This window comes from Typha latifolia, chromosome 4, assembly GCF_019914945.1.
Source record: "Typha latifolia isolate L0001 chromosome 4, TyphaL0001v2, whole genome shotgun sequence".
NCBI classification, from domain to species: domain Eukaryota; kingdom Viridiplantae; phylum Streptophyta; class Magnoliopsida; order Poales; family Typhaceae; genus Typha; species Typha latifolia.
In genome coordinates, this window is record NC_133089.1 from 6,989,981 (window position 1) to 7,134,159 (window position 144,179).

The 144,179-nt window shown below is 36.3% G+C and overlaps 5 protein-coding genes and 1 pseudogene across 10 annotated transcripts; 2 read left to right on the forward strand and 4 right to left on the reverse strand.

The window, feature by feature from the left end:
* Positions 1-1,288: 1,288 nt before the first annotated feature.
* LOC140786609 (uncharacterized) lies at positions 1,289-37,012 on the reverse strand. 3 transcript variants are annotated; one of them, XM_073135175.1, is made up of 16 exons: positions 36,831-37,012; positions 34,743-34,957; positions 33,477-33,613; positions 33,288-33,398; positions 33,092-33,193; positions 32,833-32,941; positions 32,563-32,763; positions 31,743-31,890; positions 31,561-31,639; positions 31,351-31,444; positions 30,942-31,038; positions 28,976-29,069; positions 25,089-25,161; positions 4,567-4,740; positions 3,066-3,188; positions 1,289-1,688 (listed from the first exon to the last, which is right to left on the reverse strand). In XM_073135175.1, the coding sequence occupies exons 1-16, from the start codon at positions 36,841-36,843 to the stop codon at positions 1,527-1,529; spliced, it is 1,932 nt and encodes a 643-aa protein (XP_072991276.1). In that variant the 5' UTR covers positions 36,844-37,012; the 3' UTR covers positions 1,289-1,526. The 3 variants fall into 3 exon arrangements, with proteins under 3 accessions (XP_072991276.1, XP_072991275.1, XP_072991277.1); XM_073135174.1 differs by having other exon boundaries at positions 31,743-31,911; XM_073135176.1 differs by lacking the exons at positions 34,743-34,957; positions 36,831-37,012 and adding an exon at positions 34,161-34,318 and having other exon boundaries at positions 31,743-31,911.
* Positions 37,013-38,788: 1,776 nt separating this feature from the next.
* On the reverse strand, positions 38,789-60,506 carry LOC140787420 (splicing factor U2af large subunit B-like). Of its 3 annotated transcripts, XM_073136327.1 has the most exons (13): positions 60,229-60,506; positions 59,416-59,690; positions 53,901-54,002; positions 52,299-52,366; positions 51,610-51,680; positions 51,435-51,479; positions 51,286-51,345; positions 47,584-47,644; positions 47,386-47,498; positions 46,836-47,282; positions 39,716-39,851; positions 39,386-39,453; positions 38,789-39,097 (listed from the first exon to the last, which is right to left on the reverse strand). In XM_073136327.1, exons 1-13 carry the CDS (start codon positions 60,346-60,348, stop codon positions 38,960-38,962), a joined length of 1,704 nt encoding a protein of 567 aa, XP_072992428.1. In that variant the 5' UTR covers positions 60,349-60,506; the 3' UTR covers positions 38,789-38,959. The 3 variants fall into 3 exon arrangements, with proteins under 3 accessions (XP_072992428.1, XP_072992429.1, XP_072992430.1); XM_073136328.1 differs by lacking the exons at positions 52,299-52,366; positions 53,901-54,002; positions 59,416-59,690; positions 60,229-60,506 and adding an exon at positions 51,757-51,951; XM_073136329.1 differs by lacking the exons at positions 52,299-52,366; positions 53,901-54,002; positions 59,416-59,690; positions 60,229-60,506 and adding an exon at positions 51,864-51,950.
* Positions 60,507-66,056: 5,550 nt separating this feature from the next.
* On the forward strand, positions 66,057-84,914 carry LOC140786509 (COP9 signalosome complex subunit 4). Its single transcript, XM_073134991.1, has 14 exons — positions 66,057-66,430; positions 66,522-66,673; positions 66,889-66,992; positions 67,093-67,153; positions 67,234-67,326; positions 67,434-67,534; positions 68,068-68,176; positions 71,958-72,002; positions 72,092-72,160; positions 72,249-72,340; positions 72,435-72,477; positions 74,771-74,830; positions 83,279-83,338; positions 84,591-84,914. The coding sequence occupies exons 1-14, from the start codon at positions 66,295-66,297 to the stop codon at positions 84,663-84,665; spliced, it is 1,200 nt and encodes a 399-aa protein (XP_072991092.1). The 5' UTR covers positions 66,057-66,294; the 3' UTR covers positions 84,666-84,914.
* A 26,018-nt stretch (positions 84,915-110,932) lies between these two features.
* On the reverse strand, positions 110,933-112,809 carry LOC140787056 (outer envelope pore protein 24, chloroplastic-like). Its single transcript, XM_073135806.1, has 3 exons — positions 112,481-112,809; positions 111,843-112,220; positions 110,933-111,130 (listed from the first exon to the last, which is right to left on the reverse strand). Exons 1-3 carry the CDS (start codon positions 112,673-112,675, stop codon positions 111,035-111,037), a joined length of 669 nt encoding a protein of 222 aa, XP_072991907.1. The 5' UTR covers positions 112,676-112,809; the 3' UTR covers positions 110,933-111,034.
* LOC140787828 (U2 spliceosomal RNA) lies at positions 111,577-111,743 on the reverse strand (annotated as a pseudogene).
* A 14,315-nt stretch (positions 112,810-127,124) lies between the features above and the next one.
* On the forward strand, positions 127,125-134,807 carry LOC140785558 (uncharacterized). Of its 2 annotated transcripts, XM_073133450.1 has the most exons (8): positions 127,218-127,286; positions 127,403-127,470; positions 129,944-130,750; positions 130,922-132,447; positions 132,521-132,590; positions 132,712-133,034; positions 133,926-134,024; positions 134,125-134,807. In XM_073133450.1, the coding sequence occupies exons 3-8, from the start codon at positions 130,027-130,029 to the stop codon at positions 134,281-134,283; spliced, it is 2,901 nt and encodes a 966-aa protein (XP_072989551.1). In that variant the 5' UTR covers positions 127,218-127,286; positions 127,403-127,470; positions 129,944-130,026; the 3' UTR covers positions 134,284-134,807. The 2 variants fall into 2 exon arrangements, with proteins under 2 accessions (XP_072989550.1, XP_072989551.1); XM_073133449.1 differs by having other exon boundaries at positions 127,125-127,470.
* Positions 134,808-144,179: the final 9,372 nt, after the last annotated feature.

Genomic DNA, 144,179 nt, shown 5'->3' on the forward strand with positions numbered 1-144,179 from the left:
CTTTGGTTAATATCTGAGTGGCAAATCAATCCTCTAAAGCACAAGTGACTGTGTTTAATGTCTACAAATATTTACCTATGAGAACTGAAAAAAAATATTGAGAGAGAAGAGGGTGTACATGCAACCCCCTCCCCTCTCCCTCTTCGACATGCGACGAGGCAGCCGCAGGTATTTCGTCGAATCGAAATCTTATTTAGATTTGATTTTTTCTCTATAAATTAAACCCTAAATTCTCTCTCTTCTTTACCCTAACCTCCTTTCCTTTTTTCTTCTTCTTCTCCTTCGTCTTCGTCTTCTTCTTTCTTGTCGTCGGAGTCACAACATGGGTATAAACCTATTGAGACAAATGATATCATTATTTTTGAGAAAGATGTTAATATGTTGAAACTGAGTAAGGTTACAAGTTATGACTCTCTATTATTATTATTGTAGTTATTTTAAGAGAATGCTTATTGAAAATTATCATTTATATTGTTGAACTTGGGTTCTATTTAATATCATAAAATTTTAGAATTATTTAGTTTTTAAGTAGATTCCGCTCAATGAGTTATAGTTGTTGGCTCATGGATTTCTTTTTCTCTCTTCTATTATTTGAGTAATGGCCAGCATGGCAACTGAGCGAGATGCACTAGAACTCTACCTCCACTTAAGACATACATGTTTACCTTTCTATTCTTTTAGTCTTATGTTTTAAATTAATTATTAATTTTAATTTTGTTTAGAGACACAGTAATTATGACATTGCTTTATTTTCATTGTAATTAATTTAAATCAAATAAAATTCTTTTATTTATTCTTATCATTGTACACTTAGAAAATATTAATAAGACTTCGTGTATTTTAGGCATATTGAGATGTATAACCGATCATTATTCTAATTTTGAATCGTGACATTAGCTCCTCGTCCTTGAACTCATAAATAATTTACTTTAATTCCTCTAAGTTTGATGACTTCCTTTAAGACTGAATCATTTATATAAAAGTATAGAACATCTTTACTTCTATACCAGGAGAGTCTGCCAAAAAAATCCAAATTTGAACAGTTGCCTAAACAACACTTATTTCGTCTGAACACCACTTAAATTTCTAGTGATCGCACTTCTGATTTCTTCTTATCTTTCATAAGTTATATGTTTTGACCATACACGTGAATCTACTTTCTACAACTTAAATGGATATAAGTTTGTCCAGAAATTAGCAATTATAAAAATATTACTCTTACAACACCAAAGCTATTTCTCAAAAAAAAGAAAAAGATTTACAACAGATTTAATAGCGGTGGACTTGATTTTACCAAAGATGATGAAAACGTTTTTTTTTTTCTTCAGATAAAACCATTTGCTGTACACAACAGTCTCATTAAAAGAAAGTAGGAATCATACACCTATTACAGGAAGTTACAAAATTATGAACATTCCTGCTCTAATGCTGGAGATGCCACATAAAATAACTTTAAATGAAGCAGAAAAAAAAGGGGAAGAGAAGATCATGACTCAAACAAAACAGCCAAATACAAAAAATATCCCCTACCCTCTGCAGGTGTGATAGATTTCAGCGCGCATCAAGTCGATTGGCCCATGATCAACAGTGTAACGCTCAGGACCAAGATAGACACCCGTCCTCTCAAGAAGAGCCAACCCTTCTTCCCTACCGTATCTTGAAGAGTAAAGTTTCAAGTACTCAATGTCCTGCACCATCAAAATAACCTAAGTAGCAGAAGGAAACTTACGATACAACTTATGCAGGTATCACCCTGTCAGACAATAAATTGTGCAATCTCACACAGTTTAAATAAATTCAATGTGAAGACGACACAGAGAGAATGAACGGGTTAAATTTTTAAGTTGATTTACATAAAAGACTGATTCATGCTTCAACTCATCAGCATAGCGATTGAAATTGATTTGAATCCAAGCCCGAAAACAGGTTTAGAGAAACTAAAAAGAACATCTATAGGCAAAAGGTACACAAGATCTCGCCTATGATGGTGAATGAAAGTTGCCTTACTCTAATTACTATTAAAGCTATTTCTATGATAAAAAGCTGTTTCTATAATCAGATCATATGCCATCAGGGCGTAAGGACTAATTGTTGCACGGAGTGAGGCCTTCGTGACGTCTCATTAGGAATCAATGCACAGAATGACAATTATTACTTTCAGGAAATTTCAACCAAATGTTTACCGCAGAAAGAATTTCTCTGGAACTCCATACTATAAGGGCATGGAAACTTGCCATGTTGACTTGAAAAGTAGGGGCCTGATAGTTCAGCGAGAGGTTTTAAAGGTAATCAGGATAGACATTCTAAGATATAATAGTGAAAAAGAAAACTGACTGATTAGACATGGTATGAAATCCAAGGAGATTGGCAGGTTTGTGAAGAACCAAAACTGAATAAGCAGAGCGAAAAGCAATAAGATCTTTATCCAATCAATTAAGAATATGGTTGGCTAAACCAGGTCGTCATTTAAGGCATATCTGGTCCAAAAGGTGTGCAGAGCCAAAAGCAATAAGATCTTTATTCAATCAATTAAGAATATGGTTGGCTGAACCAGGTTGTCATTTATGGCATATCTGGTACAAAAGGTTAACAGATAGACTAGACACAAATATCCCTCATACTTTCCTTGTTCATGAACCAAAAAGGTCCTCAAGGATCCACACAAGAAGAAAATGCAACAAATTTAGTACAAAAAGCCCTCCAAAAATGGCTATAAAAGAATTGCGCAGATTCCTTTTTCCACAGGCAAAGGCAGCAGACTCTACTTGTAAAGAATTCAATAGACTGGATAAGTCTATTTTAACTACCATGCCCTCTATACATGATATGACTCGAGACCTAACATAAAACAGTCTCTCAGAAAAGGCATAGTGCTCATTTCTAATAGTTACAGTCTGCTACAAGTGAAGATAATTCATCGTTGATTGATTTAACATTCCTTTGTCATTAAGACATGCTTATACTCCACAGTAATATAAAAAAATGTAGACCTAACAATCAATCAAGCAATCAATCAAATAACTACAAAAAGATATACGTAAACGCTTCTATCTTGGTCATATTACCTGCATGCCACTGAGAATGCGTTCTAGCCGGGCTGAAGCAACTGGGTCATGTGAGGAAGAAAAAACTTCACCAGGATAGAAGAGAACTCCATCACCCGGGGGAAGACCACGTCGGAATCTTATCTGCATTATAAGTTTTATAACAATCATGTCAGAATATCTAAATGTCCGTTTGTTCTGCTAATGGCTAATACTACAGGGTGGAAAATATGGAAGGGTTCTCCAGTGGAGTTCATATCACAAAACTTGAGGAAGAAATGGTTGGAAGACTAATTAAAGAATACCATGTAATTGTCTGTCACCGTGGATAGCACCAGGTGACAGATCACACTGCCTGTACATACTTGTCATAACAACTGATTGCTATTTTGTTTCAATGCATCTCATTGTAAGGAGATATTTGGATATTATGTTGTGGCTCTCATGGTAAAGAATAAATATTAAATTTAGGTTCTTCAATTAAGGCCAAAGATATCTTTGATGCTGACATTCTCTCATATCTGAGGCTCCTTGCTTTTGAAGATGATGTTGATTGTTAAACATGTAAATTAGGGTAAGAAGAAGTCAAGAACTATACATCATGAGAATTCTGAATCGATAATACTAGAATAGAGGTACGTGTAGCTTTATAAAAATAAAATTACTATGCATCAAAAAGCTTTTTCCAAGAATAACATCTTTGAAGAAAAATTACAAATTTCACAAAGTCTAAAGGGAGAAAAAATAATATCTACTATAAACGTATAATGACAAAAATAAATATAGAAGCCATTGAGTTTTCTGACCTCATCCTGTCCGAGAATAGCCAAGTACTTATCATTTTATCTGAAATTAACACATACCTTTTCAGATGAACAATAGTCATAAACTTTTAAGATTCAGATAAAATAGTCAACTAAAGAGTCAACCTCTGATATGCAGTAGAGGTTAAATTCCTCAACTCCTTGTGAGAAAGAGAGATTGTCAATACTAATTAAGGAACCACATCTTAAAATTGCCTCTAACTTCCGAGATACATATAGAAATTTTGTAAAGTTTCCTTTTTCACATGCATTAAATGATCCAAATATAAGATGGCAACTAATAAAGTATAAGATTTTAGTGATCTATAGTATATGAAATGTTCCAAATAAGGTGACTAAGTCACATTTATAAAGATCAACCATGTAACATGGCTCGTATGCATTTGGATATCATCTATTTATCTTAATTTGTATTTCTTTACCAAATTACTGTCAATTTAGATGGCTGTCTTAAAGATTAAGAATCATAAAGCTTCTGCTAGTCCTTCCATTTTCAAGACTCCTATATTCTCAATCAGTTTATCCAGTAAGGAGAGTGACGAGACAGTGAGGAACAAAGGAGAAATGAGTTGGCAACCTATGGGAAACAAATAATAAATTAATTGAAATGGGAGGGGCAAACCCTAAAAATTGGAGATATACTAACAATACATTTGGCAAGGAAAATATATGAAGAAAGAAGATTTGGTGCCAGATACCTCAGCACTAGGAACCATAGACTTCTCGTAACAGTTGGCCCCCCAGTAAAGAAAGCCTGTGCCACCTTCCTTCCAGACTCTCCACATTACCGCACGGTGTTGTGTACCACGCATTCCAAGGTGCCAATTTGGGTGGGGATCAGAAGGCCCCATGCAAACATAAGTCCACCATTCCTATATTGGAGAAAATGGTTTTAACAAAACAAAGATCAAAACAAGCATTTAATTCTTAGATACACAAGTAAAAATACTGTGGGAAAATCTATTGCTAAAAAAACAGCTTTCACCAATAAAAGAGATTGAAGGAAACTAGAACATAACAGGTAGGAATAAACTTTACAATATTACTTACATTACGAAGAGAGCATGCACTAGATCAATGTTATTTCAAAATCACAATGCATAATTCAAGAATACTTCCCAATATTTATGTTCTAAGAAATGGCAATCCAATATATAAATTAATTTACAAGGGATGATTCTCAAGGCAACTAGAACATTTATTTTCAAATTTCAGCCATTAATCATGGAACAAAAGAAGATAAGTGCATAACTTTCTCTATATCATAAATTTGATCGAGCATTTGGCGTGTTATTCTTGTAAATAAGTGCAGACACCTATGTTAGTGAATAAAATGTGTGTATCAGAAGAATTTAAACCAGCACAGTAAAACCAGGAGGAGAATCATGGATGTTCATGCCTCTCCTATGTCCGAGGGGAAAAATGTGCATCGGAGAATCTTAACTAGTAAAACTAGCAGGTGGATCATGGACGTTCATGGCTCATCCATGTTCAAGGGAAAAAATGTGTATCTTAGTTTGGTTTTTAACTTTGTATAAAATATTACATGTCAAAGTAGATTTTTACTGACCAGAGAACATTATTAAAAAATTAAAGCAACAAATCATGTAATAACTAGCGCTTGCACCACTATTTATCTTCTCCCCTTACTCCGCCATGATACGATTCGGACTTCATCAATGTTGTCTCGAGCATGGATTCACTTTAGGAGTGTATTTGTTTCTTGTTTTAATGTTTAATTTCTAAGAAAATAAGTTTTTTCTAAGTCGCGTTCGAACACGGGTGGAGTGAGTTCGAACGTGGTTGTGAACGGGTTGTAAGAGTGTGCATTGTGTGTTCGAACGCCCCGTTCGAACGCACTGTGAACACTTGCATCGCGTTCGTAAATCCAAAGAAGTGAGAAACAGGCGCATTCGATCGCACGTTCGAACGCCTGCATCGCATTCGCAAATCCAAAGAAGAGCGAACCCGGTGCGTTCGAACGCGGTCAACGAAATTGTATTGTTTATGGTTAATTTTGAGTTGTTTGGTTAGCCTCTAAAAGGGATGTGGATGGCAACTAAAAGATTATTATTGAAGAATTGAGTTTTGCCTTGCCTCCTTTGTCTTCTTCGCTCTCGTTCTCTCAATCCCCGGCGACGCCGCTTCTAACCTCCCTCGACCGGCCAATCACCCTAGACCCTTAGGGCGGCCCTCTCCTCCCCCTTCTTCCAATCTATTCAACACTTGCCCTAACCCTTCCATCAACTATAACCCTTCCACCACCATCTTTCACCGGTACCACCCCATTAACGCCAGTCCTCCACCAACCAACCATCATCTAGGATCTCGTGCCTCCATCCACGGATCATGATCAAACTCCCTGACGTTCGTCCACTAATCGAACGATATCTTGAGATTTCCACATCCGATTCGCCTGAAACTTGATTTGTTGGAAAGCTCTTTTCTGGGGCTACAACATATCCAAATTTCACATCGATCCGACGGCAGCATCTTTCAGGATCTTATTTCAAAGTTTCGTACCAGATCCAGTCCAAATTAGAGAATTGGAAGAGATCGAACCTTAGTATAAGGGGAGATCGTATCAAACTTGGTATCAGAGCTACCGTTTCTCGAACAAGCGCTTCCTATGACGACCACCAGAGCCATGGCTACACGGCGAGAAGATGAAGAAGAGATTCTCCCATTAGAGGAGGGGGAAACGGTTGTGGGGACTTCCACCAGCGGAACCACCCGAGCTAATCGGAATACGGAAGAACCTAGTGTTCAAGCCGTGTTGGGGTCTCTATCCGAACAAATGGCCATCAACAACCAGATAATGATGGAGATGATGCGGGAATTACGGGAGACAAGGGAAGCCATGGCGAACAGGAACACACCATCGACCCCACGACACGAGTCCACACCCATGAACCCACCACCACCGGTTCAGCCTTTGCATCCACAAGAGCCGCTGCTGCCACCACCCTATGGGCAGAGACAAGCAAGGATGGGTACACCAGATCCAGTTGCAGGTGAACCCATCCGACGAGCGAACCACTATGGAGACCACCTTGGAGATCAAGATCCGTGGGCGGGTCAATACGAAGGAACCACGGCGAGTTAATCAAAACCGAAGGAGGGATCATCAACCCTTCATGGTGCATCCTCCTATGGTTAGACAAGGACTTGGACATGATCCGGAACGAGACAATGGCATCCGTGGACAAATCGCGCGTCTCGAATTTTCCAAGTTCAAAGGTGGCGATCCAATCAATTGGTTGTATAGGGCGGAGCAATTCTTCGCATACCAAGGTACGGCGGAAGAATACAAGGTGACGCTTGCGAGCTTCCATCTTGAGGATGCGGCGCTTCATTGGTTTCGAGCAGCCAATGCCAATGAGGCTATCGATACTTGGGCTGAATTTTGTGTTGATATCACACGACGATTTGGAGCGTCGGGGTATAAAGACTTTGATGCTCTCCTCTCAAAGACGGTGCAAAAGATTACGGTTGGGGCATACCAAAAAGAATTCGAGATGATAGGTAGCCGATGTCATCCACTAGGGGCGGATCAGCAACTTCGCAGCACCTTCATCTCCGGGCTGCGGGGAGACATACAAGCCGATGTGAAGGCTTTAAGGCCTAGACTTTAAAGGAAGCCTTCGAAGATGCGGTGCTTATGGAAGACAAACACAGGGCCATGAAGTTACATATGAAACAGAGTTGAACGAGCCAAGGAAGCCGCAATCAAGCTCAACCAACCATAGCGGCAGGAAATATCACCAGAGTACCAAGAATTGTTGCTGCAGTGGTACCTCCTCGAGTACCCTTGAAGCCATCCCAAGATGTGAAGTACGCACCTAGAGGTCCGGGACGAGCACTCACACCTGCTCAAGTGGAGGAACGAAGAGCCAAAGGCCTATGCTTCCGTTGTAATGAGAAGTTTGTACCCGGGCATCGCTGCGCTAAACCGATGGGATCGGTGATGCTAATCGACGAATTGGAGGAGGCTACGGATGAGTTTGCAGCCAAAAATGAAGGTGTGGCTAGACATCAAGGAGAAGAAGCTGAGGAGCAACCCGTGGAGGACATGATAGCCAAAATCTCCCTCCACGCCTATTCGAGGACAGCTGCGCCAAAGACCTTGCGGGTGAACGGTATAGTCAAGAAAACCACGGTGAGAATCTTGATTGACACCGGGTCCACCCACAACTTCATTGACAAGAGGCTCCTTAGGAAGATTGGGCTCGAGTCGGAACCCACAGAAGGATTTGACGTGACGATTGGAGATGGCACCACATTGATTTTATTTGTGGAGGTGTGGAATTGAAGGTGCAAGGCCAAACTTTCACATTGGACCTTTATCCGTTGGCCTTGCGAGGTGCCGACATTGTTTTGGGGACTCAATGGCTTCAAAGCTTGGGGCCAGTAACATTTGATTTCTCAAACCTCACACTGACATTTCAGAGAAATGGACGAAGGGTGCTGCTGGATGAAAATCAACCGCGGCAAGGGCCGACATTGCCACCACTTGTGGGCTTTCCTTGTGCAGGGGACCGAGCTCTACTACTGCAAATGGCTGTTGCTGAACCAGAACATCCACCATCAAGGAAAATAGCCGCTGACATACAAGAGCTGCTGCAGGAGTTCTAGGATCTCTTTGAGGAACCCCGAGGACTGCCGCCAACCCGTCGGCACGACCATCGTATCCAGATCATTCCAGGGGCAGAACCGGCAAATGTCCGGCCCTATCGGTACCCGCATGTCCAGAAGGAAGAGATTAGTAGATTGGTGGTGGAAATGCTCGAGCAAGGGATTATTCAACCGAGTAGAAGTGCCTACTCGTCGCCGGTGCTGCTGGTTCGGAAGAAAGACGGGAGTTGGCAGTTTTGCGTCGACTACCGAGCCTTTAATGCCATTACCGTCAAGGATCGGTATCCAATACTAGTGATCGAGGAGTTGCTGGATGAACTCACAGGGTCGACTTACTTCAGCAAACTTGACATAAGAGTGGGGTACCATCAAATCCGCATCGACCCGGAAGATGTGCACAAAACGGCGTTCCGAACTCACGATGGCCACTATGAGTTCCGAGTCATGCCGTTTGGGCTCACCAATGCACCGGCCACCTTCCAAGGGCTGATGAATAATCTTTTCCGCCCACTCTTGCGTTGGTCGTGCTCGTCTTCTTTGACGATATTCTAGTGTATAGCAGGAATTAGAGCAAGCACTTGCGGCATGTGCGAGAGATATTAAATATCTTGCAACAAAACCAGTTAAAAGACAAGATGAGCAAGTATCTTTGGGGAGAGCCACGAGTGGAGTACTTGGGGCACATAATCTCAGCAAGAGTGGAAGCCGATTCAAGCAAGATCAAGAATATGGTGTACTGGCCGATTCCTACTAATCAGCAGGAATTGAGGGGATTCCTTGGGTTGATGGGGTACTACCGGCGATTCGTTGCCAACTACGGCAAAATTGCTGCCCGCTGACCTCCTTACTCAGAAAAGGAGGGTTTCAATGGACGGGCAAGGTGACGAAGGCCTTCGAAGCCTTGAAGACAGCTATGTCTATCGCTCCAGTTCTAGCACTACTGAATTTCAGCAAGCCCTTTGTGGTGGAATACGACGCTTCAGGTGAGGGCATTGGAGCAATTTTGATGCAAGAGGGTAGACACGTGGCATATATGAGCAAGGCATTGTCAAACCAATCGCGACAACTATCCACCTACAAGCGCGAAATGCTAGCGATTATCCACGCCGTCACCAAATGGCGACCATGCTTGATTGGCCAACGGTTTACTATCCGCACTGACCAGCGTAGCTTACCCTACTTCATGGAGCAATGTGTGCACACCCCAGCCCAACAATGGTGGGTCACGAAACTCCTTGGGTATGATTACAAATTAGTCTACAAAAAGGGGATCGAGAATCGAGCGACCGATGCCCTTTCGCGCCAACTGGACACAAGTGAGCTTGCCTCTTTTTCAGCACCAACATTTTCTCTATTTTCAGATATGTGGGGAACCAATGCAAAAGATCATACCATGGAGGAGTTGGAGTCAGAGATCAAAGATCGCTTCCCAAATTTCAAACCTTGAGGACAAGGTTGCGGAAGCGTGGTGGATTGATACGATTCGGATCTCACCGATGTTGTCTCGAGTATGGATTCACTTTAGGAGTGTCTTTGTTTCTTATTTTAATGTTTAATTTCCAAGAAAATAAGTTTTCTGTAAATCGCGTTCGAATGCGAGTGGAATGAGTTCGAACGCGGTTGTGAACGTAGTTGTGAACGCGGTTGTGAACGGGTTGTGAGAGTGTGCATTGTGCGTTCGAACGCCCCGTTCGAACGCACTGTGAACGCCTGCATTGTGTTCGCAAATCCAGAGAAGTGGGAAACAGGCGTGTTCGATCGCGCGTTCGAACGCCTGCATCGCGTTCGCAAATCCAGAGAAGAGTGAACCCGGTGCATTTGAACGCGGTCGGCGAAATTATATTGTTTATGGTCAATTTTGAGTTGTTTGATTAGCCTCTAAAAGGGATGTGGATGGCAACCAAAAGATTATTATTGAAGAATTGAGTTTTGCCTTGCCTCCTTCGTCTTCTTCGCTCTCGTTCTCTCAATCCCCGGCGACGCCGCTTCTAACCTCCCTCAACCGGCCAATCACCCTAGACCCTTAGGAGCGGCCCTCTCCTCCCCCTTCTTCCAATCTATCCAACACTTATCCTAACCCTTCCATCAACCATAACCCTTCCACCACCATCTTTCACCGGTACCACCCCATTAACGCCGGTCGTCCACCAACCAACCATCATCTAGTATCTCATGCCTCCATCCACGGATCCTGATCAAACCCCCTGAAGTTCGTCCACTAATCGGACGATATCTTGAGATCCCCACATCCGATTCGTCTGAAACTTGATTTGTTGGAAAGCTCTTTTCTGGGGCTACAACATATTCAAATTTCAAATCGATCCGACGGCGGCATCTTTCGGGATCTTATTTCAAAGTTCCGTACCAGATCCAGTCCAGATCAGAGAATTGGAAGAGATCGAACCTTAGCCTAAGGGGAGATCGTATCACACCAACCCCCATTGAAGCCGTTACAGAAATCACACCATGTGTGCTTCCACTGTAGAGGTGAAAACGGGTCGATTTAACTCCAACGAAACCTATTACCCAATTCAACCCAGATCAGATTTAGGTAAAAAAAATCTACTCGACTCAGATACAAGTAAGTCTTTTGCAAATAACCCCGTAATATACCCTTACACTTAACAATTAATCCTCTTCATCCTTCTTTACTGCCGGCGCTCTCGATTTTAGCTCAAATTGCAAGATTGTCGTTAGTTGCAAGGGGAGATTTAACAAGTATGGTAGCTGAGCCTAGGATGAGAATAGTGGAAATCAAGTAGATTTCTTCTATGAGCAGCCTGGTTGTTCCTATGGCGATGTTGACAAGCTCCAATGGTTGGACGGTTGCAATTGTTTGATGGTGGCCACTTTATTCCCAAGAACTGACAACTGAATTTGAATTTGAATTTGTTTCCAAGATGGGTGACACCTTCTCTGATTGTGTAGTCTTGAATTTGAAAAAAGTCAAGTACCTATCCCAACCGATGAATCATTTCTCTAGCACACTACCCTTGCTTCCCTCTTTCCTCTCGATTTAATCTCACAGCAAGAACACCCTTGGATCATTATTGAAGTAAACATTAACCATCTAATATGGGGCAGCAGTTCTACTTTTAGGACTCCTAATGTTACTGCATAGTATGAAAATATTAGACTAATAGATACAGATCTTTAGAAAAAAAATGGGTTGTACACATACTGCTATCAAGACAGTTCTCAAAAAAATTAAAAATATAAAGAAGCATATTAGTAGAGCAATCTCTAAATTTTTCTACAACCATATTTCTTTCAATGTAGCTAATAATTCTTATTATCACATTACGGTGGATGTTATACAATCAGTAGGATCTAGTATTCCTCCCAGTTCAAATGATAATGCTCTACTAAATATCTTAAGTCAGAGGTAGATGAGCTTCACACTTGCATTGAGACATTTAAATGGTATTATAATAAATTTGGTTGTACACTGCTATGTAATGAGTAACTACATAAAATAAAAGAAATATAATTGATTTCTTAATATCCTCGGGCATAGGAATAATATTTCTAAAGTCTGTGGATGTTATTGCTCATTTTGAAAGCGCTGATTATATTTGTCAGTTGATGAATATGATGGTAGACGAAATAAGTAAAAAAAAGAGTAGTTACTAACAATTGAGCAAATTATAAGATTACTAGAGAATTACTTACGCTAAAGAGACACTTATATTAGACATCATATGATGTGCATTGAATTAACCTCATGTTAGAAGATATTGCCAAAGAACCTAAAATTGACATAGTCATACATGAAGGTCAAATTGACAAATTTTGTATATAATCATGGTTGAATTCTTAATTTACTTAAATAGATAATTAGTATTAGGGAGATCATCTGACCAGGCCTCGTTATATTTGTCACTTAGTTTTTAGCATTAAAGAGTATCATGCGTTACAAGAATAATATGATGTGAATGTTTATATCACAGGAATGATCTACAAAAATTAAGAATATGAAATCTAAATAACAAAGTTTGGATAAAACTTTGAAAAACATGATTCTTAGAAATGCATTTTAGGATAGTATTACGATTATCACTATAGTATTTGAGCATCTTATTAAGGTATTACGACTTTTACATGATAATTTCTTAATCCAAGATTTCGATTCTGTACGAATATCAATAATTATACTGAAGACTTGTTAGGAGTTAGGAAGGTAATCAGCAAACTAGAGCGCAACATTCATAAATAAATTCTTTGCAATGAAAAAGTGAGTTATAGTTCAATTAAATAATTTTAATATTTTTTGTTTCAAATTTTAACTTTCAACATAATCAGTTTCTTATAAAATGTATCCAATAATATATTTTCAAATGGAGATATATAAATTAAAAACTAAGTAATCTAATACTGCTAAAATTGTTGCAGCTATTTCTCATAATAGTCCAGCTAAATAGTGGTCTATTTATGGATGGAATGAGGCACCAAATTTGACACCAATAGTAAAGATATTAAATCAAACTGTATCTTCATCATAGTGTGAAATAAATTAGACTACCCTCACTTTAATCATAACCAAAACATGCAACTGATTGACAACAAAAAGATTGGAGAAACTAGTTTTCTATCATTATAATATGAGATTGATAGAGAAAAATTTAAGAATGAAGGCAAAAATAATCAGCTAATTGATTTAAATTAAGTTTTTTTATGAAGAGAACCTCTTAACTCCATGGATCAAAGAAGTGGATCACAAATTATTAGATAATAGATATTACCTATTGTTAGATAAGGTATTAGGGGAGACCACAATAAGGGCAGAATCTTACTGATCCTGATGATACACCTAGTGGTGAGATGTCCCTTTTACATTTACTGAGGGAAGTTGTAACAATTACCTTCCTAACTGCACGATCTCTACGAGTCCAAAATCCAAAAACAAAACTGAATTCCAACTCACATAGAGAAAGTTAAGATTACCGCGGATCTTCAAAGTTAAGAGTGAACTAGAGATCCAATAGTTGGATGGTACAATACGTTTGGGATTGAGATAGATTCAAGATGGAAAAAGAATCTATTGGACTGTATCGTGGAAAGAGGAGGTCGAAGAGGCGTGGTGGTGAACGACCTAGGGTTATGGCACGGTGGTGGAGATGGCAATAGTGGAAATCGATGAAATCGGTTGCGAAGAGATAGAGAAGAAGTAGGGTCATTCCTTTAAGTCAAGGGATATGGCTAGACGAAGAGGAAGGCAGCAATGAAGATCCTAGATGGTGGCTAGAGTTCCAAAGCTTGGAGGTAGTTGAACATGGAGGAAGGAGACGAGCTTGCAAATTAATTTTAATAATCCAAGATGATTATCCAAGTGCACACCACATCTATTTATAGTTGGTTCCTTGACTTGACTAGACTTGGCAATAAGATCGAACATGCTCAAATCTTATTGCCTAACATAAGAAAAAACACTTAATTAAAACTCCTAAACTAGGGTTCCTCGCAATTGAGTATTCGAGGTCGTTCGAATGCCTAATTTATTTTCTGGCTGTCTAGTAAATGCGTTCGAGCAGCCTTGAGAGCGTACGAATGCCTAATTAATCTTCTAATCTCGTTTGAATGGCCTTGAGGGCGTTCGAACGCCCCATCCTAAGATTTGCTCCTTTGACTGACTAGAACTTTTATTTTTTCTGCAAACTATTAGCCAACTGTTACAGAAGTCAATGAGGTATAGGAATTGAATACAGAGAACCTGAGGATGTATATACGTATCAGCAATGTAGTCATTAGAATGTTACTCCCTATAATTATGGTACATCGAGTATTTATTATTTGGAATCATCACGAGATCCATTTGTTGGCTATTATCTTCAGTATCCTCAGACATAAAATCCATATGGTGAATATTATCTTTTTTAGGTACAACAAGATCCATATGATATAACTAATATAATACAATCACTTTTTGCAGCACTGAACCCTAGACATCAAAATTTATAAAATTATGGTGATTATGTTGATAAAGACCAAAGGAATTTACGAGAACCAACATCGGTATTCATCAAAGTTTTAACTTTTGAGTAAGTTAATATATTTTTTAAAGTTTTTAGGCTTTTTATGAAGAGTATTCTATTTCCTTATTTTCTTGTCATTTTTTCTAAATTTCTAGAAATTGTTTTGTATTTTTAAATAATATTTAAAATTTTATGTAATTAAAAAATAGTTTGATCTGATATAAGCGGCCGATATGTATCATTTTTCTAGAACCAATTCAGATTCAGATTCCGAGTTTTAGAACCTTGAAATTACGATTCTCTCTGTCTAATGGTATTCTCTATGTAATTACATTCTTCGTGCAATGTTATACTCCATGAAATGTTATTCTTTGTGAATCTAGCAGAACATTTGTAATGCGTAGGTAGGACTTTTGAAATAGTTCCAGGCTAGATCGAAAATATCTATAGTAACTCGAGTCTACCTTAAAGTCTAGAGAACAAATCTATTCCTAATCATATAGTGATCCATTTAGGTGATTCTAGAGAATTTAGGGAACAATCCCATACTAGCTAAAAATTTTTCGTAAAGTGACTCTAATATCTACCAACGGTTAGGAAAAAAGTGGGTGCGAGTACATCCTGATAATCCTAACAGTATCAGCTATAAGGAAAAGACCTAAGCACCATTTACAGTTAAAGTGGATCCACGAATATAGACTCAAAATGAGAAATATGATATTTATTTGAGATGAGAAATCTTGCATAATGAGACTTGAGTATATCATCAGTTTGTTACTCAAATTATTATTACTTAGTGCTTTATTATACATTGTTGAGTATTGGATTTTAAAAACATGCTTTACAGATTATAGTTTTTAGATTGCTTTTGGATGGATTCACCCATTGAGCTAAAGTTATTAGCTCATAAAACTCTCTTATCAAATTTTCGATGTTGATTTGCATGGTGAATGAATATGATGCACCAGGATCCAATTTACCTCGACTTGGATTTGATTTCCTTTTAGTCCCATTAATTGTTTTTAGTATTATATTGAAAGTCGTTGGTGTTGTCAAAATTTGAACCTCTTTTATTACCTTAAAAGTTTTTATCTAATTGAGTTGTATTAATTTATATTGAGTTCTTCTATATAGTGGATTTTTGAAAGTCAATATTAAAACCTTCACTAATCTAAATTCTATTGGAGTATACAACCAATCATGATTCTAATTTCAAATGTTAATCAACATGGTGAATGGATATGATGTACCAGGACCTTTTTATCTCCACCTAGGATTTGGTTTCCCTCTAGCCACATTATTTGTTTTTAGTATTATTTTGAAAGTTATTAGTTGTCTAACTTTGAACCTCTTTATTACCTAAGGAGTTTTTATCTAATTGAGTTAATTTATATTGAGATCTTTTATATTATGGATTTTGGAAAAACATTAAGACTTTCGTGTATCTCGAGTACATGGGTGGTCATTATTCTAATTTCAGCTTGTGACATATCAAAGAAAACAAATGCATAATTTTCTCTATGACAAAATAGTTTGAGCATTTTCTCTGAGATTCACAAAAATCTAAACCAAAAGTAAAAACAAGGTTCGAAAAATCAGGATCGGGATCGGAATCGGCCTTCCGAGAAAATGATACGTATCTGCCGGATCGGTTGCCCGGATCGGATCAGATTTTTTTTAATTACAAAAAATTCTAAATATTTTTTTAAAATGCAGAAAAAATTTAAAAAATTTAGAAAATATGACAAAAAAATAAAAAAATAATAATTATTCACATATGAGCCCTAAAAATTAAACAAAACTACTAATTTACTCAAAAGTCAAAACTTCGATTAATGCCAAGCTGGCTCTCGTAAATCCCTGTGGTCGTCTTCATCATAATCACAATAAGTTTGTAAATAATGGTATCTAGGACCTGGTGCTTCAAAGAGTGATTACATGATATTATTCATATCAAATGGATCTTGTTGTCTCTGAGGTGAATAATAATCAATATGTGGATCTTCATACTAAGAATACTAAGGAGGATGCTGAGGATACTGAGGATACTGAGGATAATAATCAGCATATGGATCATGTGATAGTTCGAAACAATAAATATTTGATGAACCATAGTCATAGGAAGCAACATCCTGATAACGACGTCGCTGATATGTATGTATATTCTGATAACGACGTCGTTGATGAACCATAGTCATAGGAGTTCGCCAGAGCTAGATTTGTATCGTCGGAGTTCGTCGGAGTTTTCGTTGAAACTAGATCTCTCCATTAGAATTTAGATAGAGTGAGAGTTTGAAGAAAATGATAAAGGAGTGAAAGAGAGAAAGAGAGAGAGTGATGCATGACAACGTCTTGATTGTAGAGTTGAGAAGAAAAAGTAGGGAGAAATAATCAAACTCGTGGAATCCACCAATCGGGGTGTCGGAATCCACCGACGTTAGAATCCACCAACAAACAATCAATAGGCAAAAGCTCTCAAAATATTTATTCACCTATAAAAGATGATTACAAGTATTTATATAGCCAAATAAAGTAAAAGATAAAAGACGAAAATAGCCCTAAAATGTGACTAGTCACAACCCTCGTTAAGCCAAAGGGCCATGGGTGCAGCCATTTTGTGCTTACGAGAATAAACGTGACAAAAAGTGGTGTCCCTACCAGAGAGAGAGTGTGTGTGAAAAAAAAATAAGATAAAAGTCAAAAAAAGATAAAGTTGCCTGGCTTGGCTTGGGGACATCAATAATTGATGTCCCCGGGTCGGATCCGGGTTAGATCCACCCGATTTAACTAAAACAGGCTGATCCCGATCCGGATCGGTATCGGGATTGGCCGATCCGACGAACCTTAAGTAAAAAAACACAAATTGTTGAATTATGGACATGTCCATGCCTCTTCCATGTTCAAGGGAAAAAGTGTATGTATCTTGATTTGGTGTTTATAAAATATTGCATGTCAAGGACAAATTTTACAGGGAAACTAGACCTTCATAATGTTAATGACAAATATAGGTAGACTTACATAATTTCAATTTTCACTTTTTGAAAGATAAAAAGATTAATAAATACATTCTAAAAGTTACATGTGCATATATTCAAGTTTTTGACCAAACTAGCCCTTTTTCAAAATTTATTTACCCAAATAGACCACACCTCAAACTTAATGGCAAAATGGGTCTGTCTCTATAGCCCTACGTAAAATACTGATAAGTTCAGCATTTTACTTTTAGATGGAAATGTGAAAAAGTTCGTTTTATAAAATGCTAAATTATTCAGCATCTTATATTTTAGAAAACACTAAATAGTTCAACGTTTTATCAAACAAACAAAAATGAAAATTTTAAAATTTGAAGGAATTGTCTTATTTTGGAATTCTAAGCGCATTCAACTGCGGGGAGTGGCTATGAGATTCAAACTCATAGATCTTTTTAATATCTTTAAAATGACATATTTTATGACTAAAATAGATAACCGAGTACAAAGTTACGACACTATAAACTTTTCTTTTATATTTTTATATATATCTTTCACATTTGAGGTCCGATTAAGTTTTGAACAAATTATTACATTCATTTTTCTTGCATATTCATAATGACATATCATATGTTCAGAGTTTTATGTGTATCCTCTTTTCCTAGTAAAGCATTGAATTTTTCAACAATTTTTCTTTCAATAAAAACGCTGATCACATCAGCATTATGAATAAAATGCTTAACAGTTTACCATTTTACTTTAGGCTATAGTGAAATAGACTCCCATTGATATTAAGTTTAGGGTGTCATCTATTTCCATAAATAAAGTTTAAAAGATGGCTACTTTGGTCAAAAACTCTATTATCCCATTTATTCTCACACACATAACAGTCTCCTTACTTGGTTCAAATCTCTCCAAGTGGAATAAGTGGAAATCAAGCAATAACGAAACCCAGAGAGTATACAGATTGGGAGGGGATTCTGGGAAGGGAATATGGGACATTTATATGAAAGAGGTATGCTTGTTTTATGTCTGCCTTTGCTGCACTAGAATCTTACCTTCAGGAGTTCAGCCAGTGCAAATTCGGTGCTGAGGTTTGAAATTTTGAATCAAGTCTCAACTATTTAACACAGCTTCTTATTTCAAGATAAGCTAATTCAGGAAGTCTCTTACTCATGCATATGTGAATATCAATACACTAAAGAGATGCACGTCATACTGATCTTCTCCATGGTATAGGAGCATCTAAATGGATCAAATCAGTCAAAAAATTTAGATAGATGTCCTCAGAATCTCAGATATCACCACAAATCACGATCAAAGTTGCATCTCATTTTTGTAGTGTATTGTTCATATGTATCATGCTAGTTTTACATATCCATTACTAAAAGATACTTGGAACCATTGTTTGAAGTTTCATCTGATCTGAAACACTTGATCAAAACCTTTTGCATTTGTTCCTATCCAATCTAAAACTTCTCCCAAAACTAGCATCTAAACAAAACAGCCCTAATTACAATTTTTTTAGAAGTATATTTTAGATTCCAAGTTGGATTTGACTTGAATCCAACTTGTACCTAACCCAATATCAACCTTATTGCTTATATGCTATTTGATGTCATGTAATGCACTAAAAAACAAGATAAAAAAGAATCTTTATGAAAAGATCTCCACCAATACAATGAAATTAGAACCAAAATCAATAGAAATGCTTCATTTTTTAATGGAGCTAAAACCGAAACTTCAAACCACGCCTAGAAGCAATTCAAAGATGCTTGAATTCACCATCATGTGCCGGATTTTAAGTTTAGATGCCCTATGTTTGATTTGAATATAGGTGAATAGAGCTCCAGTCATACCATTTGGGCAATATTTTCTGGTAGGATGAAAACCTCAAACTGTATGTCATTGAAGTTAACAAGCTTAAAGTAGAACATATTATAAGGTACTGGTTTGGCACTTAAACCCACTTGAATTGATCTCAAGCTACAAACCAGGTAGGATGCAAGTTAAACAATTGATCATACTAGAATGCTTCTGAATCATTGCGAATGATGCATCTGTATTGGATGGCAAAATTACAGCACTATTAGGCAAGATAAAAAACGTGCTAAATGCAACTGATGTAGAAAGGAAATGAGTGGTGGTGTCAACCGTTTGAAAGAACATTTGGCTGAAAGGCAAATAAATATAGCAATTTGCACTCAAGTGTCCTTGGAGGTTAAAAAATATATACTGGCTCATCTAATTAGCAAAAAAAAAAAAAACAATCTACACAACAGAGAGAGTCAATGATTTGTAAAGAATTGATGCATAATCTTGTACACATTGATGATGATAGCAATGAGCAGAGTGGAGAGGATGGTGAGAAGAAGCAGATGAGGAGGGCAATGAAAAAGAGCAAAAATATGCATAGAAAGGAGGAAGAGATGAGAAAAAACAGTAGTTGTAACTTTCAGAGATCTAGATCTAGTTCATATACAAAGAGAAAGAGAATAGAAGGGCAGTAGTTTTACTCCTAAGACTCCTGGTGTTACAGCAGATTCACCCTCTCCCTAACCGACAAACAACGGGGCAGCCGCGAGTATCTCGGCCAAATCTAAATCTATTTTAGATTTTAATTTTTCTCTATAAAACAAACCATAAATCTTCTCTTTTTCTTTGACCACAGCCCCCTTCTTCCCTCTTTTCATCTCCCTTTTATTCTTCTCCTTTACTATCAGAGTTCTCGCCATCGAATCGGAGCGCCAAAGCACTACCCCAGCGATCAAAAACCACTCTACAGCTCACCGATCAGTCCCCTCCGATCCCTCAATTTTAATTAAAGTTTATTAAGGTAGATTGAAAATACCTAAATTGGGTTTTGCATCTTCGTCGGCAAATCAGGCTGATCAACGGCTTCAGGTCACTGCCGCTCGTGCTTAGGAGCTCCAAGTTGTTGGCCTCGCACTACAGTTGGCCTCTAGGAGAGCCTTCATGGCTCAGATCACCACCGACCATGAGTTGGGAGTGTTGGTCGTCCTCGGCGACTTCTCCACATCATGTGGTTGCCATGGCCGTGATCGTGGCGGGAAGCTCGGGGTGTGGCCAGTGACCACCGATAGTGGCGATCGCCGGTGGACCCCTTTCCTTTTGTTTTTTTAAGTTGCGGGTTCGGGTTAAATTTCGGATCCATTTAATCTATTGTTGGGACTTAGCCCAACCCGTTTAATTGAAATCTTGTGGGCTTGCGGACCAACCACAACCCAGCCCAATCCATTGGGCTTAAATAAACTTATTCTAGCTATTTAGCTTTAAATCTTAAAAATCATGATATTACTTAATTTAAAATTTTACTGTTATTTATTATTAAAGGTGGTGATTTTAGCACGTAGACTAGAGATTTGAGATTTCAATTGTCTTACCTAGACTCAAGTGAGTAGGTTTACGTACATATTTATTCATATTATATTCCGTACCTTTTATTAGACTACGTATTTCTCTATGTGCAAATTTATTTATTTTATTTTCTATGTGCAAATTTATTTATTACATTTTCTGTGTACAATTTAATTATTATAATCCAGTGCATTGCTATACTTCGTGCAAATTTCAAATTTTAGTAGGAAAGAATATAACTAGTATTGGTATGACTTAGATAACAGTCTCGGTATAGATCGCTTGCGACTTTCCGTAGTGACTCAAGTCTAACTGGAAGTCCATAGCAAAGTTTTATTTTAGATGACTGCGGTGATTTTCTTAGGTGACTCTGGCGGAATTAGAGAACAGTCCTAGGATAAATCGAAAGACTTCCTGAGGTAACTCTAATTTCTCTGAACGGTTAGTAGAAAAGATAAAGTATGTTTATCACTTAGTAACACCTCCTGATAACCATAATCGAATCAACTATGAAGATAAAACCCAAGCATCATTTCGAAGTAACTTCTAATTGATGTGGATCCACACGGTATAAACCCATTTAAGGCAAATAACATTATTATTTTGAGAAAAATTTTAATATGTTGAAACTAAGCATGGTACAAGTTATGACTTACTATTATTATTATTGTCGTTAATTTAAGAGCATGTTTAGTAGAAATTGTCATTTTATATCGCTGAATTTGAAATTTTTTTTAACATTATAAATTTTAGATTTATTTAGTTTTCGAGTGAATTTCACTCACTAAGCTATAGTTGGTTCATGAAATTTTTTCTTCTAATATTTCAGGTAATGGTCAGCGTGGTGACTGAGCGAGATGCACCGGGACCCTACCTCCAATTAGGACCTACTCATTTACCTTTCCGTTCCTTTAGTCTTATGTTTTAGACTATTTGTTAATTCAATTCGTTTAGAACCACATTAAGCATGACATTGATTATTTTCATTACGTTTGGTTTAAATTAAATAAAGCAAATTCTTTTCTTTTTATTTATTTTTGCCATTGTATACTTAGAAAGTATTAGTAAAGCGTTGTGTATCTCAAGCATATAGAGGTACATGGCTTATTACGATTCCGACTTCGGGTCGTAACACCAATGGATACATATCTTTAGAAAAAATGGGTTGTACAAAAACTTCTATCGAGACAGCTCTCAAAAGAACTAAAAATGTAAAGAAACACATTGGTAGGGCTAGCTCTAAATTTTTCTTCTATAACTATATTCATTTCAATATAGCTAATAGTGCTTATTATCACACTATGATGGATGTTATACAATCAGTAGGGCATTCCGTCTCCTAGTTCAGATGATATTGCTACTAAATATTTTAACTCAGAGGTAGATAAGTTTCATACTTACATTAAGATATTTAAACGGTATTAAAATGAATTTGGTTGTACACTGATGTGTGATGGGTAGAGTACACAAAACATAATAAATATAATTAATATTATAGTGTACTCAGGCATGAGGACAATATTTCTGAAGTTTATGGGTGCTACTGCTCATTTCAAAAAATTCAAATTATATTTATCAGTTAATGGATGATGTGGTACAAGAAATAGGTGAAAAAAAGAGTAGTCCAAGTGGTTACTGATAATGGGCCAATTATAAAGATGCTGAAATGCGAGAACTTTAGGATCGAGAAGCATTCGAAAGGGACAAAATGATCTATGAACTGATCAGAAGATCCTTTCAATTGGCTAGAATTTACTTATGATAAAAGGACATCATTTATATTGGACGTCATATGCTGCACATTATATTGATCTAATATTAGAGGATATTGTGAAAGAGACTGAAATTGACATGGTAATATATGAAGGTCAGAGGTTGACAAATTTTATATATAACCATAGTTAGGTTCTTAATTTTCTTTAGGCAGATGACTGATAGTAGAGAGATCATCAGACCCGGCGTCACTAAATTTGTCACTCATTTTTTAGCCTTGGAGAGCATCATATGCTACAAGGATGATATTATACAAATATTTACATCACAGAAGTGATCTATAAAAATTAAGAATATAAAACCTAAAGATAAAACTTTAGATGAAACTTTGAAGAACATGGCTCATGAAAATACATTTTAGGATAATATTACATTTGTCACCATAGTATTTGAGTCTTTTGTCAAAATATTATAACTTGTAGACAGTGATGACAAGTTTGAGATGAGTTTCTTATATGAGACAACGAACATAGCAAAATAATCAATCAAAAAAAATATGGGCTATTTATGAATAAGAGACCAAATTTGACACCAATAGCAAAAAAGATTTTAAGTCAAACTGTGTCTTCATCACAGTGGGAAAGAAATTGTACTTTCTTTTTAATCTATACCAGAATACATAACTAATTGATAATGAAAAGATTGGAAAAGTTAGTTTTTTATCATTATAATATGAGATTGAGAGAAAGAAATTTAAGAAGAAAGGCAGAAAATGAACGACTGATTAATTTAAATCATGTTTTTAATAAAGAAGACCCCTTAACTCCATAGATTAGAGAAATAAAGGACAGGTTATTATATGTCAGAGATACCCCATATTTAGATGAGTAAGTTAATACATTTTTTAAGTTTTTAGGCTTCATATGTGAGTTGTTTTTATTTTCTTATTTTCTTGTCACTTTTTCTAAATTTTTAAAAAAATTCTGCATTTTAAATAATATTTAGAATTACGTAATTAAAAAATAGTTCAATTCGATACAAACTGCCAATACGGCTGATACCGATCCTAATCCCGATCTTGGGAAACCTTGGAAAAACTACCTATCACATAAGTCAAAACTACAAGAGCATTAAGCTTTACAAATAAAAGTTCAAGGAGCACTTTGAATTTTGACAAAACTATAAGAACTTAAGAAGGTACACTATATTTTTTTATATTAACATATATATAGACATAAATATACACATATATGAGTTACATATCTTAATCTTATTGTATCCTTATTTTAAGGTTGTCGTATCAACGCATCCATATCATATCCAAATGCCATATTCATATCCATACTTTATAGGATGTAAATTGTGGCTAGTAAGGCCTAGATTGAATAAAGGGATAAAGGGAGGCCCTCAAGGAGAAAGGTTTCAAAGTCATTTTAAAGCTGCACCAGAGAAAGAACCTTCCCGAAATCCTTTTAAGTGATCTAGGTTTGTTTTGACTAAAACCCAACCCAAATAACTTTCTTCTTCCTATCCAATCCCTAATGATGCAAGTTTAGAGGCCCCTTAATATGCATCTACTGCTACTTCTCTCTCCTCTCCCTCACTTAGACATGTACCTATTCCATATTAGGGACCTTTTAACATCAAATGTCTGAAGTATCATCGACTCATCGTCGATAAAATTAGATAGGCTTCAATTAAATATAATGTTCAACCCATTGGTTTGCCGAATTGGCCGATCTGGATCGAGATCGGCCAAACTCGATCCTAATCTAGGCCCAATCCAAACTCTCTCTCTTCTACTCTTTTTCTCTCTTTTTCTCTCCTTACTATATAGCCATTGTTTTTCTTACAGAGAGATCTAGCTCTGGCGAACTCCGACAAACTCCTGTATATAATTCTTTAATTTTATTTCTTTATTTTTCTCTCAGTTTTTTTTATTTCTTCCACTCTCTCCCTTTTTCATCTCTTTTCTTCTTCTCCTCACTGCACCATGATTTTTTTTCTTTCTTTTTTGGTTTTCTTCCACTCACTCTCTTTCTAATTTCTTTTTCTTCTCAGTTTTTACTGTACCATAGTTTTTCTTTCTTTTTTTATTTTTTATAATTTTTTCTGAATTTTTAAAATTTCTCCTGCCTTTTTAAATAATATTTAGAATTTTATATAATTAAAAAGTTAGATATGATCCAGGCAAACGATACGGCCGATATGGCCCATCCAAACAATAAGTATCGTTTTTCAAAAGGCCAATCCCAATCTCAATCCCGATTTTTTGAATCTTAGTTCAACCAAAGAATTTGCTAGGCGTTGATTGTATGCAGTGGCTAATTTTAACCTATAAGGGTGGCAACGATGTTGTAGTTACACCAAAAAGTCAAATCATCATCATATAACAACAAAAGCTAATAAGACGTAAAGCTTGAAGAAGGTAAAAATAGTATTCTCAAGTTTACGAATTTGATTATAAACAACTAAACAATGGAAGATAATTTACGAATTTACGAATTTGATTATAAACAACTAAACAATGGAAGATCAAATTTGATGACTTACTTCCCCATTCTCTGGCTGTAGTTCTGAAATAATATCTTTCACCAAGTCCTCTCTAGTACCAAGAACCCACTCACTGGAAAAGTATAACAATATAAGGCAACACAACAAACAGTAAATGTGTCAGATGAAATAACGTAAAATTGACACAGATGTGCATATTAAAGTTTAATTGGAAAAGCATCTTTTGATATCCTAACGCAATCTTTATAGGTTTTGGAAAGGGTTGTTTGCATGTATATCCCTCAAAATTCTCTTATTTGCTTGTATAACCCTCAAAATTTGGTGTTTCCACCTATACCCCTTAAAACCATTGGTTTTTGCATGTACACCCCTCAAAGCTCTTCAGACTTGCATGAATATTCCTCAAACCTAAGTAATAATTAAATATGAGCCATTAAAAGTGAAAAGGACAAAACTCCACCACTTCCTATCGCACTTATAAATCTCAACTACAAACCTTCTATTTCCACCTTAGGATTAGTTTTTTTGCCATGGCACAAGCAAAAGCTACAAAAGTGTTAAAACTTTTTCCAAAGTTTAAACATACAAATAATTACAGGCTCAGTTAACAATGCCAAGAACAGGCTCAATTAATCTGAAACAAGGTTCCTAGTTTCGGCCGCGGATCGGGATTGCCTACCCAGAAACCAATCAATTGGTCAGTTTCGGTCTGATCGGCAAAAACCAATCGTATCAGATCTATTTGGCTGAAACAACCCGATATGGGTTGTGAAATAGTCGAATCCCATTTGGATACGACCCGAAACCCACCAAGCCACCAACCTTCTTCGCTCTCTCTACATAGTCTATTGAAGTAGACTTTGATAAGCAAAGTCTTCCAACACAAATCCATAGAAGAAAACGCTTGGCAAGCTCCTTTAACGACAGATCTGGTGATTTCTCCTCTCTCTTATGACCTTAGTTCATCTCTCTTTCTCTTTCAATGTCTCTCCCACTCTCTCTTTCGCTCTCTGTCGCTCACTCCCACTCTCTTTCGCTATCTGTCGCTCTCTCTTGAATTGGGTCAGATTCGGGTCGTGTCACATTCACCTTAACACAAACATGACCCGATTATTAAACGGATCAAATCTAACATACACGAACATGACCCGATTATTAAAAGGGTAACATGACACAAACTATGTAACATGTTTAATAAACGGGCCGTATACACAAGACACGTTAACACAACACGATAATAAGATAACACGACATAATTAACCCGATAACACGGCACAATTAACTCGATTAACAATTTATACAACACAAAAATATTGTGCCAAGGATCAACTTCATTGTTTCAACATACAAAATAATATGACATACAAAATAACATAATAAACTCAAACAAAATAATTCTTGATACAAAATAACAAAACAATTTAAAAAATGAGATCGACACCGTTCACCACCGCCGAATCCATCACTAGCATTCACCACCAGTGCTTTCCACCATTATAGACACTCATAACTCGTCGGATCCATCACCCGGTGTAATCGATGGAGCACCCTAACCTAAAATTGAAAACAAAATCAACCTCCTACAACCTCCCCTCCTCCCATGTATCTTCGACGGCCACCAGAAGGAGGAAGCGAATCTACCCCAACACCGGCAATACAAGATGAGCTCTGGCTTGCTCCGGTACAAATCGGCATCGAGCTCACTCATCAAAGGGCTCTACGACGACTTCCTCCCCGTCAGGACTTCCAGCCCAAAAATTGAGACCATGTTCGCCCATTTCAACAACTTGTCCGACAGGCTCAGCTGCAATGGAGGTGGCCGTTGTGGCAACGACGCAACAACAACAACAACAACAACAGCATATGCTCTACCAATCACATTAACAACAGCAAATCCCGAGCCATAACTCGGTGGAGATCTTGTACCGTACCGCAAGCTCGTTTGCGATGGAGGCAGAGCCAGCAAAGGCGGCAGCGCTAATCTCATCGACCAGAGTAGCTCCCCTACTAGGTTGATGAAAAAAGGAGTAGGACGCAAGGCTTCATGAAAAAGGGAGGGAGGCGGCGACCGATGAAAAAGAGAGAATAAGAGTGAGTGAGAAGTAAGAGTTAGGGTAGGTTAGAATATTAGACATTAGTATATATATTATCGGGTTAGCGGGTTGACCTAACCCGATCCGTATATTTAAACGGGTCAGTGGTATAAATTTGAACACGACCCTATTTGGGTTAGGCGAGTTGACCCATTTATGACCCAAACCTAATTAGACTAAACTCAAACCCTAATTAAAAGACGAGTTGTTATCTTGTCGGGTTATTGGGTTGGGTCAATTTTTGCCACCCTTAACTTCATCGCAGGGGTGGAGTATGGAGAGAGAAGATATGTGGGATTTTTTTCTTTTGGACACAGAGACATCATTCATTGAATCCCGGGTCAGTTTTGAGCCAGATCCATTTCACTAACCCATACTAGGTGGTTTCAATTGAAACAGATTCGATACAATCGATACCCCACTAAAAGCAGTCTATTGACTTATTTCAAGGTATGGCCGATCGCAATTTGTTTCAGCTAATCCGGATTGGGATCTGCCGAAACTAAAAACCATGGTTTGAACTCATAACCTCTAGAAAAACTAGTTCTAAGTTAGATAAATAGTTGATCCAAGAGCTGACGCTGGTAACATACTAATAGTGCATGTCGTAGCTTAAAAAATATTCCACTATGATAAGACAATCTAGAGATACAACAATAATCATGCCTTTGGTCCAACTTTTGGTGTCAACCACATTATCTCGTGTCTTTCCTTACTATTTTTTCTTCCATGACAATTTGAATATAGTAACTCTCAAAGGACCTTCTATCTATTAATCCTTGGCTCTGTTCATATGTCCAACCAAAGTTCCAAGTATCAAGATCTAGATCAACTATCTGAAAAAATAATATGTATCGGCCTATACTTTAAAATAGATTCTAAAATACTGAAAAATTCTAAAAATTAAAAAATAATAATATATAAATTATAAATTACACACATATGAAGTCTAGAAAAATATTAATATTTCAATCTCCATCTCTCTCCTTTTACCACTCTCTCTCTCTCCTCCTTTCTCACACAAACTAAATTTTTTTTCTTTCCCTCTCCCACTCACTCTATCTCCCAATAACTCTCTTCCTCACTCTCTCTCTCTCTCTTGCTAACTCACTCACCCATCTCCTTCTCACCTCTAATCTCTCTCACTTCAAAAGAAGACCCGATGCTTCTCACTCTCCCTCTCTGACTTCCCCCATTTCTCCAAATAATATAAGTATTATAGCTCTAGTTTTTATGCATCAACTCAAATATTTATAAGTTATCATATTTATGAGAATAACCTTGAGTCTTCTTTATAGTAAAATAAAATGGCATTGGCAATCTCTCTAGGAAGGTATATGACGAATGTCAATGCATTTCCAACATTTTGCAATGTGAGAAATGCAATATGTAATAACTAAAGTTCATCTTGGAAACTATCAAGTTGCTCTACCAGCCACATAATTATCAACTTTGAAGAAATCACCACATCCCTGTTATTTATCGTCAATTGTCATTGACTCGTTTCTCTCTTTCTTTTTTATGGGGAGTGGAGATCAGACCCAAGTTATAGTCATTATTACCTATCATTTTGTTACCTAGGCTTCATCTATATTTCATGTGGTGGACCTCATTATGTTATCAATACCTCGTGTTTTATAATCCTTGTGATCACTAGAATATATCATACTACCTGACAAAAGAAAATATCATATAATAATATTAACTATTCCTACTCATATGATGAAAGAGGATATTTTCTCAAGTCCAAATAAGGAGACGGCATGTAGGGATGGAGCGAGCTTTGAATAGCATAAATTATAAGGTACTTAGAAAGAGGAGAATAAAGCATACCTCGTGCAGAATATTTGGGTATGAGGACGTAGAATGTTGGGAACTTCAACAAAGGCCTCAAAAGTGTTAGCTGCTAATTCTGCACCACTTGGACCTACATAAAGATCCATTGCATGCAAACAAATTAATCACGAGTTCTCAAAACAAAGATACACTCTTAGCAAGCTAGCAGATAGTGTATCAGAACTTGGCATTAAGATACTTTAGTGAAATTTGTGTATGTCTCTGGACATCACATCATAAATTCATAATATCATCAATGGGATGTGAAACTAGCGAACTCTATTTAAGTAGACAGTTCAACTCTAAGGAAGGCTCCTGCTGCCTAAATTGCAGCGCAGTATTGCACAAGTCATACCTAAGATGAGCGTCTTTTACTTGATTTAGGAAGCAAGCATCTATTGGGAGCATGTCACTCCATGCATATAACTTGTGCTGATATTGTTATCATCAATCAACTGCCAATTGATAGTTCTATTGGTAAATATGCAACAGAAATTTCGTTGTTATGCAACTAGTATTCATAGTACTACATTGGAGACACATTCCTAGGTTCAAGATGATGACACTTGGTGTGTTGATGAATATATTATCTTGATTGATGAATTTAATTATTTTAAATAAGTATATCTAAGATAGAGAAAATGAATAGAATGCGTATTTAGTAAATTTGAGCATCAATGTAGACAAAAGGTTGAACTTGATCCCCAAGATAACTTTCCCAGGACAGCTTGTTCAACAGAAAGGAGTTAGATTCTATTTCTAAGTTGATTTGGGCATGTCCAGTTGGATGCCATGTAATGCACCAAAAGAATAAATCGAACAATTAGGAGAAAAACACACCAATCAGAAGAAGACCAAAGACAACTTAGTTGGATGCGACGGCTCTTCTATTAAAAGGACAATGTCCAAGATAGGGCTGATAGAGAAAACTGATTCAGGTGTCTGGACCCCAATTAACTGAGATGCAAGATTTTATCATTGTTGGTTATGGTAGATTTGGTTGTGCAATTCAGAGTCAAATTCCTGGTTGACACACATATATCATAGACCATCTATTTAACGATCTAGATCATTGATCATGATTTGGAACCTTCAGAAAATTTTTGAAAAAAGAACAAGAAATAAATGTAAAGTGTCTTAGCTATAAGTAGAAAAGGGTATAAGATATGAGAGATCTAGATTTTAAGTATAGTCCAGCACTTTGCATACCTCCAAGCACATCTTGTACCAGCATGGCTGGACAAGATATATCCTTATCATGATACGCACTCCAACACCCACTAGTAGAGACGACAAAGACAGAAACAGAGACAGAGTAGAGATAGAGATACATAGACATTTGCATAGAGAGAGAGGAGGAAGATAGTATCCCACACAACAAAAATCCTATATTATATGAGAGCATAATGATTTCCACCACACTTGGAGGTAAGTTATTAAGAATTTTACAATATTTCTGCTTTTTCTTACTAGTTCATAAGTTGTTTTGGGTTTTTTCCATGTATACCCCTCCAAAGTTCCTTATTTGCATGTATGCCCTTCCAAATTTCATATTTATGTGTATACCTTTCAAAACTAATGATTTTTGCATGGATACCTTCTAGATTTTTATTTCGACAACTATAAGTTAAAAATTTAGTAATGTAAAACATAAATACCCTTAATTGAAAGGATTTTGTGCATACAAGAATAAGGTAGTTCTGTTTCTTTACAGTTAAACTGATGATATCGTAATGCTTAGTTAGGTTTGAGGATAGCTACAAAAAAAAAATAAAGGTTTTTTAAGGTGTATATGTAAAAACTGTGTTTTAAAGGATATACAAGCAGATAAAAACTTTTGAGGGCTATACAAGCAAATAAGAGATCTTTAGAAGGGTATGCATGCAAAAACCCTCTTTTTCATCCAAAGATCATATTCCTTTAGAGAGATGAGATATTCAGATAAGATGTATAAAGTACTCACCGCAGTAATAAGTAGTCAGAACACGTGCATCAGGTGCATAAGCCCGTATCTCACTAGACATGCTTCGGATTAAATCATACTGCTCCAAATTCAATGGCTGAATATCAAGACAGTATTAGCTCAAATAAAAAGAGTTTTTCATTAGCTGATGTGCATCACATTCTTGCAAGCTACAATGAGAGGTCAGCCAAAATAAGCATGTTAGATGAATAGGATCATAGAGCCACAGAAGATACTAGCAAATATCACACAAACTCTTCATGCTACATGGCTTTTATCCACCTAAAAGAAGGCACCAATGCAAGAGGCCCCATGAATGTGGGAAATGGAAGGAAAATTTATGCACTTTTTATCTCAGGAACTCCAGCTAATTAACAGCACAATGGACTGCACAATAGCATGACCATACCTCGTCCCACAAATAAAAGTAAGCTTTTCTCCAATGAGCCTTTGTCTTCAAGATCTCAACCTCTTTTCTCACAGAATCTTTTTCCATGTCAGTACTGTTGCACATGAAGAAAAAAACAACAGCTTGCATACAGACAAACATATATATATATATAAACACCAACAACGAGTGATGCCACAGGACCGTTTACACAAATAGCTCAAAGCATACCACAAGATGGGTGCATATGGTACAGCATATGCTGCTAATCTTGGATCTGAGTAGTACTCATCAGCTCTTGGATGATCAGCTAAAAAAGCATAAGAAATGAAGAGGAAAAAGGATATCAGTCATACAATGGCAACCATGTTTCCAAAGAAGGATAATACAGAAGCAAACATTTTACAATGTACCTGGCCAAGGACAGGTGTAAGTTAAGACTCGCATGCTATCACCCCATCTGCAAAAGAATGGACTGATCCTGTACTGGAGAAGCCACTTAAAATGACTATCTAATGCATCATACCAGCCTTCAGTACCATGCTCTAGACCAAATCGATCCTCGATCACAGTTTCAGATATCTAAGTCAAGGTCAAAGTTTGAACAGTCACAATCAACAAAGAAAGAGACATTCTCGTTAGTTATTAGACATGCACTAAGGTCACGATTATATAGTCAATTTGATTGCCTCTCTCTCCCTATCTACTAGCATGATTCTAGTTAGGACCTGCAGAAAAGAAGCTCCTTCACAGGATGCATGTAATAGATGTCCAGGAAGAAGAAGCTCATATTGAAGCATATGAGAAATGCTTCATCACCACAATGTTAATCATGCAGAATAAGTTATCTAGTGTAAACTTTCTTGCAAATTGAATCGTCTTGACCTTGTAGACCTCTAATTTGACTTGTCTTTTGAACTCTCAGAAGTATATGAGTATCCTAGAAGTATCCAAGAGTATCCGATTTTATTTTTTATTCAAAAATTTGGATACATAATAGGAAGTATACGATAGGTATCCTTGAAGTATCTGAGGATTATCATACCTGATATGGTATCCAATATGGTACGACTAGAATTGTCTGAACTTTTGATGTATCTATGTTTCCTAGGGACCATCAAAACCACAAAAAAATATCCAATACAAGAAAATCTTATTATCGCCATACATTTCCATGAGAATAATCATATCCAATAAAGAAGAGACTGAAAGAGAATTTAAATTGATGGATACTCCAAAAACAGCAGGAAGTGACGGCGTCAATGGCAGAGTGAAATCCCAGATAGTGACACTAAATTTTAGACGAACAGAAATGTTGGTCATAGTATCTTCATCCATCATGTCACCTGATCCATTATCTTGATGACACTCCTGGAATGTTGGTAAGAGAAGTACTCTCCTCAATGCTTGTGTAGCAGATGTAGTACGGCCAATCTACACATGATGAAAATCATGAGAGTACCCGTTCAATTGGGGTAGCTATAAATCAAAATAGAAAATTACCACTTCCTCCAAAGATTTTCCATCTACATCTTCAACTATGTCAAGGCAGCTTTTCAGTTCCCTATAAAGTTGATACTTCTCATCTTTAACTAGAGATTGTGCTAAAGATCTGCAATAGATAGAAAAAGAGAACCTGACTATACTGATTATAAGAAGTACAAACTACAAGATCGAGAAATAAGTTCAAAACTGAATAATGTAATTTGGCTGTAATTCAGTAGAAAACTACATAGAAAATGCAGACAGGATAGATCATCACTCTGAATCTGTTTTCAAAGCAGTGATAAAAATTTGACCCTCATATTGACCAGGTGGCTGTTCACAAGGGACATAAACTGAGAGCCATATGGACGTCGTTTCACTGTACAGGAGAAACAAATAAATTAATGATAGCTCATTACTATCATCTGGGTTCAATATTGAGAAAACACTCCAATTGTTATATAAAATAGTACCCAGGAAGTAGGTTTATCTGAGGGACTGCTAGATCAACGGGTACAAGAGCATCAGGCACACCTAAGATAGGCACCACACGTCGCAACGTCACAGATTGCCCAACAACTAACCTGCCAGAACTATTATCATCAGTATACTACAGATAATTGTTCAATAGCAAATGAGACTTGTCCAAAAGAAAAAGGAACCTGTCGCCAGAGGAAGAGCATAGGTCTGTACAGTGAACCTGTATCGTTCCTGCAATGCCTGAACTGGCCCAAGAAACTTTTGGACGTAATGCAATCTGAACACTTTCCCTTTCATTTCTCGCCGCCAAAAGAGATATCTTCATTCAAAAATGTTCAGGTAAAAGACATGAGAAAAATGTGACAAAGGAGGATATTTGTGTGTGTGGTTATGTGTCTGTGTATATTTATATATGTCTAAGAATGGATGGTAGAAAACAAGTTAATGATTTTCTATCTTGTAATTCATTAATACATATGATGGCCACCGCAATTCACAGAAATATACAAAACCATGTTTGACATCTAGTATGAGACAAATAAGCTCATCTAGTCATGGCCAAACAACAAAAAAATCAAACAGTTGGATATGGTAATTGGGAATCTTGCAATTAGAAATAATATCGCTGTTTTCTCCAGAAACTCCGATATAATTCTTCTCTTTGCTTGCATCAGATCATCATTTTAAACCACAATGAATAGAATATAAGGTTCAATATTCAGCAGAAAAGATGAAAGCCATAATATAGTTACAAAAAGTAAGTGACGTGAAACACTGAAACAATACAAATGAGTAACGAGATTTTATTCAATTCAAAATTATTTTATTAAAAAATTACTACAGTTTGGCAGGTTGAAAATATTTACTGATTTAGGTATCCATATAGTCCAATTGGACTGTTGAACACCATGTAGGATGGGTTCTTGCGGAAGCAGCAAATAAGACCCATAAATGTAGAAGCCAATAGTTCGAGGGACTAACACTTTGGGCATCTACCACTGTTGGCATAAATAGAGGCGCATGAAAGGACCTGATGAAGATAAATACTTTCATATAAACCGAGGATTATAAAGTGCTTATCGTAAGAACAGCAAAGCAAAATCAGTGAGAAGGGATATAAAATTGAGGACTATAAAGTGCTTATCGTAAGAACAGCAAAGAAAAATCAGTAAGAAGGGATATAAAACAATTCACTATTTCACTAGTAAGCCTTCTTGTTTCATTTTCTCTGCATGCTCTACTAAGTAGTGTCATGTTTCACATTGAAATCACAGAACAGGAAGAACATAGATATCATGAGTAGTAAAAGAGAGTTGCATCCATCCAAATACATTAAAATCTAACTGAAAAAGCACATGTTAACATCAATACAAACATCCAAGTTCATGAAAGAGATACAATCATTCTCCTTGTGATAAAGAAAGAAAAAAATAAGGAAGGGAACCTACAGGCTCCAAAGGTCGGGGCGTTTCTTGCTGCCCAACATTAGCCGTGCTAGGCATACACCACACATGTAATAGATCTGTTGTTGGAATCTTTGTAGGATCAACTGCACCTTTATATAAGTTTGAACCTTGCAAGCCACCATCAATCCAACCATAACCAGTCCCTCCTCCAGCAACACCTTCAACAGGGGGCACAACAAAGTTCTGTGGATTCCCTCCTGTATGAACAAGTTATGCCATTTTAGATTTACTGGGAGCAGGATGCAAAGTTTACATGCCAACTGGTGAAAACAGGACTTCCTCCACATCTGACAGAAAACACCCTAAACAATATATAAGCCTTTAGTCACATTATATAAAGCATCAAGAAAGGGAATAATGTGAAAATATCCAGATGCATTACTCTACTAATAAAAAAATCTCAAAAGTCAACAAAGCATATGCCTTAGATGCTAACTGATGAAACTATGGAACAACACTTCAAGGGTAAAAATAGAGAACAGAATAGACCATAAATTCTTGGAGAGATTAAGCTAGATGAAAACTTAACAGAAGCTTGCAAATTCTAAGTAAAGACCACATAACCCAAAAGAGTTACAAAACACACTCACAAAAATCTGCACAAAAAGCTGCAGACAGAAGTGGAGAAATTAAATTATTATGCACTAAAGTGAAGAAAAAACATTTAAATTCATGATCACATTAAAGATCTCTTGGAGAAGTCCATTAGTATGTAGTAATACCATAGATTCCAGTTTCAGCCGATCTTGATCCGGGCCAAAACCAGCACTGCAGCAGGCGGCTGCTGCAGAGAGAGAGAGAGAGAGAGAGAGAGAGAGATACAGTGGACTAATAGTTAGAGGGGATAGGGAGGAAGAGAGATTTTTAGGCTTTATATGTGAGTAATCACAATGCAAAATATATGATCATCTGAAATAAGTAAAGACGTGATCTAAAATAAAGACTAAAATGAGTACGAAGATAATTCATGTTTTCTAAAACAAAGTAGACACAATTAAAATGCCAGTTCCTGCGCACACATGCAAAACCTGAAGCCTGAAGGATAACTAAAACTTATTTTACAGAATCACAAATTGGAAAGAGACATGCAATGCAGAAATCAAAAAGTTACTGTAACCAAAATAAATCCAACTATCCATTATTTTCCGATGTTTCATTCCTGTATTGCAAGAAAGAAGAATACAAATTTTCAGAATGCCCTACATAATACCTGAATCCAGGCTCTTTTTTCATGTGATAATTTTAGCATCCAAGATGGAACAGGATCATGATCTCACTCTCATATTTATTATTTAGTTCTATTTTTAGTTTTCATTAAAGGAATGTAAAACATCATTCGTTGTATAATTTGTAGATTTACTATTATCTGTAGCTTTCTAACACTATTAGAGAACTTTCAGCCTTTTATCTAGCAGATGGAACAAGTAAAATAACTGCAACCTGAATTCATGGTTCAATCAGTACCAAAAGAGGATTAAAACTCAGAATCTTAATTAAGACAAGAATGCCAAACAAAAAATACATTTATATATGAGAATCGTAGGAAATTGTTTAAACGGACCAAATAAAGATGAAGTGGTAATCAACTATAACTTATGAACATATCAATCCAAAGCAAGGGAACTCCAAAGGTAACAGGAATGTAATTGCCGAAAATTTTACTGAAAGAATGCAACCGTTAACCTATCACTGTTACACCAACACAGAATATCATGATCATAGTTTATCTATTCGGATCATACTATAAATACATCATTCTTTCTCCCATTAAAAAAAACACAAGCGAAAATAAGGTACTCCGCATTTCATCAAGTGCCAAAAGATACACTTGGAATTAGAATTCAACAGCACATTAGCCAATTAACCAACATTTCCTCTTGAGGCAAACATTGCAGTTGTTGGGGCTTGATACGATATCTAATCAGCAAAAAAACCAGCAGTATACTTCGATGAAAACCATATCCAAGCGCTTATACCAATTAGTATTCACCTAGGATGATCCCTAAAACCCTAGAGCCGAATCAGAAGAAACACAAAGGCAAGTAGATGATCACGATCAAATTCTATTACCCGAATTATCCATCTCTCCCTTTTTCTATCCGGCGACCAAAAGCCACTCAGTTTACACCTCTCTCTCTCTCTCTCTCTCTCTCTCTCTCTCTCTCTCTCTCTGGTTTCTTCTTTCTCCCTCTGTGCAGAAGAGGACGAGCGATCACATGTCCGCAGGAACAGCAATCTCGATGCGGTGTGCTACTCAGGAGCGCACCAACAAGGCAACAAGAGCTGGTAGATCGGGTCTTCCACGTGTCACGGTTTAATGTGTTGATTTATTAAGTGTATTAGATTAATTTCGAGAGGTGGAAAGGGTATTTTTGTAATTTAATTATATTTAATTTTCGATTTGTAATAATAAACTCTAAAACGAGCTATATAAATATATAGCTTCTATTATAATAAAATGTGCATCAGCTTAGTGTTATATGCTAAATAAAATTATATAATATAATCAAATTGCAAAAGCCTTAGCTCAGAGACAAATTTTGCAATCTAAGTTTCTGTTTAATTGATTTTATTAGATTTTAAAATTTTTAGTATATATTTTTTTTCTAGTTAATACATATTTTGTTATGATAGAATGCATATCATTTATATTTGCGATATATACTAGAGCTCATTATTACTAATTAAAAAAAATAATATAGTTAAGCTGTAAAAACCCCATCGATGATGACAGGAAAGAACATAGATCCTTACAAATTTTTTTTATTCATGAAAGTTTAGTAGGTGAGGGAGTTACACAATAGATAGATAGACGAGTGTGATTATTTAACAGAAAGATGAATAGTTACGATCTAAGTTTTGGAGAAAGTAGATTTAGAAGTTTTAAGATATCATAATTACAATATACTCTTAAAAAATATATTTTTACTAATTATTATAATATTTTATACCTTGTTCACCTTAACCTTATTTTAAAACCTCTTTTTATTGACATAGTTGGAATATGACTTCCTTTTTCAAATATTTAGCAACATATCACCAACAAAGGTGTATTTGTTAGTCTCTATTGCAGTTCTTGAAAACTCTCATCACAGCTATCATACAATTCAAAACTTGACAATTTGGTATCTGGTGTGGTTATTTTCGTAAGTTCATTTGCAAATTCGATAATACAGTATAAATTAAAAAAAAGAAAAAAAAACTTCGAACTTCTCTACTACTCACTGGGTGTAGTTCAATCCATCCAATATTTGTATTTATATTTGTATTTGGAGGGTTTGTGGTACCATTCTATTTAGATGTTCAACCAAATCAATACAAGCCATCCACATTTAGGGATGTAATTGAACCGAATTCAGTCGGATACATGTAAATTAAATTCATATCCATTTAATTTTATTGTGTTTGTACTCAAATCGGAGTATAAATGGAAAGCTAAATATAATATCCATATCTAAATCATTTCTTATCGTCATTTCAAACTCGGGTCAGATCTGAATATAAACGGGACAATAAATTAGACTCCGATGTCGATAATATAGTATACAAGGAAATTTTATAAAAAGATATCTAAGAGACATATCATAAAACAATAATTTGCCAATCATTTATACCTTATTAGTATTAATATTTTAATGCATTACCAAAAATAAAAGACTATAAATGTGCAGAACCATAAAGGCTCCGTTTAATTCCTCGCTTTCCATCTTTGTTTTAAGATTTTTTTTTCTTGAAATATTATGTCCATCAAATATCATACTAGAATTGGATCCGACCCAAATGGATCGGATACTAGAATTAGATCCGACCCGAATCCGCACAAATCTTTTAATGATGAAACCAAATCCAACCCATTTAATATATCGATCTCTCTCCCGCGTGCACACACACAAAGAAGACAAAATATAGTATCAGGCTTGTATACTATCCTAGCTTGAGCATTACACGTTATGAACTGTCATATCTATGCTTAAAGATGAAATGAGCAATGCGCACTTGTGGGCTTGTAGCCAAACTACAAAAGCATCTGTGAAGAAGCACAAACCATATTCATCTTTTAAGTCTTTACAGCAATCCAGATGTAAGAAACTAATAAGAACTTATATTGTGCAGTACAAAGAAACAAAAGGCATCCAGATGTTCTGACAGCACCGATTGCATAAAAAGAAAAGCAAGTGCTAAAATGAGGCTGAAAGAAATCAGCCATCGTATTCTCCTTGCGCAAACTTGCTCTCAGGATAAAAAACTGCAACTACTTGGCTTCCGCCAAATTTCCTTCCGTTCAACCCTTGCCTAGCTTTCGATGAACCATCAGTGTCCGCATACTCCAAAAATACCTGAAAGTAAGAGAATGATCAAACTTCAATGTGATCATAGTGAGAAAGGAAAAGCTTATCTCTCAGTTTTCATTTGGTCTTTGTTGATCTAAGATTTCAACAAATGAAGTAATCACATATATTAACTGTGCCACATGGAAGATGCACAGACAAATTTAATTACACTTCATAGTATCAAGCAGGTACAACAAACTTATGGGGAAATGATAGGCAACTATTCTATATTCTACAGCAGAGGAAAAATATCATGTCGTGTAGCAAACCAAATTCATGCTAATGCAGACTGACCTTTCCAACCCCAGGAGCAGGCTCTCCATTTGGCCCAGGTCTGGGGATCACAACGTTGACCAAGTTACCTGCAGGAATTTAAAGCAGGAATTTAAAGCAGGTACAAAATCCAATTGTGGGAGTTTTCAAATGGAGTATGTAGGAATATAAAGCAGGTTAACAAGAGATAGTCCAGGAGCAAACACAGAGAATAGAATATTCAGTAGGTTAAACCTTGAATGACATAATGACAGATTAGAAATTTCTAATAATAAAATCAAATTTTAGATAGCATATCACAGTTTTAAAATGCATAGCCAAGGAAAAACTACAGTAACAGGTTGTAGTTACCATATTTTCCCCCTTCTCCCCTCATATCTTCCATTATGTCCTCATATTCATCATCATCTCTCAATTCATCTGATCCAACAACTTGGGTTAAGCATACCACCTTAGTAGGAAGGGATCCAGCCTGGTAAACAAGCCTCTGCACAAAAATACAACATGTTCAAGGAAAAATACTTGAACAAATTCAAATTTGTTCCAGAAAATCCAGTAGGAAACAAGAAACACTTAAAAGTCTCATATGCAGAACATTGATAATGGGACCTAACAGTATTAACAGTTGAAGCGACTTCCAGAAGATTGCAGCAAGCAATGTGTCATTTCCTCTAAATCCCCTTAACCAGCATCAGTGACAAACTCCAGTCAGGCAATAGCATAAGTTATCAAAAGACCAATGAGGTTGCAGGATCTTCTTGTCTATGAAATTATGAATGATGTATGTACATAACTCTACCACTTCTGACAAAAAAGGAAATATTGTCAATATTCTGTCAATTTGAAAGAGGGCAAGCCAGATCATTTAGGCTTATACCAACAATCCAATCATATACAAGCTAGATAGATTGGTAATCAACACAAGACAGATTCTGTTTTCAACATAGCTCCTCACTAGGTCCATCATATGGTTTATCATCAATCTGGAAGCTCGGGTTAACTTTTCACACTTTTCATCAATATTTAACTTTCCACAGCAGATTATTAACAGAAGCATCATATACACAAATTGAGATGAAGTATCAACTAAAGATTTAATAAGCATGGTAAATGGTAATTCTACAATCAAGTTTGTCGGCCAAACCAATGTCCTAAAATTCAGGATCGAGACAGGCCGCTAGAAAAACGATATATATCGACCATATAGACTACCCGCATCGAATCAAACTATTTTTTATTATATAAAATTCTAAATTTTATTTACAAATGCAGGAAAATTTATAAATATTTAGAGAAAGTGACATAAAAATAAGAAAATAAAAATTTACTCACATATAAAGGTTAAAAACTAAAATAAGTACTTGTTCAAAATCATGATGAATTTCGAACCAGATCGATAAATTTCTAAGCTCGTAAATTACCGTTGTGAAAGCAAAATGAAAAGAGAAATCTATCTCTCTTCATTGTTGTTCTGTAGTAGTAAGAAGGAGGAGTTAAAGGGTGAATGAAAAAGAGAAAAGAGAAATACCAAAAAAAAAAAATACTTACCCGAGTTCACCATAGTGTGAAGCAGCCAAAATAGCTCATTGGATTGATGAAGTGTGAGAGATAGAGGAGTGTGTGTGAGAAATAGAGTAAAATTTAAAAATTTGGAAAGAAGGCAGCTAGGGCCATCAATCACTAATATTCCCCTGTCAATCTATTTAAATCTGGCCTAAATATTTAAAAAAAACTCATTTCAACTAGTTTTGACCGATACAGCAGAGATGGATTGATCGATATGATTGAAACTAGCCGATCCCAGACCAAAACTAGTAACCAGACTGGCCCGATATTTCTAATTGCAATAAATAACAAATATCATCGACTGGGTATTGCAGCAGGAAGAGTTTTTTCAGCAGACATAACTTTTCGGTATAGTTAGTTCTCAGGTACAAAATAATTGAGTATAAAAAATAAAAAAAAACTGAACATTTAATTCTAACTCTTGAAATGCCAAAAACTAAAGTTGGCTAAGTTAGTTTTCCGAAACCAACTTCAATATTTATCAAGAGTAAAATTTAGACTGAAAATCCTCTAATTGCTTCAACTCGATTTTTATCTATAATAGTTTTTACAACAAACTTTTACCCAAATCATGTGAAAAGTATTTATAGAATGACGAGGAAGAGTGAGGTAAGCAAGAGGAAAAACACCAAATTGTCATCCTATTGACAGCTCATGCATAACAATCTTAGAGCTACTAATATCTAGCTAAAATTAAAGCATTACAATAAACTGCCAATTAATACATATTGACTAAAAGCTTTTTATCTTAATGAGTAATTAGGGTAATTTAATCATAAATAAAGATAAAATTAAAATCATATATTATATTAAATAATATCTAAATACTAATATATTATAACTCACATTAGTTTATATAGGAATCTACATTTAGCACACACCCATAAAATCCAATTGAAAAAATTAGGGATTATTAGCCGATCACTATGCTGATATTTAAACAAATTCTTAACAACCAAGGCTACTCCAATTTAGCCACATACCTATCATACTCATAGCTCTTGCGCTAATATTTACCCGATGAAAATGCACCCAAGTAGGGAATGGTACATGCAAAACCAATGCAAAGGTTGCTTTCCGCATGGTATGTTGTTGGGAAGTGAAGGAAATGAAATAGGTATTTTCAAAAAAGCACCACTTTATATTATTTCGTTGCAAATTTGCAATAAGTGAATCGAAAAGTGACTTTTCTAACTTTCCCTAAATCATTGGACTTCCCTATTTACTTCTATTTTTGGCCCAATTCAGTTCCTCTCCATTAATTGCATGTAAAGTATCGACCACTAAGTTCTTACAAAACTTTATATCTCAATCCAAATTATTTTATTTCATGTTTTTTTCCTTTATGTATACCCTTTTAAAATATGTTATTTACATGTATACCCCTCTAAAATTGACATCTATGTTTATCTCTCATAAAATCCATAGTTTTCGCATGGAAACCTTTAAGAACTTTTTCTTGGATCCCCCTCAAACCTAACTAACTATTAATATTTCATTAATTTGACTATGAAAAGAAAAGGATACCCTTATTCTTGTTTTTTATATATTCTTTTCAGTTAATGATATTTATGTCTTTCTATATTTTAAGTACAAAAGATTTTGCTTATAGTTGTCAAAAAGTATCATAAAGTGTATCCGTGGAAAAAAAATATGGCTTTTAAAATTTAAAAGATTATACATATAAATAAGAAACTTTCGAGGGTTATAGATGTAGATAAATGCTTTTAGTCTACTGACTGGTTTTGGTCTGGAATAGGCCAATACGAATCATCCAGAACTCAGCAATATTAGCCGAAACTAAATTTTTCTAAGATTCAAATCGAATATAAAATATATCTAACATAGCAGGCATTAGTAATTAATATGCTCAACTGCCTTCTTTTTAAATTTTCAGTTTTTACCATCTATCTGTCACACACTCTCTTTCCATCCTCATATTTCAACGAGCTCATTCAGCGATCGATCTGATGAGCCCCTCCAGCTAGAAACTAAATTTTTCTAAGATTCAAATCGAATATAAAATGTATCTAACATAGCAGGCATTAGTAATTGATATCCTCAACCGCCTTCTTTTTAAATTTTCAGTTTTTACCATCTATCTGTCAACATTCTCTTTCCATCCTCATATTTCAACGAGCTCATTCAACAACCGATCCGATGAGCCCCTCCAGCTACTCCAAATTTTGATGAACCCGAACAAGTTTTTTTTTTCTCATTTCCCTTTTCTCTATTTCTCATCCACTTTTTTAACTCATTTTTTCTTACCGCTATAGACCAACAGTAAAGAGAGATCTCAATATTCACTGTGTTATAATTTATAAGTATAAAAATTTGTTAAATTCAAGTAGGAATTCATTATAGTTTTGAGTGAGCTTTTCTTTAGTTTTTAGGCTTCATATATAACTAATTTTATTTTCTTATTTTTCTGTTATTGTTCATAAATTTTTAACAATTTTTCTGAATATTAAATAATATTTAGAATTTTACGTAATTTAAAATAGTGCAATCTAATACGGGTGGCCGATATGTATCGTTTTTAATAATAGTCGATCCCGGTCCTAATACCGAGTTTTAAAATCTTACTTTTAAAAGCTTCAACTTTCCAATATCGCTTCACTTCGCACACTTCCTAACAACTAAAAACACCCTTTTAAAAAAGTGCATGATAAAAGATAGAATGAAATGACCTTTACTTGGAAACATACTTTTAAATCACGTTTAAAACCAATAACTAGGCTTTACACCTAGGGGCAAATCAACCAACTCCATGTCTAACTAGACATACTAGACTTTATTTCACCAATCATCATCCACAGCTTCCTACCAGAATATGGTATCTCAAGACTAAAGAACTTCCTTCACAGCCAAAGGATCTTGTTCGACACAATACACAGGTGACTTACTAGCCTTTTTATTCCTTCGAACTTCTTAGCACTTAATTCTCATCATCTACCAGATTAGATTTTGGGACCAATTCGTCTTCTCGATCCATCAGCATTCTCTTCTTAGACATTAAATTATCTTCAAAGAAATTGGCATCCCTCAATTCAAAAATGACATGAAAATCAAGACCCAAAAACTAATGCTGACCTGGTCTGAAAATATCCAACAAAAGCACATCTTTAAGTCTTTGGTCCAAGCTTGCCAAATTTTGGAACCTGGCTTTCTCACCTAAGCTAAGCATCCCCAAACTCTGAAATAGCTTAAAGTCGGCTTTCTAGTTTCTATCCTTCCAGAATTCATAGGAAGTTATCTCCGTCTTGCCATGGAGAACTCAGTTCAAAATGTGAACAACCGACACCAAGCTTTCCCCTACTACTGACGGGGTAACCCTAATGATATCAGCATGACACATATCAACAAGAGTCATGTTCTTCCTCTTAGCAACTGAGGTGAGTAAGGTGGAGTAACCTCACAACTGAACCCGTGCTTTCACCTAAACTCCTGGAAAACATATGGTGTACTCTCCACCATGATCAGATCTGAGAATATTATCTTTCTGCCCTTCAGATTAGTACTACGTAAACTACTGCATCACTTCCATCTTTTGATCTCAACAAATAGATGTAGCATTATTATTTTTTCCAACTAGATCTTGTAGGTGTGCGCTTATGTCATGAAATGAATTTTCGTCTAAAATGAATTAGGAATCTATGGTGGAGACCAGTATTCTTACTAGTTTAGGGTAGAAATCACTTGGATTGACCGAAACAAGCCCATTTTTTAACATACTCAATTAGTTTCTTACCAGGACAGATCCGACCTGGATCCTAAACTAATATTACTTTACCCTCCTCTTTTCCATGCTCGCTTTCCTTTTCAGTCTTCCCCTCTCCTGATACATTCCCTTCCTCCGATCAAATGACGGCAATTAGTTCTCCGATGATGTAAGATTTTTTTTCTTCTCTCTATCCTTTTGTAGCAAGAAGACAGAGAGATAACAAAGTTTTTCCATGTCCTTTTTCCTAAATATTTAGAATTTTTCAAGCATTTTAGAATAATTTTTAGAAGTTTGTGTAATCTAAAAATAGTATGATACCAAAGTGATCAATACTGCTGATATGACTAATACAAATCATTTTTTCAAGCAGCCAATTCGAATCCCAAAACTAATACTTAGAATCTTACTAAATGTAGCTATCCATATAAAAAAAATATGAGTTGCAATTATATTAGTACTTACATATTATTTAATTAAGTATATGATTTTATTATTATCCTTAATTAATCATGATTAAATTACCTTAATCATTTATTGGTATAAAGCCATCAATGGGCATGTGTTAATTGCTTAGTTTTATTACCATGCTCTTGTTCTAACAAGATTTCAACAGCTCTAAACTTGCTATGCATGTGTTGTCAAATAGGCTAGCAATTTGGTATTTTTTCATGTGCCATCTCACTCTTCCTCTTTATTCTATAAATGTTCTTCAGGTTACTTAAGTAAAAGTTGCCTGTAACAACTGATCCAGACAATTGAGTTAAAGCAATTAGAAGTTTCCAAACAGAATTAGAAACCTCTTGGTCAAAATCAAAATTGGTTGCAAGCAAATTTAGTTTTTGTTCAAGAATTGAAATTAAATATCATGGTCATATTTTACCGTCAAACTTTTCGGACCTAAAAACCAAGTGTATTGAAAAACTTTGTTTGTCAAAAATCCTCATCCTACCAGTCTATTGGTCAAAATTAAATAGCCAAAAAGTAAATTGGCTCTAATTAAATTGGATATTTATTATTATTCATATTTAGAAATACCGGACCTTTCTACATCCTAGGTTGGTACCCATATTTGGACTTAACATGAGCCTAATATTAGAATATAATGTTTGGTAAGAAAAGCCACCTTTTGAGTCTACACAGAAAATCAAGATTTAAAATTCAAACTATTATGCATCACATGAAGGTTGTCCAGTAGAAACTCTCACGACAGAAAGGGCGGGCACTCTCAGCTCAGAGAAGAGCATAAAAATTCCAAATGGAAGAAAAATCATTAAACCTGGCCGCTGCTCGCTCTTTGATCAGTGATTCACCGGCCAGGGACGGCCAGGAACTCATCCTGGCAGGTCTGAACAGTGTGTGCACACTAGGGATTCAACTATAATATCCTGGAGGCAGTATTTGCATAAATCCTAGCACAAAGAGGGCCAATATCTATTTTACAAGGGTGTCTACTTGCCACACACTAAAGAAAATGTCGCAACTAGGATAATTTAGATCTAAAATATTTGGACTAACGAGTTTTCTACAGGCAAATCAGATCAATAGAACTTGACAGCATCATACCCTACATGTGCCAGCTTTAGGTCGTTAACCAGAAAAACTATTTACAAACATTTAATTTCACCCCCAACTAACTAAGAGGCAGCTTATGCTAAAAGACGGTAACTGTACTCAAATATACTATCAATATGAGGCTCATATACTTCTAAATATAGTGATCATGTATCCAGACAAGATAGGTATCAAAAAAGCTAACAAGTACATTATAAAGAGTATACTCACAGAATAATGCATGGATTTTGTCATCAATTTGTTTTTATTAACAATAAAATAAAATGCATATGAAAGATCCACTAAGACATGCTCCATCAAGTTCTCCTAATCCCCAAGTATCAACTCCAACCAACACTTCATTTGCTTAATTTTTCTCAAGAACTAAAGCCTTCAATCAGCCTTCACATTTCCACAAATGTTTATGAAACTATAAGAGATAGATCATCCTGTTATTACGTTATATAGAAAAGGAAAACAAAAAAGCTACAAAGGTAGAAGACAACGTGATACAATCGAACTTATAAGATGCAACTGCAAATGAAACAAGTAGTTTATTTTGAATCATCAGCTCCAATTCATAGTAAACTTAAATGTAAGTTTTAAAAAAATATATAATTTGCTTTTTACCTGCAATGCCACCTGTTGTTGTGCCTGCAACAATACGCTTTCTTGCTCTGGTCTTGGCTGTGTGGCACCTTGGTTTGCACGCCTAACAGTAAGGGTTTTATCTCCCATCTTGATGCCATTAAGTGCTGCACATGCAATGTCCGTGACAGAAAGGTCTTGATAGACACAGAAGGCATATCCCTTTGAATTACCAGTTTCCCTGTCCTTTACAAGATCAAATCCTCGAAGAGGCCCAAAGGACTCGAGCAGTTCCCTAACCTGAGCCTCCGTAAAGTAGTATGGAAGCCCACCAACAAAAATACGATCTGGACCTTCTAGCCCACCAGCAGAACCAGGTGTAAGCCCAACTGCAGCAAGATTAAGATTGGGATTGGGTTGGCTAGGTCCAAGTGCAGCTGCTAGAGAAGGGTTGTAATCACTTGGCCTTCTGACTTTAACTGGAGCACCCTAAACATGTTCATGGAGATGAGTGGGCAGTTCAAAGGAACCTCACAATCCGTAACATAACATAAAAATTGTATTCTACAGAGAGCTTTTGAGAAATACATACCTCAAAAATTATGCCATCCAAGGCCATTGCGTTGCTTGCTTCTTCAACTGACCTCATCTCCACAAAAGCGAACTTCTTTTCATGGTTTATATACACATTGACAACTGCATCACCTGAAGACAACCAAAAGGGGGGACTCATCAATTGACTTAATGAAATCAAAATTTCCAAATGCAGAGATATCTGTTTAATAGTAACCTGGGCCAGCGGTGTTTCCTCCAATAGCAGACATAACCTGGCTAAAGAATGTTGCAACTGACTGCAGATAAATTTCCATGGAGGAAAAAAAAAGGATCAGTTCTGCACAAACAATACAACCTAATAGAATTTGTGCTCCCCTAAGTAATACCCAAATTTGAAACAGTACCCATATTTATTCCCCAAAAGAAAAAGCATAGTAGCAGAAAATTGTTGAAATGCAACTACAATCTGGCCTGAGGCATAAAAGACAACTATATTTTAAATAAATGAGAAAAACAGATTGCGTCTTGAATGAATGCAAATAGCAAATGTTAGAAACTGCAATCTTGAATATAACAAAATCACAGGCTACAATGCTCTAGAAATGGAGGAACTTAATCTCCAAAGATAGAGGGAAAACATGACCAGAAGAACTATAGGAAAATCACCAGAATAAGGTCATTTCCTAATATAGAAACATAGCAGAGATTATGGCCCTCAAAGATTAAGATTAAAGTAGATAGTAAATCCATATTGCAGCTTAAGGCTTAGCTACATTTCTTATCATAATACACAAAAATATCACCTTCCAAAACAAAATCAAAGTGAAGCTTATATTCAATATGCAAGCTTTTACTGAGCAAAAGGTGGAAAAGGCAATTTTCCCAACAGTTGATCACAAAAACTCTGGGACAAATGGCTTTTGTTTATATCACAACATTGTGATGCTATTAATCCTGAAGTAATGAGTTTATTTGCTGATCTCTTTGAAGGCAGTTTCAAATTTCAGACTGAATTATGCCCTAATTTATGTAATTCCTAAGAAGCAAGGGGCTTACCTAATGGAATGTTTCAGACCCATCAGCCTCTTAAAAGCAGTTCTAGGATGATCACACAGAAGTTCTTACAAACTAAGCAAAAAAATTCTCAGATAATAGATGGTTGCCAAAGTGCTTTTATATTGAAAAGAGAAGTCTTGGAAAGCATGGAAAGTGCTCGTAAGATTTTATTTCATGCAAAAAAGAACGAGAAGGGACTTCTTCTGGAGCTGGACTTTGAAAGGAATGTGACAGGGAATTCGGAAGGATGGGAATTCTTGATTTGCAGAATATGGATGTGGTTCTTTTGGCTAAGAGGTGGTGGAGGTTTATGAACTCTGACCATCAGTTTTGGGCTAGACTTATCAATCAAAAGTACTATGAAAGGTAGTGAACTAAAATCTTAAGCATTTCTTAAGCTGAATGCTCATATAGACGTTCTCCATTCTGGAGAAAGATAAAGCAAACAGCTACTACAATCAAGCTGGAATGATTTGAAAATCTTAAATCCATTCATTTTTTGAAAGGGCAATTTGCCTAAGGGATTGTAAATTGCCAAATTGTGTAGTCTCTCCCAGGTTTTTCTGAGATTGCTTAGGGTGCGGACATTACTGTCTATGAAATTTAAAGGAGATGGAATAATCTGTATTGAAGGTACCTGGATCAGTGATGGCCGTGCCGTGCCGCGCCACCATCGGCACGGCACGCCTCGGTATTAAAATTTAAAATCTACATTACAATGTTTTATCTTTAGATTATTTTTATAAATAACCTATTTTATTAAAGATAAAACAACAATTGAATATAAATATTATTCAACACATAATATAATTGAATACATTCATTAAAATTTATATTAATGATTAAACACTCCATAATATGATTGAATACTCCATAATATAATTGAACACATAATAACATTCAATACATAATTGATAATAGTTCAATAAGTAAAACTAATATCTAGTTGAACGTAGAATGACGAGAAGGATCAAAGACTTCATTTGTTGGCACAAAAATAACACGGGAATGTTGCGTTAAATACTGTCGATATTCTTCAAAACTCATCCATTGATAATATTGTTCGTTATAACGTCTCGCATAGTCTTCATACAAATAAGAATTTTGTAATTCTTCGATGATATGAATATTGAATATGCACGGGAACGACCGGTACCAGCATAGGCACAGGCACACCATAAGCATATGCAGATTGTGGATATGAAGTATAATAAAAGTGTTGTGGCTCTGGTGGGTGTGATTGATATGATGGTAATGATGATGAACTCATATCATCCTGTGGGCGCACCTCTCCTGATGTCCTACTACCTATAGACTCAACTCCTTCCCTCATCTGACTGTAATCATATTGAGCTTGAGATTGTCCCTTTCCTTTCTTCTGTCTCTAATAATTTCAATTTTGTGGTTGTCTAGGCCTGACAAATGAGTTGTCATTCCAATTTTAAAAAATGGCAAATAAATTGTCATTTCAAAAATGACAAATGACAAGAGTTAATTAATGGAAATAAAAAAGTTTAAAAAAATAGGTTCCACGTGTCATATCATGTTTGCTAAGAAAATAAGAAAAGTTGATTTGATAAAGATTGATGAAAATAGAAAAATTTAAAAAAAAATGTCTACATTGGCACATGACCGGCACATGGCTGTGCCGGATCGGCACGAGGGTGTGTCATAGGCACACCCCATGCCAAGTGACGTGCCTCTACTGGCACGGCAAATGTCGATCGGCACGAGGCATGCTGATCGGCATGGCCATCCTTGACCTGGATGCACATCTATTGTAGGAGCAAGATTTGATAACACTATACTAGGAATATATATATATTAATCCCTTTGCTGGTGTAAGAATAAATCCAAGGGAGATTTGAGAAAGACGGAATTTTTACAGTTAAATATTTTTGTCATTTCTTAACAATGGTTGTAGGCTATCAAATATTAAACAAAATTCCTATCAAAGATAAGAAGGCGGGAGGATCTTACAGTATCAGCTCCCTCCTTTTGTCTTGGGCAGGTTTTCAGTGACAAGAGACAGGAAAGAAAGTTGTTACCAGGTCAAAGAAAAGAAGACATGTATGCCTAGATGAAGATTAACAGATGCTGAAAGTTGTATCAGAAAATTTGTTCAGTATATATACCTTTTGGGGTATTTCCATGAATATTGCTATGTATTTTGTTGTAAATTGGCCATGGATGGATGTGAATGTATTAAAACAATGTTAACAGTTGTAGAACTATTACCTATAGGTAGAGAGTCATGAATAAGTTTCAATGAACCAAAAATAAAGGATCCTTGTCTAAAGGGTGTCCCACTAATAAGCATGGAACAAGCCTTAGATGTCACACCAAGTGTCGCTCATCTTACAAATGGCCTCAAAGCCCGAAATGTCAGCGACATTGAAAATTCACAACCCTTTCTATGACAATTTCCAACGCAATCATAAAAATGAAGTTTTAGACCAATGGACTAACCTATCCACAACATATTATCAACTCACGCTGACTCAGAAAGCCCATATACAACACTAAGCATGCAGCCATGTTTAAGACGGACATAGCTGTATACAGAGTCACAAACATCACATTTAAATTGGACATCTTGCAGATGAAGAAAATAACTGATCATTAACAGGTTCAGAGAAAGACACAAACAGCAATAGAATAAATGAGAAGTTGTTTAATCAGTTTAATTTTGTTAACAAATAGTCAAATATTGCAAGAAGAGTAGGTTTTAACTTTTAAGCATAACATTGCATGAAATAAAGAATTGGCCCCACAGCAGAGGTACTTATTTTTGCAAAAGTAATTACAGGCATTAAGGGAACCTAGTAGTCATGCAGATCAGAGTTGTCAAGTGAGAAAAGTGAAGCAGACGTGTAATGACCTGCTCATTAGCGGTAGGGGAAAGGCCACCAACATACACCCGCCGAGCATGTCGAGTTGCCTAGAGATACAATGTTTTGTTACATCATGATTATAAGCCCTGTCCTAGATATATATATATATATATAGATAGATAGCAAACTAGCATACCTGTTGGGTCATTGCTTGCACTGGCATTAGGGGAAGAGTGGGTAACTGTGAGAAATGCAGACATCAAATAGCTACATATACTACAAATGGTTTGCAAGACATTACTGCACAAATTGCAAAAAAAAAAAGAGTACGCAGCAACCAACTAGAATGAGTTTAAAATAAAAACAAGCACCTGTCCAGCTGCCAAGGAAAAGACATTAGGAAACATTCCAGGGATAGCAGGACCAGATCCAGGTAGCTGACCTGTACAACCAAACTAAGTTAGACTGCAGTGTACACCACTAAGCTTCTTATAATGGTTAGAGAAAAAATTATGCACCATCAACATTTTAAGTCCTCAAAGATTGATCTGGCCTCCAGAAGAGAAATCATCAGAAAAGAATAGAAAGATTATTCAAGTACTAGAGTATATATTTGCAAGACTACCATAAATGAAGTAGTTGCCAATTAAAGACGATCAAGATATCAAACCGGTGCACTGATTCCTCCTTGTACATAAAAGCTACAGTAGTCGGCTCTCGCCCATTGGCAGCACAGTGGGACAAGTGGCCAAACATTGCCTTCTTACAACAACATACACACACAAAACAAACAACAACCACCAAAAACAAGAAAACAACCAAAAAATTGCTCAGTTACAGAATTAGATCACTAATTTAAAAGAAAAATAGAGCAGGAAACAGTAACAATAGATTTACAAATCTAGATTTGACTGCGATGAGATTCAAGTCATGATTATCAGTATGTCATAAAAAATTGCTTACCAAAGACACACCATGCATTTCGACATAATTTGCTCACTAGACAAATAATACAATACTGCAAAACAAAAACCATTTTACAAGTAAAATGTAATCGTACCTGTAGCAATTGCACCAGGCATCAAAGCACTTGCAGGTGGTGCCATGTCAAAACCGCTGATGCGCTTGCTGTTTTAGATCAGTCAATTAAAGATTAGTAAAGGGGTCAGCATAAAAAGACACAAACTAGAAAACTTGACCAAAGTATAGCTTACTATCAACGGTTATTTCTAACTAAATACATGACCATTAGATAAAAGAAACATTACTCTCTTGCCTCGAATTTCACCACTTTTTTAATAAAAAAAATTTACCACTTAAGAAACAAGAACAAGAAAAGTAATTCTGGGAAAGAATTTCTTTATCACCCCATAAAACCGAACCACCTTTAAAATGCAAGAAAGGTTTTGCATCATAATGTTTTCAGTGTATTAAAAGGCATTCCTTGGCAAGGCGGCACACCACCCGCCCCGGCAAACAAGGAAGGTGGCCATCACTTGACAGGCAAATAGCCGGGGCAGTCTTGGCAGGCCGAGGTGGCCCTAAAACTATCTCACCCTCTCTCGGTCATCTCCCAAGCGACGGCAAGCAAACGACAACGGCAAGCGATGGCAAGGGAGAGGCTTACAAGAATGCGAGTGGAGAGGCCACCTGCTTGCCATCGTCGCCCGCTTGAGAAGTGGAGAATGGAGAGGCTCCTTATCTTCTTCTTCTCCTTTTTTTCTCTCTTTATACGTTGGGAACGCATTTCTCCTTCATTTCTCTCTTTAAAAATGTTAAACCGCCTTGGCGCCCGCCTTTCAATATGCTGATATTTTTGGCAAACAATTTTATTTAAATAAACATATTATCTACCAGATAGCTTTTATATCTATCTAGGGGTGTAAACAAGCCAACTGTGCCTCAGCCTCGGCTCAGTATTAATTTTTGAGCCTAAATTTTTGTCCAGGCTCGAATCATCTCAGTCCAAGCCGACTCATAGCTGAGATCGAACCATAAACAAGCCTATTTTCAAGCTTTATATGAGTTGACTTCACCTCGATCTAATGGTTATAAATATTATACATAGTATATGTATAGTTAACACATAAATAATATATATATATATACATAACTAATTCAAGTTTATCGAGCTGAGCCTAAGCAAAAGTCAGTTCGATCTAATGGCTAATGGTTATAAGTTATGCATAATATGTATGTACATTAATATATATATATATATATATATATAATTTGAGCTTACCTAGTCGAGCCTGAACAAGTCGACTTCGGCTCAAAATTAATTTTGAGTCTAAATTGATAGCTCAGGCTCCGCTAAGCTCAACTCAAGCCAAGCACAACCAGCTCATTTATTTTGACAGCCCTATATCTATCAAAAAAACAAAAATGCAAGATGATTTACACATTCTAAAATTCAAAAATCAGAATATGAGCATGCTTAATTGACATCAGCGACCAAGCGGTACGACAATTTGAATTATCCCCATATTTATTTGTCATATCTTGTGCTAAGAACAATCAGAATGCAGTACCAAATCATTCCATGAACAAAAACAGAGAGAACAATCATTTCACATACATGAAATGAAAGACACATTATTTAAGGAAAAACATAACACCAGAAGATTTAATTGTCATATATCTCATAATATTAGTTTGTTACCTTTTTGATCTTGAACGAGAGCGAGAGGGAGAAATTGACCTGTGATCAGATCTGCCCCTCGATCGAGAGCTAGAACGATGTCTATGTCGTCCCTCACTCCGCCTAAAATGTAGATTAAGACATGGATTAGAATGGAAAAGAGAATGTTACACTTAATAACATACAAACAGCACAAAAGAGAACTGTACAAGTAATAACATACTGGATCAGTTTGAATACAACCCACACCAGATTGCATGTGGATGCACTTTTGAGAGTGAAAATGAATGAGATATGGACCAAATAAGTGAATAGTGGTATAAGCCATATCCATGTCCAAATTAGAGCACTGGAAATTGATAAAATGGATATCAAAATCACGATCCTGGTCGTATGATCCTACAGTTTTAGATTTTGTGTTTAATATCTTCTGTAAACTAAGAATGGCAGTCAGTTTACACAGACCACCGACATTCACATTCATCTACCATCACCGACATTGAACACAGTTGTTACCCAATTCTACATATCAATCTGAGACTGCAGCAAAATTCCTACCTTTTGTCATCACCTATCACAAACAATCAAATCAGCGATCTGCATATATACATATACACACATCAACATTCACTCATCACAAGTAAAAGATGGCATACTAGAAGAGAATAGAAATTCTCAAGTAGAAAAGACAGAAGCACCCCCTATAGCCTGACTACAGGAGAATCCCTGCAACCGACTGCCAAGTGCTCTAGGACGTATTCCTGCACTAAGCAGCCAAGAACAACAACCACAGGAATTCTCCTGTGGCAGGTTGTTACAAAGACAAACATATATTTACTCTAATTTCCTTCCCTTCTTGGATCTTACGGTCCTCAATCCAATCTTACGATTCTGATCCTACAGTTGCCCAATCGATCCAGTGAAGTATCCCGATTTTAAAAACATCGGGATACATTTACATCTTTTAGACTGATGTTGGTAATTTGATATGAAGCGGATCTCAAGTGGATACAAATAGAGGTCAAATTAACCAAATGCTTACCTAGTTTAAATAAGAATCATATATTAAACTGATAAAAATCTATCCAATATTATTGATCTGTATAAATGTTTCAGTAATAGTGAATTATTATTTATACTAGACTTAGTTCAATCCACATTTACCTTAGGCCTTGTTTGCTTTGAGATTAAGAGAAAATCTAGAATAGCTATTAGACTCTTAGTCCAAAAATTGTTCTAATCAAGAGTAGGGAATTCTAATGTTTACTTGTAATCTAGAATAATGGTATAATAATTATCTTTGATGTAACATAAAGTTGAGCTAAAATACAAATAAGAAGTGAGAAATGAATTAAATACCTTTATTTGGCATAGACAATGCATGCTTACAAGTATACAATATAGTAAGATAGGTGGGTAGTAGGAGAGAGGAACAAGGTGCAAAAATTGAGCGGGAAATTGAGGGGAACCTTTTTGGATTGTGGAATGAAATAGGCAGGTGATAGGAGAGTGGATTTTTAAAATAATTTTAGTCAAATAAAGGGTAAACTTGTGGTTGGGTTTATGTGTGGAATAATTTGAATATTGTTTCTAATTTAGATTTAAGATACTTTGATGTTTCTTTTCGTATCTATTATAGTGTTCCAAAATGATAATCATGAAATAAACAGGGGTTTAGGTTCTGGGGTATCAAATTAATAAGTAAAAATGGGTTGGGTAAGGGTAGAGTGAAGTGAAGGTGCACCTAAGAGTGGCATTTTATAAATAATCGCATATCAAGATTCTTATACATAAAACATTTAGGTAAATGAATTATAACTTACATCTAGGGGTGAAAACGGATCGGATACAAATTGGATAGTGCTCAACCCATATCTGGATACATATTTTTAGTCCAGATACGATTCAGATATGGATATTAAACAGATAGCGAATTGTAAAACCGTATCCTAATTAAACGGATATGGATAATTTTCAAATAGAGAATCGGATTTTAAACAAATGTTGATCAAATTTTAAACAAATTATGATATTTTATTTAGACATAATGAACACAAAAATATTAAGAGTTTCACAAAGAATAATTTTTTCGTATGTCAAATACATATAAATTAGAGGAATTAATTTCTACAAATAATATATAACACCTCATTAGTAACAATATCAATATTTACTATTTAAATAAGTAAACTAAAAACTGTAAATTATTCAAAAAAATATGTGGGTAAACAGATATCCGATATCCGTATCCGAATCCAAAATTATATCTGACCCGTATCTGAATTCGTATTCGGAATTTTTTCAAAAATTCTACCCGTAACCAAATCGGATAGAAATTTTTTATCCGAATTCGATTCGAATCGGATCGGATAGCGGGTTGGGTCGGAGTAAATCCGACCTGTTTTCACCCCTACTTACATCCATATCATACTTGGCCCGAGTCAAATAAGATATAGGAAATACCATATCTAGTAGTCTCTAGATACAGAACCAAGTAGGAGATCATTTTAGTCTCTATCTTTACCATATCAAATGGTCAATGTGTATTGCAAAATCAAGCTCACAAAAACATAAATTCTCAATCAACTATTAATAACATATGTAATGGTTCTCCCAAAAAACTCCACATAAACATCTCTTATTAATGCCAAATTTAACAACTTACAACATGCATATAACAAAAACTTAAACTAGGTAAATTTTATAGAATTAACTCCTTTTTGCAAGTCACTCACAGCCCCACCCTTCAAAAACACATGATGATCATATATGACATGCAAACAAAAGTAAACACTACCCATGATATCCTACAGGTTGCATTTGCTAAAAATTGCCTTTATGGATCCACCATGAGAGAAATTGGCACAAAGGGTGTCCTTAGGAGATAAGAGCAATATTCGGCAAGCAAATTTAAAATTTCATCTATAAATCAAGTTATCCTACTTTTTCTTCCCTTCGTCTTTAGGAACCAAAAGTAGTTTCCTTTTTATTCACAGAAATTATTGCCCATTCCCCATTGTTCCCACTATTAAACAAAATTTATTAATCCATTTATGAAATCCTCATTGGCATAGGTGCCATAAATCTCAATTGACTGTGTATATTCTGGAAATTTCACTCTAAAGCCTCGTTTACTTTAGGAATAAAACCAATTCTAGAATAAATATTCATTTTTGATATTATCAAAATGAGGTCTTTATTCCAAAAATAGCTATTTTTATGTTTAACTATATTCTGGAATAAAAATGTAATAATTATTTTTGATGTAATATAAAGTGAAGGAAAAGATAGAAAAAAATATTTTATTTTTTATAAAATTATCATAAATGCCCTTTGATTTGATATAAAGTAAATTGATGTAATAAATTTCAAGGATAAATTAGTAATTAGGTTGGTGAGTGGTATAAAAATATAATTTTGATGAATAATTTTATATTCTATAATGGGATTATTATGATGTTAGCGGTTATTTTGGAATAAGAAAAAAGTTATTCCTAAAAAAACGGAAGTTAAATAATCAACCTAAATTTTCGACTACACCTACCTCCTTCAGCTAGAATAGTGGAATTATGAAAAAGAACACTTATAGATGATTGAACAAGAACTTAACTTTGGGTTATTCTATATTGTCAGATATCTACAGTAATGGGCTTCCATATTCAGTAGTGCTAGTAAATAAACAAATGATTTTGTAAAATGATGCATGGGTAATTCAAAGACTAAAGGAGATAGCACAAGTGTGCTAGACAAGCACTTGCCCCCTTAATGGAATCCATCATGTCAGAGCTGAGCATACTCTTTTCTAATTAGAAACCACCAAAGAAATAGAAGCAAAACAAGAACAACTTCTCCTTCTAAAAGATGGTTGTTCAATAACTCAAAATAGGCTTCACTTCATGCATGGGTTACATGAATATCAAAAAGTACTAAAAACCCCTTCATATTCCCACACACAATTCCAAGAGGCCTATTTACAAAATACTAAAGGACACTTTAATAGATAGTATAATAATGTTTCCATCAATCCATCTCCCACCATAACGATAGGAAGTCAAATAGTCAAACTTAAATGAGAGATAACTCATGCATGCAACTGTGCAAGCAAGAGTTGGGTAGTGCACTCTATACGCATGGTTTTAGGATTGGGCTTAAATAGCTAATGACTAATAACAAGATGAAGATGTAAAGTTGTAAACATCTTCATGCTACGTGCATAGCACAAAATACTTTGATATAGAGTCTCGGCTTCACATCATAGGCTCTTTAAATTAGCTTGCAACATTTAGCTTGTATGGCATTTATCACAGATGCTACCAGCATCGATGCATAATATATATAGTTAGTTTTCAGAGCTAAATATTACTTTCAATGATATCACACATGTAGCATCAAATAAATAAAGACATGTTCTCATTTACTTCCTTAACTGTTCGAATTAAGATCAGCAATATTGTACACAACAGAATATCAAACATAAGTTTGAGTATATCACTAGAAAATTTTCAAAAATTAAGTTGTTCCAATCTTTAAAATTTAAACATTTTTAATGTTACACTAAGAAGGCAGTCATTCCTTCTAAAAACGGCTGGACTCCCATTAAAACTAGGCCCTAAAGCTGGACAACATTCATTTACATCTTCCAATTCAGAAAAAATGTATTGGTTTTGGCTCAAAATATATCTAAAATTTCTTGACTGCTTCAAGTTGGTGTTTCTGCTACTTTTCAGTATCTACAGGTTTGCTAGTTTCAACCAATTCTGACTACTACAACTATTTCAATTGGAACACAATATATGAGCTTGAAGTGGTCAAAGAAGAAAGAAAATTAGGTCATCATTAAGTTTCTGTAAGTTTTATGAAAGAGTGCTTAGGACTCCATATATATATCTGATAGGGCACAAATACACGGTGCACCAAAGTTTACATTACAGCATACACCTATTTTCATGATAATGGATGAATTTAACATGTAACAATATAAGTATAAATAAACAATTGATATTGCAAGATTACACATTATTTCTATAGTTAATTTCCTGACTTAAATTATAAAATCACACACTCACACATATAGCATCAAAGAATGGATGAAAATGTATCCTCGACTCCTCGTTTACTTGATTCATTACTTCCTTACAATATCATGGTTTAGAGGACATGAAATTGAAATAGAAGAAACTTTACACAAAATTAATGTAAAACACCACTTGAGGACATCAATATATTTTTAAAAGAAAACTTGTAGTTGGACATGTTCCAGAAGATGACATAATATTGAAACAAAATTGCATCTTGTTCAATCCCACAAGACAAATGAAGTGAAAAGAAAAAATTCCAAACACTATACACATGACTAGATGAATTACAATCTGCTTCTAGAATAAGAAACATGATGATGACATAACACAAATCAAGAGTGCATCTGGGGCAAATATTGCATCAAGTCTACTGACTCCCCTTAAACATTTTAATCACAACAAAAAGAAATATGTAAAACAGTAGAAGACAATATCACAGGACAATGCGGCTTTTGTACCTATCACGGTCTCCACTATGGTGGAGACCACGGTCATAGTCATCAGATCTATCTCGACCATGCTCCCTCTTTTCACTTCGCTCTCTGTGGTCTCTGTGAGGACGATCACGATCCCGATCGCGATCCTTATCCTTATTCCTTCCCCTCTCTCGGTCCCTGTCCCTTCCCTTTTCCCTCTCCCTATCTCTGTCACGGTCTCGATCTCGATCCTTCTCCTTTTCTCTGTCTTTCTCCCTGCTTTTAGAGGACCCTCTTTCATAATCATGAGAATTATACTGCAAGTGCCAACAGGTGCTTGTTAGGAAAAAAAAAAGGAACTCATCAAAACACGATCTTTTAGAAACAAATACAGTATACATCAATGAAACAAACAATCGGCATGCATGAACTAAAATGCATCGACAACGAGCATACTGTAAGTTTCAGCAATCTTGATTCCAATCACCAACACCTGACGCAATCAATTGGACACCTGACTATTATTAATAATATGAAATTCCCTCCGCAAACAGTAACAAAATATAGAAAGATTTTATTCCACGAAAAATAAAGGGCAAAAAAGTGTAGCACTCTGATCCCTTTAGAAAACCGAAATTCTAATAAACTAACACTACAACTCAAAATCACCTCTAAAAGAGGCAAACCAAACCAAAATTTCGATTCTACAACCCAAATCATCAATATCCTGAATTATCATAAAAAACATAACAGGAACAAATTCTCTACCAAAATTATCATCGTTCAGACGTGAAGAGAAAACCGATAAAACAATAGAAAAGGAAAAGGTATTCGCCGCTAGAAACCAAAGAAAACCTGGGATCTGGAATCTCCTAAGTCGTCGAAGCCGCTACTCCTCGGCGGAGGCGAAGAGTCGCCACCGTATCCGCCATAAGCGCCACCGTTGCCCTCGTACCTCTCACCGTAGTCGGTCATAATTTGACCCTAGTTCCACTTTCTCTTTTCGCCCTATGTTGTTTTTCTTCCCCCTCGCTTTTCCGTCGACTAATTCTAGGGCATGGGGCGGTCGGATGAAGCTACAAGTAGAAAGCATTGGAAGCGGATCCGTTGTGGTTGCGGTTGCGGTTCGGTTCGAAGTATGACTTTTAGCCCCCTTCACTTAAGGAATAAACAAAGTACTGTTTCACAATACAACTAATTATTCCACGATATCAGCTAAACATCGTGATAGACATATTCCAGAATATAAATATTATTTATTAAAATTATAATTCATATCACACACTAATCCAATTACTAATTTACCGTTGATTTAACTACAACCCCTTTTAAATATCTTATTATAATTTATCACTCATCTTATCTCTCTCAATCATCTTATCATAATTCATTACTCATCACTTCTCTCTCAAACATCTTATCAATATCTTATCATAATTTATCACTCTTCTCTACTCTTTTATTTTATATTAAATAAATAAAATTCAATTTAAACAGCATAAAATATCAATAATTTAATATTTCATCAACTTAAACATGTTTTAAAACGTATTATTATTAAATATTATTTTCATTTTATATACTTAAAATAAATATAAATATTATAAAATTATTAATAATATAATATTTAATCTATATAATAATTTATTTATAAATTATCTTATTATTAAAATAATTTTTCTATATACTAATTACATCAAAAATATAATATTAATTAAACTAATATTTTATCAAAATAAATATTAAATCATAGAAATAATTTCAGTCAAACATATTTTATCATGCATTTGATTAGGCTGATCTGAGATATGAGTACAGTGGTGATATATATAGATGATTATACTGTTATAGTTTTATGTCGGGATAATCTCTATCATGAGTATGCATGTTATAGACTAGCAAAAGTATACACGTGTTAGATATATGTTTAGAGTCGGCATTGCATCATTTTTCTATTGGCTTCTTTACCATCTAAATTCCTGAGTTGCATGATTTATTGTCGTACTGGATATATGCATATGATTTATCATGTATAGGAAAATCATAAAAGTATATGCGTATGTGATGTGATGTAATATGATGTGATGGCTGAAACGGTATCTGGTCCAAACTAATACTGGACATACTCTTAGCGTATGGCAGAGTATGGTAATAGCTGATGGTTGTACTCTTAGCATATGATATGGTACAACTATCATTGATATACCCTTAGCGTATGGCAGGGTATGATTACTTTCTTTTAAGATACCCTTAGCGTATAGTAGGGTATGATTTATCTACAGAGATACCCTTAGCGTATGGCAGGGTATAATTCATCTACAGAGATACTCTTAGCGTATGACAGGGTATGCTCTGAGCTTGTGACATGATGTGTATCGAGTTTGGGGCCGAGTACCGTAGTCCAGCATGGTGGATGATATTCAGAGTTGAGATGGTTGATTATGATAGTAAGAGATATGTGGATTATATTTGGCTCTTACGATTATCTAGTGGTTGGCATCATTATTGATGTGACCAGTTTTATTATTGTTATACATAATATGTCGTTATATTCAGTGATGTTATATGATAATTTCATCATGTGATATATTTTTGGTTGAGGATATAATATGCTCATTCATGAGAATTAATTTTATTTATATATATATGTCATTGATGATACATATATATCATGTTCATACATGGCATCATTGATTATCCAGTACATTATTTACTCTCTATTTGGCATTACTGATTCGGGGTAAGGTATATTCACTGAGCATTTTGCTCATGACTCTCTTTATTTCTTTTCTAACCCTCTTAGATATGTGATACGTGATATCGACTTAGACATGATCAAATGGCTCAGCCTGCCCGTGCCCGGCCCAGACCCGGTTTAGGCCCGACCCGGCCCAAGCCCGAACTACCCATGGGCGGCACGGGCCAGCTCTTTGCCCGTCCGACCCGGCCCGAAAGCCCGCCCCTTTGGCCCGCAACTAAGCCCGCCCGTCTGCTACAATACTTGCCCTTCTGCTATAGTACTTGCCCTTCTGCTACAGTAATTTATCACTGCTACAGTAAAAAATTTTTGGTATTATACCGTTTTGCATTATTTTAAGCACACATTTAAAAAATTTTAATTTATTTTAAATTTTTTAAAATGGAGGAATATAAATATATATTTTTTAAAATAAGCTAATAATTAAAAAAAATTCTAAAAATAGCTAAAATATTGGTTGGGCCAAGTGATTGGTGGGTCAGGCCGGCCCGACCGGTTAGCCCGATCTCTCACGGGCCAACGGGTGGTAACAGGCTAGACTATTCTAGCCCGGCCCGAGTGATTGGTGGGTCAGGCCATGGACAAATACTTAAGCCCGGTTGGCCCGAAGAGCCCGACCCGAACCCGTCCCGGCCCGCCCGATGATCATGTCTATAGCAACTTGAGATATCTTGAGAAGATATTTTAGAATGATGATGAGGTGAACTATAGATGCGAGACAGTATAGATGATAGTTTAATCAGATATTGAGTTGTACTAGTATTTGATATTTGTATTCTTTTGCATTAGACGATGATTTGGATATTACAGGTCGAATCATAGTGTACTCTTGTATTAGTTATTTTAGTTATATTTTGATGGTTTATTATGGCCTATGTGGGTCCTGCTAGATTATGTAGTGGTCTAATGTATATTATTGTGGACTAGGATATTCATATGTTAACCGATTTATTTGGTTAATAGTATGATTTATTTGGCGATGGATTATGTGATCATGGATAGGTTAGCATGTTTTATTTGATGATGTCGTGATTATATGTGTACATGAGAGTATTTGTGTGTGACGAGCCCCGCCCGACCTGTCGCGTGCGCTGTGCGTGCTGTGTGGGCGCGTGGGCGTACACGTGCCCGTGCTGGGCGGGGCGTTACACTTACGGTCGTCCACCACCACCTTTGGCCGTTCGTCACTCTTCGACGATCGCCTAATATCGATATTTATATTTCCTGCTCTACTATTTTAATTATATATTTTTATCTAAATATCTGATTGACGTGAAACAAAATCTATTAGAACCCTATCTCGTGAGGCTGCCACCACTTAAATTTTTATAATTTTTGTACATATGAATCGATCCAGATCTTATTCGTTACACAAACTCACATGATTTGCCCGATGATTACTTCTAATGTGTATGCCTTTGAGCTTTTCATAAAAAAATAAATAAATTATGTTTTAATTCATAACATTCCTAATGAAGTAATAAGAGCAACAAATATAGTGTAAAAAAAATATTGTTATCATAAATTCAAAAATAACACACAAGGAATATATTTTAAAAATATTTAATGCTAAAAATGGTCTAATAGCAAAATTTTAATGGCTAAAAAGGAGATAGGGAATGCCCACAACTGCTTTTAGATTTAGAAAGACTGGCTAGAGGATGCTAATGCTCTTAAAGAGGATTTCATCAGTGTCATTAGTGATGGTTTAATTACTAGTGTGATTAACCATTCTTGGCTTTATAATATCGCTTTGAACAGCAAGCCTTATTATATGATTCTGATCTGTTTGTTGCTAAGGTTAATTTGAAGTTTTTCTATATCTAATAAGAGATGGGGTGTGAGGGTGTTGGGTAATTACTTTGATAGTGAGACCACTATCAAAAAATGAATATCCATATATCGATTATTTCGTGTGAAGGTATTTGCATCTGTGATGAGGCTATGTGTGGTAAGCTAATAACTAAGACTACCCATAACCTTCTACATAGCAATAACCCTAGGATAATAGAAAAGAATGAGGCCTTATGTAATTGTCTATTATTTACAAAATCATTTTTTTATGACGTGTTTTGGGGGAGAATTCTCACTAGAAAGTATTTGAAATCTATTTTCTCTTGGTATGATCAGTCATGTCCCTTTTGTCTATTGCCCACTTACTTCTTGAATATAGGTGGGCCAAAAATCATTTGGTATGTGCTCATCATGGCTTGTAAGTTTAATAAAATAGTATGAATATTGATACGAATGGTAGGTGACTAGAATTGAGTATTTGGGGGTGATAGTGAGAGGAATGTTCACATCATCAAAGCCTTATAGTTAACACTTGGTGAAAATTTTGGAAGGTCAGAAACAAATTGGTTTTTAGAGGTCAAGGAGAACTTTCTTTATGCTTTGCAGGAGATCAAAAAGTTCACAAATGAGGCCTTGACTGTTCGCTACAAAGGAAATATCACTGCTTAGTAGGAGAAGGATTAGTGGATCCAATGTGAGCTTTTGGTTTCCGATTGATCAACATTAACACTGATGGGCTGAGCTCATTCACTTCGGTGGGTCAGTCAAATGGGAGTGCTATCTTTGTAAATGAGGTTACCCAATAATGAGTTTTTATTTACAGAAATGATAGTGATTGAGATAAATTCACTGCTTCAAATGAAGGTTGTTGCGGTGCACATGACTCTAGAAGAGGTTGTTAAGTGTGAAATACGAAATATCAATATGAAATCAAACTACAAATTCTTTGTTCGGCTAAAAACTATTTTGGCATATCAAAAACTTAGCGGAGATTGTAGAATTTATGAGTCAATACTTTGAAAGCATTAATGCTAAACATATTTTTCTTGAAAGAATCAAAGAAAAGGACGGACTGCTTAGTTAACATTGGCATGAAATACAAGCTTGGGGTTTTGTATTATTGAGCCCATCTCTTAGAGAAACTCTAACCGGGCTCCAAATTCTAAATTTGAAGTTAGCAATAGTGGGGCTCCAAATTTGGAGCCCCACCATGAAAATGGAGCGCGGCTCTATTTGTCATTTCAACCTTTTGAAATACCAAAATTGCCCAATAATTATTACATTCAATTGTATGCTTTATTAAATAATTTAGTTAGTTAAATTGAGTATATAATTAGTTTTACTAATTAATTTTTAACAAAAATAATACCATTGGAAAGGTCTCATCGAGACCTTTAAAACGAGTCTAATATTAAATTATTTTTAAGTTAATTTAAATTTAATTTTTTTATTATTTATAAAAATAAGTCTAATAAATTATGTGTCCTAAAATATAATTACTCAAAATTATTTCCAATATAAATATTAAATATTAAAATACATTAGATATGAAATACATCAAACATGAAATACATTAAAAATGAAATCGGAACCGAAGCTAGTGGTTACGGAACCGGAACCGGTGACTACGGAGATGACTTACGAGAATATTAAACATCTATTGTTTTTATTATGGTTGGTTAATTTCTATTTATTTTATGTAATATAATTTTGATATTTTTAGTTAATAACGTGTATTACTTATTTCGATGTTTATTTCGTGTAATATAATTTCAATGCGTTTAATTAAAAAATTAGTAATTTAAAATTACTTATGAAACTATTAAATATTTGTCTTATTTTAAAATCTCAATATATTTTTTATTAAAAAATAATAACGCTAAGATAATCTATTAAGAAATTTAAAATAGCTAATATAATAATATATATTATATAATAGCTAATATAATAATATATATTATATTTTTATTTTAATATATACGGAGCACGGTGCTTTGGCTCTTGGTACATTTTTGGCTCCATTTTTTTCTCTAGCACTGTTGAGATGCTCTTAGGTGCCTCATGAATTTTGTTTCTTTTACATTTTGATACCTGTGGTGCTTATTGCACAAAGGGCATGTAACTAGCTGCTGATTTCAGCTCTTTTTAACAGAAAATAAAATTTCACACACAAGGGGTTAAAAAAACCCCACAAAATAATTTTATTACTCTTTTTTTGTAAGAAAAAGTTACTCAATCGCATATCTTCGTACCATCAAGCCATTGGAAGTTTGGAATCAGACCCAAACCCTCTCTTCTGGGTTCTCTCCGGCGACGCCATAGAAGCGCAGAGAAGGCAAAAGGATTCTTCCAAGGTCGAGCGCTTCACCATGGACAGCGCCCTCGCAAGTGCCTCGTCCATCACGGATCAGAGGCAAAAGATCGAGCAGTACAAGCTCATCCTAGCCTCCATGCTCTCATCTCCCAATCCGGACATCCCCCAGGCCAAGCGATTCATCGATCACAGTAACTTCCCTTTGCTATGGTTTCGATTCTCTCCTTTCTTCCCATTTTAGTAGCTTCTTGATCGAGAAATGCTTTCTTTCTTGTGCGGTAGTGGTCTCCGACGATGTCCCGTTGGTGGTATCGAGGCAGTTGCTTCATACATTTGCGACGGAGTTGGGGAGGTTGGAGCCGAACGCTCAAAAGGAGATAGCGCATTATGCCCTAGCTCAGATCCAGCCTAGAGTGGTCTCCTTCGAGGAGCAGGTCTTATACCTTTTGATGCCACTACTTTTATAAATTTTTTCCTAGTTTTCCTTTGTTTGAATGGCTTAGATTTCCGATTGTTGTGTGTTTCTGGGATAATAAAACTGATGGATTTGGATAGTGTGATAGTGTGGTGATATGTTCTCTCGTTTGTAATGTGGGATTCTTCTAGGTATGAGATAACTAAAACTAACCGGGACGATTGTCATTCTCAGGTTTTAGTAATCAGGGAGAAGCTAGCTGAACTGTATGAGTCTGAGCAGCAGTGGTCAAAGGCAGCACAAATGCTTAGTGGGATCGATTTGGACTCAGGAATCAGGTCGATTCTGTTTTTCTGGTTCAGTTTCTTATGAGAAGGCTGACATTATTCATTTTTAAGATAGCCTCCTTGGGAGCTGAAATTTTAAGTCGATCTTCAGGATGCTTGATGAAACATACAAGCTGTCCAAATGTGTCCAAATTGCTAGACTCTATCTTGAGGTTAGTTTGCAAATTATAATTTTTAATATATGATACTGACTGGAAATTACATAAGAGAATTTTTTTTTTCATTTATTTAGGATGATGATGCTGTGAATGCTGAGGCTTTTATCAACAAAGCTTCTTTCTTGGTTAGCAACAGTCAACATGAGGTTCTAAATTTACAATACAAGGTGGATCACTCTATGAAGAGCTGTTACACTTTTACTTCAAAGACTAAAGTCAAATTTCTATGTGCTGCTCTTATTAATTTATTTTTAATTTTGTCACTGTTTTGAAGGTTTGTTATGCAAGGATACTAGATTTAAAGCGGAAGTTTCTGGAAGCTGCACTTCGGTATTATGACATTTCTCAGATTGAGAAACGTCAAATTGGAGACGAGTAAGTTTATTTTTGATCTTCTATGCTTTTGTTTATACCGTGATTAATTTGGAACACATCTTTTCTTTCCTAATGCTCTGGTTTAGATTTTTTTGCTTCTTTTATATTCAAGGAATTAATGATTCTGCTGTTGCAGTTTCTTTCGGGTAATTTATGCTTTCTGCTTCTGTCATCCCCTTATTAACATACTTGTCATTGTCTAGCCCACTTTAATATGCTCCCTAAATCAGGAAAGATGTCAAGTATTTTATAGTAGATTATGTGCAACTCAACGAGGGACTTTTTAGAATTTAGTTATAGTTTTTCTCCTGTTATTGCATTTTTTTTGGTATATAAATAGATGGTTGTTGACTCTTAACTAACTGGAGTCAAGGATTTTCTAAGGTGCTAGAGCTTGCTATTAATTGGGGCGCCTAAATTCATATTCCTTCCTAAGTTCATATTCCTTATGTAGTTGAATACAGAGTATTAACATTTCTAATACCATGTTTTATTGGTGGTTATCCACCTTAATGCATACTGTCCAATCTCAGGGAGGTTGATGAGGATGCACTGGAACAGGCTCTCAGTGCTGCTGTGACATGCACAATATTGGCTGCAGCTGGTCCCCAACGTTCTCGTGTACTTGCTACCTTGTACAAGGTATTCAGAGTTTATCTCCTTAAAAGTTGAACATATTGTTTTAAGATATAACGTAGCATTTTGTTTTTAAGTTTTTAATCCCTTCATATATTTGCACCTACTTTCGTCCTTTGAAGGTAGCAATATTCTGGCCATGAATTCTATTAAATGTTATAGGTTTATAGCTTTATGTACCCATCACATTATAAATAGAAGCTCACATACGCTGAAATTAGGCACTAAGAATTATCATCTGAGTTGCAATTTTTTCAGGGAGTTAGAACTTGGAAGTTTGTATTGCGTTGTGTTGTCGTACTCTTGCAGTAATTTCTATCCAGAGTCTAGAATATGTTAGTCATTTTTGAAGGAAGATAGAACCAAGAATCCAAGTTAATACTTCATATACGGCATGAAAACATCATTTCTCCTGTCTATTTTAGGATGATTTTTTACTACAAAAAATGCTGGAGTTATATTTCTAATGTCTAAAAGAAACTTTTGTCCAATTGTGTTTAATTCATGAATGGGCATAAGAAATCTAGAATGCCATTAGTTTTTTTTTTTTTGCAATTAAAATTTTTTGGGAGGTAGTATTCTTAGTTTGACTAGGTTTAGTGATTTGGAAAATAAAAGATCAAGTCAAAGTCAAAAATCAAATCCGAATTAGTCTGGATTTTAATCCTACTAGGTTTAGAAAATTGATTAAAAATCAAACTTTGAAAATTGAACTCAAATCGGAAAGTGAAATCGAGTAAGAGTAGGAAACATAAAGCCGAGAAGGAATAAAAAAAGTAAATACGACAAATATATGATCATGATTTTTTTTCTTAATGTGGAAAACCTCTTTCACATAAAGAGGAAAAATTATGGACCCGTCTAAAATTGATCGACTTTTTTTCACTAAGCAATTGAAATCATAGATTGAAATATCGGCTTATTCCGATTTATATCATGGAAATGGATCAGCCGATATGGCCAATTTGGTTGATTCTTGATTGAATCATCCAAAATGGAAGGCCAATACTGTTGATATAGTAGATACATATCATTTTTCAAATACCCAATCTTGATCTCGAAATTGATACTTAGAATCTTGATCAAAATAAAACTTACTTACAACCCTTTCCGACACTTCAGTGTCATAGTATTTAAATAACTTCTTAAATACGAATTATGTAATTAACTATCTTTGTGAAAAAGATCGATTCTCTTTATTAAGCAACCGAACGACGAATCAAATCTCGAAAGTAATTGTTGATGTGGCGGTAGATGACAATGAAGATGCTGTCGACTTAGCTCCTCTGGTACTATTGAAGATCAATAATCTACTAAAGGAATCTCTAAGTCTATACAGGACTACAAATTTGTTTATGCTATTAGTGCGCACCCAACTTATTCGGTCTGCACCAACTTAAGTTCATTCTATGTTGAACTATTTTGCAGTGCGCTTCCACCTGTGCCAGGTGTGCACCGAGCTCTACAATGATTGTGCTGTCTACTCTTTTGACTTGATTCCTCATTAGTTCTTCGCACTTCTTCGCATGTAAACTAATTTTATGAAAGACGGCCATGAGTAGCTAGCGCCAAGGCGGAAGGCGAGCAACAAGGCAGGCGACAAGCAGTCTAGTATTTTTTATCTATAAAAATTAGAAATAATTATATATGATAAAATTTTAACACTAATATAGTCTATATAAAATTTGTAATAATGCACTACACCAAAATATCAAATAATATAATCTCAATTCACAACCACAACAACAAGTTCACAAGAATCACAAGATTCATAACCAAATATCCAAAACAAATAACATGATCAAAGATTCAAAATTATCAAATTTATAACAAGTTCATAATTATAAGTCAAAAATGGAAATCAGTAATCGATTAATGATATAAACAATTATAGCAAAAAAAGTAATAATAATCACTAATCAGTAATCACTTAATTAGTAGGTAATTAGTAATTGGGAGAGAGTGAGAGAGAGAGAGAAAGAGCTGTCATTGGCGGGAAGAATTGGGAGAGACTGAGAGAGTGAAAGAAAGTGGGAGTGAGAGAGAAGAAAATTCAAGATTGTGAAAAAAGCTAGCTCTTGCCAGTGGGAAGAATTGGGAGAGACTAAGAGAGTGAAATAGAGTGGGAGAGAGAGAGAGAAGAAAGATTAGAGACATACCTAGTTGCCGCACGCTACCGTTGGTCGCCGCTAGACATGGAAGGGAGAGTCGGAGGAGATCGAAAAGAGGGGTTTAAGTTTTATTTAGGGTTTGATTGAGAAAGAGAGAGCAAGGAGAGTTTTTTTTTTAATATAATGGATAGTTAATCATATTTGATCAATTAAATCGAATCCGATCCATTCCAACCCAATTTGCCCATTAGGCAGGCTGAACCGCCGGCTCGCATTATTGGGTTGCTCGGCTCGGTGCTACCGCCAACCCGTATTATCGAGCCGTTGGGCCCACTAGTGCCTTTTGGCACCTAGGCGGCTCGCCAATGTGGCAAGCCGTCTTATATAGGCTCTTTCCTAGATAGCGGGGCGGCTGCCATGATCGCTTTTCAAAACACTGATGTGCACCCTTCCACAAGTCACATTTGTCTTGATCTTACATTAAAGATGGATTGTACAACATAATTCAAAGTGTTTCATATTTACGAACTTGCCATTACATAAAATTATACTAACAATATCTCCCTTGACAATTTCATGACAAAAACACTTCCAAAACATTTTTCTACCCATGAGTTAATTTCTTCTTCTAAGCCTTTGGTTCACTTATATAGAGATGAGGATACAATGAATATGATTTTGAAATTTTCTTCTCTATTCTGCGCCATTGATGCACATCCAGCTTATTCGATCCGCACCGAACTTAAAAGTCTTTCTGCACTGAACTATTCCGCTGTGCGCATCGACTTGTGCCAGGTGTGCATCGAGCTCTGCCATGTCTTTTGACTTGATTTCTCGTTCGTGTACACAATGTATTCAAAGTGTTTGTGTACACGAACTTCCCATTATATAAAATTGTACTAACAGTTATGATAGGTATTGCTGTTGTTTCCGGGTCTAGATAATATTGTACACACACACACACACTGCTTTCTTGTTGGGATCATGCTGGGAGGTCATTTTTCTGGTGGTACTGGTCTACCTTGGATTTTGTTAGTTTTTAAACAACTAGGAAAAAGAGCAACAAAAGTAAGAGTGGTGCTAGACATGTCCTGAACTAATAATAGCCTCGTTATGATGTGCCATTTGATCGGAAAGAAAGAGGTCATTTTTCTGGTGGTACTGGTCTACCTTGGATTTTGTTAGTTTTTAAACAACTAGGAAAAAGAGCAACAAAAGTAAGAGTGGTGCTAGACATGTCCTGAACTAATAATAGCCTCGTTATGATGTGCCATTTGATCGGAAAGAAAGGTTTTGTGCTAGCATAATCATTCCCACTTTACCTAATCTATTGTCATTTTCTTCTTGAAGCTTGTGCCTTGTGGTTTCTTTTGATAGCATTCTTACTTATCATATTTTTTTGTTAGCATTCTTACTTATCATATCTATATAAAGACTTCAATGAGCATATTCTCTTTTTTTTAATCTGTCCATACTTAATGCTTTTTTTCCAGCCCCGTAATATTGATCTGTGAATTATGATTACATTGCTGAAAGTTACATTTTTATAACTTACATGACACATGTACACTCATTGTGAAGTGTGCCTTCTTTCATTGACGAAGCATGGTTTATTGTCAAATATCAGTACTGAAAACATAACTGCTTTCTGAGTTCTTATGGCCTTCTCTTGTTAGGATGAAAGATGCTCAAAGTTGAAGATATACCCAATACTTCAGAAGGTATTCACGTTGAATACTTCTATTGGGAGGCCTTTCTTTATCAATGTCTGACATGTGCATACTAAGTTTTAGGTAGCTTTAATTTACAGGTTTATCTTGAAAGAATTTTAAGAAAACCAGAAATTGATGCATTTGCCGAGGAATTGAAAGCACATCAGGTGTGTATACTCCACCTTATTGCTCATCTGCTGTGTACCATTATTCTCTATCCTTACCAGTTGAACACGTTTGCTGTCTGTCCAACAGAAAGCTTTATTACCAGACAATTTCACTGTACTGGATCGTGCGATGATTGAGCATAATCTTCTAAGTGCAAGTAAACTTTATACAAATATAAGGTTTGATGAATATATTGTCATTTCCTTTTTCTTGACCTCTTATATTCACTATTTGTAATTTGTTTAAACTGAATATCTCATCTACTTTGTACAGTTTTGATGAGCTAGGAACTTTATTGGGTATTCCTCCTCAAAAGGTACATTTGTTGTTTCTTCATTGTCTTGCCTAATTATTACTTACTAGAATGTTTGTACTGAAATTGTATTGTTTGGTTCATTATGTTCAACCCCAAATGTTCCAGCTATGCTTATAGATCTTAGTTGTTTTATTTCATGAGAAATTACAAATAACACCCTACATTTTGACTATATTATAGATAAAGCCCTATTATTCATAAATAAATTCTCCGATTTGTTAAAAAATACCTAGCATTTTGAACACCATGATTTAAGTTTAATTTAACAAGCACCTGATGGAATGGAGTAAAAAGTAAAATATTTCATCCATTTCAAATGATATTTTTATATTTCCTAAAGATTACCTTTGTCTTACTCTAATATTAATTAAACAACAACAGTTTTTGATCCGTTAATTTTATGAGATTTAGTGTTTGGATGCAATTTTAGTGTTTTAGAGGCTTAGTTTGATCTTATTTCGTCGGAAATCAATATTTTGGTATATGCCCAAGTTGTTTTGGAGGTTAATTTGATTCTATGAAGTTATTTTGATAGTCGGGTTAAATTATATCTATCAAAAGATAGGTCTTGGCTTGATAGTTCTTATCAAACAAAGGGCTCTATTTGTAAATAATTAAAAGAGAGGGCTTTTCTTTTTAGTTTAATATAAGAAAATAACTTTGTTCTTTTTATATTAAAATTAACGTCAATTAGTCAGTTGCATATAGATTAAAACTATAAGGGTTCCTTAATTAAGGAAAGGGAATGTGTGTCCTCTGAAATTTGCTTTGCCAAAGCCTTAAAGTCCAAACTTGAAAGGTTTAAATAACACAAACAAAAGTTTTGGGAGACATTCTAAATGTTTGGAATCAAAGAGGTGTAAAATGTATTTCCCCTATTATTTTATGATGTTGGATGGAAGAATTTTGTGGGGTTTCATATATTAAAATAAGCATGTACGAGAGTTTTCAAATGAGCCATTTGTTAAAGCCCCAAAGGGAAATACCTAAGAACAACACCTGCTTCAGAAAGAGCTGCAAGCCGAGTTGATACAAGATCTGCCATCAATGACTTGGATAGATCCTCAGTGATCAACGAGGTTAATCAGCTCATAATCTTTTCGAGCAAATAGAATGCACCTTTTTTCTTTTGGGCTTTCATTGGAGATTCTTCTTTTTATTTGTGACAATCAATGTTCTAAAAAGTTGTTGTGTATGTGATTAAAAGGGTGTCAAATAAGCTCGATATGTTGCGAGCTCTTGAGTTTGTCTCATTTTCAGTTCAAATTTACCCACCTGAGCTTGTGGTTTTAGTTAGTTTAGTAAATGACATGAGCTCAGGCTTGTCTCGATGCTCAATTTGCTCTGGATTGGTTTGAATTAGCTGATAATTAGAGGTATGTATATTGTAGGTTGTTGCACCTTCTAGAGCAGCTGATAGAGCTCTATTTCCTTGGAATTGGTGGGGGTTCAAATCCTGACAAACTTAGCTATTTTGAACTTTCTTCCCCCTCTAGGAAGCCTTTAGTTGCCAAATTGCAAGTAGTTTTTCTACCTAATGTCCCTATTGCCTCTACCATTGCAAGCTTCCTACAGCTGCAGGTGTGTCAGTCTGGTTGATGAATCTACCATTCGACTTGGGTGGATAGGATCATAGGACTGCGTGATTTTTTATTTTTTATTTTTTAACTGATTCGGCCAAGTTGGAGCTAGCCATGAATAAGCTTGGCTTGAACTTGAGTTTTGAATGGATCCTAGCCTAGCTCATTTAGATCCCTAGTCATGGGACGTCAAGGGATTACATAGTTTATATTTAGTATGCAGATTTATATGCAGGTGCATATGTGCTCGATACATGTAGTATTGCAATTAATAAATATATGTGGAAAAATTGGAAATCGAAAGAAATATAAGATTTTGAGGTGAAATATAGAAGATATGGACTTCTATAAAAGGACTTTTGTGGTATGTCTAGTAATAGTTGTAATAAAAGAAAGAAAAAAACTAAGGCTCATAGATCATAGGTGGATACCATGCAGGTTCGCCTGGCATAGGACCGCAAACATGTGGAGCCACCTAAGCGGGCACCTGGACTGCAATTTTAGAATGGTGATGAATGATAATCCTCTTTTCTCCTTCTTGTAATAAACCCTCCTTTGCAACTTCCTCTAGAAGTGATAATGAATGTAGTCCACAGCCACTTTATGATGTCTGATGTGCTGTTTTGATTCTTTTGTCTGATGGATCCTTCATATATTCAGTTACTTCTACATATTTATTACATTTGATATGCTTTGGCAACTTATGCTTGTAGGCCGAAAAGATAGCATCTCGGATGATTTACGAGGACAGAATGAGGGGCTCAATTGATCAGGTAAATATTTCTTTCTTTGCTGTTTTTCATTATATAGAATTTTGAATTCAAACTGCAGCGTTCACTTGTATCTCTGTGCCCTTTGTTTTTAGTAAATTAGTTTTTTTTTTTATGATTGGCATAATATGTAGAGGTGGCAATTGGGTCGGGTTAGCCCACATTCGGGTCGGGTCAAGATTATACTAACACGAACACAACCCGTTTATTAAATGGGTCGAAATTACTAAACATGAACACGACTTGTTTATTAAACGGGTAACCCGACACGACCCGTTTAATCCGTTTAACAAACAAGGTTTTTTATAACATGTTTACAATCCGACACGATTACCTTATTTCCAACACGCTAAATGAAACCCGATAACCCAATTCACCATATCCCGATTACTTGTTTACCAGACATTTTAACAAAATAACATATGTGTTTTATACAACACAAATATGGATGATTATACTTTCAAAATCTAACAAATTAATCAATACAATATTTACACTTATCAGCATACATATTTAACCTATTTTATACAACATAGATAAGAATGATTATACATCCAAAATCTAATAAATTATTTATCAGAATACAACATTAATCAACGTTTGCACTTGGTTAAAGTCTTCTTCTTCAAGCTCTATCCTGCTGCCAAACCAAATTTGTGTTGTCAATAATAGATGAAAATAAATTATGCTTGCTTGATATCAAATATCATTAATTTGATAGAGCATATTAGGAGAAAATTAAACTTAAGAACATCAATAATACCAAATGGATTTGTCAAAGCAATTCATTCAGGCCAGAAAAAAAATCAAAACAAAAGGACAAAACCCATTACCAAAAAAGTTTTAACTTTTAGCAAAAAAACATCCAGAAGAACAATGTGAGTGTAGATCCTTAACATACTTGTTGGAAAGATGGTGCTCTTAAGCTCTTCCCATGAAGGAAGAGTTGCTACAAGCCATGGGGCCGTCTTGGGCTAGGATGAGACGAGAGTGGGTACTACCAATGTTAGTGTAGTTGCTCAAGGGAAGGTGTCGACGGTTGGCGTTGTGCAGCAGAAGATTTCAATGGATTTGAAAAGATGAGAAAAGCTAGGTTAGGGCTGTTGGCATGAGGAGCATGACCCAACGAAGATGATGCAAGCCGATTGATGATGCACGAAGAAGGGAACGATGCATGAGGAGGGCTAGTTTGTGTCGCCGTGTGATAGTGCGAGGAGATTAGAAAAAAGAGACAAGGGATTGAGAAAGATTGAGATGGGGTGATAAGGGTTAACGGGGGTCAACCCGCCAACCCGACCCATATAATTAAACAGGTCAAATCGGGTCAAACGGTTTAGTGTTATAAATCCGAACATGACCCGATATTAATCTGGTTAGACGGGTTGACCCGTTTATGACCTGAACCCGATTAGACTAAACCTCGTGTTGGGTCGATTTTTACCACCCCTAATAATATAGTAAAATATAGATATAAGATGAAGGAAGACAGTGAAGCATACGCATTCACAACAGATAATGGATCTGGATTATATAGTAACATAATCATGCAGAGCTCGAAGACATTTGAAGAACAAGAGATTGGCTTGCTAGTGGCTACCCAAGGCACTCACTCTTTAGTTCATAAAAGAAGTAAGGGGGAAATATCACTTACACCTGTGGTTAGGCCAAAATTTAGAGTCTGCCTGAACTTTTATTTGTCTCTTAAACTCCTTATAAATCTAATCTATATACAATTGATTGACAAATATTATTTTTAATATAAAATGGCCAAATGCCTTTCTGTATTACATCAACTAATTATAAAAGTAATTTTCTTTATAAAAATCTTTTTGTCATGCTTCTTCATCTTAATCATTCTCACTTTACATTTTGAATATTGCCAAAATTCTAAAAAGAGAATATAAAGGAAAAGTGGTCAAAAGTTTAATAATTTTAAGAGAAAATTACCTTCGTTGTCAATTTTGACGAAAAACCCAAGGTTCTAAGTATCAGTTTGAGATCGGGATTGGTTGCTTGAGAAAATGATATGTATTTACCTTTTGGACGTCTCGGATTGGGGATCGGCTAATACTTCAATCCATAAAAAACTAACAGTTTCACATAGATTAGAACAATGTTTTGAAAGGCAACTGCAGATTGCCGGCAGTCACCCCACTGCATAGCGCTAAGATGAAAGATGGGCACTAAGGCAATCTAGTATTTTTAATATAAAAAAATTATATATCATATCTAATATATAAAAATATAGCATATATAATTTTTTAAATAGTGCAATTTACAACCATGACAAGAAAAAGATCACAATTCATAAATATGTCTATAACAATATATATATATATATTATTAATGCATTTAAAGTAATGATAGCTAGTGAGAGACGGTGGTTGCATGTTAGAAAGCACGCTTTTTATAAGCTAGTGAGAGGGTGAGAGAAAGAGAAATAAAAGAAAAGAAAAAATTGTGGTGATTCTGAGAAAGAAAAGGAGAAATAGTAGAAGAGAGGTTAAAGGAGAAGAAGGGGGATGAAGGAGGAGGACGTGGCTGCTGCTTGATTCCACTAGGCGCTCACTGCCCAGCTTGCCAAGATTGCTTTGGTGACCCAATTGCCAAACCACCGCTGTCTACTCCCCTTGTGGGGCAGCCGGTGCTTCACCACGCCAAGGTGGTGATCTTGGCTGTTTTTCAAAAAACTGGATTCGAACTACAAAGGGATTAAGTGGCATAAAGAAGTGTTGGAATTTTTTTTTGAAATTTGGTACGATCCTTCCTCGGCTATAGGCTCTGATACCAACTTGATACGATCCCTCTTTTGGTGCTATGGCTCTGATACCAGATTGTTACGATCTTGCACGGAACTTTGAGATAAGATCCCGAAATATCCCGCCGTTGGATCGCTGTGAAATTTTGATATGTTGTAGGCCGGAAAAGAGCTTTCCAACGGATCTAGTTTCGGGCGAATCGAGTTGGGGATCTCGAGATATCGTTCGTTTAGTGGACGAACGTCAGGATACTCTATTTTTGGATTCCGTGGATGAAGGCACGAAATCCTAGGTAATGGTGGATTGTCGAGGGCCGGCGTTGATGGGGTGGCACCGGTGGAAAAGTGATGGTGGAAGGGTTATGGATGATGGAAAGGTTAGAGATAGCGATGGATAAATTGGAAGAAGGGGGAGAAGAGGGCCACTCCTAAGGGACTAGGGTGATTGGCCTGTCGAGGGAGATTAGAAGCGGCGTCGCCGGGGAGATTGAGGGAACGGGAGCGAAGAAGACGAATGAGGCAAGGCAAACTCAATTCTCAATATTCAATTCTAATTTTGGTTGCCCTACACATACTTTTATAGGCTAACCAACAACTCAATCTTATCCTAAAACACAATCTTATCCTAAAACTCAATCTTATCCTAAGGTAAATCCAAACTCGAGACGACGTCGGTGAAGTCCGAATCGTATCAATCCACCACGCTTCCGCAACCTTGTCCTCAAGGTTTGAAATTTGGGAAGCGATCCATGATGTCCGTCTCTAGCTCCCATGTAGACTCGTCGCAGGTTTGCCCACCACTCAATCAGCACTTCGTCTCTAACTGGATCCTTGGCGTCTTCTCCTACGACTTAGGACTCGAACCGGCTCATTGGAGCCATCTTCCTCCATTGGTTCGGGTAAGGTCGAACCCACTACATGGTTAGGCCCGATCCGGGCCTTCAATGCCGAGACATGGAAGACGGGATGTATCCTGGTTCCTTCAGTAGGTCCAATCGGTAAGCTACTTTGGACCGATTCGTTGTAGCACTCGGCTACGGACCATAGTACTTGTATCCCAACTTTTGGTTCAAAATTGGCCTCAATGTGGACTGTCGATACGGTTGAGCTCGAACGAACACCAATTGATCCACCTCAAATTCTCGCTCACGTCCGCCTTTGTCATGCGTTTGCTTCATGCGGTTTTGTGCCGAGAAGGAGGCGAGTTCACTTGTATCCGGTTCAGAACTGACCATTTGCAATAGTAGAGCTCGGTCCCCCGCACTAGGAAAGCCTACAAGTGGTTGCAATGTTGGTCCTTGCCGCGGTTGATTTCCATCCAGCAGTACCTTTCTTCCATTCCTCCGAAAGGTCGGTGTGAGGTTTGAGAAATCAAATGTTACGGGCCCCAAGCTTTGAAGCCATTGAGTTCCCAAAACAATATCGGCTCCTCGCAAGGCCAATGGATAAAGATCCAATGTGAAACTTTGGCCTTGCACCTTCAATACCACACCTCCACAAATAAAATCTGCTCGCAAGGTGGTGCCATCTCCAATCGTCACATCGAACCCTTCCGTGGGTTCCGACTCGAGCCCAATCTTCCTAAGGAGCCTCTTGTCAATGAAGTTGTGGGTGGACCCGGTGTCAATCAAGATTCTCACCGTGGTCTTCTTGATTACTCCGTTCACCCGCAATGTCTTTGGTGCCGCCGTCCCCGAATAGGCGTGGAGGGAGATTTCAGCTATCACGTCCTCCACGTTTTGCTCCTCAACTTCTTCTCCTCGATGTCCAAGAACATCTCGCGCTTTCAGCCGCAAGCTCATCCTCCGCTTCCTCCAATCCATCGATGAGCATCACCGATCCCATCGGTTTAGCGCAACGATGCCCCCGGTACAAACTTCTCATCACAACGGAAGCATAAGCCCTTGGCTCTTCTTTCTTCTACTTGGGCGGGTGTGAGTACTCGCCCGGACCTCTAGGTGCGTACTTCACATCTTGGGATGGCTTCAAGGGTGCTCGAGGAGGTATCAATGCAAAAAGAACTCTTGTTACTCCACTAGTATTTTCTCGCCGCTATGTTTGATAGAGCTTGATTGCGGCTTCCTTGGCTTGTCCAACTCGCTTCAAGTGTATCTTCATGGCCCTATGCTTATCTTCCATAAGCACCGCATCTTGGAAGGCCTCCTTTAAGGTTCTAGGCCTTAAAGCCCTCACATCGGCTTGTATGTCACCCCCGGCCGGAGATGAAGGTCCGCGGTTGATTCGATCCGTCCATGGTGGATGACATCGGCTACTAATCCTCTCAAATTCTTCTTGGCATGACCCAACCGTGGTCTTCGAACCGTCTTTGAGAGGAGAGCATCAAAGTCTTCATAGCCCGATACTCCAAATCGCCGTGTGATATCGGCGCAAAATTCAGCCCAAGTTTCGATGGCCTCAATGGCATTGGGCTGATCGAAACCAATGAAGCGCCGCATCCTCAAGGTGAAAGCTTGCAAGCGTCACCTTGTATTCTTCCGCCGTACCTTGGTATGCAAAGAATTGCTCCGCCCTATACAACCAATCAATTGGATCGCCACCTTTGAACTTGGGAATTCGAGACGCACGACTTGTCCACGAATGCCGTTGTCTCGTTCGGATCATGCCCAACTCCTTGTCTAACCGGCGGAGGATGCACCATGAAGGGTTGATGATCCCTCCTTCGGTTTAGATCAACTCGCCGTGGCTCCGGATCGTATCGGCCCGCCCATGGATCTTGATCTCCAATGTGGTCTCCATGGTGATTCGCTCGTCGGATGGGTTCACCCGCAACCGGTCCCTGGTGTAACCATCCTTGCTTGCCTCTCGCCCATGTAGGGTGGTGGTAGCGGCGGCTCTTGTGGTTGCAAAGGCCGAACCGGTGAGGATTGATTCAGGGGGTGGACTCGCGTCGTGGGGTCGATGGTGCCTTCCCCGTTAGACATTGCTTCCTTGGCGCCCGTAGTTCCCGCATCATCTCCATCATCATCCGGTGGTTGATGGCCATCTCGCTCCGAAATAGACCCCAACATGGATAGAACGCTAGGCTCTTCCGTATTCCGATTAGATCGGATGGTTCCGCGGGTGGAAGTCCCCGCAATCGTCTCTTCCTCCTCTATTGGGAGAATCTCTTCTTCATCATCACGCCGTGCGCCCATGGATCCGGTGGTCGTCATTGGAAGCGCTTGTCCGAGGAACGGGTGGCTCGATACAGCATTGATACGATCCTTCCTCGGCTATAGGCTCTGATACCAGCTTGGTACGATCCTTTCTTTTTGCTATGGGCTCTGATACCAGATTGTTACGATCCTTCCTCGGCTATAGGCTCTGATACCAGCTTGATACGAATCCTCTTTTGGTGCTATGGCCCCGATACCGCATTGTTACGATCTTGCACGGAACTTTGAGATCAGATCCCGAAATATCCTACCGTTGGATCATTTGTGAAATTTTGATATGATGTAGGCTAGGAAAAGAGCTTTCCAACGGATCTAGTTTGAGGCGAATCGGAGTTGGGGATCTCGAGATATCGTTCGTTTAGTGGACGAACGTCGGGATACTGTTTTTGGATTCCGTGGATGAAGGCACGAAATCCCGGGTAATGGTGGATTGTGGAGGGCCGGTGTTGATGGGGTGGCACTTAGGTGTAAAAGTGATGGTGGAAGGGTTATGGATGATGGAAAGGTTAGAGATAGCGATGGATAAATTGGAAGAAGAAGGGGAGAAGAGGGCCACTCCTAAGGGACTAGGGTGATTGGCCTGTCGAGGGAGATTAGAAGCGGCGTCGCCGGGGAGATTGAGGGAACGGGAGCGAAGAAGACGAAGGAGGCAAGGCAAACTCAATTCTCAATATTCAATTCTAATTTTGGTTGCCCTACACATACTTTTATAGGCTAACCAACAACTCAATCTTATCCTAAAACACAATCTTATCCTAAAACTCAATCTTATCCTAAAACACAATCTTATCCTAAAACTCAATCTTATCCTAAGGTAAATCCAAACTCGAGACGACGTCGGTGAAGTCCGAATCGTATCAAAATTTGGCCTAACTATAAGGGGGGTATGATGTATTTTCCCTGAGAAGTAAATATCTGGCAAATTGTACACAACCATATATCTAAGAGATATTGATACAATATTATTATGACTCGACCGGATGGGTTTATGTTGAGTCATCTATCTTTATTTCAACTTGTATTTGCTTTTAGGTTGGGTCCTCTATCTACAGGTCTTGGGTTTGCACGTTTGAACGGCCTTGCCAGGTGTTTGAACGCCAAGTCCGAGAATAGAAGAGGAGTTAAAGCGTTCGAACTGCCCTGCCAGGGCATTTGAACGCTCAAGCCTGAGAGCAGAAGAGGAGTTAAGGTATTCGAACACTTCCAACGATTGGGCTACATCATACTAGGTTTATTTGTGGTTTTGGGACTTATGACTAGCTTCTAAAAGTGTGGAATGACAACCATTTTGGGATTAGTGAATATTTGATCTATCTCCTCCTCCTCCCCCCCCCACTCTCTCTCTCTCTCTCTCTCTCTCACCCATCTTCTTCCTCTAGCCGCCGCCCAGCCCAAGGCTCCCCTTCCTCTAACTGTCTGAACCCTTTTGCTCCTAAGGAACGGGCTCCTCTCTCCCTTTCTCTCTCTCTCTCTCACCCATCTCTCCTATCTCCTCCCATCTGCCATCAAGTTAAACATGTTCCTTGCCCCTTCCCCAACGACTTTGGGTCATCAAGTTAAACATGTTTATTACTTGATGTATGCTTTTGTAATACTTCTTGATATTCATGTTGCCAATTCACCTATTGCTTCAAAAGCTTAAGCTATAAAAAAGTAGTGATTTTTTTGTATGCTAACACCCCCTTATTTTTGGGCTTGAGACACTCTAATAAACCCAAGAAGAAGACTTGACTTAAATTGATGAAGACTTTATATTTTAAAAAATAGTTGGGCCTGACAGGATTCACTCATAACCTTTGACATGATATCATGTTAACTCACTAATTGTTATTAAAACTTAAATTGTTAGATAACGGTTATTTTATTTTATATATTCCAGCACATGTCGTTAAAATGATTATTTAGTGTTCTGACATATCAATTTTAAGATAATTCTCTTCGATCTTGGAATGGTAATATCGAAAGACCATTATCTTTTTCTTTTGGTTGTAAACATAATTTTTCTAAGATGCTCTTGATCTTCTTCTCTAGAATTGGTCATAGTCAAAAGTGCCAGGTCATATCCTTTAAAATGCCAATTCTGTTGTCTCTAAGCAGCACATATGTTTTTGACATTGTGTGTTAATGCTGTTGAGATTCTGAGAATTGACTTTTTAGTTCCTGTGACAATGCATATTTTTAGAGGTTCTAGTTGACAACAGATACCAATAGGATGTATAAATTGTTGTTACAGCATGCCACCAGGGGTCATTACAATGTCAAACAAGAATTGTAGAGCTCTGTATGGCATTGATTAAATTAGAATGATAGAACTTTCTAAGCACTCCTCTTATCAGTGGCAAGAGCAAAGTGTGATACAAGAATATAACAATGGGGATCCATAGTTGCTGGATTTGCAGAACCAAGACCATATGAGAAATGGATATAAAATATATTTGGTTGAGAAGTACATTATGGCAACTGCCTTAGTTGTCTCCTTTTCATATAACGTTGCTGCTTTATATTATATCTTCTCAGGTTGAGGCCATCATACATTTTGAGGATGACACAGAAGAGCTACAACAGTGGGATCAGCAGGTAATGTCCTTATGAATCATGCTGCTGATACAAATGAATATTCTCATATTTAGATTCATTCATGTTATTATTTGATCTGCAGTAAATGTAATCAGCGGATAATTCCATTGTAATTTTTTTTCTTCTTAGGCTTTCTGCAAATAACCACATGTAGTTTTGACATTATTGCAACAGAAAACCACCTCCATTTTTCAAATTTAGTAATTGGCTACTTGAGTACTTGTTCTTTGGATATATTTAGAAATAATCACATTTGGCTAGTTCATAAGGTGTAAGCATATTATCCTTTTTGATGAAAATACACCTTTTCTTTCTCCATGAGGTTTCTGGACTCCTACGACACTACTTTTCTTGTGGCAATACCTAGGAGAAAAGATGTTGGCATTATTGACCCTCCATTCTCATCCTTGCTATCAAATATATTAGCCAGCATTTGGATTGAGTTTAAGTTTTTTATTAAACTAGTTAAGTGAACACTAAATTGGTTTTGTACCGGAACACCGATTTAGGTTAAATAGGGTTATGGACAACCTACTTAAAACCATTCTTCTCTCCTCTCCTCATTCATCGAACTACTTTATAGTTACCAAAAAGTCCAATTATCATTTTGCCCTTGGAAAGACATCACCTAAATCAATTATCATTCAACTCTCTCTCTCTCTCTCTCCTCCATCCATCCACTATAAAGTGTATTTTGGTTATTTGGCATAAAATACCTCTTTTAAACCTTCTACCATTTCAGATGACATCAAAGGTAATAATGACATCACTAAACTAGTTTACAACCAAACACCTAATTTTTCTAAACCCATCTGTTGTACCTTATTAAAGATTAAAAATGAGAGTAACTAAACTAGTTTTGGAGCTATACTCTATCCTAAGCCTTAGTTCTCCTATGGAGTCAGAGAATATGTCACGACCACCTATATATATGGATTCTAGTCGATGTTTTGTGTTGTTTCTAACTTTCCATGGTCATGAATTTCCATGTCAGTTTACTGGTAGGCTGGTAGGAGCTTTCTATAGTTCTCCCATAGTCAATCTTTCTTACATCAATAGCCACACTAGTTCATATATATATATATATATATATATATATATTGAGAATATACACTAGTTCATATTACTATGTGCTTTTGATTGTTGCATATTGTGGCACTTATAAGAGCAAAGACTAGTTTTTTCACTGCTTGCGTACGTATCGTGTATTTGATTTCATGTGCTATATGACAAATTCCACTAATAATTGCAGATTGTTGGTCTATGCCAAGCTCTCAATGATATTATTGACAGCATGAGTAGCAAAGGCGTAGCAACTCCTATCTGAACCATCACTGAAGGATCAATCAGACAATACAATTAGCTGGCGATCATGTGAGGATGGCTGACGAGTCATTTTTGATAACTTCTTCGCTCATACTTGGAGCTTTGGTGTATGGCTGTGACTTATCTGTTATTTCTAAGTATCATTTTGTGAATGGATTGTCAATATTGTATCTTGCATGCATTTGGGAGCCAAAATTATCTTCTATTCACTATATTCAAAAGATAACCTGGTAGTCTCATATTCGTTCAATATTGTATCCTGCTTTTCATGTTTGAAGGTAAGCTCTGGCGGACGTGATCTCCATAGTGACCATGTTCCATGTAGTACGTTCTGCAACTGTTTCTTGTGATTAGAGTGCAACAGTATCTCTTCGACATTTAGTCCCAATCATTTAGGGTCAGTCATATATCATTTTCTTTCATTTAGCTCAGTGCTTTTCTAGTATCAAACAAAGTATGAACATGTTCATGTGCACTATTGCCTTGCTAAATCGGTCTTAATATGCCCCTACGGCATGTGTATGATGATTCACGTACAACTTATCCGCTATAGTGATATATCATTTAAAAAAAAAATTGTGATATGATCATTCACGTCTATATGTTCGTTAAGTCACCTGTTTTGTAAAGTCAACTGCTTTGTACTATGTTGATTGTTTATACTGCCTCCTATGATAAAAATCGGAGTCTTGTGCTACTTTTAATGATGAAGAATTTATTTTTGAGACACCTGAGTTCTGTAACCGCATGCATGCTATGTATCACACTAGGAAGTCTGAGTTTAAAGTAGTCAAACCTATCTATTAATTAAAATAAAATATTTAGTTATTTAATTCAAATTCCATTCTGGAGTCTATTAAAACTTTTTACTCCCAGTTCTGAGGGAACGTAGGAATGCAAATGTTATATACATTTTTACTATGTTCTGTATCATTTGAATATACAAGTATAGAAGGGTTCGGTCCGATCGAAAGCATCTAGACAGTTGAGACAGCTATCCCTTTTGTTTAGATAAGTATGAAAATAGTCTCTCAATTAAATCGATGTGATTCAAACTTGGGATCTTATACATATATGAGCCCCTTTTAACTGTGAGCACTATCTCATTGGCTGAGATAACCAGTTGTCGGGAGGTCGTTAAACAACTGAATTATTTTCTGTCTCTTTAACTCATCTTTGAAGCACAAAGTTAGGTGCTCATATTTCAAACGAGAAACATGGAGTAGACAAGGGAAGTTGATGAAAACGCTCTCTTGACTATTGGTGAGCAATTGGTACGACTCCTGACCCTGCTCCTTATCTCCCTGAGTGGCCTCTTGATACAGGCCCTCCTCTCCCTTTGAGCAGAGTTTGCTGACAGGGGCGGTAGACTCTCTCCCTGCTCATGTGAGGAAGCCTTATGGTGGCGGCATTGAAGCCGCATCTAGCTGGGTCTATGTGGAAATAGATCTTTCCCTCCCTCTTAAACAAGGCATAGATGTTGGCCCTTTGGATAATTTTTTTTCCTACCTTTGGTCTACGAGAATCTTCCAACGATCAGCTTTAAATGCAGTCAAATAGGCTATCGGATGTCAGTTTACCCCAAATTTATTGTAGTAGCGAATCTTTGCCATGCGGAAGTTGTTGCTTCGGTGGACCCCATACGAAACCTATTGAGATGGTCCCTGATAAGTCCCGTTAGTTCCTCTGCTTGGGCTATGGATACGTGTCTAGTTGCGCAATTACTGTCCTAAAAAATCAGTTAATGTTGCTCGCATCGCTACATCCTGCAATTGCTATATGGTGGGTTCAACCTTGGTGACCTTACAGCTAGCCCTTCACCAATAGAGTTCTCTGGGTCCTATTAGGGTACAAGCACCACTTTTGTGCAGGGTGTAATATTGAGGTTATCACTTTCTTACATGTCTTTGTCACTATCCCATCTGGATACCTTATTAATGATTCAGTTGCAGGTCCCAGATGCCACCTCACGTGATCATTGGAAGAAAATCCATAGCAAAGATCTCCCACAAGGATATGCCTTGAGCCCCAAACCGGCCATCTAGATGGAGGTGAGGTTACCACTCCTCATGTCTCTATCACTGTCCTATCTAGAGGCCTTAATAAGGACCTGGCTTGGGTTCCAAGGTGTCACCATATGTGACCGTTGGGAATAAGTTCATGGTCAAGATCTCCAAGGATTTGCCTTAGGCTCCAAACTTGATCGATGTAGGTGTCCAAGCTCCATGTGCACCAATCTCTCAAGGAAAAGCCTCAAGCCATGAACCTAACTAATGTGAGTAGCCTTGTGTCCCCCGACGACATTCAAGCGAACCGACGCTTGACACGTGGCAATCGAGTCAAGAAGAATGGCCCAACACCCCATGCTTCATTGAAGGCTGATGGATTGAGTTGGCTCTTCTCGAGGCGTATTCGTCCAGCCATGAGATGCTTTTAGTCGTGGATGAGGTTGCTGGAGTTTATGGCCCTTAATAAGAGGTCCATTTATTTCTTGAGTAGTGCATCTGGTCATGCCTTTAACCCCTCGAGCAGTGGGCCCTATCACTCCTCAACTGCGGAGCCCCATGATCTGACCGCCTCGAGCATCACTTCTTTACCTTTGATGGATCAACCTGCCATCGGTTAAGATCCCCTCTTTTCCCTGATGGTGGTTAATCAAAACCCTCACTCTATCTCCCATTAGAACCCACATATGTTAAGTGAGCACGCCTCCTTCCTCCATGAATCCATACCTCCGAAGTCCTTGGTATTCTATGAAAATGCTATGCCCCTCACCCCTTGTCATAGCCCTACCTTTTCAGGTTGTCTCTCCTGCCCGTCCCTCTCAATTCTTAGATGGGCCAAGGTCTTTTGGACCATGTGTCTCCCTTCTTTGCGTGCAAATCATTTTTCTTTGCCTTTCCTGCTTCGCTTTCTTAGGTGCCCCCCGATCTGAGGAGCATTTGGTGTTTGTGAAAAATGCTACTATTGTTCTTGAGTAGGCTTGACAGTTGGCCGTTGAGGGTAACATTGAGATTCCTGAAGAAACCCCAGACCCGAACCTTCGACTGGGGCATCATTTGTCAAGCAGAAAATGTTGGCTAACCCTTCATCACTAGTTAAGATTGCCCCTCTCTTGAAGCCCCGCGCTAAGGCACAATAATTCAAGTGCCCTAAGGAAAACTTGATGCTAGACTCTAAATTTTATTGATCCTAATTCTGGTTGCTGCACGTGGACACAAGGTAGGGTTAAAATAAGTTAGATCCCATTGATGAAATGGTGTTTTAATGTATATTCTTTCTTGGAACTGCTGAGGCATCGCAAAGAGAGCACCTACCTAATATGTTTGTTCTCCTTGAGTCTTACCTAACTATAAAATATCTCGGTTTTTCTTTTGTAGGTTGTCGCCAATGTGGATAGGGTCATTTGTATCGGGTACTAACACAGCGGGGGGCATCATCCTTGGCTATCGACAGGACACAATTTAGGTTACTATAATTCACTTTACCCACCAAGTCCTGTATGCGGTTGTCTCTGGCATGAGCTTAGTCTCTTACATTATACTAATTTATCTTGGTTTGTTTTAACATTTTAACTGTACCCATTCTAGAGAGTACAAAAGGGAGAGACCTTTTACTATCTCCTATTTCTCGTCTTCCAAAATTTTGTATCTAAAATTGGCTTGATTGATGTGCAATTTTTGGGCGTGCCCTTCTATATTTTTCTTGAATTGCATTTGATCACTCTCATCTTTTAATTTCTTTGCCATATAATAATTTTTTTCGATTTGAATAGTTTTGGTTTGAGTACTCAAAAGTTTGAAGCATATAATTATGCATGGTAGCACTTGCCACTAAACACGTGCCAATCTACCTATGTGATTATTACATAATTTGTTAGTCAAATTCGATCCGAATTCGTGTCGGATCGAATATGGGTTCAAATATTTTATCCGGTCCGAATTTGGATACATATACGATTAGCAGTTTATTAAAATATTCTGATACATATATCGAATATTTAAATACTCGTATACTATATAATACTAATAAACATTCTATCCTTAAAAATTAACTTGATAATTTAAACTCAAACCCAACTCACCAACTTACCCTAACTCAGTAACTCCTTAACAGTCAACCCTCATCTCTTTACTACATTAAGTTGCCTACCTCTCACAATTTTTTCACCACATCAACCCCCATCCCTATCTCTCCTTTACTCTCAACATCGACTCTTGTCGTCTTGCGGCTTGGTCTTGGTCTCTTTGACCAACACTACTAGTGTCATCGCCATGTGCGCCTTCGATCATCACCATCATCGTTGGATATCTTCATCTAGATCTCTGTCGCTTGGATTGTAACACACCGTCGAGTGATTTAGATCCGATCGACAGTACGTACTTCTCGCACGACTCTGACCATTCGATGCTAGTAACTCCGACCATTCGACGCCATCCTCATCTCTCTTCCTCTTCATAGGCAAGCATTTTTTTTATTTTTTTTATTTATATCTTATATATACATATTATTTCTTTGATGTTTATTTTTATGATAAGCTTTGATACCAAATTGGTAAGTTCCGATACTAAAAATATGCTACGCAACGATTCATTCAAGGTGGACTCCGTACCCAAGTTATTTAATTAATTAGTGGGAGATATTAGTGCTTATGCTTTTATTATTTTTATTATCGAGGTGGACTTCGTACTCTATGAGGATGATCCCGTGGTGCAATGGTAGCTTGTACAAAGAAAGCAGACCGTATTAAACCTCTTCTCGCTAAGCTTATCTCCTTTGAGCAATCTGCCTTTGTGGCAAGTCGACATATTTATGATAATATTATACTTGCTCATGAGATTGCACAATCTATGCTCCCTCACAAACAACAGGATAAGTTTATCATAATAAAAGTGAATCGAAAAATGCATATGATCATATTAACTAGAAAGCCATTCATGAGGCAACGACCAAGATGAATTTTTTGTCTCAATTTGTTGATTGGATTTCTTCTTGTGTTTCTTCATGTTTCTTTGTTGCCCTACTCAATAGATATGCATTGAAATGATTTTTGGGCGAAAGAGGCATCTGACAAGGGAGTCCCCTCTCACCTTACCTCTTTATTTTGGTTACTCAGGTTCTTCAAATCTTTTTCATGAGGCAATTAGTGATGGAAAGATCACTTTGTTTAGTGTGGGCGCTAATATTGGCATTAGCCACTTGATGTATGATCTTCTCATCATTATTAATGCTGAGGTAACTTCTTGTGAGAATCTTCTCAAGATTTTTAATAATTTTGGAAGAATTTCTAACCTTTATGTTAATTCAAATAAGTTAGACATTTGATTTTTGTCGCATTTGCCTCCTCTTCTTGTTGACCATATTGGGGATCTTCTTAAAATATGGACTGAGTCTTTTTCAATTACTTACTTGGGTGCCTAGATATCTCCTAAACACTCTTTTCTTAAAGATCATAAGGATCTCTTTGCTCGGATTGATAGGAGATTGGCAGGATGGAAGAAGACGTCCATTTCCCAAGTGGATAGACTCACACTCATTAACTCTATCTTGAACTATATTCTTGTTCATATGCCTTGTTCCACTTGGATCTCTTTGGCTATGGTTGATCGATTGCCAAGGCTACTAGGGGTTTTCTCTAGGATTATGGACATGGCCAAGTGGGCCTCCATCTACTAGGATGGGATGTAATTACTCATCCTAAGCATGCCCAGATTGGCGATTTAGGCTCTTAGAAGGGTGCAATTAGCTATTGCTACCAAGAAAGTCCTTGATGTCCTTAATTGCTATAAGGGGGGAGTGGGTTAAGCTAGGGCAGGCTAAATATGGCAAACCACTTACTTAGTGGATTAACAAGCGCATGTGTATTTCTACTAGTAGGTATCTCATTCTTGAGACTACTCTTGCCATTCGGGAATGCCTCTTTAAAATTATAAGAGATGGCAATTTACTGCATTTTGGATGATTTGTGGATCGACGTCCTCCCTTTTTTCGTCTAGCCCACTTTTTCTTGACATGGATCCGTTAATGTGATCCATATATGCCTGCTCTTATTATGGGTCAGGTTTGGAGGGAGGTCCTTATTCTTTAGTTGTTTGGACTGACATTGTGTGAGAAGGTTTTTGAGATTTGCTTGCCCGTGCAAGTGGGGCTGGACTACTAGGTCTTGTGCCCACAATTGCAAAGTTTGGCCTTGGTTAGGTGTGTGTACAGTTAACTTCGTAGGGTTGAACCTGCTAGCTCAATAGATTAGAAAGGTTGGAAGCTCCTTTGGCCCTTGTCACTACCGCCAAATATTAAGTTGTTTCTAGGGGTGAAAACGGATCGGATACGGATCGGATAGTGCTCAACCCATATCCGGATCCATATTTTTAGTCCGGATACGGATTCGGATACGGATATTAGACGGATAGCAAAATTTAAAACCATATCCTAACTAAACGGAGACAAATAATTTTCGGATAGAGGATCGGATCTTAAACGGATATTGATTGAATTTCAAATAATTATAATATTTTATTTATATATAATTAACACAAAATTATTAAGAGTTTTACGCTAAATAATTTTTTTTATATGTCAAATTTATAAAATTAGAGAAATTAATCTCTATAAATAATATATAATGTATTATTAGTAATAATATTAAAATTTACTATTTAAATAAGGAAATTAAAAACTGTAAATCATTTAAAAAAATATGCGGATAAACGGATATCCGATATCCGTATCCGAATCTGAAAAATATATCCGACCCGTATCCGAATCCGTATCCGATTTTTCAAAAATTCTATCCGTATCCGAATCTGTATCCGAATCGGATAAATTTTTTTTATCCGAATCCAATCCGAATCGGGTCGGATAGCGGGTCCGGTCGAAGTTAATCCGACCCGTTTTCACCCCTAGTTGTTTCTCTTAAGCTTTGTTAGAATGTCTCCCAACTCGCGATGCTTTGGGTTGGCTAGGAATGGAATTTGATCGCATCAGCCCTTTGTGTGTATTTTTGATGAGACTGCTTCTCATCTTTTGTTTTGCTGCAATTATGATATTAATATTTGGTCAAACCTGTAGCTGCTTTGGAACTATGATTGCCTCACCTCGAGTTGGGTGAATAGACAATGTTTCTTTGTGGGGGAAAATCTTTCTACCCCGATAGAGCTATGCTTTATTCCCTTATTGCTGTTGTGTTTTGAAATATCTGGAAGGGTTGTAATGATGCAGTGTTCAACTAGGGCGATCCATTGTGCTTGCATACGAGTACTATGAAGCTCCCTATAAACCTCAATTCTGTAATCTTGCTGCCAGTCACCTTATCGGGTGGGACACTCCTCTGTCAGGCTTCCTTAAGCTAAACACAGATGACTCAATCACAGGACCCTTTTAGTCGGGTGGGTTGAGTTTTATTTTTTGCTCAGAGAGAGACACTCCTATATTTTCTAGTAATCATTTTGGCTGTTTCTCCTTTGTGCTTATGGTTGAAACCGTTGCCCTATGGGAAATGTTCATGGCCACCCGACACCATGTTTTCTGAGACTAACTGTGTATTAACTGAAAAAAGAAGATAAACATATAATAACGATAAGGATAATAATGCACTTATCCTTAATCCGTATTAGAATCCTATTAGAAAATAAAAAAGAAAACTAAACCTGTATCTTTTTAGGATTTATATTCTTATATATATATACTAAATAATAATAAAAAATATATAGAGAAGAGAAATCCTAAACTTTTAAGAGAGAGAATGTGGAGACGTCTGCTGCAAGAGTGCAACAAAGGAAGAAGAAGAAAGAAGGAGAAAGAAGGCAGAAGGAAGTTCAAAGAAACGAAAGAGAGAAGGGGTCTGCTGCTATAGTACGTACGATACTGTAGTAACAATACTAAAGTCAAAAGAAGGGAAGAAAGAGACAAACAGCTTTGGGAACAGTGATTTTTAAAGAACATTTCAAAAATTAAAATTTATTTGGATAAGCGTGAGAGACAAGTTTTCTTATTCATATTTTGTTTTATTAATACAGAAAAACTAATAGTAATTTTCTTTTATTAGATAAAATCGGTATAAAGATGTTCAAATGTTTATGATATCTTCTATAGGTATATTTTATTAGTTTATTAAAAACAGTGATAAGTTAGACATTCATGGTTATATTTTATTGGTTCATTAGAAATAATGATAATTTGGCATTCATAATTATATTTTATCGGTTCATTAGATTTTATTGGTTCATGTAAATGTTTATTTACTGTTAGTTTTTATGATTAAGAATTAGATTTTTTTGAAATAATCTCTTTTAGATAATGAGACATTGGATTTTAGATATGAACCATATTTTGTTTTTATGTAAATAGGATATAAAAGTTAATCATGATATTAGAGCATTGTATGAGTTTAAAATTATTTGATTCAAAATACATTGACATCTATGCATTATTTAATTCATATATAATGAATTCTTTGATAAAAATTAAGAATCTAGAAATATATGATCATGATTTAATTTGGATTGAGTTAGTATGAATTATACAAGTGAAAGAGATATTTGGAACCCATTTTTGATAGATAAGTCCAGAGAAAATATTTTTGCAATGTAACGTTACAGCGTGCTACGAAGTGACTCTAGCAGGATTAGGAAAAAGATTCAGAGATTTTTATCCTGATGACTAATCTTACTCAATGGTTAGAGAAAAAATTAATAGGGTACTGTAGAGTATCTACTGTGACCCTAAACAGATTAGCTATCTAGAAAATTCTCGGGCGCTATCCCGATGATGCCGAGTAGTGTGATGTGGCAACGAGTAAGAGTACCCATTAAAGAGACAATATAATATTTTATCAGTTTTGTCAAGTATCTAAAATATTAATTCTAAGAGATATAAATTCTATTTTTTGAGTGATTTATTCAGAAATGCAAGTTATATTTATCACTTTTTAATTTTTCTATTGTTAGACATATTCATAGATTGAGTGAGATTACTTATTAATTGTCGAGCTCATTAAAAATCTATATTTTTAGGAGCGGACCAGAATAATTTAAAGTTGGACTTTGGAGACCAAGCTCGAGATTAAAATCCTCCATATTAGGAGCCTATGGATTAGTTTTAGTTATTTAGATTTTCTTTTCATATCATATTAATAGTTGCTGAATCTTATGAATTATTTAGATATTATTTTAGTTAGATTAATTTTTGAATAAAAATCTTTGGCTTTATCTTAGGTATAAATTTTTTTGTTTTCATTGGCTTCATGTCTCTTGGAATTGTTTTCTCAGGGCATATCATATCTCTAAGCTGGTGTGACAAACTGCTTTTGGTCAACTCCTTAATAGACTGTCAACTCATCATTTTTGCTATTTCACATTGTTATGTTTCCCATATCTACTGGAAGGCAATAAAAATGTTGATTGGCTCATAAATACTGGTAGATTTATGAGTTTTGGATGTACATGGGAAGGAGCTTTCCCTATTTCTCTTGTACAATTTTTCACTACTGATATTTAGTGAGCATTTTATAAAGCAATACAATCTATCTCTTTTTCTTTAAGAAAATATATTTCAAACATTCATTTGTTCAATAAGTCTGGACTAGACAAATTTGCTTAGTCAAACCCAATCAGTATTACTAGTCGGTAAAACAATCTCAATCTAGAAATCAAACAAAACTACAATCAAGAGAAAAGACTCTTTAACTTAATGAAAGCACAAATACCTCCTAGACAAAGACTAACAGGATGAGATTTTGATAGGACTGCTAGCAATATTGCTACTAATGAAGAGTTTGAGCTTGGCCCAAATCCAGCAGATATACACCCTGCAGCAGATTATGTGTTAGTGGTTTTTGATAGCAATCCAACATCTACTACTACCCAAAATGAAATGCCTACAGGTCCTGAAACTAGTTCTGCGCTTGTTGATAAGATACTCCATGTTTCCCAAGATATAGCATAGATACTTAGTGATCAAGCCGCGTCTTTTGCTCAACCCACGTCTTTTGCTCAACCCACTAGGGTTAGGCCCTTCAGTACGGGCAAGGGTACTTCTTTTGATAAATTTCTCAAGATTTCACCACCATCCCTCAAGGGTTCCACTGAACCGGTTGAGGTAGAGGCTTGTCTTTTGAGAATGCAAAAGATTGCCTACAATGCACAGATGAACAATAAGTCTACTTTGCATCCCATATGTTTGAGGATAGTGCAGAGCACTGGTGGCGTTCGGTGAAACATAAATTGGATAGAAAGGAAACTCAATTAAATTGGAACAAATTTTTAGAGCTATTTTATGATAAATATTATCATTTTACCTTTTGCAAGCAAAAGAAGTTAGAATTGCTCACCCTAAAATAAGAGAATATGTCTGTAGAGATTATGAGGCTAAGTTTGCTGAATTGTCTCATTTTGCTCCGCACTTAGTTGAAAAAGAGGAAGATAAAGTGATGATTTTTGAGAATGGACTACGATAAGGATCGTGCTATTTCTCATGTGTAACACCCCCGCCCAACATGGGCACGTGCATGCCCACGCGCCCACACAGCACGCGCGGTGCATGCGACAAGACGGGCGAAGCCCGTCACGCATAGATACTCCCTTGTACACATACAATAATGACATCATCAAATACTACATGCTAACATATTCATGCTCATATAATCCAACACCAAATAAAACATACTATTAACCAAATAAACCTGTTAACATGTGAATATCCAAGTCCATAATACTATACACTAGACCACTACATAATCTGGTAGTACCCACATAGGCCACAAAAAACTACCAAGATACAACAAAAATGACTAATACAAGAGTACACTATGATTCGACCTGTATGATACAAGTCATCGTCTAATACAAAAGAGTATAAATATCAAGTACTGGTACAAGTCAATATCTGGTTAAACTATTATTTGTACCATATCGCGTCTATGGCTCACCTCATCTTTCTAAAATATCTCCTCGGAATATCTCGAATCAGTATCACGTACCATATTATCTGTGGGGGTTAGAAAAAAAAAGGAGAGTCATGAGCAAAAAGCTTAGTGAATAGACCTTATCAGTGATGCCAAACAGAGAGTAAATCATGTACTGGATAATATGAATTATAAAGCAACATGATGCCATGTATGAACATGTATATATGTATCCTTAATGACATATATATGAATGAAATCAATTCTCATGAATTAGCATATTATATTGTCAACCAAAAAAATATCACATGATAAAATTATCATATAACATCACTGAATATAACGGTATATCATGTATATCAATTATGATCCAATGATACTAGTCACATCAATGATGATGCATGATGCATGATGCATGCCAACCACTAGATAATCGTATATGTCAGAACCAGATATAATTCACATATCTCTCACTATCATAATTATTCGTCGGAGCTCTGAATATCATCCACCATGCTGGACTACGGTATCCGGCCTCAAACTCGATATACATCATGTCACAAGCTTAGAGCATACCATGTCATACGCTAAGAATATCTCTATAGATAAATTATACTCTGCCATACGCTAAGGGTATCTCTGTAGATAAATCATGCCCTGCCATACGCTAAGGGTATCTCAAAAGAAAGTAATCATACCCTGCCATACGCTAAGGGTATATCAATGATAGTTGTACCCTATCATACGCTAAGAGTACAACCATCAACCATCACCATACTCTACCATACGCTAAGAGCATGTCTAGTACCAGTCCGGACTAGATACCGTTCTAGCCGTTCTAGCCATCACATCATATCACATCACATCACATCAAATACACATGTACTTTTATGATTTCCTATACATGATAAATCACATGCATATATTCAGTACGACAACAGATCATGCAACTCAAAAATTTAGGTGGTAAATAAGCCAAGAGAAAAATGATGTAATGCAGACTCCAACCATGTATCTAACACATGCATACTCCTGCTAATCTCTCACATGCACAGTCATGATAGAGATCATCCCGACATAGCCCCATAACATTATAATCATCTCCAATCATCTCTATATATCACCAATATCCGAGATTAACCTAATCAAATGTATGATAAAATATGCTTGATTGAAATCATCTCTATATAAAGTCATATAATCATGCTAGAGGCCAAAACATGCATGTACATAATATATAATATAACCTAATTTGAGAAAGGCGTCTAGGGGATAAGACTACTCACCGTTTGATTAGAAGACACAAACCACGCATCTCTCACATCCGTTAGTTAACCGACACTCATCGCTAGCAAGGTCCATAGGGTCTCAAATAAGGGGGTTCGGTATCTGAAAATATTCAAGTAATATTAGTTAGTCATTTATCCAATTAGAATTAGTTCAAGTAGAATATAAATGTTTATTTGGTTTAAAATCACTTCTTTTACTTTGTACATAACTAGATTCACATTATAGGTACGATTCAAATATTATGACATACTATTATTATAAAATGCTAGTTATAATATACGGAGAAAGGTTCGTTTCTTTTTATTTAATATTCTAAATATATAATTATAAAGTAAAAGCTAAACAATTATAAATGGGATATAAGTATAGATAAGATCTATTTATAATAAATTTATATTTCTTAGTCTATTTTGATTAATTAGAAGTTATGTAGTATTTACTTAACTATGCAAAATAATTAATTAATTAATAAGACTAGTATCTTATTCTACACACAATAATATATAATAAATTGTTAAGATTACTTAAATTGCATATATTATGAATATGAGTACATAAATTTAATAATTATAATTTACAACACTATCTATTAATCTAATAGAAATATAAATACATAGTTACATGAAAATAAGTATTAACTATATTTATGCATAATAGTTTATAACCTAGTTAATCATTAATTATACTAATTATAATTAATAATCATCATGTTGAAGAATATACATTATTATTAAAACAATTAATTTCTAAATAATTTATCTACATTAATTAAGGAAGTAATTCGTAAATAAATAAATAAATAAAAAATAAAGTAGATAATAAAACAATATCACCAGTTTTGGGCTCGGCCCAGCAATGTGCAGAAAAAAAGAAAGGAGTAGAAGCTGAGGAGGAAGAAGAAGAAAAAAAGAAAGCATAAGAAGAAAAAGGAGGAGGAGGAGGAGAGGAAGAAGAAGAAGAAGGGAGGAGAAGGAGAAGAAGAAGAGAGGAGGGGAGCTTATAAAAAAGATAATAGAAAGAGAGTGGTCAGGAGAGAGGAAGAAGAAGAAGAAGAAGGGAGGAGAAGGAGAAGAAGAAGAGAGGAGGGGAGCTAAGGGAAAAGAAAGGAGAAAGGAAGAAGAAATAAGAAATAAGAAGAAAGAAAGAAGAAGAAGAAGAAGCAGAAGAAGAAGAAGAGAAGAGGAAGAGAAGAAAGAGAGAAGGTGAGGGAGGGGGTTGCGGACCTGGGCCGACGGGGAGGACACCGACCGATGTTGACCAGCCAGCGGCCGGCCTCTCGCCGGCGGCTCGGCTCCAATGAGCTCGAGCTCGGGCGAGAGAGAGAGAGAGAGAGGGAAAGAGAGAGAGGAAGAGCTTCTCACCGGCGGCGGCAGCTTCGGGAAGGTGAGGCGGACCGACGTCGGCAACGAGGAGAAGTGAGTGGAGAGAGAGTGGAGTGAGAGATAGACCGAGAGAGATAGATAGATAGAGAGAGAGGGAAGGCGGTGGGGGTCTTGGCGGGGGCTGCGACGGCGCTAGGGCCCGTTGCGGCTAGCTAGACGCAGCCAGTTGGCTACGGCGACGCGAGGGGGTGCGTGGCTCCCCCTCCCCATGCTGCCCCATTGCATGGGCACGAGGCTGGCCACGTCGTGCCCATGTAAATTTTTTTTTAAGGTTGGGTTGTTACATCATGAATGTAAAACTTATGTTGAGTTGGTCGCTAAAGCACTCATTATTGGAAGACGTTTGGAAGAAGCTAAATTGGAGAGAGAGCAAGAGCAAGTTAAAAGGCAAAAACCCAATCTTAATCCGAGCCAAGGTAGCCGAGCAAACCAATCATGAAAGTCGAAGAATATGTCAAACTATTTGAGTGGTGGCGATGGGCAGAAAACCCAAGGACCATGTCGAAGATGCAAGCTGATGCATTCTATAGGAGTTGATTGTAATGGAGCACCGCGTGTTTGTTTCAAGTGCTGAAAGACCAGTCATATTTCTTGTCATTGTCGGACATCATCATGAGGGACTTTAGCACCCCAGAACCAGCAATATCAAACTCAAGGACCTAGTGCAAATCTTGGAGCACAAAGTTATAGATCACCAGCTACCTCTGAGCATCGAAAATCTTTAGTTAGCTCCGGAGCATCAAAACCAAGGCCTCAGGCTTAAGGGGGTGTTATGCTTTGACCCGAGAGGATGCTGAGTACTCTCCTACTGTAGTTCAAGGTATACTTTGCATCTCTTCCATGCTAGCAAAAGTACTTATTAATGTTGGAGCTACACAATCTTTTGCTACACCTACATTTATAAATAGACTATTTATCACACCTGAGCTTATGGATACTTGTCTAGTTATTTTTACACCAGTAGGAAGTACTATATGTTTAGACTATGTATGCAAATTCTCCATGGTGGAACTTGAGGGGAGTGCCTTCCCGTGGATCTTATATCTCTAGAGATGAACGACTTTGATGTCATCCTTGGTATGGACTAGTTGGTTGCGCATCATGCGACAATTGATTATAGGCAGCAGAAAATTACTTTTACTCTATCTGGTCAACCTAAACTTTTCTTTCAGGGAGAGAAAAAGTTCCCTTGAACAAGCATTATATCTGCACTTCATGCTAATAAATTACTTAAGAAAGGTTGTGAGGGCTACGTAGCATCTGTTGTAGACATGCAAAAATCAACACCATGCATTGAAGACTTTTCAATTGTGAGAGACTTCCATGATATTTTTCCTAAAGATCTTCCCAAATTTCTACCAGATTGTGAGATTGAATTCAAAATAGATTTGACTCCTAATATTGTACCAATATCTAAAACAACACCAGTTGAATTGCAAGAGTTGTAGACTCAATTGTAAGAATTATTAGACCCGGGTTTTATTAGGCCTAGTGTATCACTCTAGGGAGCACTAGTCTTATTTGTAAAAAGGAAAGATGGGTCTTTGCGTCTTTGTATTGATTATCATGAGCTAAACAAGGTCACAATTAAAAAACAGATATCCTTTACCTTACATTGAAGATTTGATCAATTACAGGGAGCACAAGTCTTCTCCAAGATTGATTTGAGATCTGGCTACTACCAATGAAAAATCAAGGAGGAAGACATTCCTAAAACAACGTTTAGGACTCGCTATGGTCATTATGAATTTTTGGTTATGCCTTTTAGACTTACTAATGCATTCACAGAATTCATGGATTTGATGAATAGAATATTTATGCCTCAATTAAATCATTATGGTGTTGTCTTCATTGATGATATCTTGATATATTCTGAAAGCAAGGAGGAACATGAGAAACATTTGAGGACAGACCTTCAAACTTTGAGAGAGAAAAAATTATTTGCCAAGTTTAAAAAATGTGAGTTATGGCTGGATAGTGTATCTTTTCTGGGTCATGTGATCAGTAAAGGAGGAGTATGAGTTGATCCAAAGAAAATTGAAGCTGTGGTGGATTGGTCTACACCTACCTCAGTAATAGAAGTGCGTAGTTTCTTGCGATTGGTTAGCTATTGTATAAGATTTGTAGAGGGTTCTTCTCAGATTTCTCTTCTGGCTTCTGCTCATGCACTTGACTAGAAAATGGGTAAAATATGAATGGACAGATGATTGTGAACAACTTTCAAGAGCTCAAAACAAAATTGATTTCAGCACCAATCCTTTCACTCCCAACAATGGGTGGCAATATCATCATTTATAGTGAGGCTTCACAATATAGATTAGGTTCGGTACTTACGTAGAATGATAAAGTCATTGCTTATGCATCTCGACAGTTAAAGCCTCATGAAAATAATTATCCTACTCATGACTTGGAGTTGGTTACAATTGTTTTTGCTCTTAAAATTTGGCATCATTATCTCTATGGAGAGTCTTGTTCTATCTATACAAATTATAAAAGCCTTAAATATATATTCACACTGAAGGAGCTAAATCTTAGACAACACTGATGGTTGGAGTTAATCAAAGACTATGATGTTTGCATCAATTACCACCTAGGCAAATCAAATGTAGTGGCTGTGATATGATCTGTGTGAGCTGGGTCAATTTAGAAGATGGGCTTTAGGCCAATTGGTCCACTCAAAGGTATTGGGCTGGGCTCAGTAACGCCCCCACCCGGTATAGACACATGCCCGCCCACGCGCCCACACGGCACGGGCGGTTCACGCGACAGGACGGGTGGGGTCCATCACACACAGATGCACTCCTGTGCACATACAATCATGACATCATCAAATACTATTTGCTAACATACCCATGCTCACATAATCCAACACCAAATAAATCATACTCTCAACCAAATAAACTTGTTAAAATATGAATATCCAAGTCCACAATAATATACACTAGACCATTACATAATCTGGCAGGACTCACTCAGGCCACGACAAATCATCAAGATACAACTAAACAACTGATACACGAATACACTATAATCTGACCTGTATTATACAAATCATCATTTATACAATGAAGTACAAATATCAAATAATAGTATAACTCAATATCTGGTTAAACTATCTTCTATACTATCTCACGTCTATAGCTCACCCTATCTTTGCTCTAAAATATCTCATTAGGATATCTCAAGTCAGTATCACATACCATAATATCTGTGGGGGTTAGAAAAGAAATAAAGAGAATAATGAGCAAAAGGCTCAGTGAATAGACCTTACCCTAAATTAGTGATGCCAAACAGAAAGTAAATTATATACTGAATAATATGAATTAGAAAGAGCATCATGTCATGAATGAGTATATGAATGTTTCTCAATAATAAATAAATGAAAAGTAGATAACATGTCATAACTGATAAAATATATAATCCTCAACAGTGAATAAATAAATCTCCATGTCATACTATCATCATAACTCTTTCTCAAATATTACACATGATGCATGCCGACCATGACGATGTTATGATATCAAATGCAACCATATATGATGTATATTGACCACTCGATAATCAAATAATAAGATAATAATAAAATCATATGCATTTCTCAACATCTTAGTCATCAATGTCATCTCTATATGTCATCATCATACTAGATCACTGCGCGTAGTCAACACTTGGTACCCGGTCTTAACATCATGTCCGATGGCTCAGAGCATACTCTGCCATCCATAAGGAGTATCTCAAATATAATCATACCCTGCCATCCGCTAAGGGTATCAACATCTATCTAAACTGGGCACCATTCTAGCTGATAGAAATTTCGTGAGGATAACTCGCCACATATGCCCTAGCGAACAATATGTGTCCGAATGTTTGCTGCGCACACAGACTAACGACCTCGGACGTAAGGCCACATGATTGCTACTATGTTGAGCGATCAATCATCCACCAAGCGTGTCCTAACCCTCGCGCCCACTCAGGTATCCTCAAGCTTTCTATCAACTATCCTATTAATCACATTTCACGCTTTTCTTCTAAATGATAGATCATATGCATATATCCAGTACGATAACAAGTAAATTCATAATAAGAATTTAGGTGGAATAGAAATCAAGAGAAAAATGATGCAATGTAGTCTCCAACCATGTAGTCAACACATGCATACTAATGCTAATATATTAAATGCATACTTATGCTACAGATCAACTGGACATAAAATTATAATAGTATAATTATCTTTCATGATCTCTATTTATTATCATCATACTCATATCCAAGATTAGCCTAATTATATGCATAATAAAAATATGCTCGACTGTAATCATATCTAAATAAAGTCATATAATAACACTGGAGGCCAAAATATGCATGTACATAATATATAATATAACCTAATTTGATAAAGACGTCTAGGGGATAATTTGATAAATCACGGGGTCTCACATAAGGGGTTCAGAATTTGAAAATATTTAAGTAGTATGAGGTTAGCCGTTTATCCAATTAGAATCAATTCAAGTAAAATATAAATATTTATTAGGTTTTGAATCACTTCTTTTTATTTTTGATTACATAACTAGATATATATTATCGATACAATTCAAATACTATAATTATACTATTATCATAAAATGCTAATTATAGTATAGGAGAAGAGGTATGCTTCCTTTTATATAAGAATATTTCTAAATATATAATTATAAAATAAAATAAAAGGCTAAATAACTATAAGTATAGACATGGTCTAATTATAATTAGTTTTATAATTCATACTCTATCTTGATTAATTAGGGACTATAAAGTCTTTACTCGATAAAATAATAAATAAATAACTAAATAAGCTTAGTATTTTATTTGTTGCAGAATAATAATATATAATAAATCAATAGAATTACTTAAAATGTATATCGTAAGAATATTAGAATATAAATATAATAATTATAATTTACAAATCTATCTATTAATCTAATAGACATATAAGTAAATAAATAAATAAATATAAGTATTACCTATATTTATGTGTAATAGTTTATAACCTAATTAATCATTAACTAATTATAATTAATAATAATCATATTGTTGAATATATATTATTATTAAAATAATTAATGTCTAAATCTATTTGTATTAATTAAGAAAGAAATATTTAAATAAATAAATAAACAATAAAATAAAAATAAGGAGTATTGGCACTAGTGCTGGGCTTGGCCTAGCACTGGCCTACTACAGTGCTGGGCTGAGCCCACCACTGTTGTAGAAAAAAAAGAGGAGAAGAAGGTGAGGAAGAAGAAGAAAGGAAGAAGAAAGAAGAAAGAAGAAGAGAAGAGAAGAAGAGAAAAAAGAGAGGAGGAGAGGGAAGGGAGGGGATCGGGCAGGCGAGGAGGTGCTCGGCCACTGCTGGCCAGCCAGTGGTCGGCCTCTTGCCGATGGTTCTGTTCTGACGAACCCGAGAGAGAGAGAGAGAGAAAGGAGGAAAGAGGCTCACCGGTGTTAGTGGAGGTGGTGACGGTAGTAGAGAGAGAGAGTGTTTGAGAGAGAGAGAGAGAGAGTGTTTGAGAGAGAGAGAGAGGAGAGTGAAAGAGAGAGACCAAAAAGAGAGAGAGCAGTGGCGGCGGTGGGGCCCACCGTGCCAGCTAGCCCAGCCATGTTGGTCAGGCCGGTGGCTGGGCTGCGTGGCGCCCTCCCCTTCTACCACTGCATGGCACGAGGCCGACCACGTCGTGCCACGCAATAAATTAAGTTTTTGTTTTTGTTTTTTTTAAGGTTGGGTTGTTACAGGCTCAATACAGTTATATCCACACTATTTGCTTATTTACTTATTGCATTTGCTTTAGTTTAGTCCCATATTGGGTAGTGGGCTAAGTCCACTTATATCTCCCTCTTATAAATAGGAGGGCTGGTCCTCACTTGAGGATCATGGATGAATTATTATGAAACTTTTAGCTTGAGCCCATTTCTCCCTCTTCTATCAGTCTAGGACTTGACTCATCATGGTTATGTCCCTTTCCCCCGTTTTCGACTAATCGTTCCCTCTCGACCCTGAGAGCCGACTCCCTTCTCCCTCATCTTCTCTGCCTTGCGTAGCACCCCGATCTAGCCCACACCATCTCATTCATCTCCTCCACATCCTAAGGTCTTCCCCACGCCCATAGGCGGAGCTTCCACCATCCATCGACGACCTCCATCTCGTCGATCCGTAGGTTCCACCTTTCACGTCCATCTCGCAACCATCTGACCTTCGGTCAATATTTTCACCATAACTCTTGATCTACTCATCCGGTCAACTTGATTTTATTGGATCCCTGACTTCTAGGGCAACAATCTACTAGAATATCAGATCTTTTGAATGGTTAGATCGATCAAAATTTATCTCAAAATATCCACCTCTAGATCTTTTATGATCCAGCGGAGTATTTAGTAAAACTTTAATATCTAGAAATCCACATATCACCCCAGATCTTACAACCCCATTCTAGAAAGCTGACTCAGAGATCTATCTTTCATCCAAATTTGATAAGTATCTAGCGATCGGATCATCGGTAAATCAGCCAAGAAGATACATCTATATTTAGATCCAAATTAGACCACAATCATCATCTATTTAGAATTTTTTCGTAGATTTCCTTTAATATCTTTCCATATCTTTCCATATCTTCCCTATCCCCTTCCATCATATTTTATCTACCATTCATAGCCATTCCATCTCCACCATTCATCCTTAATCCTCCATAATCATCTTCCATCTAACCAATCATCCACCATATCCAAGAACCGGCGGTTGGATTCCATACATTCTACAGACGCCCCAATCCATAATCATATCAGGCTGATGCTTTAAGTAGGAAGTCATGAGAAACACTTATTTCATCGCTTACAATTCAGCATCACCGTTTAGAGGATCTGAGATGACTTGAGGTGAAAATAGTATCGCATGGTATTAAAACTCTATATGGCCAACTTATAGTTAAACCTACAATGCTAGACCGCATCAAGGTAATGCAGTAATAAGACACTTAGTACCAAAAGATCAAGGAAGAATTCGAGAAAGGTGAAGTACCTGAATTTTCAATATCTACATAGGAATTACTTAAATTTCAAGGTCCAATATGTATTTATGCTAATGAGCAACTAAAGAAAGAGATTTTAACTAAAGCTCATAGTTCAGATTTTAGTATCCACGTTGAAAGTACAAAGATGTACATGGACTTACGAGAGTAATTTTGGTGAAATGGTATGAATAGAGACATTACCGAATATGTAACTCAATGTCTATCTTGCTAGCAAGTTAAAATTGAACACCAAAGGCCTGCGGGAAAGTTGCAATCTTTGCCTTTACCAGAGTGGAAATGGGAAAATATCACAATGGATTTTGTTTCAGGTTTTCCTCGTACCAGATCTGGCAAGGTTGTAGTATGGGTAATTGTAGGTAGATTGACTTAGTCGGCTCATATTATTGCTATCAAGATGACTCATACTCTCGATCAACTAGCGCAGATTTATATAAATGAAATTATTAAGCAGCATGGAACATCAATATCTATTGTAATTGATTGTGATCCACATTTCGTATCTAAATTTTGAAAAAGCCCGCAATCAACTTTGGGGACTTGATTGGATTTCAACTCTGCCTACCATCCATAGACAGATGGACAATTTGAGAGAACCATTCAAACACTTGAGGATACATTGAGAGCTTATTCCTTAGAATGGAAAGGTAATTGGGACAATTATTTGCCATTAATTGAGTTCTCCTGCAATAATAATTACCACTCCAGTTTAGGTGTGGCTCCATATGAGGCTCTTTTATGGCTGCAAGTGCATATCTCCACTTTATTGGTTTGAAGTTCGTGAGAGATAGTTATTGAGACCAAAATTAGCCTAGGATGCTACTCACCATTTGAGAGAAATTATTAATTGCTCAAAGTCGCCAAAAAAGTTATGCTGATAATAGAAGAAGAGAATCAGAGTTTGATGTGGGTGAACACATATTTTGAATGACCCAATGTATTATTTAGGTGATGATTATGATATGATTTAATGAATTTGTAGATCCTTACAGTCATTAGTTAAGTAAATCAGGTATTTTACTAGAATGTCATAACATTCACCTACTTCATAGTAATAATTTTATCTATGATTGCACAAGTTTCAAGGATGAAACTTCTTTTAAGGGAGATAGAATGTAATAATTGAAAAAAAATAAAAGATAAATATATAATAACGACAATGATAATAATGCACTTATCCTTAATCCGTATTAGAATCCTATTAGGAAATAGAAAAGAAAACTAAACCCGTATCTCTTTAGAATTTATCCTTATATATATATATACTAGGTAATAATAAAAAAATATATAAAGATAAACCCTAAACTTTTGAGAGAGAGAGTGCAGATTTTGGCGGCGGACTTCGACAGTGGCGAACTTTGGCGGTGGCGGCAAGAGAGTAAAGCAAAGGAAGAGGAAGAAGAAGAAGAAAAAAGAAGAAATGAGAAAGAAAAGAGAAGAAAGTTAAAAGAGAGAGAGAGGGTCTGCTGCTAGACTACGATATTGTAGCAGCAGAACTAGAGTCAAAGAAGGGAAGAAAAAGACGGCTTTGAGAACAGTGATTTTTAAAGAATACTTTAAAAATCAGAATTTATTTGGATAAGCGTGACAAGTTTTTTTATTCATATTTTATTTTATTAATGCAGAAAAATTAGTAATAATTTTTTTTTTCATTAGATAAAATCTGTTTAAAGATGTTTGAATGTTTATAATCTCTTTTATAAGTATATTTTATTGGTTTATTAAAAACAGCGATAAGCTAGACATTCATGGTTATATTTTATTGGTTCATTCGAAACCGTGATGATTTGACATTCATAATTATATTTTATTAGTTTATATAAATATTTATTTACCATTAGTATTGATGATTAAGAATTTATTTTTAGAATAATCTCTTTTAGATAATGAGATAGATTGGATTTGAGATATTTACCCTATTTTGTTTTCATGTAAATATAATATGAAAGTTAATCATAATATTAGTGTTGTATGAGTTTAAAATTATTTAATTCAAATTACATTGACATCTATACATTATTTAATTTATGTATAATGAATTCTTTGATAAAAATTATAATCTAGAGGTATATGATCATGATATGATTTGGATCAAGTCAGTATGAATTATACCAGTGAAAAAGATATTTGAAACCCATTTTAAGAGATAAGTCTAGGGAAAAGATTCTTGGAATGTAATGTTACAGTATGCTACCAAGTGACTCTGGTAGGATTAGAGAAAATATTTCTAGATTTTTATCCTAGTGACTCTAATCTTACTCAATGGCTAGAAAAAAAATTGATATGGTACTGCAGAGTATCTATTGTGATTCTAGACGAATCGGCTATTTAGAAAATTCTCGGTCGCCATCCCGATGGTGACTAGTAGTGTGATGTGGCCACGGATTAGAATACCCATTAAAGAGATAATATGTCATTTTATTAGTTTTGTCGGGTATCTAAGATATTAATTTCAACTTATATAAATTCTATTTTTAGAGTGATTTATTTAGAGATGCAATTTATTGCAATATTCCTAATTCATGCATTTTGGAAATTTTTTGAAAAATATATTTATTTTGAGAATGATGTTATATATTAGTTATGATCCCTTGTGCACTATATTGTATTTATCGCTTGTTGATTTTTCTTTTATTAGACATATTCATAGATAGAGTGAGACTAGTTGCTGTTGTTGAGCGTCGAGCTCATTAAACATCTAACTCTTTTTTTATATAAAAAAAACTATCTCCTTTTCTTTAAAAAAATATATTTCACACGTTTATTTGTTCAATAGGTCTGGACAAGTAAGGACTAGACAAATTTGCTTTGTCAAACCCAATTAGTATTACAAGTCGGTAAACTGAACTCAATCTAGAAATAAAACAAAACTATAATCAAGAGAAAAGACAACTTTTAACTGAATGAAAGTGTTACGAACCTGCTTGATCCGATCCGTAACGATTCTGGGCTAGATTGAGGACGTGACTTTTGAAGGAAGTTGCGGATAATCTAATCATTGTAGATCTGGAGGTTGGCGATCTTATCCAGCTAGTTTGATATTATTCAGATGTCTATAGATTTAGTTGGCGAATATTTGGAGGTTGGCGGATAATCTAATCATTGTAGATCTGGAGGTTGGCGAATATTTTCTCAAAATTGCACAGAGTTAGATTTAGTTAATTAAAAAAATTCTAACCTACTAAGGCTCTAACTAAACAAACAAGAAAATAAGATAATTAGACTCAATCCATTGAGCCCAATGTCTTTCGAGGTGATCCGATCTAGTTCGAATCGCATAATTTCACCACGCTTCCATTCACCTTGTTCTCAAGGTTACTATGGTGGTTTCCAAGCCTTATGTACTTATTTTATCAATCGTGTATCCTTTTTAGTTTGTCCATGCTCTTCCCGTGATTGGTCCTCCATGTTGCCCTCCGGATCATCCTTGATCATCTCCTCCATGAGCATAATGGAGGCAAGCTGTTTGGAACATTTATGGCCCGGTACGAAGCGCTGGTCGCAATAAAAGCATAGGCCTTTCGAGCGCCAATCTTCGATCTTCGCTAGTGTGAGGCGTCGACCTATCAACCTCAATTGGTCTTTAGGGTTTGGTCCAGTTTGAGGTGGGGCTGGCCTGCTTGGATTTGACCAAGCCTGTCCCGAATATGGCACACTTGAGGTTGGCGGTCTTGGGTTGCTCCATGGCGTTTGATCCATGGTTGTCGACTCCAATGTGGTCCACTTTGGTTGGTGTATTGCCTTCATCTCTCATATCTTTCCCCCCATCATTTGTGCCATTGAGAAGGCCTCTAGCAAAGTGGTAGGACGAGTAGCTTTGAGTTCCTCTTGGATATCATGACAAAGCCCGGAGACGAAGGTTCTTTTGAGAGCAGAGTCCGACCACTCGTGGACTCGATTGCTAATTCTTTCGAACTCCTCTTCGTAGGCTCTTACAGATGTCTTTTGGGTTTGCTTCGTTAAGGTGGCTTGGACGTCTTCATAGTCAGAGGGTCCGAAACCCACACAAAGCATATCGAAAAACTCCTCCAAAGTGATGAAGGCACGTGCGCGATGTGTTGGTTAAAACCACCTCATCGCTACGTCTTCAAGATAGAATGAGGCCAGAAGCACCTTTTGGTGGTCATGTGTCCCTTGATAGGTGAAGAATTGCTCCTCCCTATAGATCCAATCCAATGGGTCACCCTCACTGAATTTAGGAAAATTGACTTGAACGATTCGGGGTTGTAGCATTTGGTCGTGTCTGTTCTTGCGTCCTCGATGAATTGGCTCATGTTGCTGGACCCTTGGTTGATATAGGGGCTCCTCTCACTCCTCCCAAGGTTCCTCCTTTTGTTATGGGGCCATAGGAGCCCTCAAGTACAAGGGTGGTAAATCAGTGCGACGCCCTTGCGGTTCGTCGCATTGTTGCCATCGCGCCTTCATGATTGATCCTCACCGGACCCTATCTCGTGGTAAGGGACGATCCTCTTATCTTTGATAATGCTCACAAGGTGGAGATCGACGATTTGGTCAGACAGCAACCGATGGTGGAGCTAAAGAAGCCGCAGCCCTAGCTAGATCTTACTTATTGTTTCTAGGCGGGATGCCGTCTTGATTAACTTCCCTATAATTAATATGCTCAGGGGTATGCCTTTGAAGATTTTGGTTCATGTCCATCAGGGTTGCCTTCATCTGTAACATTATTTGTGCCATGGAAGCTATGCTTGAGGTAGATCGACTAAACCTGTTAGGTACTCCATGGGATCTCGTGGACGAGGTGGGGATGGCGACCTTGATGGAGCCATGTGGTCCGTCTCCAAGCCTTGGTCGCTTGTTTGCCTTACTGCCTTCAATCTTGTGGTAGCCATGACGGTCCAAAGAACTTTGGTTCTGATACTAGTTGTTATGAACCGGCTTGATCCGATCTGTAACAGTTCTGAACTATATTATGGATGTGACTTTCGAAGGAAGTTGCGGATAATCTAATCATTGGATCTTTCTGCATTTTGGATATGTTGTCGCTCTTGTTCCAACGAATCTAAGATCGCAGAGTTTGGATGGCTAGATCTTGAGATATAGGCTGAGCAATGGTGGAAGGCCAGATAAACCCTAGGTTGATAGCCATTCAATGGCTAGATATGTGCTAGGTTAATTCCTTGGTGTGAAGGGGGAGAAGTTGTTGTAGAAGAGGGATATTAGGAGTTAGTTGAAGTCGATCAAAAACTTAGGCGATGGAAGGAAGGAGGTGGTAGAGGGCGCCAATGGCTAGAGCAAGAGGGAAGGAGATAAAGGCACAATGCCGTTTTCAATTATCAGATAAAAACTCCAATTAGGGTTTCCTTCACATATTTATAGAGGCTTACCCTAGGGATCCATCAACTAAGTTAAAAACCCAAACAAACCAACAATTTTCATTGTGGTGCATTCGAACGCGCCCAATCGCGTTCAAACACGGAATTACAGTTCTCTGTCATTGCGAACTTGTGCAGACGTTTGAACAATCACGTTCAGACAGTCCGCACCTGTTCGAACGTCCAAATTACATTCTCTGTTTTTGTGAACGCGTGTAGGCGTTCGCATAGCTCCGTTCGAGCACGGTCCTTGCTTTCAAATGCCCCTCGACAAAATCTTTTTATTTTTTTAAATAAAAAATTAATTAGATAAATAAGCTCATCTTAATGAACTCAATATTGCGAGTGAAGCAAGTACAGACGTGGTATCAAAAAGCACAAATGTTTATTAAGAAAAAAATTGATATTCAGATGTCGTAGTTCCATTTAGTCTCTGCCATAAATTTCGGAATTGCCTTCCGTTCCGCCAGATTAAATTCTGCCAGATTGATTGAAGTAGAAACCTGAGACAATAATAGTCACAAAATTCTGATTAATATAGTTCTTTTAAACTTGAAACAATAATAACCGAAAGAAAGAAATCAAGCTACGATGTTAACTAAAAGGTCATGTTTAATACCCACATGATGACAAATAGCAGAAAACTTAAATAAAGGTCATGTTTTTTTTTTGATAAATAAGGTATGTGCATTAAATGCACTTACGTTTATTAGTGTGTATCCCATTAACTTGATTTTGCTAAAAGCAATTTCAATTCTTTTCATATAAAAATTGCTAGAAGTAAAATCTAAATTAAAAAAAAAGAAAAACTCAAACGTTTAGCTCAAGCTTAGCTCGATCCTAGCCAAAAATGACCCGAGCTCATTCAACTAATGGCGAGTCACCGAGCTTATTTGACACCCCTAGTTTTCATACGTATTTCTTTTTTTTTTTTCTTAATTTTTTTTTGAAGGGGTGCTCCAGGCCCGTGCAGTAGTGCAACGCATGGGAGACGCGGTAGCAAGCTACTGTGAGGTGGGCCCTCCCCCAAAAGAAATTAATTTAATATCATGGTGGGCCGATGGCCCACGTATCAGATATTAAACTGATAAGAACAGTTTAATATTTCATATGTATTTCTGATTCGCAATTTTGCCCTGCACGTCAAGTTTTCGTGCAGTTTCTGTATTAAAAATTCAAGAGTACAAGAGTTGTAAAAGTTCATATTTCTCGTACCTTCAGGCTCCAATTAACCTTTCCCCTGGTTTTCCGGCTCCACTCCACCCCAAGAACATTGCTCTTCGTCGCATACGTTGCCTTGATAACATCTGTATCCTCGAACGTCCCCATCACGGCGAGATCCCATGCATCTTTCATCACGTCGTAGGTCGGCTCCACCACCACCTGCCTCTTCTCCTTCTCCCCTCTCTCGTACTTGTACTTCACCTTGCAGTCACCCGTCCCTAGGCCGTAGTTCACCGTCATCTTGTTCCCCTTGTCGAACGGAAACGTCCCGTCCACGACCGTCCGGTTCGCCGGGTGCTCGTGAGTGTAGGTGAAGTCCACCGCCTTCGTGAGCACCGTGATCGAGTTCATGAATTTGAACGTGACATTCTGTAACAATACTATTCCGTCGGTTAAGTTTGACTAAGCGAAATTTAGATTGAAAAAACATAGACTATTTTTTACCATGTTAAGTTGATGATTAGTTTTATGTACTAACCGTGAGCCTCAAGCTTTAACGAGTTATTCAATTCAAGCTTCAATTAACCCTGATCCTAGTTTGAAGTTGGACTTGCTTAAGGTTCAATCTCGAATTAGGCTTGAATTGAGCTGGTAGAGGCTCGTTTACACCCGCTAGAGTTGGTACGTACCTTGTTAGCGTAGTTGACGGAGAAGGAACCAGGTTTCTCCAAGGAAAAGGAAGCGTCCTGAAGGGAGGGGGAGCCGCCGAGGGCGACATCTTTAACGGAGGTACTTAGCTTGACCTGGCCGATGGTGCTGTTGAAGAAGACGGAGGCGGAGGGTTTCTTGTTCGTCTCATACTTGGCGGCCAAAGTAGCGGTCATCTCTTCGCTCGTACTAATTATATTTTTGGCCTCTCTCTCTCTCTCTCTCTCTCTCTCTCTCTCTCTCTCTCTCTCTCTCTCTCTTTTCTTCACTCTGCCCCAAGTGAGTTCTTGGAGGAAATTAATGGCTGGGACGGAAGGGTGAATGAGAATAGAACAGAAGACAAGAATCTGATTTCTATGCAATCTCGACCCTCTTTTGTCTTTAGCTTTATCTTTGTTCTTCTTTTACTTTTTCTTTATTCCGAAAGAGTATAGAGATTAGAGAGTGAGGCAAAATAATATGGATTTCTGCGGTCTCTTTGTTTCTCCTCGTCTCTGTTCCTTCTTCCTTTTGTATTGATTATTCTTTGAAAGGCTTAGATGCACGGTCCAAGAACTTGAGGAATGGAGTTCTAGGCTTTCAATGATTGTCTTCTGAGAGTTACAATTTGCAACACTCATACCATGAGATTGGTTTCCTTCAATTACTCCACATCTCTATAAACCCAGATCAGTGAGATAATGCTAAAATAATTAAAAGGTGCTCACATTGTATGAGTTTTATGAGTTCCAATTTAATTGTGACGCCGTTAAATTCTAACTTTTCTCAACAAAGAAAAACTCTCTATAAAGCCTGCTTAGATGTACTATAAACTTTGGTGAAAATGAGATTAAGACATATGAATTTTGGTAGACGGACTTAGTTCATGGTTCATCCAATTATCTCATGGTCCTTCATGGCATAGATTAAAGAATTGGCCAGGTCTTTTTATTTTATTTTATTTATTTATTATCATTTAAGATGCTAGAGTCTAGATATGAGTCGGACAAAGAGCCAATTTTAGCCAATATATTAAGCCGTCTATTTAGACTTCAAGCTGTGTGCGTCGCCGAACTATTGCTTTGAACTAAATGTCGCTGAGATATTGCTCCAAGCCATCGCACTATCGAGCTACTCTTTTAAGCCAACCGTACCGCCGAGCTATCAATCGAGCCAAAACCACCGCTAACAACGAATTTTTTTTTCTAAAATAATTATTTAGAATTGGAGTTAATCCCACTGCGAAAGCGGTTGGCTAAGTTGTAAAATTGTTTCACATCTAGTAGAAAAGTTCCGAACCTTTGGGAACTTGACCATGACACCTTATAGATGGCCCATAATAAAGTATCAAAACCCACATAAAGCCCATACTAGCTTAAGGCCCATTAGTCTAAATAACCATTTCCTTGTATATATCACAAGTGTGACCCTATTTAAGGTTGCAAGATGAAAAAAGTTGGGGGAAAGTTTATTTTACCCAGTTTGTTTGGGCTTAAATTCAGAGTTCCTTTAACCTTTATTTGTGATATTTAACCCCCTTATGTTTCTGATATGTCTGTAATTATCGTAATTATTTGACAAGCATCATTTTTATTATAAAAAAGATTAACGTGGCTTTCAAATTTATGATAATGATTTCTGACGATACTTTTTGTTTGTTTGTGTTAATCGATTCTTTTTACATTCTTTCTCTTAAATTCTATTTCTAACGTTTGAGGATGGTAAACATCTAAATAATTTGACAATTTTAATGAATCTTATCTCTAAATGGAAAATTAACTGTTTTAATATTTTGGATCCACAAGTGTTAAAGCTGTAAGTTGCTGAGTTGGTAATATGAGATGCAAGACAAAACAATAAATAAGGAACACTGATATGACATTATTGCGATAAAATACGACAAAAAGTTTATGATAATGTTATCTTTATTTCATAATTTGATTATTTAAATAAAGTGTATAATTAATTTTACTTATCGATAGGACTCATGGAGACCTTTAAAATGAGTCATACATTAAATTAATTTTTATTTATTTAAGATTTACTTTTTTATATTATATAATAAAAATATTTTTTAATTTATTATTCAAAATCAGAGTGTCCTAAAATTATTCAAATAATGACTCAAAATTATCCTCAAATGTAAATAATAAATATTACAATACATCAAACATAAAATATATCAAATAAAAAAAATACATTCATTATTATTATTATTATTATTATTATTATTATATATATATATATTATATTTTAAATAAATTATTAGGTCTTACAATTGTTATTTTTTAATAAAAATATAAAGTTAGAAAACTCAGATCTTTAAATAATACTATTATTCAATAATTTCATAAGTAATTTTAAAATACTAATTTATTAATTAAGTAAAGATCAAAAGTAAAATTCTATGCATACATGTTATTACAAAAAGAATAGAAATTATATGACATGAAATAAGCATCGAAATAAATATTTAACAGTATGGTAAGTTATCTCCGTAGTATTTAAAATTCTTGGGGCATAATATGTCATTATTAAAGGATTAGCATGATTTTAGATAAGCGGGTATTATATGACATAATGACTGCTTACGTGATATTATATAATATGTCTGTGGAGGATGAGCGGAATGAGGAACCAAATATTATTGATTATACTCAATTTTCAATCATTGAAGAACTAAAGTTAATTATGATAAACGATTTCAACGATTACTCATTCGATATAGAATAATTCAAGATAATAATAATAATAATAATAATAATAATAATAATAATAATAATAATAATAATAATAATAATAATAATAATAATAATAATAAAATGCTGAATGGAGCCCGATGGATAGAGTGTATCGGGCTCTTGCTCTCTATATTTGGAGCTCATGAGGAGTTACTACAAAAGCAAGGATAAAGCATTAAAAATCTTCAAGCTGATGTATCTACTATTGTTAAGAAACTTGATTTGCTTTTCAATATGCCATAGCCTGTTGAAATTTTGAGAGTGATATTAAATGTCAAAGTCAAAGTCAAAATGAAAAAGATCAAAACCCTACCAGGTTTAAAAGATAGATTAAGAACTGAAAATCGACCAAATAGGAAAAAGAAGCTGAATACCCAGTAGGTAAGAAATAAAACACGACAAATAAATAACCATGACTTTTTTAATATGAAAACCCTCTCACCTAGAGACACATATCAGATTAACATCTCAGATTAATCTCTTTCACTAAAAATAAATATTTGCTTGAGATAGATCCCTACCGCCCATCGACCAATGATTGAAGTACCTCTCAATCTTCCCTACCTTATGACCAAAATCTTTCTTTTGCTCGAATTCATTCTCGATCAACTACTTCATATATATAGATTGAATCTTCGTTGAATGTCCTTAACTCGACGTGGATCACACTCACTCTTGCTCTTTAACTCTTCATGTACACTGATGCTTAAGCTTCTCTATTGTGCTTCAATAAATGGAGATGATCTACAAGCACATTATAACACCCTTAAAAAAAATAGTGCATGTGCTAAGCACGTGAAATCTCTCACCTGCAGCGCATGCGCCGAGTGCGTGCACTGCTTCCCCTCCTCGCCCCCTCTCTCGCAAGATGTTAAGAGAAGGGAGAGATCTTGCCTTATTGGAGTGGAGTTCGGACTCCATTCCTCCACGTCTTCTCTTCTATAAAATGCTAGCCATCCCTCTTCAAGGGATTTTTCAATTCCAATCTTCTCCTCTGCATAACCTCGTTCTCTCCCTTCTCTCTTTTGTGCCACTGAATAGCTCAACGGGAGCTGTGGACCACCGGAGCACTGCCGAGCCAATCCAACCTTCAATCCAACCAAAGTTAGTTTCTTACACCCCTCAATGTAATTAGTTTAATTTTTGGCTAATAATTATATTTAAATTTTAAGTTTTTCTTTCATCGGCTTCATCGGAGAAATTCGTCAGCCAGCAACTTTGGGTCTATAGCCCACTGGTTCGAAAAGTTTTACCGTATTATCCCCTTGTAGTAGGTACCATATTTGGCTACCTAGGGGGTGCATGGAAGGCGATGTCATGTCGCTTACCACCGCCAGTTGGTTGGTTTGCTTAAGGTCATTGCCGACAGTGGTGGCCTTGCTCACTTGTCTTAGTCGATTCCCCTCTTCATGTAGAAGAGTTGGGTGCTCAAAATTGAGGGCTTCGAGCCCCTTTTGCCATGGAGTCCCTCGTTTATCACTATCAACCACCCTGGTTGATAGATGGACCTTACCTTACTACCAGCCCAAGCCGATCATGTCGACTCGTGGGGAAATGTTGCTCGGCCGCCGGCGACACTACCCCTTACTCCCTCTGTCTTCTTCTCTTGAAAGAAGGCAGAGCTAGGTGGGGATTAAACCAAACCCCTACAAGCTCGTGGTAGGCTACGGGGTGGGTTGCAGCCCATGCCCAAGCTAGCGATGTACTGTGCTCTTGAGCACAGTGCACTCAATCTTTGGGTAGGCCACATCCCATGTCCATAGCCAACCTTTGAGCCCAGTCCACCCAACCTTCTAGATGGGCTACGAGGTGGGTCACAGCCTACACCAGTAGCTAGTTCTTCCTTTAGCATAATGGATTAAGTGCTTAATTAAAAGTACAATCCTACCAAAAAAAGTAAAAAGGTAAAATGTAAATTTTCTATTTCCTTGCTAGACCTAATCATATACATGGTAATGGCCTATGGAGCACAATTGCTAGAGCACAGGAGAATGAAGAGTAATAATTTAAGCAAGAGCAGCCGGATGGAATAATGTTTGGTATAGTAGCCTTTCCGAGTGAGCCTCTGGGATATCCTATAAACTCCCATGATGATGTGGTAAAGGGGAGGATATTAGGGAAGCAGTGAGTGAAGATTCTCCCTAGCAGAGAGCTGGATGAGGATAGAGGTAGCAAATCTTGACCCAACTCGATAACCCAACACGATAACCTGTCTCTTAATCTTGTTTGAGTTTAGTTTAATCGGGTTTGAGTCATAAACGGGTCAACCTGTCTAACTCGATCAATAATTGAGTCATGTTCGGATTTATATAGCTGACTCATGTTGACCCGTTTAAGTATACGTGTCGACTCAACCCGCCAACCCTTATTATATAAACTATACTAAACCTAACCTACCCCTCACACAACTTCACCCTCACAATGATCCACCCATTCCCAGACGCCTCACCCTCACACCGCCTCAACCATCTCCACACCCATCTCCACCACTTCTCTCCTCTCACTGCCTCTCATCTCTCGCCACAGAGGCCATAATCTTCCTCTCACTTCTCACCTCTCGCCTCCTCTTGCCTCTCGAAAGCCCTATCTCTATCTCACCGCCACCTGCCTCTCGCCTCTCACTGCCTCCCCCACACAGCCTGTAAAAGATGTCGATCCATGGGGAACTTTAGGGTAAGAATCCTCTTTTCCTCCCCCTTTCCTTTTGATATGTTTCTATGTTCCAAAAGATTTTCGAGCTCAAATTTTCTATGTAGTGTTTTAATAATCCCTTGATGCTGCAAATGTGTGATTGAAGTTAGGAATAACTAGCGATCCCATCTCTCGAATTGCATAAATTGTTGCTAATTTGATCTTATTTACTGGGATTTATTTCTAGATTTACATTGTATTGATGCCTTGGTAGTGCTCATGTATTGATTCATTATTTGATTATGGATTTGGTAAGCCTGTCTTCCACCTTTCAGTTGTAATTTTACTTATTTTTAGTAGTTTCAGCTGTTTGATGTATGTTTATATATTGTTAGGTATTTCTTGAGGAAATTAAAGAAGGTCAAAAGACTAATGGCCTAGTGATTGCCATCAATAAGGTTCCTCTCTTGTTCATTGCTTTTGAAAAAATATTATTGAAATGTTTCATAGTTATTCTGTAGTTTGTTATATCTCTATCCATGATTCCCAAAAGCTACAAACAGTGCAATCCATCATAGATGTGTGTAACCTGATCTGAATTGATTATCCGATTTATAAAAACCAATATCCAAAGCGATATGCGATTACCTTGTTTTGATTAGGCTCTAGTTTTCTAGCAGTATTTGATTCGGGTTGGAAACTGATAGGGTTCGATGGTACCAAATTGATAGGCTCTAAAACCAATGAAAGGTTACGGAACAATTTCTTTAAGATCTGAATTTATTGCAGGAAACAATCCGTCTAACTAAGGGAAAATATTCACTAAATATTCCCTTGTAGTCAGAAAATTACGAAATGAAATAAGATCGATCCATAATTTTTGATCTACATTTTTTATATTTACTCTCTTCACAGATTCGAACTGCAACTGGGACGAAAATATGAAAAAGTGCGGATGATGGTGGTGGTGACGAGTGGAGTGGATGTTAGGTTATGGATGATAATGGAGATGAGGGTGGATGATTAATATTGTTTAAGGGATAAAGACGAAAGGGAAGAAGTGGTCGAGATCCCAAAGAAGAGGGAGGACTCGACAGATGAGGGAGATTAGAAGTTAGGAGAGACCTTGCCAACGGTAGAGGTGGTAGGTTGGTGAAGAGGGAGGAGGGAGATTAGGATAGAGAGAATAAAGAAGATAGGAGGCAAGAAACCAATAATGTAATAGCATAATAATTTTGGCTGCCATCCACACCTTTATAGAGGCTAGACAACAAGCAAAAATAATAATTATTAACCCTAATTCTAGAGGATTCCTGTCGATCGCGTTCGAACGCACCTGATCGTGTTCGAACGTGCCCAATCGCGTTCGAACGCACAAAAGATGTTTTCTGTCGATGCGAACGCGATGCAGGCGTTCGTATGTGGCATTCGAATACGCCCGACCATTTTCGAACGTGCATTTCGCGTTCTCTATTTTTGCGAATCTAATGCAGGCGTTCGCAAAGGCGTTCGAACGCGACCTATAGGAAATTTATTTTAATAAAAATAATTAACTAATGAAATAAGAAAAGACTCCAAGTGTATCGGCCCACCACGCTTTCTTCACCTTATCCTCAAGTTATAAAGTTGGGGAAATGCTCCAAAATATCTATCTCCAACTCACATGTTGCCTCATCGGATGACTTGTCAAGCCACTCGACTAGAATCTCCATCTCTAATCTAGTACCATGACGTCGTCGGCGCCTAGCAAGTATACGAACCGGCTCTACGATCTCTGTCTCCTCCAATGGCTCCGGTAGAACTGATCCAATGACCTCATGATCTCCAATTCGCTCCCTCAGCAATGAAACATGAAAGATAGGATGTACTCTCGACCCCTCCAGCAGCTCCAAATGATATGCAACCGGACTAATACACTCTAACACCCGAAACAGACAGAAGTAGTGATGTGCTAACTTCTGGTTTTGCATCGGACGCAAGGTCATCTGACGATACGGTTGCACCCTCACGAACACCCAATTGCCGATGTTGAACTCCTACTCTCTATTGCTGCGATCATAAACTTGCTTCTTATAGTTTTGAGTAAGTTTAAGCTGGGCACGCAACCTCCTCAATGTGGCATCTCTATCTATTAAAACTAAGTCTACCTCCGTCCGATCTGCAGATGCGACTAGATCATAAGCGCGTAATATCAAAGCCATGCACCCATACACCACCTTGAATGGAGTCATGCCAATGCTATTGTGGTAGGCGGTGTTGTAAGACCACGCTGCCCATGGTAAGAACTTCAACCATCGTCTTGGCATCTCTCCAACAAAACACCTCAAATACTGCTCAATGCCTCGATTGATCACCTTAGTTTGGCCGTCCGTCTATGGATGGTAGGCCGAATTGAAGTTCAATCGAGTCTCCTGTGATCTGAAAAACTCCGTCCAAAAGTCGCTCATAAATACACGATCACAATCCGAGACAATCGTGCGTGGCATGTCATGTAACTGAACAACATCTCTAATAAAAATTTTAGCTACTGACTTGGCTAAAAATGGATGTGATAATGCAGAAAAGTGTGCATATTTGCTCAACCTATCAACGACCATAAAAATAACTAAATAACAATGTACTAGTGGAAGACCCTCTATGAAATCTATAGAAATATCTTCCCAAACACGGTCTGGTATCGGTAGAGGCTGTAGTAATCTGGCCAGTTTCAATGTAGTTGTCTTAACCCTTTAACAGACTTCGCATGCACGAAAAAAACTCCTCACATCCTGCCTCAATCCTGGCTACGTGCAACTCTGTGATATCCTCTTATAAGTCCTTAAGACACCTTCATGACTGGCCTATGGAGTTTGGTGGAAGTGCCCCAATAATTTCTGCCGCAATCCATCATTTGCGGGAACCCGAATGCATCTGTCGTCTATAGCAAACTGCCTCGATTCTCTAACTCTAGATGGCGCTCCGGATCGATGAGGATGTGCACACAATGCTTTTTAACGAGTTTGTCCACTTATAATATCCTCGGCGCGAAAGTATCTGAATATGCATGCATTGATATTTCAGCTTGGATATCTTCCTTCGCGCCCTCCTCTACGGCCTCCTCATGGTGAACACTCTCCATCACCAACAACCTCATCGTCCTCCTCGAGACCATCGATGAGCATCACACTCCCAATCGATTTGGAACACCAATGACCGAGGTGAAACGTTCATCGCATTGAAAGCAAAGGCCCTTCGCTCTTCGCTCCTCCACCTGGGCAGGTGTGAGAGTTCGAACAGGGGGTCTTGTGCGTCCTCTAACATCGGAAGAAGGTAACAAAGGTGGTCGTAGTCTAGTACTAGCAGCCGCTGTCTTAAAACTCGCAGAATTTTCAATCGGCGTTCTAGGCGCAAACTGCCCATCTGAGTTGCCCCATCTTGTTTTTGCTACCATCGTGAGAGCCTTATGCTTTTGCTCTATCCTTACGGCCTTCTCAAAGGCCTCCTCAAGAGTGGTAGGACAAAGAGCACAAACATCCGCTTGTATCTCATCCCACAACCCTGAAATAAATGTGCTCATCAATGTCGGTTCAGGCCAAGGTGGCTCACAACGACTACTAACTCTTTTAAATTCAGCTTGATACTCCTAAACAGTCGTCTTCTAAACCATCTTGCTTAAAGTGGCATCAAAATCTTCATATGTCGTTATCCCAAATCTGCGTGTAATCCTCCTATAAAAGTCAGCTCAACCGGTAAATCCTCTATCACGAATAACTGATATATACCAATGCAATGCCGTTTCTTGAAGGTGAAAGCTTAACATTTGGATCTTTGTGTCCTCCGCTGTCCCTTGATAATTAAAGTATTGTTTAACTTGAAACACACAATCTGTTAGATCACTGCTTTAGAATTTTAAGAAGTCCAAGCATGCGGTTCTCCCTCTGATGGCATTGTTGGATACATGAAATATCCTTGGTTCAGGTCTGAACCTTTGTGCTTGTTGATCTCCTTTTCTAAATCCTCAAGCACGTCCATCACTATCTCCGAAGGGATCAACATCATTCTCTAAGTGCCAATCCTCTTCATCGATGAAGTGCATCGGTGCCGCACACCTCTCGGGTTCTACCACCGCTGGTTTAGGTTGTGTATCGGAGGTGGGGGATGATGTGTAGGAATAGGTAAAAGAGGATCATTGACATTAACATGTCGCACTTGGACTTGTGGGGTATCGGTTCGGTGTGGTCCCACCGCTAGTCCTTTTTGAGGCACCGATCTTCATCGAGGAGATGACGAAGCTAATCGGTTCATGACATATACTTTTAAAGCATTATGATCATTTTGCATTGCATCAACCCTATGCAGCAATGTTTGAAATATGCCCCTAAGTTCATTCACCAAACTCATGTTTACACTCAGGATGTTGGTTGACTCGGTCCTGCCGTGGTCGCTCCGAAGGAATCGACCTCACAGTTAAGGTTATCGTGGATTGAGTCTTCCCTTATCAGTATGCTTTCCATTGGTCTCCTTGTCAATGTCATCTTCTTTGTTTCAACCATTAATGGAGGTCTGAGGTTCGCCTAGCTCTAATACCAATGATGGGGTTCTACGGTACATCACGATCTCATCTCCGTTCATGTGGAAGTTGATCTAGCACCCTCTCCAATCCCAGCAATTATCGACGAGGAGGCATCGACATGGGCAAAAGCTCTTTTTAAAGCATTTTCGATCGAGTTGAAGGAAAACACGAAGATCCAAACCGCCATCAAAGACTCGATCCAGGCCTTGACGGAGGCCTTACTAGCCGCCTTCCACCTCGCTCCACCTGCGTCGCTGGCCACTATGGAACATGCACCACCTACACTGCCAAACACTAATGATGGTGAAACCGTGGAGTCCCTCCAAACCGTGGCAACCATACCTTCTCCAGTTGCAGTGGAGCACCATCCATCCTTGCAGATCGAGCTCTCCATTGTAGCATCGCTAGAGCAGCCCCTAGTGATATCCCCGTTGTCATCTTCCTCGATAGAGGTGGAAAATAAAGTTCGAATCTCTAGTTTTCCACCGATGGTGATCCAGACACTTTCAGTCCAAGTCACCACTGTCAGCGCCTTTCTTGGACCAACTACACTTGAGCCATGGCCTAAACCTCATGTGCTAAAACCTTGGCTCAAGCCACCTATGGCTAGGATGGACTATGGCTCAAAACGATGGGCCCTAGAGCAGCACCCACTATGGGCCCTTCTTCCTTGTGGTAAACGAGATCCACATGAAGATAGAAGACATAAAGTTCGAGAGCGAACGAAGGTTTAGAAACCACCATGGACACCTTGAGGACAAGGTGATCAAAAGCGTGGTGGATTGATGGTGGATTGATGCGAACCAAGTCAGATCGATCACATCAAGGGGAGATTAGACTCAATGGATTGAGTCTAGTTATCTTATTTGCTTATTTTGTTTAGTTAGAAGATTAGGATTTTATTTAATTAGATAAATCTAGCTCTACGCAGTTTTGAAAAAATATTCACAAAATATTCTACAGATGTCCGCATAATATCAAACTAGTGGGATAAGATCGCAACCTCCAGATCTACAACTTCTCCAGATTCAAAATCTATCTACTTCGAAATGAAGGATTAATCCGTGAAAGATAAAGAAAGGCTGATTTAGTTAGTTAGCTAGCTTTATCTTGTTGTTTGAATTTCAAATAAATCGGATAATCCGCATGTGGATTCGATCCGCTATGGAATTTTACTTCTATGGACATGTAATAATTGGAGGAATGGAATTGAATTAAGAGAATTCTGAGTTTAGCCAGTCCTTATCTTTTTACCATAACCGTTGGATTGCATTTATCTTCATAGGAGTAGATCATAACCGTAGATCCCCTTCAAGCTTTCAAACCCTAGCCACCTCCTATCTCTAGCAGCCATCCTACTACACGGCCGTCCACCACCACCCTCCGACGACCGCCACAACGTCAGAAATTACCGTTCTGCCCTCTCTGATTTATCTCCACTATTTTATTTTTATCTTTTCATCCTGACCTCCGATTTAGGTGAAAATAGAGTCATTAGAATCCTAACTCACGAGGCTACCTCCACCTAAATTTTTATAATAATCCAATGGACGGATCGTTCCAGATCTGGTCCGTAACATATTTCTCCTTATTCATAAAAATTACGAAACCAAGTGGGATCGATTCTTAACTCCCTGATGTACGTTTTTCATATTTATGCCCTTTGTAGATTCAAACTACAATGGGGACAAAAATATGATATAGTGCGGATGATGGTGGTGATGGTCACGGGTGGAGTGGATGTTAGGTTATGGATGATAACGAAGATGAGGGTGGATGATTGATATTGTTTAAAGGATAAAGACGAAGGGGAAGAAATGGTCGAGATCTCAAAGAAGAGGGAGGACTCAACAAATGAGGGAGATTAGAAGTTAAGAGAAACATTGCCAATGATAGATGTGGTAGGTTGGTGAAAAGGGAGGAGAGAGATTAGCGTAGAGAGAATAGAGAGAAGATAGCATAATAATTTTGGCTGCCATGCACACTTTTATAGAGGCTAGCTAATAAGCCAAAATAATAGAAACATATAAATCAGATCCATAGTTTTATACGATATAAAATCATAACTATAGTTTTTCTTTTATATAAAAAAATTGCTGCTAGAAGGACGAGGTTTGATTTGCTTAGTTTGAGGTTTCATTCAGTATAAATCATCTTTTATTCTGTAATATACAAAAGAGTATAAAAGCTATAGCCTATCTTGACTAATCCATCTATTTAGTTTACTTTTAGTTTATTTTAGTGTCAGGTGCTTTTATGGCATCTAGATCTATAGATGATGCATACATGAAATATGTCCAGTATAAGTGTATAACAGATTAGTTCTTTTCTTTGTTTTTGTACTCAAATTTTTTATAAATCTACTGCTAATTAGATTTTTTGTACTCTATACTCTCTATCTTAGTTAACATTCTCTTTTGTTTTTTTTTTATCTGACAGGGTCATGATCTTTGGATAATAAATGGTAGAGCCTAATGCTACTATTTGCTCTATTTTTTTAATATGTTTGCAGTTTGTAATATATTATAAACTTGAAATTAATCGGGTCGTGTTCGAGTTAGGGTAACCCGACCCAATTGCCACCCATAGATGAGGGGAGATCCTCACGTCCAGTTTGGAGGGCAGACATAACTCGCCCAGGTTTGAACCCACCCGATTTTAATCGTGATAAGCTTGATTCAAGCTCGATTTGGGTTCGGCTCTGCCTGAGTCCATTCCTATGATTTTTTAGTCCCACGTCGAATGCTTAATTTACTAAATATCGTTATATAAGGATGTTCTAGTGTGGCCCATTATAGGCCCGTTATGATATGATATTTTTAGAGCATTTCCAACTGGACTCCAAATCTCTATATTTGGAGTTTGATAGAGCTCCAATGAGACTCTATATAGGGCTCCAAATCATTGTTCATTTTTTTTGGAAATATCAGTTTTGCCCTCTAAAGCTTAAGCCAATAATTTAAATTCTATTTGTGTTAAGTTATTTTAAAATTTTAAATTTTAAATTATACAATAAATATACCCGTTTAACCTAACTCGATTGCCACCCCTAGATGAGGGGAGATTCTCACGTCCGACTTGGAGGGCGGGCATAACTCGCCCATGCACGGTTTGAACCCACTCGATTTCAACCGTGATAAGATTGATTCAAGCTTGATTTGGGTCCGGCTCCGCCTGAGTCTATTCCTATGATTTTTTAGTTCCGCGTTGAATGCTTAATTTACTAGATATCATTATATAAGTATGTTCTAGTGCGGCGGCCTATTATAAATCCGTTAGATATGGTATTTTTAGAGCATTTCCAACTGGCCTCCAAATCTCTATATTTGGAATCTGATAGAGCTCCAATGAGGCTCTATATATGGCTCCAAATCATTGTTCATTTTTTTGAATTGCCAATTCTGCCCTCAAAAGCTTAAGCCAATAATTTAAATTCTACTTGCGTTAAGTTATTTTAAAATTTTAATTTTTAAATTATAAAATAAATATTTTTTTGTTTATTATTTAAAATTGTGAGTGTTTTAAAATTATTCAAATAATGATACATCCAACATGAAATACATCAAATAAAAAGTAGATAAAAAAGTTACATTCCTTCATTCTTGCCTCTATCGTAAGTATTCAATTAACACATTTTGAAGCTCAAAGTAAACATTTTTATCTTGAACCTTCCTATGTCGAGCGAGGAATAGACTGATATATTCATATAAAAATTATGAAGTTTTATTGTGTAGTATCATACAAACAGTCATGATGTCATATGGTATAATCTTATCCAAAAAATATGCTGGTTCTTTAATAATGATAAATTGTGCTTGAAGAATTCCAAATTCTACATAAATGACTTACTATTCAATGCTTATTTTGATGCGTATTTCATGTAATATAATTTTTGCTTGTTGTTTCTATTTTTTTTTCTTATTTATTTAATTTTTTTTCGTAATGATGTCTATGCGCATCATATTTAATCTTTACTTAAAATTCTCTATTTAATTAAAAAAAAGTCTTATTTTAAATATGTCGATGAGAGTTTTCCAACCATTTTTTTTTGATAAAAAATATTAAGGGGGCCTATCGATTTAAAATATAATATATAAATATATATGTTATAATAATTAAATACTAAAAGCTCTTCACTCTATATTCGGAGCCGCCTATGGTTGGAGATGCTCTATAGTCTAGCTCGCACTTGTTATGTCCGGCTCGAGCTCGATATCTCATTCTAGCCTGTTACCAGTATAATGAGTCTAACATAATGGGTTAAATATAAAATATTATATTTTATTGGGCCGAGTTTAATAGACTTATATAAAGACAATTTAGTTATCTTTCATGAGAACATATTTATATATTTATATATAATTTACTAAATATTCAATGTGGGACTAAAAAAATTATAGGAATACATATGTATTATAGGTCAGGCTATAGACGAGAGTTGTGGATCGGGCCGAGCGGGCAAAGACTTAGCTCATGCCGTCCACTACCATCCTAGGCTCAGGTCGAGCTTAGCCTGATTAAAACCGGGTAGGTTCGGGCCGGATTTGGGTGGGTTAGGCGTAATGATCACGTCTAACTATAATATTTTAGTCCTGTGCAAATCCGACCTGATCCAAATGATTTGATGGGCGTGGCAACAAACCCAAAAAGCCCGGCCCGATCCCAGCACTGCCATTCCTTTGATCACCTCTAATCTTAGCTGATAAACGTTCTATCCATCACATTCTTTGTTCCCGCCAAATTTTGGCGCGAGATCTCGTCCTACCCTTTAATAAGTACTTACCCACTCCAATCACCCAAGAAATTTCCGTTCTAGGGTTATCTTTCCCGGAAGAAAGGCCGCACCTTGGAGTCTTCTTCTCGGTGGAATCTGCTTCCATTAAGGTCAGTTTTCTGGCAGATCAATTACATATCGATCTCCATCTTCGATCGACTACCCCGTTTTTACTCTCCGGAGAGGGATCTGCTAAAGGTTGGCGTATTCCTATTTGATTCGGCAGCATTGGGTCGCCGATCTTGTCCTCTGCCAAGAGTACTGGAATTGAAGTCTGATCCACGCGAGGGTTTGGTAATTTACTGATAACTTTTTTGGGATTTCTTGATGGTGCATCATTCTCTTCCTTCATTTAGTGCATCATTCTGTAAATGCTGGAAGTTTCGGTACTTAGGTATCTATCTAGTGCTTCGAGATCTGGTTTTGCTAGGGTTCCTTGCTAATGTTGGCTATTTCTTCGTGTTGTCCATGCATTTTCCCCATTTGTCTATAAACTTGGAAGGGCTAAGCAAAATGAGGTAGATTTGATGAACGATACATTATATTATATTTAATTATATTCTGTTTTTTCTTCAGAAAAGAGGGTTTATTAATTTGGCATTTCTATTGATATCTTCAAGCTTTCGTGCTTATGATCAACTAATTATGCCAGTCTATAGTTGTGGTAAATTATCTATCTAGCTGAATTATGTACCTAAGGCAACGTATTCACTCATTAGGTAGCTGATGGTCTTGCTTTGAAGTACTTAGTAAGCTTCCTGTCAGTTTTATGTGTTGCACCTTTCTGTTGTTATATTGAGTCAGAATTATCTATCTAGCTGAATTATGTACCTAAAGCAAGGTATTCACTCATTAGGTAGCTGATGGTCTTGCTTTGAAGTACTTAGTAAGCTTCCTGTCAGTTTTATGTGTTGCACCTTTCTGTTGTTATATTGAGTCAGAATTATCTATCTAGCTGAATTATGTACCTAAAGCAAGGTATTCACTCATTAGGTAGCTGATGGTCTTGCTTTGAAGTACTTCTCATTTGAATGAATTATTTGGTAATATTTAAAAATTCTGCATTTCTAGTAAGCACTTCAATTAATGTCAATTTATTAGCACACTACTAAAAGATAGTAATAAAACTGTCAAATAATTGGTCATTGGGTCTTAATTGAAGCGTATGTCTTGCAAGTAGCATTTTAACCTATCTTTTATCAAACCAATGAACTGATAAAAATATCAGATTCATTTAGCTTTGTAGGTTGAAATGACTTGCCTCATCTAATGGAAGATATGAGATTGGGTTTAAGTGGAGTTGAAGGAATTATATAGGAAGTCACATTGGGAACATCTTCATTGAGAAGTATTTGGATGAATGTGGCTTAAAGGTGCCTCAATGAATTCACACCTAACCCCCATTCACTTCAGATACAACTATTTTCAAATTTTGGAATATATATTTCAGAATAACAACTAAACATCATAATATCTCTATTCTAAAATACAACTACTATTAGTCAAACTTATATTTTATACCACACTAATCCAATTACCAATTTACTTTTAATATCTATCCCATCAGTCTACTTTATATCAAATCGAGGGGATTTGTTGTAATTTTATAAAAGATGATATTTTTTCATCTTTTTTTTAATTTTATAATACATCAAAAGTAATTATTATGCCTTTATTCTCGAATACAAGCGAACATAGAAATAGTTATTTCTAGAATAAAATTTTTATTTTGAGAATAACAAATATGAATACCTATTCTTGAATTGTCTTTATTGCTAAGTGAACAAGATCATAGTCTGTGAAAGTCAATGTAACTTAAGATCAATCATGGCAACTCTTTTTTCCATTTTCGTAAATGTACCTTGCAATAAGTCTTATGAGTACTCTAAACTTGTTATATTACAAAGGCAAAAAATAAATTTAAGTCCACTGAAATGGGTCATAATTTTCATGATTTTTGTTTCAAAATGATGTGGTCATTATTTTTTAATAACTTCAAATGACATGATGGCTTGCTGAATCCTTTAGTTAAGTTTTATTCTCTGTTTGTTGTTGATGTCATTTTTAAATCATGGTCTGGTTCCGATTTTTGCTATTGTACTTTTGAAACCTTGATTCACATTTAGTCTATTTTTTTGGAAGGATTTTTCTATTAAAAGTGGTTTGTCTCAACACCTACACCACTTTCCTTAGTCTGCCCGTTGAATGGAAAGAATTGAGTGCTGGAGTTCTGCTTTAACTTTTGAATGTTTTACTTTTCCTTATGTTCCATGAATTGTGATCTTTGAGCATTTGTGTTATCTCTCTGTCAAGCTTACTGTGAATCACGTTCAGTAATCCTTTGTTTTTTATTCTTGAGGAGGAATCCTCAGCCCAAAATGTTCATTAGGCAATGGATAGGTGTAAACATATAGAAAGAAAGAGCACATGACACTAGTCAACTGTTCTGGAATGAAAATTGGCTAGCATTCCCTTTCTCTTATATCAACTTTTTCGCTGCTGATTCTAGCTTGCTTTTGCTTCTTTGCTAGCTAGCTTATTCTTGTCATCTCTGTGAGATTCCATGGTGGCACTAGGTAGCAGTAGCTTGCTATAGTACTTTCAGAAATGGGACAGTTGCCTCTCAGCAGTATGAACTATGATTTTGTAGTGTCCAATTGACAAGCATTTGTCATACCTGTGGACCCTATTCCATCATCACACATACATGCATACCTACATGAATTATCAGTAATAACCTGTCTATCCACTATTTCTATGTCTACAGGATTACAGTGAATATAACGGACCTGAGTAGGCCAATAGTGTCTTTGCCATAAAGGGGGCAAGAAGTGTATATTGTTTCAGGTTATGATGGGTGGTTTAGCATTAAAAGATCAATGCACAAATCTCCCAAGAAGAAGATCGCTAAGGCTGAAGGGTATCAGTGCCATATATGATGCAGAAGATGGCAAAAATGTTGATTCACATTCAAAACTTCAAGAGAAGGGTAGTGGTAGAAATACTTATTATACTGGGAATAGTGTCAAAGTTGAGGTACTGGACCCTGAAGAAAACACTGCTCCCTGGATATCAGAAAATGGTGTCACAGTTGCCTCTGTCAGCAACAGAAATGATGAGAATTCTAGTAGTCAAGAAGGGAACAAAGACATTGATGAACAAAATCCTCTGGAGATATCTTTAAAGGATCTACGAGCTAGGTGCAAAGTTAAGAAGCAGAAGGTCCGAAAATCTGTTTCTTCTGTAGAAGTTGATATTTCAAGCATCCTCCATCACGATCAATCTACAAAATGGAATGCTACAATCATGAAAATGAAAGAAGAGGAGCCTGACCTAGAGGAACCTCTTATTAACTTAAAATTGAAGCGCTCAAAAGCATTCCCTATTAATATAAATAAAAGAAAAGGTGCATGTTTATCTTCACAGTGCTTGGACCTAATAGATGTAGTATCTTCAAATAGATACTCTTCCAATTCTGCGAATATCCCTATATCTACTGCAACAGAGTATCCATGTGCAGGCATGCTTGCAAAAGATAGCGATGTAGATCTGGAAGACTCAAAAAGTGCTGCAGGTGAGTGGTAGATCGTTGGAGATCTGAATATCCTCTCTTGGAATGTCTTATTGATTGTACTAAATGCTCATTAAATATTTTCTTTGCTTGATAGAATTGCAGGAGGGTACCATCAGTTATTATTAGTTTTAACTTTTAAGGTGCTGATTAATGAGAATTCTTCCTTTTCAGGTCATGATGCAGAAAATCTCAGAATGGGTGGGAAAAACATGTTTATTGAATCAAACAAACCTTACCTGTCTTCAGAACATGAAGATCTATATGCTGGAAGCCCTGATGTAGTTTGCCATGTCAAAAGTGAGGTCTTTGATACCTCCTCCTCACTTGGGGTAGATATGAATGCTAATTCTACTTCAGAAATTGATTTTTTTGACAGTTCATCTGGTGAGGCCCTTCAGAAAGTAGGGAATAGAAATTCAGATAGTAGAAAATTAACTTTCACCAGCGAACCCGTTGATATATGCCATGATCTCAGTGAACTAAATCTTAAAAATCCTGCATTGATTTATTCCACCAAAACTGGGAGTTTGGATGATGATATTGTGATGCATGAAAAGACCATTGGTGCATCTTCTGTTTCAATGAATTTCATTGCTAAAGCCATTTGTCCTCAGAAATCATCTGCTGGTCAAGTTGAGATAACTAATGGAAATGTGCTGGCCAGTGTAGATTTAACTTCTCTTCCTGACAAATATACATCTTGTTGTCTTAATGAGTCTTGTGATGACTATATGGGAAATAACGAATACTTCTGCCGACCAGAAAGTGTTCAAGAGTGCTTGGGTGAAACTACAAGGATGGAACAATCAAAAATATTGACTGATGAGCATAAGGAGGTCTCTTTTAATGGCTACAGCTCAGAATCAGTCTGTACAACTGTGTTTCCTGGTTCTGATATTTGCAGAAGCACAGAGAGCCAAAGCACTTCACATGAGGAACTGTTATGTAAAACTACAGTAGAACAATTGGATATATCAATTACCTGCCATAGAGACAACATTATGGAAATAAAAGATAAAGGAGCAGGAAATAATGACACTGATACTGAAGGAGTTCCTGCACAGGAGATTCCAGTGTGCACTGACATGAAAGATGGGGTTCTAGATTCTATTTTTCTTTGTAATGAAGTGCATGATTTTGTTGATAATTCTAATTTTGGTGCACAAGATGGACAACTTGAAAGCATAGTCTATGATGCCATCACCACCAGTTATATGCAGATAAAGAGTAATGAAACCACAACCACTGATATGTCAGATGTTCCAGCAATTGTAACTCGGAGTCTCTCTACAGATCAGTTGTCAAACACATGTTTCCATGCAGCAAAATTTTCACCTATTTCTAATGAAAGTTCACTGAACACGCAAACTGCCTTGTCTTCCATTGAGGGAGAGAGTTCAGAGGTCCAAACAGGTAAAACAACTTATGACTCCAGTGAGATGTATGGACTGATTGAGGAGAAGGGATCTACACTAGAACTTGATCTCCAGCCTCACATTTGCCAACCATGTAGTAACATAAAAGACATTGATGAAGAATCTAGGGGTGGAGAAAAGCCTTCATCTTCTGAACAGTCAACTTCAACAAGAATTTCCCAAGAAATTGAAGAAGCAGCTGTTAACATGAAAAAGGAACTAAGAAACAATAAAAAGTTAACTGAAGAGCATGCTCCAAAAAAGCTACTATCCAAAAGAAAGGTTTGTCCCTGTTTGTTATTTCTCATTGCCAAGAATGATGATGACCTACACTTACATTATGATTGCTTTGCAGATCATGTCTCCAACTTCTCAGGAAAAACTTTGCCACACTTTTGATCTATGTGACAGAACTGATACTCAAAGTAAGTATATCAATTATATGTATGTTTCTCTACATGATTTGTATGCTTTGTGTAAATGTTTCAAGAGAGTAGTAAGAAACATTTTGTGAGAATTAGACTAAGATAATAGGCAAATTATCAGTTTCAGGTAGTGAGGCAGCTCAGTCATTTCTATACTCTGAAAGAATATTAAAGAAATCAAAGAGCAGTAGTAACACATCAGTATCTCCGGTAGCAAAAGGAATTCTCAAGGCAGCAGAAACTTCTCATAGGACGGCTTGTTACTGCATGAAGAGTTCATCGACTCAAATTGACACTGAGAAGGTCATCGAATTCTCACAGAGACAAATGCGTGATGTAGAGAATATTGCATTGAAACTTCTAAAGAGTTTAAAGTCCATGAAAAACATAGTAGAGGAAAGTCTGTCTTCAGAAGCACTTTCTTCAGAATTCACTGCTGAGGAGGTAAAACCTTTGCTCAGTCTATCTTGAAAAATAAAGTAATGGTTTCATCAACAATCTTGAATTATTGAATATCTGAATGCTTCCTTCAACCAAAAGTGTATTTCTAATAAAATAATTATTTATTAACATGCTTTCTTTCAACTCTCAAAGACCATGACTGTAATTTTATTAGACTAAAAAATGTTTGTAAATTCTTGATGTGAGTTTCAATAGTATATCACTCTCATCTAACTGAACTGTAGGTTTTAAATTGTGTCTGCAGTTCTTCATTTCCAGAGAGTTGCTCTTATAGTGAATTTTCCTATATAACCACAATATCAGATTGGGATTTTCCTATATTTTGGTTTTTAAGGTAAAACATATGTGCTTATAATAGATGCTAACTATAGTAATATTTATGTTTCTACACCTTCCTATGTTATTAGTTACCTGAGAATAATGTTGTTTGTTCCCTTGCCATCTGGCACTAAGTGCTATACATTGTTTTTTATACACAAACTAGCTACTTCAAATTGATTACTTTTGACCTGTTAATTTTTACAATTGTTTGATAGAGGTCCCCCTTTAAGTACGAGTTGATTTACAGGCATTTATATTTCAGCCGTATAACCCAAATAGCCTTCTTCCCACATACCTTACATCATTCTCCATTTAATGTTACTGTTTGGATCAATCAATTTCAGCAGCCTAAGGGTAGACATGAATAGTTGAATTACTAAAGATGAATCAATAGATACCCAATTAAGCAGATGCAAGGCTCTGTAGATACTGATTTAGTAGGCCTTGACAAGTTGTATGTCCAAGAGAATGTTGTTATCTGCTAAAGTTCTGGCTGGACTATGTTGAACTCATGCCAGAAGCTCTCTATTTTCTCTTCAAATATTGTCACAGATGAGAGCTGCCTCAGAAGATGCATCAGAACTAGACAGAATAACACGGAGGTGGTTGACTATAATGTCAAAAGATTGCAACCGGTTCTGTAAAATATTGGTTTGTGCTCTATCTCGTCTTCCTAGTCTAAAATGCTATTATTCGTTCTCCACAAATCATTGCTTGTAATCTGATCCAAGTTATGTTGGTCAATTGGCAGAGGTTAACCGAGGATAAGACAGCTACTCCTGCTAATGGTCTTCGTAAGGACCGGAGGAAGATTACTTTTGCTGATGAAGCTGGTGGAATGCTTTGCCATGTCAAGCTATTCAGCCAACAGCCAGATTCTCTTGCTCCTGGACATGAGAAGGCTGGCTAGAAACCTGATAACTTAGAGATAAATCAATGTGACTGCTGTAAAGCAACCAGACTGAACATCTGAGGAGTTATGGTTCCATGTTAGCAGCTTCTATGTGACCATGTCCAGAAATGAATTGAAAAAACAAAATAAACGACTATCTTGTTACAAGATTCCACTGTGGAGATGGAAGCATTCGAGAAACTTCTTTTGTTGGAAGTCTAACCTCTACCAGCTCCGTATTTATCAACAGAGGTTCCCGCTAGATTAAGTGCATAAAGCTGTGGTCTGTTGAGCTCTGGTGAAGTATTTTAAGTGGGATGTTTGGTAAAACAATCTTGTCTGATATCAGCATTAGTGACACATGTTTGTTATTTCACTACGGAGGCAGTGTTACATTCGTCTTTCTGTTTGTTAAAAGGCTCTCTAGTGCAAATGAGTAAGCGATCTGTTATTAATTTCTTCTACCTGTAACCTGGAAATGTTTAGTTTAGTGAGCTTTGTATGATTATATTCAAACTACTATACACCATGTTGGTTGTGTCCTACCATTTCTTAACCAAACATCTATAAATAATGCAATAGTGTTTTGTTTTTTTTGTTAGAAAAGGTAGAATTTATTACCTCAAAAAAGGGTGCAAAATTTAGTAGAACAAATCAAAGCTCATGGGGGACTGACCCAATCTAATGAGACGAATAAGAAGCAGATTTATAAAGCAGATTTATAAGGCAGCTACATTTAACAAAGATTGTTAAGTTTTAGGATTGGCAAATATATATAAAATAATTTAAATATTTTTATTTATATACATGAGCATATTTACAAATTTTGATAAATTTTGAACTGAAGATTTTTAAGATATGGAGCAGATTAGTCACCCATTCGCACTGCGTTCAAACACGGACTCAAGTATTCACACATACAAAGGTAGTGTTTTGGTCATACGAATGCATATTGCAGTCTTTTCTAGTGTGTTCACACATATAGAGGTGTGTATTTGCGCGTTCAAACGCACTTGAAAAATAAGTCACTACATCCGAACGCACTCAGGCTGCATTTGAACACCCCCCCATGTAATATGCAATTTTTAGAGTTTCGTGAGATATGTTATGACTTGCGTTTAGCCTTATCTTACTAAGCTATATAAAGGTTGGGATGCCCTAACTCAAGATATGTTGATTATTGCTTTTGAAATAGAGTTCTTGTAGAAACAATGTTCTTTCACTGACAAGATCTGTCTCATCTTCAACACATTAAGGCTTTTATCTTAAGGGTCATCTAGATGAAGGATCAATCTCAAGGGCTACTAAGATTGAAGATAAATCATGGGAAGCAATAAATCTCGGGCTCTAAACTGAGTTAAACAAAGTTGTGAGGATTGACAAGTTATTTTGCAAGTAAGTCTAAATTGTCACAAGTTTTAGTGATTGGTTTTAATCCGAGTTTGAATCCCTAGTTTTTTTGTTCTATTTGAATTTTTCTACGTAAAAAATTTTGGTGTTCATTTTTGCTTTACTCTTTGATTTATATTCCATATATTTATTTAAGCAAAATGATAGAAATATTGCCTACGGTTTAGATACATACACATGTCTAAGTATTTTTCAATTAGTATCGGATTAGGCTTTCTTATCTTAGACAGAGGTTTGCTAGGCATAGATTTCCATAGAGATGAACAATCTTCAATTAGACCTTCTATTTTTTATAGATCAAACTATGAATATTAGAAGCTAGGATAAGAGCTTTAATAAAGTCTATAGATAAGCATGTTTGCTTGCCGTTGTGAATGGTTGGAGTGCACCTATGCACTTAATGAATGATAAATTAGTTGAAAAACCTTTCGACTTATATGATAGGTTGAATTTTGAAAAGATTGGCTAGAATAGAAAATCAATAAATGCTATTTTCAGTTGTGTTTCTTTGGATGAATTTTAAAGAATTTTTACATATGAGATTGCTATAGATGCTTGGGTTATCTTAGAAACTAACTGCGGCTATTAAGCTTTTGATGCTTTAGAGATTGACAACTAATTTTAAAACTTTTAACATAGAAGAGAATGAGACTTTTGCCGACTTTTATGCAAAACTTAGTGACATAGTCAATCCTAGGAGAAAAAAATTCCCCAAAATAGAACGTATGTAAAATCTTTAAGTCTCTCCCCAAAATGTTTCACGTTAAAGTCACAACTATTGAGGAAAGTAAGAAAATTGATACTATAAAAGAAGAACAATTAGTAGGGAATCTTTAAAACATTTAAATCCACTCTTTCTAAACAAAAGAAATCCAAATATGACCTTAACCATCGTTAAGAAAGATTTAGAGGGGTCAGATGAAGAAAGTGAGATAGATCCTGAAATGATGGCCACATTTCTTAAAAAGTTAAAGAAATTTTTAAGAAGCCAAACAAGTCCAATGGCGAGAGGTTTGGAAAAAATAAGAACCTTGAGAAAAAGAAGAATATTGTGAGTTCAAATATTGGGGTGGGTAATAATAATTTTATACAAAAAACACTAAAAATTACGACAGTAAAATTTATTGCTATGAATGTTTTGGTTTTGATCATATTATACATGAATGTCTTAATCGACTCAAGAGGAAGGGTAAAGCTATGAATGTCTCTTGGGATGAGTTGGATGAGTCAAAAGATGATTTCGAGAAAGTCCAAGAGAACTATTTACCCTTCGCCATCTCTCTCTCGCACTGACTCTATTGTTGATTCTGATAGTATAAATGAGTAGGAAGTGTTACTACCTGAAGGAGAAGAAGAATTTGAGACATAAAAATATATATAATGAGTTGAACTTAGAGTCGTTCAATCTAAAGAAAAACAACCTAAGACTACTTCAAAGCCTCAAAGTAATTGAATCCAAAAGAAATCAATTTAAGGAGTACAAAGTGAAACTTGAACGTGTCAAAATCCTCAAACAACAACTGGATGAAGCTAAAGATAAGATGAAGACCACAAAGACTGAACTAGAGTGATTGTTGAAGGAGGTGACATTTCCAAAAGGGAAAAACAAAATGGACGAGATTTTAAAGGCTCAAATTTTTAGAAAAAATAGGTATAGACTTAGACACACTAGTAATTCAAATAATAAAAAATGTCTTTGTTTCTACTAGTATTCAAAAAGGAGATAACTTAAAACTAACTTTTGAACCTTCAAAGTAAATCTAGACAGACTTTTCAAAGTCAAAATTGAATCATAATGAGGTGAATCTTTAAAAGTGAAAAAGGTAAAAACTAGACACTCCTCAAGAAAAGATAAGTAGAAAACAATTTATAACTATATGTTATCATTCTGACATTCCAGAGCATATTAGACTTAATTGCAAACTATTGCAAAAACTTAGGAGTGCTTTCATTTATGGTATGAAAACAAAGTCTATATGGGTTAAAAAAATTATTTAAAATGTTATGTTGTATATACTGCCTTTAAAGCTCTAAACTTAAATTTGTGGTATTTAGACAATGGTTGTATAAGATATATGTCAAGTGACAAATCTATATTTTCTAAACTTGAAGACTATGAAGGAGGACTTGTAATCTTTGGAGATGAAAATTCAATCAAGATAATTAGAAAGGGAAAGATAAGTACTCTATATGTGCCTATACTTGAAAATGTCTTGTATGTTAAAGTTTTGAAAGTAAATCTCCTAAGTATCAGTTAGTTCTATAATAAAAATTATGAGATAAATTTTTTTCAAAAATGATTGTACTAATGCTATATATTATAAATGTAGAATATCTAATAATTGCTATGTTGTTGGAACTTCAAATAATCTGAAATATAGCAATGCTACTTTGGATATTGGAGATCTTTGACACCAGCAACTTAAACATGTGAACCATAAGGAACTATTTAAGTTGTCCAAACATGAAGTGATAAGGGAAAAATCTAAAATAAAGGAGAAGTTAAGAAATGTGTGCTTTCCATGTCAAATTAGAAAATAAATAAAGATCTCACATATGAAAATAAATGTAGATACGACTAATAGTATTCTATAAGTAGTTCATATGGATCTCATGGAAATCACAAAGACTGAAAGTCTTGGAGATAAGCGGTATTTATTTTTAATGGTTGATAACTACTCTAAATATTCTTAGGTTGCATTTACGTGAAAAGTCCAAAACTTTTAAAGCTTTTAAATCTCTATACTTGAAATTGTAGAACAAAAAATCTACTACTTTAGTTAGGATTTGTTCCGACCATGTTAGAGAATTTAAAAATAAAAATCGTTTTATGTTTCGTGATTCTCTTGGTATTAAGTATGAATTTTTATCACTAATAACTTTACAATATAACGAGATTATAAAGAGAAAGAACCATGTTGTATAGGAAATGGCGAGGGTGATGTTGCATGCTAGAAAGGTTCATCAAAGGTTTGAGCTGAAACAATAAATACAACGGTATCAATCATATCTATCTAAGATTAGGTACGAAAATGATAGTATATGAGCTATGGATAGGTACACTCGATGAGGATAAGAATTTTTTTTTGAATCTAACAATCTAAAGCAAGAATAAGGACAAAATAAAAGAGGAGAAAGATGGCGGCGGCATATTGGAACCATCAGCTAGAGTTAAATTTTATCATTTGTTGTTACAAGTGATCGAGAATATGACTAGACTAATAAAGATAAGAAGACAAATCCAAAATGAGGTATCATTTACATATTAAACATCTACTTTTGAACTAAAAAAATGTGGAGGAAGCTCTTATGGATGATTTTGAAGTCAATGCAATGCATGCAGAACTAGAGCAATTTACTATAAATAATATTTAATACTTAGTTCCTAAACATAATAATGTAAACATAATTGTAACAAAATGGATATTAAAGAACAAGAATGATGTACATGGCAACATAATTAGAAACAAAGCTAGGCTAGTAGCTTAGGGGTATACTTAAGTTGAGGATATAGACTTTGCCGAGACTTTTGCACCTATTGCTAGACTAGAGACTGTTCGTATACTTCTTGTCATTGCTTATCATTTGAAATTTAAATTATTTTAGATTGATGCTAAAAGTTCTTTATTGAATGATGTTTTAAATGAGAATGTATATATTGAACAATTAAGGGTTTTGAAGATCCTAATTTCCTTTTCATGTGCATAAACTAAAAAAGAGCTCTTTATGAGCTAAAATAAGCTCCAATAACTAGGTATGAGAAGTTGATCATTTTTTTAATGAATGTGGAGTTCGGATAAGACCTTGTTTATTAGATGTGAAAGCAAAAGTTTTATTGTAGCATATATTCATATGGATGACATTATCTTCGGGGAAACGAGTCTAATCTTGGCTTAAGAGTTTATAAATCTTATGCATTGTCACTTTGAGATAAGGATAATGGGTGAGTTGAAGTATTTTTTGGGACTTTAAATTACTCAATTGAAGAGAATGATATTTATCGCTCAATGCTCAATCCAAGTATGCTAGGAATCTAGTGACAAAATTTGTCGTAAAGACACTAGAAGATTCAATGACATATTCTGCTCCAAGATCACTCTGAGGGATCTCCGTTTGATCCCTAATTAAGAAATAAGTTCAGTTTCTTTCTATATTACTTATAAAAATGTACATAATCCTAAAAGCAAACCACTTTACAAGGAGTCCAAACTTGATTAGTTAAAATTGAAAATTTAGTTTAGAATCTGAAAGCCTTATAGGGATAAATCCTTACAAACATATGAATGAAATTTCTTTACTAACGGAATGAAGAATGTATAAAAATATTATAAGACTTGGAAATGCAAAAAAAAAAAAAAAGAATTAAGAAATTACATATCTAAGCTGTGTATGAATATGTGTACTATGTATCATTTCTTGGAAGATGTACAAGTTCGACTAACTAGCTGAAAAGTGGTATTGCCTATTGTAGGGTATTTTTGTAAATAATATAAAAAAAATATATTTAAATGGGGCTATTTTTTTTAAAAAAAATAGTGTTGTAGGAAAAACTATTGAAAATGCATTCGAACGAGATCTGAATCTGTTCGAATAAGATTAAGCTGTTTGAACGAGATTTTCTCGAGAGTAAATTCTATCCAATGTTCTATAGCCGTTCGAACGACATTTATAAAATAGTTTTTATTAGTTAAAAAAATGGCTTTATGGGATCTCTCATACTACGAAGAGATGCCTATTTCATCTTAAAAATCTCTTTAAATAAAGAGAAAGAGAACAACTAAAGTATAAAAAAAAATAATCATACTCTTGATTATCCTTTCTTGATATAAAAGTATTAATTTTCAATTTTCTTCTTGATCTTTAGGTTGATGATTAGTCTCCAAGTTCCTTGGAAGTACAATTTTTGGAAACTTGATTGTGAGGGCATTATATTCTAGAGATAAAATTTCGAAGAGTCTATCTGTACCTTAGTGAGAAAATTACTATCTTAAAGGAAGCTTCTAGCATCTTGCCTGAAAAACACAAATTTTATTTTGATTCCACTCTACTTCACAAATTTCCCAATACCTATTGCTTGTGACTGACTTTTTTCCCATTATTCTCTAGAGTAGACTCGTCCACAACCATGAGTGTATCCTTGAATAGTCCATATGTAGAATCATACTTGAACATATATGCCTAGGAAAACAAGTTTATGCTATGATACAATAAATAAGAAAGGACCTCTCAAAAGAAAAAAACCAAAAAATTGTTTTTGAAAAATGAAAGCTAGCATAAAGTAAGTGATGCTTTTACTGATATTTTCATCATATAATTATAAGGCTCTGCCACTCAATCACCAATCTAATAGAGGTCAACTATATCACTAGGAGAGACATAAATATTTTACAAGAATAGTCTCACTTAATTCTTCCAACTTCACCGGTTGAGCAAAAATAGTTCCACATTAAATAAACAAAAATAATAACTTAGAAACCACAATGTTGAAACATGAATTATATGAATTATATGAAAATTTGCAATTTAGTTCAAAAACACATGATAGAACTACTATGAGTATGAGTACCAAACTAGGAAAATATATTGATTAGACATTATATGTAAGCATGATTGATAGTCTTTTGTACTTAACTATTAATATATCAGATATTGTATTTAGTGTTGGATTGTGTGCTAGGCTTCAATTTAAATCTAAGGAGACATATTTATTTGCTGTAAAATGTATCATAAGATATGTTAGTAATATAGTTGATTTGGGTATCTAGTTTATATTTGACACGAGTACTATTATATCGGGATATATAAATTCGATTGGCAAGTTCATGTGATGACAAAAAGAGTACCTCTGGCGGTTGTTTTTATGTTGTTAATAATCTTGTTGTTTATAAGAAGCAGAATTCTATATATTTATCTACTGCAAAGGCGGTACATTGTAATGGACAGTTGTTGTTCACAATTATTATAGATGAAATAGATGATCAGAGACTATGGTATTGAATAAGACATAATAGTTTTATATTATAACAATATGAGTGCTTTTAATATATTGAAAAATTCTATTCAACACTCACATACAAAGAATACACATTTATTATCATTTCATACGTGAGTTGGTTGAATACAAAGTAATAGCACTAAAACACATTGAAATGGAAAAATAATTGGGCGATTTGTTCACAAAACCTTTGGATGTTTAGGTATTTGGGTATCTTTGTACTTCCTTAGAGATTTGTGCTTTGGACTAATTTTTTTAACTGATTTAGTAGTTTAGGATGTGTGCTTTTGATCTTTTTTAAAATTTCAGTTTAAGATTTTTAATTTGAGTAATTTGTCTTTTCGTTAGTTTGCAAATCTTTAATTTGTTTCTGTTTTAGTTTGCATATTAGTTTTTTTTGTGTGTTTAGAGTCTTTTATATAAAAAAAAATGAAAATAAAAAACTGGTGCACTTCTATATTCAAAATATTTTTCTTGATACAGATATGACATTCATTTGATTATGAGTGATCATAGTCAATTTTATATTATGTCATTTCTAATTATTCACCCTCTAGACTTTAGTAATAATTAAAATTTAATGCATTTATGACATCTCTATATTCTTGAGTGAGCATAATTTTATAAAATATTTCTTAAAGTAACTCAATATTAATTATGATTTGCACAGTTTGAACACATACTTAGCCAAAAATTTTATATTTAAAAAAGATTAATAAAAAGGGCTACAATGAATTAGTGTGAAAACCATCTTATGTAGAATCCAGTTTAACTCAGAATTTTTCTTGAATATTTGAAATAATATATTTACACATGTTTCAATATGTACTACAAAAAATTGGCTACCTACTCATGTGTGAAAGCTATTATTGCACCAATATGGTTTAGTGTTCAAAAGAATATAGAAAAAATTCCTATTATGTTTGGTTTAATAAGTCAAAAAGTGTATTAATTAACACTAAGTTGGTTTGACTAGTGTGTTAAATTATTGTTTGAGGGTAGAGTTTATTTAAGAAGTAGTTTCATGATGTCTATACTCAGCTTGTTTATGCATTTAGTTATGATCAATCAAGATTAATCTTTAAGTTGTGTGTGATGTATTATAGTTGATCATAATATGCTCTTGATGGCTTGATTGATCTATGACTTATTTTATTTGATTGTCATACTTATATTGTAAATTTATCTCTGAATTTTTAGAAGTGCATCTCCAAAAATATTTAGGTTTTTCTAGATTTAAAAAATATAAAAAAAGTTTGGTTGCATTTGAATGCGAGGACTAGTATGTTCGAACGCAAGTGATTTTTCATTTAAATATTGCGTCTGAATCCTAATGTTCTCATTTTCTCTAACTTCCCACCCACTCTCAAACCCACATTCCCCATCTTCTCAAATCACCTTCAAAAGCAATTTTCCTCTCAAATCTCACACTCTAGACCTTCCAAAAGGTGTTTGCTCCTTCAGATCCAAAGTTATGGTTTGTGCTTATTTCATTCTTATTTTCCTATAATCCCTTGATCATGATGAATTTTTTATTGGTGTTTGAGATTTCTTCATATTTGAGTTTTAATTTCGTGATCTTTTAACGATTGAACGTGGTAGAATTATACTTTTGACATGGCTTTTTGATCTCCTTTGGTTTTTGTTGAACCTTCATGAAGTTTATTTACTTAGACATAAGAATCATTCTTGAATCTTCATGTTAATTTTTTTTTATGATCTTTGTTTCTCTCTAGAATGCCTAGAAAGATAATCTCATCCAAGAGGTCAAGGACCTCTACTACTCCATTATCCTCCTCCCTAAGAAAATTTTCAACACCTACTACTGCAAAAAAGAACAAATATAATTTTAGATCACGGCTAGTGATTTGTGAGGCCAATTATCTTATTAGATTTTGCCTCTTTGGGTATTGAAAAGTTGTTTACAGAGCGAGGTTGGTTACAGATATGTAAGATGGCAGGACTGCATATGTTGAAGTTATTAGGGAGTATTTATGCAATGCAACTGTTCTTCAAAAATATATGAGATCAACTGTCAGATTTTAGGTCATGGCTAGCGATTTGTGAGGCCAATTGTCTTATCAGATTTTGCCTCTTTGGGTATTGAAATGTTGTTTACAAAGCATGGTTGGTTACACATGTGTAAGATGGCAGGGATTGAAAATGTTAAAATTATTAGGGAGTTTTTCTATAATGCAACTGTTCTTCAAAAATATAAGAGATCAATTGTCAAAGGAGTCTCAATTTCTTGGATGCCAATGTTCTTCGACAAGAGTTTTATCTACTGTCGGTCAATTTTGCATATTCACATTTAGATTCTCTTTCTCTCAATACAGCTATTGCTAGTGACATTCTGATGCAGAAAGAAGAGTAGCAAGATAACATGATACTACATGCAAACCTAACACTAGTGGCATGGATGTTACATTTGATTTGTCTACACAATGACACTCTGAAGACTCGGCAGATAAGTATCAACTATGATCGGGTTTATCTTCTACACGCTATA

Excerpts from the sequence above, each read along its gene's own strand:
- LOC140785558 (XM_073133449.1), top strand. The coding sequence starts at position 130,027 with ATGATGGGTGGTTTAGCATTAAAAGATCAATGCACAAATCTCCCAAGA. Across the intron at positions 132,591-132,711 it reads TGACAGAACTGATACTCAAA|TTTCAGGTAGTGAGGCAGCT; the intron begins GTAAGTATATCA and ends GCAAATTATCAG. Across the intron at positions 133,035-133,925 it reads CAGAATTCACTGCTGAGGAG|ATGAGAGCTGCCTCAGAAGA; the intron begins GTAAAACCTTTG and ends ATATTGTCACAG.
- LOC140786509 (XM_073134991.1), top strand. The coding sequence starts at position 66,295 with ATGGACAGCGCCCTCGCAAGTGCCTCGTCCATCACGGATCAGAGGCAA. Across the intron at positions 66,993-67,092 it reads GATTTGGACTCAGGAATCAG|GATGCTTGATGAAACATACA; the intron begins GTCGATTCTGTT and ends GTCGATCTTCAG. Across the intron at positions 67,327-67,433 it reads TTCTAAATTTACAATACAAG|GTTTGTTATGCAAGGATACT; the intron begins GTGGATCACTCT and ends ACTGTTTTGAAG.
- LOC140787056 (XM_073135806.1), bottom strand. The coding sequence starts at position 112,675 with ATGACCGCTACTTTGGCCGCCAAGTATGAGACGAACAAGAAACCCTCC. Across the intron at positions 112,221-112,480 it reads CCGTCAACTACGCTAACAAG|AATGTCACGTTCAAATTCAT; the intron begins GTACGTACCAAC and ends GTATTGTTACAG. Across the intron at positions 111,131-111,842 it reads AGGTTAATTGGAGCCTGAAG|GTTTCTACTTCAATCAATCT; the intron begins GTACGAGAAATA and ends TTATTGTCTCAG.
- LOC140786609 (XM_073135174.1), bottom strand. Across the intron at positions 31,912-32,562 it reads CACTTCCTGCTGTTTTTGGA|ATATCTGAAACTGTGATCGA; the intron begins GTATCCATCAAT and ends ACCTTGACTTAG. Across the intron at positions 31,039-31,350 it reads ACTTTTATTTGTGGGACGAG|CCATTGAATTTGGAGCAGTA; the intron begins GTATGGTCATGC and ends CTTGATATTCAG.
- LOC140787420 (XM_073136327.1), bottom strand. The coding sequence starts at position 60,348 with ATGACCGACTACGGTGAGAGGTACGAGGGCAACGGTGGCGCTTATGGC. Across the intron at positions 51,346-51,434 it reads TGCAAGCAATGACCCAACAG|GCAACTCGACATGCTCGGCG; the intron begins GTATGCTAGTTT and ends TTGTATCTCTAG. Across the intron at positions 47,645-51,285 it reads CCCCTACCGCTAATGAGCAG|TCAGTTGCAACATTCTTTAG; the intron begins GTCATTACACGT and ends ATTTATCTGCAG.